The sequence below is a fragment of the Asterias rubens genome, chromosome 18 (assembly GCF_902459465.1).
Source record: "Asterias rubens chromosome 18, eAstRub1.3, whole genome shotgun sequence".
NCBI classification, from domain to species: Eukaryota; Metazoa; Echinodermata; class Asteroidea; order Forcipulatida; family Asteriidae; genus Asterias; species Asterias rubens.
In genome coordinates, this window is record NC_047079.1 from 8610583 (window position 1) to 8745979 (window position 135397).

At 38.9% G+C, this 135397-nt stretch overlaps 2 protein-coding genes and 2 long non-coding RNA genes across 6 annotated transcripts; 3 read left to right on the forward strand and 1 right to left on the reverse strand.

Moving 5' to 3' along the window:
• The first annotated feature begins 29116 nt into the window (after positions 1 to 29116).
• On the forward strand, positions 29117 to 56137 carry LOC117302208 (protein dispatched homolog 3-like). Of its 3 annotated transcripts, none has more exons than XM_033786028.1 (20): positions 29117 to 29470; positions 42256 to 43426; positions 43997 to 44137; positions 44615 to 44733; positions 45138 to 45229; positions 45696 to 45875; positions 46533 to 46693; positions 47309 to 47436; positions 47688 to 47920; positions 48473 to 48649; positions 48907 to 49202; positions 50183 to 50303; positions 51047 to 51271; positions 51608 to 51894; positions 52310 to 52442; positions 52660 to 52808; positions 53164 to 53329; positions 53774 to 53887; positions 54576 to 54742; positions 55220 to 56137. In XM_033786028.1, the coding sequence occupies exons 2-20, from the start codon at positions 42383 to 42385 to the stop codon at positions 55583 to 55585; spliced, it is 4299 nt and encodes a 1432-aa protein (XP_033641919.1). In that variant the 5' UTR covers positions 29117 to 29470; positions 42256 to 42382; the 3' UTR covers positions 55586 to 56137. The 3 variants fall into 3 exon arrangements, with proteins under 3 accessions (XP_033641919.1, XP_033641920.1, XP_033641918.1); XM_033786029.1 differs by lacking the exon at positions 29117 to 29470 and adding an exon at positions 31793 to 31926; XM_033786027.1 differs by lacking the exon at positions 29117 to 29470 and adding an exon at positions 39963 to 40338.
• Positions 56138 to 61546: 5409 nt separating this feature from the next.
• LOC117302379 lies at positions 61547 to 68392 on the forward strand. The gene is made up of 3 exons (XR_004520418.1): positions 61547 to 61623; positions 62770 to 62884; positions 66793 to 68392. It is a non-coding gene; the product is annotated as an uncharacterized LOC117302379 (long non-coding RNA).
• Positions 68393 to 75207: 6815 nt separating this feature from the next.
• On the reverse strand, positions 75208 to 81904 carry LOC117302135. The gene is made up of 3 exons (XR_004520390.1): positions 81760 to 81904; positions 80973 to 81111; positions 75208 to 75781 (listed from the first exon to the last, which is right to left on the reverse strand). It is a non-coding gene; the product is annotated as an uncharacterized LOC117302135 (long non-coding RNA).
• A 27002-nt stretch (positions 81905 to 108906) lies between these two features.
• LOC117302646 (ski oncogene-like) lies at positions 108907 to 112630 on the forward strand. Its single transcript, XM_033786630.1, is given in 3 exon segments — positions 108907 to 110204; positions 110538 to 110617; positions 112432 to 112630. Coding segments are annotated over 3 exon segments (1392 nt in total). The 5' UTR covers positions 108907 to 109091.
• Positions 112631 to 135397: the final 22767 nt, after the last annotated feature.

Here is a 135397-nt window from a genome sequence, read left to right on the forward strand (position 1 = left end):
ATTTGTTAATAACGATCATGTTAAGTTCATATAGCGGGGAGAGTCGCAAAGTCATTTTTTGTTTGGGGGTGGGGGGGGGGGGGTTGTATCTTTGTTCAGTGAGCTGTTTACATTTGCAGGTTGTAAAATATAAGCCTGTTTACAAAAGAGTGGCATATCCGGGGAAGGAGAGGGGCCCATGTTCCCGCCCATCCATCCCCTCTCTCGAAAACGAACGGAGAGGAAAAAAAACAGCGAAATGAGCTGTTAAAGGCACTGAACACAAAATAGTCGTTAGTATAAACACAAATCTTGGTAGCGAGCAATGGGGAGAGGTTAGTAGTATAAAACACAATGAAAAATGGCTCCCTCTGAAGTAATGTAGTTTTTGAGAATCATAAAAAAAAAAACTTAATACCTTACGCCTTTTTTTCGGCAACTATAGCCTTCCATGTAACAAGTTTGATAACTTCCAAAATGCATCAAACCTTTAAACTAGAAAGCTACCATTATCGGTCCACTGTTGCACTTCTCTCCTACTCTAATGCACCAGTCAGGTACTATTGCTCAAGCCACAGCATTACTAAATGGGTTAAGTTCCCACTTGGGCTATAAATAAATACAATCAAGTGACGTATCGAACTTGTTAATTGTGCTATCGAACAGGACGCGAGGACTTTGCAAACTGTTCCCTGGGAACTGTTCACGGTCGAAGTTTGAGAGAGGGTTGGGCAAAGTTCGACTTGATATAAGGAAAACTCAACTCTATGATGAGAGGGGTGGGTAGGGGAGAGCCTTGCTCGGTGTTTGAACAGGTAAGTAGGTATGATGGTTCAGTCGCACGCATTGCACGAAACATTGGGTTGAAACGAGGCGCGCAAACGAACCGTGCGGACCAAGCGTTTTTCGAACGGTGTCAAACAAACCCATAATAAAGAGGGAGCGAAACATAGTTTGGTTAACGCACGACATTTATTTTTATTTACGGGTGAAGTTCTGGGCAACCGTAGCGCTCCAAAGGCTTGTTCATACACAATATCAACCTCTACCCTCTCAGGTACCCATTTGTACTCCTGTGTGAAGAGAAGCAATTATAGTAAAGTACCTTACTTACGGGACCCGAACCCACACTTGGGAACTTAACCACCAGAACTTGAATTCGATCTAAACCACTCGGCCATTTTACTTTGTACTTTGGTTTCCAGGGGATTCGGTAAATCCAGCCTCCAACCGCAATGGGTTAAAGATGTAGCTCTTGTCGGTTACTAGGAATGAAGTCTCTCAGTTTCCGCTGTAAATAGTGGTTTCAATATGTTGGATATCGCTAGTCATTTGGACGGACGTGTATACACATTAAGGGAGAGTGGTGCAGTGTCATGGTTTGTTGCCCTTCTGATTGACAGTCGTTGTCGAGATACAAGTAAGTGGTAACTGAGTGTTTTTTAATTCACCGTTAATGACCGCAGATGATCGTCATCAGCGCTGCGCAGTGCAGTGTCTGGTCGCTGTGAAACACGTCTGAGAGTGATGACGGTCACTGACGGTGAATGATTGGTTACAACACTTCATAAAAACGGTTGCAATATTTGATTTGGTAAGGAATGGTAATTATCAAGATTTAAAAAAAAAATGGTTTCTCACTGAAAGCTGATTGACTATGCAGCTTTAAACTACGTTACTTCAGAGATCCGTTTCTCACAATGTTTTATACTATCAACAGCTATCCCTTACTCGTTACCAAAGTTTTTATGCTAACAAATATTTGGGGTAACTACCAATAGTGTCCAGTGCTTTTAACAACAAAAGCAGGAAAGATAACTTTTTGTGGATGGCAATTCTACTCTATAAAAAATGTTGCCTCCGGGTGGTTAGTTTTATCCGCTGTAGCATTCTCTTTCACTGCTTCAGCGTGTCTTCGGGGTGTCTCTACCTGGAGTCCGGACACCTCTTTACCGTGGATGGATTTATGTTGATGCCGTAAATATGACAAAACTACAGGGGAAGAAAACCGGAGAGTAAGAGTGAGAAAAGCGATTTGTGACTCGTTGGTGAGAAGAAGCAAATTATCATGCCACAACTTTTTTACGACACCTCGTATCAGTGACATAGTAGGGTAGATATTAGTTCTGAGAGTTGCCAAATGGAAAGGCTGTAAATCTAGGATTTCGTGCGTAGGAAGTAACAAAGTGTCACTTTATCGTTTTATTTGGTACAGATTTAAAATGGAGTACCACGTATCAATGTCACCCTTTTAAGAAGTACACGGCCGTGATCGAGTTTTATAACCCTAATTTTCTTAGCGAACCTAACACGCAGAGGAAAATTTGCTTCATGTGATTTCAAGTTGTTTTATGGTGTTTTGTTTATGATTGGTGTATCCTTGATGGGGGTACTTAACCACTAATTGCTTCTCTGCGGCCAGGAAAGCTAAACAATGCGGCTAAATAACTCGATGATTTGTAATGTTTCGAGAGCGATCTGTCCGGGGGAAATGAGCTCTAACTCTGGGGGCTGGGGCATCAGAGAGTGTGTTCAAATCCCGGTCACAGGTGTATCCTTCGGCAATACACTAGCTTTGATATAATATTTGGTTTGCTGTACTACCAAGTGTGGTTCTACTTGCCAGGGAGCTTGTTTTTGAGGGAACGTCTTGCTAAATTCTACTAACGCGGAGTAGGTTTATTAGATTGTTGGAGAGACTTGTTTCTCAATTCTGAAAAGAACTGTTCTGCTTTTTAACTATTACCATTAGGCGGAAGGTATTACTATTAGAAAAACAAGTTGGACTTCTCTTTTAGCTTATATGATCCTCATTTTGAGTCACTGGTTTTCATCATCAACAAAAAGGTGATATTACTCCCAAAAAACGAAGATACAAATAGTCTGGGTCCTATTTGTAAAATCAATACTTCGTATGCATTACTGTCGATCCAGAAAGGGACTTAGACAAAGATGGCTGCGCCACGATAAAGGCATTTATTGCCAGCTGATATCTGTAACATTATGCCTACGTTTTGCCTTACAACTTGACCTTTGCTTGCCATTTGTAAACGTCAGAGATTGTGACGTCATCATTGTGTCTGCAGGTCTGCTATCTACCGATGATTGTTTATGTTTTGCCGAGAGTGAAGGGCAACCATTTGTTCTCGCAAAAGGTCAGGCCGTTGTCGAAACCAATGCGTCAGCATCAGGCCTCCTGCTTAGGCTTTTGGGTGCCCCCTACAGCAGTAGCGCTATAGTTTCCAAAATATCCGACAGAGCCTCAACGCTTGAGCGGGATTTCGAAAATACCCATTGCTGACGTTGACAAAAGGAAGACATCAAGAGGTGTGGTATTGTTCAATACAAACAAAAGCAAATTGCCATAAAATTTAATAAACAAAAGTAGTCATGAAAGATTGAACTTAATAATGAAGTGGGAATTAAATTTCACTCAGCAGGGGTAAAGACAACAATATCTACGTCATACTCCTAGAAGTGGATTTATAGCCGTTGTCATTAGCTGTGATGGCGGGGTGAAGGGATTGAAACAGCCCCACCCCCCCCCCCTCAAGCCAACACAGCCACTCAAGAAATACTGAGTTGAAAAGCTCCATGGCAGAGACACTTGTATTGTTACATCTTCGTAAGGGGTAGGCCAATTGGCAGATTGTGCTCTTATGGATTGCGGCAAGCAGTAAGCCGTCGATGACTGCAACTCAAACGATCTAACCTTGACAAAATACGGATTGTTATTTATTACAATTGTTGGGGAATTATAAGGAGTGGAAAACAGAAGACAAAAGACAGAAGTTACTGCTGTAGTATTTATAAGCCGGTGGGATGGATTTAAAAATCCATAGTTGCATGTTTGGTCTGCGTTGGCGAACATACTTCCGTAAACACAGAAGGTGGGTTGTAAATAACAGTTGCAACTGGATGAATGTGGGGTCCTTTTATTTGCAACCTTGCCACAATTTATTTTATTTCAATTCAATTCAATTCAATATTTTATTAGTCATGTTAAAAAGTACGTGAAATTCCTTTTGCTGGTGTGAAACTTTGCATAAAAGTATTTCAAAAATAAACATCAAAAATGCATTTAAAAAATGCATCAAATCACATTACGGGACGCCACTCCTGTATGTTAACATAAAAAGTGTCGGAGCCTATCAGGTTTAAGTTTTCCAAACACGATCAGAAATACTTATTCCCATAGCCCCGCTAGCAACCTTGGTGACTCTAGGAAGCTTCTTTAAGTTGTCATTGGTAGGCATGTTGAACATTTCTTTGAATAAATACATGGGTACCCGTCAGACGCCGACCGAACTCCAGTGACGTCACCACAGTGCCTTACGGGTATCCTGAGATCGCCTCGTGCGCCATTTTGTTTTGCTTCCACTAAGAAATAATAAAGAGCAGATTGACTTGGGAAAAGGACAATAGCCGAGACATTCTTGTTGTCGGGTTCCCTTATTTACACGATGAAATTGACAGTTTTAATTCCGAATGTCTGTGGGGGCCAGACGACTTTTCTGTTCACCCTTTGTTCAGAATAAAACATTCAAACTTTGGTGAGACTCGGTGTTCAATAATCATTGCATCAAATGAAACTATATTACATCACAGGTTCACGATTACATTAATTTGTTGATGTATTGAGTTGATAACTCGATCAGTGTTAACAGTATGTAAAGCATATAGAGTCGCGTCTTGAACGCACTGGACACCTTTGGTAATTGTCAAAGACCAGTATTCTTACTTGGTATATCCCAAAATAACAAACCTGTACAAAATTGGGCTCAAAATGATCACTGCAGTTGCAAGAGAATAATGTAAGAAAAAACACCCTTGTTGCCCAAAAATGTGTGCTTTCAGATCCCTGAAAAAGGCTTCAGGCCCGAAGTCTTTCTCAGCATCAAATATTAATTTCATAAAGCTGCTTAGGCAGAAAATATCACTCAACAATCAGTATACCAGTCACAAATTGTACTGGTAAGCAGTATTTTATTGTGCTTAGCTACTTGTTCTGCTTAAGCGGGTCTATGAAATTGAGCTCTGAATTTAATGAAACTATTCACGTGAAATGAAGTTAACGACGACATCAATAGCCTAGAGTTGTAAACTGTTCACAAAGTCATCACAAATGCATGCGGCTGCATATAATTAACAAGGGACGCTTTAAGGGCGTTGTAGCTTGAAGGAAATACCGCTAGTATAAATGAAATCCAATCCCAAAACTAATTTTACCCGTCATTTAATCCTGAATCATTCACGTTTACGCGGGCAAACTTTTTTATTAGCCCTCTATACGCAATAACAAGCTGGCCATTTATTTAGTGAATAATTGTCGTATGGTTTACACGTTACACGGCGTGAGGTCACGCTGCGTGAGGTCACGCTGCGTGAGGTCACGCTGCGTAGTGCGTTAGATCTTCTTGATGTTCTTCTTCTTTACTTGTTTTGCAAAGGTGCTTTATTTTAAAGGGAAGGTACACTGTTGGCAATTGTCAAAGACCAGTGTTCTCACTAGGCTAGGTGCATCTCAACATAGCATAAAATAACAACCCTGTGAAAATTTGAGCTCAATTGGTCATCGGAGTTGGGAGAAAAAGATGAAAGAAAAAACACCCTTGTTGGACGAATTTGTGTGCTTTCAGGGAGTCGTTTCCCACAATGTTTTATGTTATCAACAGCTCTCCAATGTTCACTACCAAGCCAGTTTTTAAGTTAAAAATTTGTTTTTTGAGTAATTACCAAACGTGTACCTTCCCTTTAAAGGGTACTTGATACCTTTGGTAATCCAAAGACCAGTCTTCTCACTTGGTGTATCTGAAGATCCTTGTTGCACAACTTTCTGTGCTTTCTGGCCTGAGGTATTTTAATATTTGAGTGGGATATTGCCTCGTTGCTCTTTCTCAAAACTATGTTACTTTAGTAACGTTGTCTACTCTATACGGAACGCCTATACTCCCATGAAACGGATCGACTTAAAAATCAAGTCATTGATTTACTTCTATAATTGAAATCAAGTATAAAATTCGGTTACATAATATGTCAGGGTTTGTCTACCGTTGGTCTCTAACAGCAGCAGGGTCCAATGTCACAGCTGCTTAAGCAGAAAATATTACGTAACATTTTCCTGCTAAGCACAACTAAGCAGGATACCAGTTACAAATTGTCCATGTAAAATGGTATTTTAGCTGGTAACGTTGTTGTGGTAAGCCTAACATTGTTCTACTATAGTAGCACCACTAAGCACCATTGTGTACATGCAAAATTGTATTGCTGGTAGCAGTGTTCTGGTAAGCACAATTTCCCCGTGCTTAGCAACTTTGTATGCTTCAACAGCTCTATGAAATTGAACCCAGGCGGGAGCTGGGTGGGTTAGATATAAAGCCTTTTCAATGGCTAGGGATTTACCGAAGCTAGTGGAAGATTGCCCCCTCAGCATGTATCGATCGAACGGTACCACCGGGGGGGGGGGGGGCCTGGAATCTCGCGGTTTTCAAGACCACTCGTCCATGCACAGCAAATAATGAGGTAATTTAATGGAGATTAAAACATACGAGAATCTAAATCGAGCGACCTTGATTTTGGATCGAGTCAGTGAGATGGGACTTTCCTGGTAATCTTTTGATTGGAAAATACGAATAATATAACAAGAAATGTAACTATAAAAATGATGAAATAATATAATTGTAAAATGATATGTGAAACTACATAGAACTATTTGGGTCACGAGTAATGCCAAAATGTTATTTCGCAGGCAGAAATTCGGCCACGATGTAGTAGGATTTACCGGGAGGTATTGAAGCCTTTCTGGTGTTTACAAACTAACGCTAAAGCCGTGTTTATCTTTCCTGTGAATGCAAATACGGTTCGAATGTTGACGTCAAAATTTCGCAACAACTAATCACATCATTTGCCGAACCGATGGGCAACTCCTGGGAAAAGTTTGCTGCATAAACGGCCCTGTGGCGTCAACATTTGAATCGCATTCGCATCGGCAGGAAGCACGAACCGAGCTTCTTGCTCTTTCACCAGCATGGGAACTGGTTCGATTCCTGGTTTAGGCCAGAGTGTAACTGGTTTGCCCCCATCGTACATAAACATATTTATACTCGGCACCTCGAACAACATGTTGTCTAACAGGGGGATTGCTCAACAAAGGGCTGGATTGCTCATAGTACTGGATACATTAATCCAGAGGTCGTGGGTTCAAGTCCCTCTCCAGTCAATTGTTCTTGTTAACCAACCCAAAATATTCTCTCAATATGTTTCTCTGCGTATTTTTAATTTCTATTTTTATATAAAATCCTTTACATTGAAACTGTTCTTCTAAACTTTCCTCCCTTTTCCGAGATTCACCTTCTTGTTTAACAAACTCTTTTTTTTCTGGCCCCTATTTTTAGTTGCATTATCCCCGAGCTTGCCCTTTAATCCTATTCATTCATGCTTCCCGCGTGACCCAAATTGCAGTTATCACCTTTAAGGTCCAGTAATCCACCCTTTTTTCATTTTCTCTCATTGACCATCATGCTGTCTTAAACACTCCAACTGCTTCCAAGCCACCCAATTCTTCATAAATTAATAACTTTGATTGCCTATAATTTTCCCTTCTTGTCTTGATACCTTCCCTTAATCTTTTGCTCCTCTTTTTTGCTATAAATGGATGTTTTTGTTTGTGCTTGTTTATGCCTTTGACAATGGTCAAGGTTGGATCGAAATCTAAGGCCATAACTACTTATAACATAACATGCAGCCTATCTCGTTGTAACAAAGTAAGGAAATAAGATGTTACTGATGATGCATTGAGAGTTTTACTTAATAGTTTAAACTTGTTTAGAAGAGGACCATTGCTGGGTCTGAGTGGGTGTGAGTCAATCACGGATCACTGTGTGCAACGAAATAAAAGACTCCAAAACAAAGCCTGCTTTAATCAGCTTTAATTGGTTGGGCTAATCACGTATTCTGATGTAACGGGATCCCTGACTGGTGAATATCAGCAATTGTAACTCAGTTGGCATTTAACGTGTGTCTGTGTTGAACTGTATAATTCAGTTAAGAAACTGACCGCCATATGTGATGATGACCTCAGCGATATCGCAGTTAAACTGACCGAGTTTAGGATAATAATAATATGCAATGTACGTAACTTAAAGTTGATTGCGCATTGGTTTAACTAATGAAGTGCGTTAATGCATGTAATTAGTTAAAAACTATCTACCACCCACACACGTCATAGTGGAGGTTTAAAGACGCTGGGTCGATTTCACAAAGACAGTCCTAACTAAGTACTGGTCCTAGGACTATTTAGCAGTAATACTAAACTAAAGGCTAGTCCTAAGTTAGGAGGTAACTGGAGACAAGACTAGTCTTAACTCTTTGTGAAATCCACCTGGACACGTTTGGTAATTGTCAAAGACCAGTATTCTCACTTTGTGTGTTCCAACATAATATGCATAAAATAACAAATCTATGAACAAATTGTACTCAACTGGTCATCGAAGTTGCAAAAAAAATATTGACAGTAAAACACTCTTTGTTGCACAACTTTGTGAAAGGTATCAGGTGTGTGAATCTTTTCACTTTCCCAATAGCATAACATTATTTGTACAGCCACAGACTCGGTTTAAAGGCACTGGACACCTTTGGTAATTGTCAAATACCAGTATTTTCACTTGAATTCCATAACAAATCAGTGAAAATAAAACTCAAATGGTCAAGAATGTTCATTGCAAGAGAATAATGATATAAGAAAATACCATACTTTAGTCGTGTGGCAGTTTTAAATACAAACTTTCTGAGGCCTTCCAGTTTAGGAAAGCTAGATGACTCTTCTCGCAGCCAACATCAAGTTACTAGTGACGTGTCTGATTGCGGTGCTGCAGTCCCGGGATATTAAACGGGCCATTAAAAATGAGGCATACGCCTTACGAGCGCCACTGACGTTTTAATTACATGGGTAATTAGGAGCAGTGAGGGTATGACAATGTTTCATTTACTCTCCCCGGAGCTACACAAACTATCCACCGTGTTAAAGACACTGGATACTATTTTGGTCATTACTCAACATAATTGTTAGCATAAAAACTTACTTGGTATTAACGAGCAATGATGAGTTTTTGATTGTATACAACATTTTGGGAAACGTTTCCCCTCTAGAGTACCGTGGTTTTTGAGAAAGGGGTATTTTCTCACTCAAATATGAAAAGACTTTATGCATGGTGCCCTTTTTCGGCTTCTGAAAGCACACCCAATTGTGCAACAAGGGTGTTTTTTTTCTTCATATTCTTTTGCAAATCCGATGTCAAAATATGAACAGATTTGTTGTTTTATGCTTATATACACCAAGTGAGAATACTGGTCTTTGACGTCAAAGGCGTCCAGGGGTTGCATTCACAAAGAAAGACTAGTCTTATCTCGAGTTAGGACGAGTTACTCGTCATTTAGGGCTATATCCTATAATATGACAGTCATACGTTTTCCCTCTTTCGAGTCCATCATCTACTCTCCAAATGTTTGGCCGGGATTGGCCGCATCTCACATCCTTCTCGTTTGCTGTCATTGTGTCTTCGAGGCAGCACTGCTCCTCAAGGGCTTGGCATCGTATAAGGTGTGGCATCAATTGGGGTGATGCGCCACAATCGCATTTGACGTCATCACCGTGGGTGTACTCCCATATAGGACTAGTCCTAACTCTTTGTGGAATCGACCAATGTGCCTTTAAGAGACGGTGCTGCTGTGTTTAGCGTGTCGGCCGTTCACCTTCCTCCTCAACAGTGTCGTACATGTCTCGGTATCTCCCTGAAGATTTCCCTGGGTTTAGATAAAACAGAAGGTGCTATGTTCCTAACAGGGCAACACATTATTACATCCTAAAGAAATACATTGATTCCAAATCTGTGTCTGAATAGAAACGTTGATAGTTGTTTTAAGGCGCGAAGAGACGTTACGGTTATTAGATTAAAGCCAACGTACAGGAATGGTAATTATCGAGATATAAAAACAAATTAGTTTCTCTCTGAAAACTCATTGACTATGAAGCTTTAAACTACGTTACTTCAGAGGGAGCCTTTCCTCACAATGTTTTATACTATCAATAGCTCTCCGTTGCTCGTTACCAAGTACTACCTGGACAACATTTGTTTCTGTCCAAGTTCCCTTGTTTAAATCTTCTCAGACATTGCTACATTTTGTAAAACTTTACAACCATGCTGTACTTTAGCAAGGGACCCTGCTAAGTTGCTCTTGTGTGAAAGGAGCTTTGTGCGCTAAGAAAAAGGCTCAACTATAAGTGTTTGTTTGTGATATATATATATATTCTGATTGAGTGCAGCTGCACCAGTATGGTCATTTTGTTCGTCAAATCCATCGAGGATGAAAACATGATAAACACAGAGGACTTCCCTAGCCATGTGGACTGAGAATCAACCCAGATAAGTACATCATGTTCCCTTTACTAAAGACAAACAAACTTAACCATCGCGACCGAACTACAGTCAACGACCGCGCTTTAAAGACACTACTCGCGTCCAGAGACCACTCTTTATACGATTTGTGTTTTTTGTTTATTCAAAAGGTTTCAAGTTTTCGTCCTTGCTAATTTCCAAGGCACCGCGACCGTCCCCGAGCGGTGATTCTCCCGTGCGTTTCTTGCTCCCCAGCCGAAGCATCAAGACGTGCGAACCACGCGCCATTAACGCCATAAGAGCGTTGCTCGGTGACCGTACATCAGGTATCCACTGCTCCACTGTTTGCGAGGATCATGTCCGGCAAGTTCCGGGAGATTTATGATGTCGACTAGACTCGTTTACTGAGAGGGAAACAAAACACCTTTACTCCCTCCAATTGTAACGACCCGGCCGTTTTGCATTATAAATAGCGTGATGTGCCGACAACATTCAAGGACTTGGGGAAGTCTAAAGACTGAAACACTTCTGGTAGGGTCTAATAGTAATACATCAAACGGAGCCAAGGTAACTATTTTAGTGGTATTAATATCCATGAAAAAAACTGTAATGTAATGAATGGCAGAATTCTTGTTTACGTCCCCTACGCTGGTTACTGAAACTGAATTGTTGTTCATTAAGAACATCAACAGCTCTCCATTGTTCGTTACCAAGTAAGTTTTTCTTCTAACATAAAATGTTTGTATCCTGTGACTTCAACTATTAGTATTTGAAGAAACGGAATTGTGCACACGTTTAGACTCAAAATTGTTTAGACCAGCTGGTACTGGACGTTTGGATCGGACACGCGCGAAACCTGACAGTCTCAATGTAAACAAAAAAACAGAGTCCTTTACGTAAAAAGCCTGCAGACTTTAACAAAACAAATAATGATAACTCGAAAAGTTGCTTACCAGACACGAAGCATTTAGCGTGTATATCGCAATGCTTTAAGTGGATTTCTGAGTGTAGTTTAAAAATTACTATTCTGTAAATTCGTCACAGCCATAACTTGATAACAAACGAGCAGCCACTACAATGCAATGCACCCTTTTATGAGGTATTTTTAAACAACATATGTTACAGAATGCTTCTTATGTGTTTGACGAAAACAATAAGTGTAGTATTTTCCCCCTTTTATACTTCGACTCTTCAATGGTGTTTTGACGTAGGACAAACCTTTGACGCGTGTCTAATTTTCCATCAAAATTCATTGGTTACAAATAGGCGACATCGAGCTAGGCGTCATCGAAACCGGCTCGTCCTGAGCAGCGAGGTTTTCTCCACATCTCTCTCTCTTTACATCTCTCTCTCTCTCTCTCTCTCTATTTATCTTTATCTTGGTCACTGGTAATTACTGAGGCCATAATCGGTGATGAATCGAAAATGTTGCAAATAAATCTTAGGAGATAAGTATAAGGATCAGTTAGTTCAACCAACAATGACGGGACAGCAACAAAACTGATAAACTCTGCACGACACAAATACCAATGGAGAGGAAAATGCTACGTATCTCAAACAAAGCCATTTTCATGATAGATTTGAATATTGTCTGGTACAATGACGTGCTTGATCACAAAGTAACACTGATGTTTGAATTCCTCAGACTATCGAGACAGTTGCTACGTCACATGATTAGGGGCAAGCTTCTGCTTAGTTACGTAAGCGACGGTAAACACCATACAGGACTCTGAATGGTAGTGTATGCATAATGGTACTAGGATCTGCTCATCTGGAGGCTTCTTTAAAAAAACTTGCCAGAACCATTGACATATCAACTGTCTCTATAGTCTGAGAAATTCAAAATTTAGTGGCACATTGTAACTAAGCAAGTCATTGTACCAGACATTATTCAAATCTAAGACGTAAATGGCTTATTACAGACAGGATTAAATGCACAGAAATACGTAAGAAAACTGGAGTAAGAGACATCATAAGGAAAATAAAACCAGCCAAATGGAGATGGGCTGGACACACTGCCCGAAGAAATGACAACAGATCGACAACAAGAATAATGGATTGGCAAAGAAGGACAGGGAAAAGGAAAATAGGTAGACGGAGAAGAAGATGGAGAGATGACATTGGGGTATTATGCAGGAACAACGTGGACCAGAACAGCAAGAAATAGAAATGAATGGTATTTACATGAGGAGGGCTACATCCTACACTGGATAGGGAAAAGAGGTAGACAGAGAAGAAGATGGTGAGATGACATCAGGGTATTATGCAGGAACAACGTGGACCAGAACAGCAAGAAATAGAAACGAATGGTATTTACATGAGGAGGGCTACATCCTACACTGGATAGGGAAAAGGGGTAGACAGAGAAGAAGATGGAGAGATGACATCAGGGTATTATCCAGGAACAACGTGGACCAAAGCTGCAAGAAATAGAAACGAATGGCGTCATGAGGAAGGCTACATCTTACACTGGAAAAGGAAAAGGGGTAGACAGAGAAGAAGATGGAGAGATAACATCAGGGTATTATGGAGAAACAACATGGACCAGAACAGCAAGAAATATAAATGAATGGCGTCATGAGGAGGGCTACATCTTACACTGGATAGGGAAAAGGGGTAGACAGAGAAGAAGATGGAGAGATGACATCAGGGTATTATGCAGGAACAACGTGGACCAAAGCTGCAAGAAATATAAAGGAATGGCGTCATGAGGAAGGCTACATCTTAAACTGGAAAAGGAAAAGGGGTAGACAGAGAAGAAGATGGAGAGATAACATCAGGGTATATGCAGGAACAACGTGGACCAGAACTGCAAGAAATATAAATGAATGGCGTCATGAGAAAGGCTACATCTTATACTGGAAAAGGAAAAGGGGTAGACAGAGAAGAAGATGGAGAGATAACATCAGGGTATATGCAGGAACAACGTGGACCAGAACTGCAAGAAGTATAAATGAATGGCATCATGAGGAGGGATACTTCTTACACTGGATGATTACAGCCTAAATGATGGTGAAATAAATCTTGGATGAAAAGTCAATTGTTTTTTTTTTTTTTTCTCTTTTTTTTTTATAGATTTTTGAACAGTGTTTAATTTCGCTTATGATACATCGTCGGTTTCAGCCTAAAAATAATATGTAATAATGGCTTATTGTTTCTATATAGAATGATTCTGGCAAAATTAATCATTAGTGAATCCGTCGAGGAGGCGTGGCAATTAGTTTTACAAATTAAACCATTTCGATGCTCAAATAGTCTAGACAAAAACACTAAAAGGGTTGGGCGACAACTGGTGGGTAAATATTGATGCTCCCGTTAAAAAAAAAACTCCCCAATAACCGCCTAGGAAAAAAAACATCAAAGATTCCCTTCAGCCAACAGCTCTTCTGACACCAACTGCTCTATGAATATTCATGTTGTAACTTAACGGTCCCCTCCTGGGACCTTGAGAGCATCCTCCCAATGGTATTAAAGAGATCCGTGGTCACTGGGGCCAGTTTGACCGAGTAGATGGTGTCAACTGGCTGTTTAGACTTTCAGTCGCATCATCACGGATACAACAGACACACAAAAATGTCATTTGTAACGATGCGACGCGGTTAACTCAAACGCATTCGAAATGTCCCACGAGGCCCGAGCTACGAAACTGGTTCTTAAAAAGATAATTTTACAGCGTCTTCCACCAGCGGGCTCGGGTAATGTGAAATATCGGTCATTTGCTTTTGAAAGGGAGCCGACTCGGGTAATGACGGCTTGATGCCGTCTTAATGATTTGCAATTTCCAAACGACGGGATTCCTCTGGACAGTTGGGTTTTGTTTGTTGGACACCGTGGACCAAACCATCTTGGTGTTTCTTCCTGCACAATCCACGCACTAAGGCCCTTTTGCAAATCACGGATTCGGCTTTGGATTCGGCTGGAGGCTCCGTTCTCTCGTCTGAAGCCCCGATCACGTATACGCAAGGCACGCACAATATTGTCAAATCAACCGGCGGGGCCAAGATAGCCTGAGCCGAATCAAAAGCCGAAGCCGTCGTTTCGAAAAGGGCCTGGATGTGGAGAGTGAATTAGACTGGTGCCGGTGTGCAGGAGATTCGGTCCCCCATACGGCAAACTGTGTACAAACTTCTTCTGATAGCGCCCTCTGTTGAATCATCTTCCTCCAGCCCATGCTAATTTCCCATACAGAAGAATAGGGTCAAGACATAATCTCAGGCGGAAAAAAATCACTGGGACCTCGGTCTATATTGTGTTTAAAATGACGGTGGTGTTGCCGCACAAAAGCGGCGGCCATTTTTAGTTGAGAATTTGCACGGTGTGAGTATAATTAGGAGAGGTTTAATTAGAACTCTTTTAAGTTGAGTTGATTCTGAGCTGAAGACGATCAGTTATTTACCCGTAATACAATCTGCATTCCGATAGCGCCCGATGGGTCCAGCATGTTTTGTTCTCCCCGTGGCTGCTCGGAATTTTAACATTAATTATTATAATTTTTCAGAGAACCACATCTTTTCTTCAGCACTCTATTTCTTTTTTTTCTTTTTTTGTGACAGTTTCCTGTAGTTTCGATTGAAGAGTCTTTGTCTACCATGTCTCGATCCATCCGCAACGCAGAAACACACGACAAACCAATAGCGAAAACGTGGGTGTTTAGTGTTCAATTTCGGTCCCGATATTTCAGAACAATTATCGGCTTACTGCCGTGAAGGTCAAATTAAGCAAAGCAGAACTGTGGGGGAAAACAGCTGAAGTCGGTAAGTCTTGAACCATATAGCGTCAGTACGAGGCGAATCTATGGAAGATTTGTTGAATCGAATACGTTGCCCCAATTAAATTTCACTCAACTATCTGTTTTTCAGTGTTTCTGACAAAATCTCCATTATGATGTCACGAATTGCGTGCGTGGGAATTCGCTTCAAGGAAAAATCAACACCTTCAAGGTATTTTTGAAAGTTTTAAAAAATCGCTACATGTTTATAAGAAATGCCACTCAAATCTCGGAACGATTTCGGACTCGAGTTTCTATTCTCGGCATCGCTGGTACTCATGCACCTGAGGACAAAAGCCCCACTGTATCACCCAAAGCCTGCGGGACAACAGCACTTGAAGTTCCCGTAGATCCGCATGATCCGGCCACTCGAAACGATCCCTGAAGAAACCTCCGAAAAATAAACCAGGCCAAGCAAAACATCGAAGAAAAATAGCGATTTCAATCAACAAGAGGCAGTTTCCTGTTGGGGGATTCCTAAATCTGAAAATATTTCTGTTTTTCGAAAATAATGGTTTCAAGTGGATGACTGTGATCCGCTCCAACTTCCTATACATGTACTTCATGCGTACGGGGACCTCCGTAATATTGTTCCGTCCGGATGGGACGTAAAACCTTTGGTCCCGTGTGTTGTGTAACGCGCGTAAAAAAGCAAGTGTTCCTGGTTTGATTTGCAGCATATTGTGCCACAGCACCTTGTAAACCATTACATGGTGCTATGTAAAAGGAGTGGGTCTCATAATTATTTCAAACATAGTCCCGAATACCTTGCAGGAAATACTGTATGTTGAAGCACCTTGAGCGTCACTGATTGACGGATATGCGTGCTGTATCAGAAGCCACTATGAGTACGCCACACGTTGACTTTATTCTTCGAAGACCCATGCCAGCTGGGCCAGGGCTCAACGACATGGCTCTGCTCACCGTAAGCATAGAATTGGCGCTTACTTCAAGCGTATTTCAAAGGTTAGCAGGGAACGTTTACTTATGATGGAGGGTCAAAGGTGATTATGGACGTTGACTCAAAAGCAGATCTATGGCGTAACTCACGTGCCTCGAAGTGTGACGTCAGATGTACAAGTAGAAATTCTGTTTCGGTCTTCTGATTTCAGGCGACCTTTCAAAAAAGGAAAATATTAAAACAAAGCGAAGGCCGTGATTTACGCAGTGGTGTGTACGTGTTGTTTTATTGTTAGCAGAGTTGAATGAACGATCACCACACAAAACAAGAGTCCTCGCTTTTTGTTGCCAGCCCAGGTCTTGTCATTTTAAATTCACACATAATTTCATGCAAGTTCGCCCACCCACGGAACAGTCATTGCGTCATGGTCTTTCCTCAAACCTAAACCTAAACCTTGCCCTTTCAAAAAAAAACATACAACGATCGGCAAAACCTCAAAATAATCAGTAAAAATCCCTCCAAATTAAACTGAGAGCTTTTGTTTTTGAAGTCAAGATCGTAAAATGATAGAATTCAATCCGTTTTGATGCAGTCACGTTTGCCCTTGGAGTCTGAGTCTTGTCTCTAACAGCTTGTTATTTGCATGCAAAGTTTCGCCTAAAAGGTATTGTTCCACGTGAGAGATTGTAGTGGTTTATGAACGCCGCCGTTGACGGTAACACGCTCGGTGATTCTCAAATTGTACGTGAACTTGACTTAAGAAATCGGTAGACGTGAAGAACAATTAATTGATCTTCGGAGCTTTTGATCGCTCAGGCCGCCGTGTCATGCCGTCACATTACACGTGCGTGAGACGAGAAAATATTCGGACAATTAAAGACACTGGTCACTATTAGTAGTTACTCAAAATAATTGTTGGCATAAAATCTTACTTGGTAACGATCAATAGAGAGCTGTTAATAGTATAAACCATTGTGAGAAATGGCTCCCTCTGAAGTAACGTATAGTTTTTGAGAAAGAGGTAACTTCTTACTAAAATAGTAAAATACTTCCCAGCTCATTTGATGCCTTTAATATGCATCTGAGGAAAGCACACAAAGTGATGCAACAATGGTATTTTTTTCCTTTCGGTAGTCTCTTCCAAAATTCGATGACCAATATTGAGCCCAAGTTTTCACCGGTTTGTTATGCATAATGTTCAGATACCTCAAGTGAGAAGACTGGTCTTTAACAATCACCAAAGGTGTGCAGTGACTGGTCTTTAACAATCACCAAAGGTGTGCAGTGACTGGTCTTTAACAATCACCAAAGGTGTGCAGTGACTGGTCTTTAACAATCACCAAAGGTGTGCAGTGACTGGTCTTTAACAATCACCAAAGGTGTGCAGTGACTGGTCTTTAACAATCACCAAAGGTGTGCAGTGACTGGTCTTTAACAATCACCAAAGGTGTGCAGTGCCTTTAATATTCAGCACCATAAGCGAAAGTCCATCGAAGTGTATAGATTGGCTATGAATCGTATTTTTCAAAGCTAATGAATCAACATCATTATGTTCTGGTGCGCTGGTGCGTTGCTAGTGCACTTTTGTGTTTGTTTGGCAGTTATGACGTCAGATGATGGAGACTTTGATGCCTGCCATAAACGCAAAAATAGGACAGACTTGCCTGCTACACTGAGGGCACTGGCTTTGTTTGGGCTTTTGGGGGCGATCATCTAACTACGTAGGTTTGGTAATGTGTAGGTATACGTGCCAGGCAGATTTGTTCTTTTGAGAACTTGTCTTGCTTTACTTTCTGCTACCGCAGAGTAGATTCTCGGAATTCGAGAGACTTCTCGGTTCTAAAAGAACTGTCCAGCTTATACTTGTGCGGAAGGAAGAAACTCAGCCGGGACTACTACTTAATGTTTAGCGGATCGAGGAGACTTCACTACCGCGGAATGAGTTCTTAATATTCGTCTCAATGTTTCGACTAGCTTGCTCTAGACATCGTCATGAGACACACAATGCAACATGTATTAATTCTTGCAGGCATCTGGTGTGCGGGATATGAAGATTTCTGTTCAATATTGTGAAACCGGCTCAACAAAATTAGAGTGTATAAAAAAAAAAAAGTTGATTTCATCGTACCAGCTGGCGAGATATGCTTCGAACAAAAAAAATCCGAATTCCCATACGGGTAAAATAGAGCACATTTCCAGCACTTCCGCCACTTGTCTAAGGTCGAAACTTTGCAGGTGTTGCCGCCGGACACGCGCACCGGATTTTTCGGGTGATCCGTCGGGTCATAATTCCGTCAGAAGAGCTGAGCAGGCGGCAATTTCGAGCCAGGTGATCGGGGCTGTGGGCGCGAATGCCCCGGCGGCTGGCCAGCTAAACGCGGTAAAAATCACACCGTTCTGACATCGGAGTCACCCTCTAGTCACATTATAGAGAAAATTGTATGCATTCGCCCGTTACGGTCAGTTGGTTGATACCCGTCTTCAAGTTGTCCGTGTATTTAAAGTGAGGATAAAGTAACAATTATCGGTTTCTCGATGCCGTAATTTAATAAAAACGGTTGTTATGAAACTTATAGTCATATATTATGTATAAACTAAAGCTACCGTGCAATGCAAGTGTAGGTTTGTATATGAAAAGGCGCTGTGCCGCACTCGTACTGTGGGGCCCAATTTCATAAAGCTTTAGCAGAGAGTGAAAATAAACAGGGTAACAGTCATATGTTGCGCATGTCAACTTATATTTAAGCTGGTTACCTGACTCCGGTAAGCATACTTTTGTTGATCAATGTAAGCTTGGTCTTGCACATACCTGAAATGGTGCTAGTTCTACCCAAAACAAGTCAGACAATATTGTCTTTTTAACAAGTAGGGCCTAAGCGTTTAAACAGTAGGTTTTTCGGAGTCGGTCAAAGTCATAACCCATAGGCTACCTTTAACGTCTCACTTGCAGAAGAGTAGTCCAACATGCGAGTATGAAAACGGCGAACATTTCCAGCGCGCAAAGTCATTCTGATCCATTGAAAAGAGAATATTTTCATCATGGTTGCCAAAGGCAACGGAGCAATGAGAGCGTAGGATAATTTGAGATTTGAAAGGTAATTGATTTTGTTGTTGTCATCGCGTATGTATTGCTTAAATTATCATTGTGTGCCTTGTTTACTTCAAAACGTACGCCTACTCACAGTTCCACTCACAAACCGATTGAGAAATTGACAAACGTAATATACCCTAATAATATTTTCACATAGGGTTTGAAAAAAAAACTCTATTAAAAGAACTTATCCGTAAATAGTTTCCTCTTTTGTTTCCCTCAAAAGTATAAAGTCTAATACAATACCTGATTGTACCTAAAATACAAATAAAGTCAAACAAGCACATTCACAAAACAATTTCTCTCGATACAGAGTACGTAACTTAATGGCAGTGGACACTATTGGTAACTGCATAAAATACCAAACCTGAGAAAATTTGAGCTCAATCGGTCATCGAACTTGCGAGATAATAATGAAAGAAAAAACACCCTTGTCACACGAAGATGTGTGCGTTTAGATGATTGATTTCGAGACCTCAAGTTCTAAATCTGAGGTCACGAAATCAAATTCGTGGAAAATTACTTCTTTCTCGAAAAATACGTCACTTCAGAGCGAGCCGTTTCTCACAATGTTTTAGACCATCAACCTCTCCCCCATTACTCGTAATCAAGAAAGGTTTTGTGCTAATAATTATTTTGAGTCTAGATACCAATAGTGTCCACTGCCTTTAACTTGCATACTAGGCTAACTGTCAGATTTTCTATGAAAGTCCCTTGAACAGAAAGCTGGTATTCTTTAAGGAAATCTGACGTCAGAGATAATGTATTCACCATTGGTATTCAGAATTTGAAACAAACAAAACGCCTTACTGCACAATGAAAGCAAAGAACTGAGAACTTGGTAACTCACCATTATTTGATTGATACCCCATTACACGGTGCCCCATACATCAAACTTATGGGGAGAGAGTAGTTTTTTGGCGGGGCGTGCGATCAATTTCCGTTTTGTATCTTGGAATAATAATTGTTTGTCATTATATCTAGATGCAGTAACGATCATAAATCCGTCTTTATCGAGGTCCAGGCCGTGTCATCCAAAAACAGGGAGGCGTGAAGGTGTGATTTTCTGGTTAATTTACCTCGATTTGTCATCGAAGGCTCCACGCGATTTTTTTTTTTTTTATTTTTTTTTTTTACTGACGGCTAAAATTGTCCGGGCCCTATAGCTGGGCCATATTCACTGAGTTACTTAAAGCCATTGGACACTTTCGGTAAACAGTATTGTTCAAAGGCCCACACTTCGTGTATCACAAACTTATATATAAAATAACAAACCTGTGAAAATTTAGGATCAATCGGTCATCGGAGTCGGGAGAAAATAACGGGAAAACCCACCCTTGTTTCCGCACGTTTCGCCGTGTCATGACATAGATTGTGTTCAAAATAAATCCGTAATTCTCGATATCGAGAACTGATAATTGTTTTAATGGTTTCTCAAAGAGTAAAGCATTTAATGGAATAAAATTTCAAGAGAACTTTTATTGTTTTTTTCTGTTCCGAAAGTGTATAATGGCTTTAACGTGCTTACTGTACGCAATATGGCAGTCTAATTTGCTTGCTGTGAAATACGCTTATGTTTAGGCAAATTCTTTCGCCAAGTTAACACGAACTATTGCTTATACTGTTAAGCAACGCTATGAAATTTGGATCAGGTCTGAAGTTTCGTCATCTTACGTGCGTTTGTAACAATAAAGATGGAGATAAAATGGAGCCCGCGTAAGATCTATTACTCTGGTGAATGTTTAGACAACGATGCCCACTTAGTAAAGACTACACATTCTATCCCGTGATCTAGTCCATGTCCTTGAATCATAGCAAAATTATACCCTATAGGTTTTTCCACGCTCAAATTTCAGCCCAATCTATTTAATTCAGTTTCATTCATTTATATTTACGTATGTTTCCTTACCTCATTAAAACGAGAGCTTCTTTAAAGCTTCGATATTTCAATTTCGTTTTTCGTGAACATAATGATTTCATTTCTCTCGTAAAGATTCGTTTTCAAATCATTTTATGTTGTTTACAGACACTCAAGACCGTACTGTTTACACATAATGGTTCAGTTTAATTTCGGCTATAACAGGCACTGGACACTACTGGCAATTACTCAAAATAATTGTTAGCATAAAAAAAAACAGTTTGATAATATAACACATTTTCAGAAACGCCTCCCTCTGAAGTAACGTAGTTTTTGAGAAAGAGGTAATTTCTAAGAGACTTCATAGTCCCTAAAGCCTATTTCAGGCTTCCGAAAGCGTGCAACAAGGGCGTTTTTCGCCGTTCTTCTCTCCCAACTTCGACGACCAATCGAGTCCAAGTCTCCACAGGCTTGCTATTTTATGCATTATGTTGAGATACACCAAGTGGGAGACTGGTCTTTGACTTACCCAAGGTGTCCAGTGTCTTTAATGGGGTTCAGTTGATTTTGTTTTCTTGGAAATGCTTCACTAGTATTTTGTCAAATTATGAAATCAATAATAAATGTATGGTTTTAGATTACGGATGTTTAATACTGAACTGTCAACTATGCTCTGCTGATTACGGTAGTGGTTAAACTAGAATTCAATTTCATTAACTGATTTGTAGAGTGCGGACGAATTTTGCAATCGTATGAAGCATAATATTCCTTTGCGGCATGTTGAGATTTCAACGAAAACAACAACAACCATTTTTACCAATCCCATTCCGAACGACTGCCAGCAGACGACAACACGCCGTGTCAAAACAGTTTCCAGCCGAAATAGAGTTACGTCACGGCACGGTAAAACATCTGTCCATGAACTGTGCCGAAATGTGCGTTCGAGTCGGGGCACAGACGTTGGGGCGGTGAATTAGGCCATGTAATCTGGTTAACAGAAGTTAAAACAACTGTAATATTGACGATGCCCCAAAAATACGGGCTGTCTTCACCATGCGATGTCGTGCCCATATTTCATTAAGGAACAATTTGATTCAATTTAAGCGAGGGTATTCGGTCTTAGTGTAAACATATGGAGCGAAACATATGTGGACAGCTTTTGTTGTTTATGTTTCAGGCACTACGGGGAGATGATGTCGGACTTAAACGGTAGGTGGCTTTAAATCAACAGATCATAGCTGAGCCAATATCCAAAGTCACCTGTATTTACAATTTGAAACGCTAGGGACTGGATAGCCAATCAAAAGCCTTGTTCTGTATTGTATGCTTCACCTAGTATAGATCTAAGCTACGCCACGATTGGATGGAGAACTTCGATCGGTGATGTGATTTACAGCGTCAATTTGCTGCGCTTTGCACTCCTAAAAACATTGAACTATTGTGAGGTCATGTTTCTTTAAGTGCTTTTGAAATCTGTCTCTGACAGAACTAAACCATTTAAATGACATATACTGAGATTTGATCGCACAAAGTGAATAGATAATCGTTAACTATGTACTTTCCTTAATCGACTGCCCGTTAACAAACTTCATTGGCGTGACAAATGTAGGAATTGTGGCGAAATCAAATGCCATGGCAGCAGTAGAAAGAAAAACAAATATTAGAAACAAATCAACAAAATGCCTGTGTTGTCCACCGCAACATTTGTACTGCCAAGCAACTCGCTGTAATATAGACCGTTCCCAAATCGGGCTGCAAGTATTGACCATAATATTTTGTCTTCGGTTACGGCGCGAAATCATAAATTAACTTGGCACTCTCCAATACGTCATAAGTGCACTTACAATTTCTGTCTTATCGTAGAAAATCAGAGAGGAGCGTGGTAACCAAAGTGAAATTTGAAGACAGTTCTGTAATTTTGACTGTTTGGTTCTTATCATCTTTTTGCCACTTCATTCGTTACAGTGAGAAAAGTTGATCAACAAGATTTATCTACGATCATACGCACCGTTATTTAGAATAACTGCTACCGTTCATGCGGTGTGTATTTCTCGTATAGGTCAAATTTGTGCTCTCTTGGTCAATGTTGTCACAAGAGAAAAAATTAATGTCCACCGAACTCCTTGTCCTTCACGCATGCAGAAATTGCATCTGTTGTCACAAATTGGCCATGTGCTTTTGAACACTCTAATGTAAGATTGTGTAAAGGTTCGAAGGGGCTATATTATTGTAAGTTTGACCATAGTATTCAGAATTGAAACAACACAATACACGTGTACATATCACTTTCAATCTATCAAAAACCAATCAATACATCTTACTTTAACGGTACTGGACACTATTCTTAATTACTCTAAATAATTTTTAGCAAAAACACTTACTTGGACGAGCAATGGAGAGCTGTTGGTAGTATAAAACATTGTGAGGAACAGCTCCCTCTAAAGTAACGTGTTTTTGTTTTTAGACGATGGTGTTTTTCTTTTCTTACTCTCGTGCGACTTCGACGACCAACTGAGTCCAAATTTTCACAGATTTGTTATTTAATGCATGTGATACACCAGGTGAGAATACTGGTCTTTGAAATTTATCAAATGTTTCCAGTGCCTTTGAACAATATAATGTGAGATTGTGTTAAGGTTCGAAGGGACTATACTGTAAGTTTGACCCTAGTATTCAGAATTGAATGCTACACATAAACATCACTTTCAATCCATCAAGAAGGACACGAAATTAAAGTTTTTGTTGCCGGCCGTCAATTGACGGAGTATTACCTTTTCACATCACATCCCAACCCTCGTAATCTATCCCATACAAGCTTGGGGAAAGAAAATAGGAGTCATGCCCCCCCCCCCTCCCTCCCTCCCTCTTCCTTTAGGTGATGTCTAAGTCAAAACACCCTCATCTTTGAGACCGTGACGTTACCACGGCAACGTAACTTCAGCTTTTACTGTGTAATTCCGGTCACTGTGAACAAAAGAATCGACTCCGTTTCGGACGGTTTCAAAAAATGTCAAACAACTCGTCAGTTTTGATGACCGGGGGCAAACAGTAAAGCAACATATCGTCTCTCGATAAATTGATGCAAAGTTTGCAGCATGGCAAATAATCTAAATGAGTCACCCGCTCTGGTTTTTCTTCACCCGATGTTTGAATGACCCGACGACAGATTCGTGTTTGGAATTATGTGTTTTTTACGGATTCACTCTTTTTCATTCGGTTTCGTTAGGTTATGTGAGGTTTGCGCGTAGCACCATTAGCCTGGTTGTATGATGACCAGCACTGTAAAGGAATGCACGGTGTGGTTTTGGTATATACAGACAAACTTACCGAAACCTTACAATGTTATAGTATTGTGTCAGTCCATCATATCTCAAAATAGTTGAATTGAATTCGAGACCTCAGCTGAGGTCTCGAATTCAAGCATCTGAAAGCACACAACTTGTGCGAAAAGGGTGTTTTTTCTTCCATTATTCTCTCGCAACTTCGACAATTGAGTTTAAATTTTCACATGGTGGCCACTATAAAAAGTGCCCTGTGTGGTTTGGGTGTACACTGTACCTAAACCTTACAATTGTAAAGTATTGTGTCCACCATTGTCTCAAAATGGTTGATACAGGCATGTTATGCTCCGTTTTTTGAAAGGGCATGAGCACCAAGGCCTTTTCTCCTTGGCAAAGGGCAACCTTTGAGGAAATTGTACATTTCCAGGAGCATTATAAGGCAACCAAGGGGCATGAAGGCAATCGCCTTTGTTGCCCCGTGAAGTACCAGGCCCGATGTATTAATCTCTTTTTCTGAAAAGAACCGGTGGCTGACAACTCATAAAATAATTCTTCTGATGTTTTTTGCACAAGAGCTGCGTAGTGTGCTTTCAAAATCTAATTAATGCAGTTCCTTTGGGAACAATGGAGGTATTTATTGTAGGTTTTCCAGGTCAATTCAGTAAACAAAAACGTATTCAAATTCACGCATGATTTCACTAAAAATGCAATAAGAGTAGAGTTTCTTTTTAGCTACTGTAGCATTCGTTTTCGCGCACACATCGTTCTTCTTGTACAGCCATTCAAGACTACATTTTCGCAATTCTTCGGTTGAATATTTATTACCTATTTTGCAATTGATGAAATTGAATGGTTGATCAGGCTTTTGAGTGGCGTTCACGAATGAATGATCTTTGCAATCTAATGAATTTGAATTATCTTTGTTTGACCTATACTTAACTACTCTTGTGTATTATGTTGAATGCTGATTTGACAATCATGAGACATTCAATTTTAAACGTAATATTGAATTACTGTTTTTGTTTTTATTTTGTTTTTTGCTGATTGGCTGATGGGAAAACCAACATCATTAAATTGCCTTTGTTACATTGAGATCTCCCCCGTGTCAGAAGCGACAACTGACCAGATCGACCTAAACACTTGTTTTAAAGGCACTGGACACTTTTGGTAATTAATCAAAATACTAATAGTATAAAAACTTACTAAGTATAATGAGCAATATCCAATGCTATAAAAAAAGAATCACTCAAATTCAGCATCCCTGCGTCAGTTTGAAACAAACTTCCCATCATAATGGACTCCGAGTCAATGACCAAATGTGTCATACTGTATTTTATTTAAATATTAATCTGTTTAATGAATAAATAAAAGTAGAAAATAAGTATAGCAACACACATGCATCAGTCGTATACTTCAGCCAGAATGAGTGCATGACTTTAATGGTAAAGACCAGGGACACTAAACCGATGTTTACCAGCTTAATGATCATAATGTTCCCTCCCATTGGTTCCCGATCGCTCACACCATGTAGACTTAGTCTTATATTGTAAAACGATATACACAATGTCACAGTAAACACATGACGCTCTCCATGTCCCAAGCCACACATACTTCGCCAGCAACTTTTTAACAGTCTTCCCGCCAAATTTGACACTCGCCCTAGCAACCGGTTCGTTTCAAAACGGCTGACGTGCCACGCGGGTTTGGTCGTTTCTCTACAGGCGATGTATACAAATAGAGCAATTATTTTGGGTCGACGTATTGTGCATCTATATAGGATTTACTTAATGGCGCCTCTTTGTGTAAATCACAAATTAAAACCGAGTGGAGATGTGACATCTGAAACCTTTTTGATTTCGGGGTATTTTGGTTTTATTTCAATGACAGGCCATCATCGTTTTGTTTGGACCGAGCCATCCAAAAGGCTCGTCCGGGCAGCCGACCTCCAGAGATAATTGTCTTGAATTATTTATGAATGCCAAGAAAATGGACGAAAATTAAACCGGCGACGCGGTCAAAAGCTCGTGCCTTTTCAAGTTCGTTCTCAGCTTTCTATAAAAATCTACACAAAATGTAAGCAAGGCTTTCATTTCTTGTTGCCAATCGTGTGTGAAAATGTCTCGTCTCTTTTTAAGACTGTGGTGGCTCTTGAAACCTCGAATGAGGGGGGAAATGTTGCAGCGTCGGTCTCTGCCCTACCCTTGTTATTCAGTAGCAAGGACGAATGATATGAGAACAAAACTGACCAAACTCTGCACACAAAAAAACGAACGAAGCAGTGCCCTTGGCATGTAAACTTCTTGAAATCCATTTTTAAAAACACACACACACAAAACACCATTTGATGTGCTCATTTCGGCACCATGTGGGGACCAAGGGCAAGACAACAAAAGGGGAACACCAAATGACTCCAAATTGGCATTCTGAAAGCTGGAGTCCTCTATAAGAAAAGATATGTGTACAAAGTCTTTTGGGGAAACTGTTAATTAAGTGCAGGGACAAAGGGAAGAAAATGACAAAAAGCTCAACAAGAATGTGTTTTTGAAAACATGTGATCCAAAATAATGTCAAACAAGGCCCCATTTACATGTTGTAACTTTGATCTTTCCAAATAACAAATATAATTTATCTGACAGATGGTTTTAGAGAAATTGAAAACAAGAGTTCCATTGTCTAACAGGAAGATCGCTTACACTTTGAAAGCGCGGTTTGCAGACAAAATTAGTCTGGTTACTCTTACAAGTTTTTACACGTCACTGTGCGCACACTCTTGCGTACAGGGTGCAAGACGAATGCCGGTGATATTAATGATTGTTATTATACTATAGGCCTTTTTCGAAACAACGGCTTCGGCTCCAGATTCGGCTCAGGCTATAGCTTGGCCCCGCGGTTGTTTTGACAATATTGTGTGTGCTTTGCGTACGTGCTCAGGGCTTCAGACAAGAGGACGGAGCCTGAAGCCGAATCTGGAGCCGAAGCCGTGGTTTCGCAAAGGCCCATAGCACGTCTACGAAATATAGATTAAGAATGTTGTTTTATCAGTAACGAACGGGATATTTCCAGCAGTCATCTTGTTTTTACCCCGTCATCAAATTTGTGACATTTGTACGAGGAGCACGGCGAGCGATGTGCCCCCGTCCATACGAACCAAATTACCGCTCAAATTACCGGTCTACTTGGAATAATAAGCTACTCCGAAGACTAAGTTTACGTTATTGATATTTTCCTCAGCGGTTTAAGAAATTCGTAGAGCAGAGCTCTTTCTGTTTTCTTCCTTTTGTCCTCTTAGTTATTTTGTTCTTGTTTGTGTCCCCCCCCCCTCCCCTATCTCTCTTATTCTCCTTCTTATTTTGTTCTTCAATCTTCTTTCTGATTCTTTCAAGGCCATATGGGAACATCTAACAGCGTGTTTTGACAATATAATACGGGGGCATGATGGTCATTATGTAGGTATAGTAAACGAATCACGAATGGCTTCATATGGGCTTATAGAATTAAGGAATTGACGTATAAAGCGCTTGTCCTATCGAGAAGTAGCTTCAGTTTTTATTTTTTTTATTATTTTTTTTTTTTTAAGGTATATTTATGGGTGAAACTCAAAGAAGGTTTTGATATTTTTGTATAGATAGAGGAATGTTTGGGCCATGACACTAACTACTCACTCTGGATGAAGACGATGTAAAAAATAAAAAATAAATCCTCAAAACCCAAAATGGAGAAGAAAAAATAAATAAAAGTACTTCACATTTACAGTAAAAGGTACATAATGAACACGTGTGGAAGTTTCAGCTCCATTAGTCGTCAGATCGTCAGGGTTAAGAAAGGTTTCAGTAAAGTGGCGTAACAATAAATACGTTGTAGGCATACATGCTAAAATAGGGTTCGTCTCCTATGACGAACACTATTAATTTTAGTGACATTCAGCAAGTATTTGTCAAGCTTTTTAAACCAGCATTATCTTCAAACCGTGTAGGCCTAAGTTCAATTATATCTGTGGACATTGTGTTTTGTGCTGTACAAAAAAGTACCCAAACCATTTAATTATACATGGATCAACTTAAAGGTTTTCCCAGTCGATTTCATACAGTAGACTTCCAGCGGCAGATCCACTTGCTTGGTATCCTCGTTCACCCCATTGTTTTTGTTTTTCATTGCCTGTTGTTGCTGAGCGCCCGATCTAGATGGAATGGCGCTTGCCAATCTGGTTATTATTTTTAAGTAGGCCTAGTAGGATTGAAGTCGGTATTGCCATCGTTGAGGGCGGTATAACACTGAACCACTCAGTGTCAGTATGTCAGTCTCGATTCAGTCATTACCTCTTTAGTATACAAAGCGCAAAAACTTGCTAAACACAAAACTGTTGCTAAGCAGAATAAGCTTTCCCAGCCCAATTTACATTAGATTTGCATTGCTGTAGACTCAGTCTGGGCCCTAAGTGTAATGTCAGATCAGATGTTCAGGCTATCCTAGCATTCCTGTGGCTGGTGCCCAACTCATGTTTTGCTTAGCAAGGAAATTAGTTAACTGTTGTTAATTATACAGGAATTATGCCAGGGAATTCCGTCCGCCGTATCGTGGCCATGAAGAGGATATTTCAAAAGAGGGCGCTGTCAAAAAAAGTTTGTACACATTTTTATCTCCGCGGTGAGAAGCTCACCTGCCACAAGACGGCCCAGACTCCCATCGCAAGACAGCAACAGACTGGAAAGAAAAGAAGTGGATCTAGACTAGAGGAAGACAGACAAGGAGATGGAGAGATGAAATCACCAGATAATAAACACAGAAACATGGAGTAGAATGCGTGACCGAAAGAATGGAACTAAAAACTGAAGCCCATAATAGTTCCCGAGAAAAATATTGGGCTTCAACAAACGATTCTCTTGCGAAAAGTGAAAGAGCGCCATCTATTGTCAGTTTATGACCAGGGTAAAAAGACAAGGACGGAAAACAACAATGTTGACCTTAAATTGGCCGCTGACCGTGAATGAAACTGAAAGGAAAAAAGCAAAATCATCCGGATTCGACCACTATGGGTAAATAAAAGCGAGATTTGATAGGTATTTGAGTTCCAAGTACCGAGGAAGCATGGTTGTGACACGGAAAGAGATTTTGTATTGAGGTTTAGAGAGGCGAGTTTGGACGACTGCGTTTCATCTGTGTGCTGTTTTGTCTTGATGATGGCGTAAAAAATGAAAGTGGTGAGTACTTTTTCTCTTTTTTTTTCTAAATTTTCTGAAAAGGAACCTGGTTACTTTTCAGTAATTTGTTTAGACAACAATCAGCCCGTCTGACTTAAGGGATTTAATGTCATCATTCATACAGCCAGTGTTTATATTTATTCTGCTCGACCCTTCGAATGTTTGTCAGACTTTGATTGAAGTACTTTTAAGAATTGAACGGAATAATCCTACAATTCCTAAACCATCCATGATCCCAGACCATCCTAGGCCCGTAAACACTCATTTCACTCAGCCACTGTTTGTTGTGTGTGTGGCTGGCACTTTGATTTTGAACTGTGGCAATTTCGGTGTACAAAAAAAAAGATCGCGCAAAAGTCGATGGTCGAGGGGGTCGTGGGTCGAGGGGGTTTTAGAACAACCCGTATTTTACTCCTCAGAAAATCGGAGTCATAAGACATAGAAAGATGACAGTCTTTGTTCTCTTTGCAACAAAGCTCCGAATCAGATTATTTATTCCTACTAGTTAAGTTAGTCATTTAAAGCGCTACATTTTGTTTTCCTCTTTCCAGTAGAAAGCTTTATAAAATAATATTGAAAAAAACAAAGGTCAGCTTATAAATGTTAGCCTATATTACCCATACACCTATTGGGTCAGTTTGTTGGACTTTGTGTGCTCAGACTTGAGTGCTTTTGTTTGTGTTATCTTGGTCCACTAAAAAGTCAATGTTTGGCTATACAAGCAGGGTATAGAGCACTGCCATCATCATGTAAAGTCGCCATTCTTGGCGTGATATCCCATCATGGGACTTTGTCCAGTAGTAAAGTAGAAGAATGGCATTGAAATTAATCCTCGAGTCATGGTCATTTTGTAAAGGGGTAATCCTGACAATGGCTTGAATGTTTGTCTGGGGCCAGTAGCGGAACAATTGCTGATTGGAACACTCATCACTCCAAGTCGTTTACAATTGACGGGATAGGCCAAGATAGATAGATAGCACTTGTAGTTGCGATAACGTAACCCTCCTGCCGATGGCGGAGCCGGAGCTTGCCGTCGGCAGGAGGGTTACGTTATCGCAACTATTGCACTGCCAGCTTCAGTGCTCCCACATATGTTTGAGCTACAAGTTTCTTTGGAAGAAACTATACTATAAACTATAAGAAACCATTCTCTACAAGACGAGCAGGTTTAGCACTTTAAAAGCTTTTGCATTCAAGGCTTTCATGCTACGCGCTCGCAAGCTTTCACGCTTTTCATAGTATCAGGTTTTTTTTTTAAACGGCAAACATCCTATCACATTATGTGGAAGGTGGCAAATCAACAAGCTTGTTGTACAGTACTGATGGCACAATGGTGACCCTATCACAGATTTATAAATGCACAGCTCGAGCAACACAATATAACATGAAGGCGGATTTAGGGTTCAGCTCAAAATGGAGGTAAAGCTCACAGTTTTTACCGGACCAGAATTTTCACAAAAGTTTTTATTTGCACTTTTTTTTTTAAGCATCAATGGTATAATGCGATACTCAACAGAATTGAAGAACAGTTACCAGTCTGGTACTAGACTCAAAGTAGACTTTTTCTTTTTTAAAGATATTGCACAATGAGTTGTTATTCTATTATTCAATTGAGAAACAGACAAGGCCAGTTCAGTTTTCTGCCTGGGGATTAAAGATACTGGACACTATTGGTAATCGTCAAAGACAAGTCTTCTCACTTGGTGTCATCTCAACATTTATAATGCATAAAATTACAAACCTGTGAAAATTTTAGCTCAACTGGTCATCGAAGTTGCGAGATAATAATGAAAGAAAAATCACCCTTGTCACACGAAGTTGTGTGCTTTCAGATGCTTGATTTCGGAGACCTCAAATTCTAAACTTGAGGTCTCAAAACCAAGTTTGTGGAATTACTTCTTTCTTGAAAACTACTCCATTTCAGAGAGAGCCGTTTTTCACAATGTTTTTATACCATCAACCTCTCTCCATTACTCGTTACCAAGTGAGGTTTGAGGCTAATAATTATTTTGAGTAATTACCGATAGTTTCCACTGCCTTTAAAATAGCTGGCCTTGTAAAGTCCATTGTAAAGTCTGAGCCCTAGGGTTCCATTGTAAATTGCATTGAATGTTTTGCCTTTCAAAGGATCAAAATACATTGTCATGTAGGCCTATAGGCCTAAAGCTGGCAACCTTGAAATTGCAGGGTAAAAAAATTGTGCTGCAAAAGAAAAAGAAAATATCCGCACGCACCTATAACTATATGATTTGTTCTGTAGGAGTTTTTATTCCACAGTTTGTATTGAGGTAGTTAACTTTACCTAGTATCCGGGTTATGTAAAGTTGGCTAGCAAAATGATGTTAAATACTGAAAAATGATGACAAATACTGTAAACTTCTACACTTAATTGTTGTCAACGTCAAGGGTTGGTATAGAATTGATCTGACATGGTTGTCAAAGCGGAACATTACTACGTAAGTAAAACTAAGGCTTTTGTTTTCAATGAAATAAGTCGAATTTTGATGAACACTGGCAAAATGTTCACCTTTCACAGACAATACTGTACATGTGATGGGATTTTGGCTAGTAAACTTATTCTGGTACTAAGCATAATTGCTCTGTGCTTACTACTGTTTTGTGCCTTAAAGCAGCTCTATGAAATTGGATCATGCAGACAACCATACATTGGTTGCAACATTACCCTCAAATTACACGTCCTCGTTTGGTTTGGTAATTTGATTAAACTTACTTCCCTAAGATAGGAAATACCCCATCTGGAGATAAATACCTTTAAAAGAATCAAATAGACATCCTAAGAAGAAAGGAAAACACTCCTAGTCCAAAATTAAGCTAGGGGCGTAATGATCAAGCAATGGGCGAGCTTAACAAAGGAGCCCAGAACAAAGGATCATTGAGGAGTGCTGACTAACAAAGAACATCTCTACAGAGTTATTAAAACATCAGAGAGAAGTGTTTCAAGGAGTAACGAGAATCAGGGTAAGTCACATTTTTACAATTTTTGTTCAGTTTGCAGGTTTGTTTTGGTAGGCCTAAGCTTACAGTGTACCTCGTGGCCTAAGTTAGCTTGTAAACTTGTATTTGATATTCCGGGACCAATGTAAACTTGTATTTTTGATATTCCGGGACCAATGTGGTCGAAACAAGAGGCTTTACATTGGTTAGATTATGTTTGGTCAATATTAGTTCAGTTTAGTTAAGGGTATATCAAAGCGGTCAGTACTTTGTCCTGCAAGATGTAGAGCTATGTTTTGAAGTTTGAGACCTATTTCCTTTAGGATGGTTTATGAGAACAACTCTCAAGTTCTTTCATTTGCCTGATCAAAGTTGTCTTTTTTCTGACTTAGTTTAACATCGCCTGATTCAAGCTTGTCAAGAATTTAATATTTACCGAGCTCATCGTGTTTCATTGCCACCCATCCCTGGAGCCACCAGCCAGCCGCTATTTAATTCCATTCTATAGATTCTGTATTGATTCATGCTCCGTTTGATCAAGGCCTCGTCTATCGTTTCCTCCCAATGGCCTCTGGGATGTAAAGAGGTTCCCTTTACTCAAACATTCATGACGTATCGGCGTACGTAAACACAAACGGTGACCTTCAAGATTCTGTTTGTAGTTGACGTCACCCTCTCCGTCTCTCTCTCCAGTAGGCACCAATCCGATACCTTTCACAATTCAATGGATTCCTAATATTGATTTTTACTCATCAAGATCGGATGACCTCTGAGATGTTTACAAGTTTCTTAAACTGTGGTAGATTGTGGAACCCCCAAGTTCGCCCAAAACAAGGCTAATAAAAGCCACTCCTGGTAATGAAGGGGCTAAGAGAGGAACATCATGTACCCCAGGAGAGAGGAACATCATGTATCCCCAGGAAAGAGGAACATCATGTACCCCCAGGAAAGAGGAACATCATGTACCCCCAGGAGCCCTGTATGCTTTGTTTTGGTAAAGGGCACCCTAGAGGAGATTGTAAATTTCTACTGGGGAGCATTTCTAAGGCACCAAGGCAATGATCAGGGGGCATGGATGCAACCGCCTTTGTTGCCTCTATGAAGTATCAGACCTGATGATATTTTTATTTATATATTTTTGATTGGCAGGGGTTTGGTTTTACACATCTCAAGATGACATGTTTTATACTTTTGTTTTAACCTTGACAGCCCCTGTCTAACTTGTACTCATTGTGTATGTCTAAAGATTTGAAATAAAATAAAATAAATAAATAAATAAAAATGATGAACTTAACTTGAGGGAGCTGGAGGAAGGAATTTAGGTTTCTCTTAAAACAATCTAGATTGTATTTGTAGGATGGGGGAAACATTCGCCAGGCAAGGAGTTCCAAAGAGATGCAGTATGCAGAATAAAGCTTTAGTTGGTCTTTGCAAAGCAGTACGGGTAATGCTCAAACTTTCTGATGGGAGAAACCAGGTCAGAACTGGTGGTTCATTTCGCAACATTTCATAAAATCCCCCTTTTGTGTGTTTTCTCACATGCTTCACTGATCATTCTAAACTTGATCCAATATTGAAGCTATAGAAAATACACAATGCTACCACAACTACCAGCCAGTGTAAGGAACGGATGTTGTATGGTTTCAACCAGCCAATCAGATGCTTCATGTATGATGTCATCATCAGACGTAAACGCAAACAGCCACCTTCAAAGTACCCCTTTTTTCTATGTTACCCAACCCTGATTCAGAGACTGTACCTGTCACAAATCTATGAATTTGTTTATTGATTTGAATAATTGATTTGAAGAAATCGTTATCAAGGTCTCGCATTTCCTTCAGTTCTTAGGGATGCCCAGAGGTTTTCTAAACCAGATACTCAGACAAAATGTATCATTCCCGGGGTTTGAACTCGGGGTAAGTGTCAGAACTTATACTGTCAAAGAAGTATTTGTACAACCTCAATCATTTCCTTCTTGTTTGGGGCACATACGGGCCTTGTGCATTTGGCTTTTGTTTGTGTGTTTTGTGACGCAGTCCACAAAGTTAGTTAATAAATTGTGCCTATTACTTGCAATGCCCCCAGGAAGTTTTAGTATGGAGGTATTTTTACCTCCATGGTTTCAGTAGTCCAGGTTTTAAGCAAGTCTAGTCCTGAAACACAGGCAAGAGAAGCCATGGCATACAGTGCCCCTGGTCTTGGTCTCGGTTCGCCTTATTTTGTTTTAGTTGTGGTGGCACTATTAAGTGAATAGTTGAATAATGGTAGTCGCAACTCAACTAAGCAGTCAAAAGTCGTGACTTCCACACTAGTCGCACTATTCGCCCGGGCTTACTGTGGCCTTCTTCTAGACCTTGGTAATTAACATGATAAAGAAACACACCCCCCCCCCCCTGCACAAGACAGGCCCTTGTGATGTCCCTTCCCTCTTCAAGATTATGGATTCATTCAGAACAAAAGACAGGGTCATTTCTTTCTTGTCCAATGTAACACAATGGTATTGACATACATGATGCTCTAGACGCAAACAATGAGCTAATGTAAACAACATTAGTCCTGGCAGCCTGTAAGATGTCTTCACTTGTTTACATCAAGTGTCAAGTACGTGGTCAACAACAACAACAACAACCTTGTCCTTGCTGAACTACGTCCAGACAATATAAAAGCCACTCGGGTGATTGGTAGGGGCTTCAGTTGAATTAAGTTGTTCTGTGGCAGTAAAACAAGAAATTGAAAAGCTGGTTAAGTCAAGTGCACCCTAGCCCAGTCGTCACTCGGTCAGTACAGTGTGCATTTTTGATAGGTTTTAAACAAAACCCAGTCTAAAAGTAACCTTTTGTTTGAAGAATTGATTGATTGATTGAGTATTAATTAATTGATTTATTGACTAGTTGAATAGTTGTGTATTTATTTATTTATTTATTTATTTATTTAATTTTTTTTATATATAGGGGCCTAGACAGTGTATGATGGTTTTTTTTCTTTCATTTTTTTTTCTTTTATCAAAATGTCTTTTTTCCCACAATTTTGTCTGGCCATGCACTAATAGTTCAGTGCATTCCTTAAGTTTTTATGTTTAGAAGAGTTTGTTTAATTGACTTGGCAGGTTTTGAGTAGTATACCCTTGACCTAAAAGTCACATCCTTTCGTTAAACAAGAACACACAGCGTTTTCAGAGGAAATTTATTTGAACGTAGATTTGCAAATCTTTCAGTTCAAGGATTGCGTGTAGACGCCCTGACCGAAAGAGACTTTGTTTTCAAGAACAGTATACTGTGGTACAATCATCCTTGGCTGATATACAATAAAAGTCATTGTCTAATCTGTAACATTGTCAATGATCATGAATCACGTTTTAATCAAAGCTTAGGAAAGCCAACTAGATCTATCTGGTCAAAGTTTAAGATAACTGAGGCTTAAAGGCCAGCCAGGTAACCTCTGTTGAGGTACCTGACTATTTCAAGCTTCTTCATGGCCCTTTTCGAAACCAGATTTAGCTCAGGCTAGCTTGGCGCTCGGAGTTGTTTCGACAATGGAATACTTTTGAGAGGCTGGTGGCAGCAGACATAACGGTCCTTGTGTAAAGCTCCGAGCGTGCACGCACATGCTCAGTATTGCGCACGTAGGTCTGAGCACACAAAACTGTGAAAAAGGACCATCCAAAAGTCTCCCATTACGCGTGTTTTCGTACGCGTTCATGGCTTCAGACCAGAAAACAAAACCTGTAGCTGAATATTTAATATGGCCCTTTGATTCTCATCACGTATTTTTAAAAGGAAATGGCTTCTGTGAACTACCCATGATAGGAGGGTATCAAGGTGAATGACACTGGTTAAGGAAGTTGTTAATTGGTTCAGGGTTATTGCGATAAACTGGGGGGGGGGGGGTGAGGCGGATAAAAGTAAAGTGCGCCATCAACGTTGGTACATATTTATTATTATTATTATTACTTTGTAGTGTCCTGTTGGGATACACCAAGTGATAACACTGGTCTTTGTCAGTTACCAAACATGCCAAATGTGTCCACTGTCTGTAAGTGACCAATAATATGTGTAGGTAGTCCTATAACTGTATACAGTTAATGTAATCCAGTTGTGTTCCCTGACTTAATCTGGATTAGGCCTCCTACAGCTTTAGGTAATCCTAATTACTAAAGATCAATGAACTATTGACCACTTGATCACTAGGATAACAAAGGGAACCCTCAAGCATGTGTGGACGTGACCATCTGCTACAATTGCTAAAAAAAATCTACAGTCAAGAAGTCTGATTGGTCCTTAAAGTCAAGGCCCTACTGAATATTCATAACTTTCAGTCTCTGCTGTTGAATATTCAACTGGTTGTATTCTTTCAGAGGAAATGATTGGTTGTGCGTTTAGGCACTGATGAATATTCATCAGACTGGCATTTAATCTGTAATGTATACTGGGAATAACCAGTCCGGGTTTTTACTCAGGGTTTTAATTTTCTAACTGCAGCTTATTGGTCTGGTTGAGATTGGTTGCAATGAATAATCATGAACTTGAGTCTGTAAGGAACCCTGATTGGTCTACACTGTCTTCCAATTTGCATTTTTCAAAGGAGAAGCCGAGGAGGTCTATTGAACAGAAGGCATTTATTGTGATTCAAAGAGCTTTGACAGTTATTTAGGTTGGCAGTTTGAGTCCTGAAATGATGTTATTCTGGAAAGATGTTTGGCCAGTGGACGAAATGTCCTCAGCTGTGTGGAGAACATTATATATTGAAAGTGTTGTGAGACGTGACTTAGTGGCAAGTCGTGTTGAGTTTTATCAAGGTTGGTCTAAATAGGACGCTTCGGGACTCTATGTGGCAGCAGCGGGTAACAAGCGCATATTTTCATCAACAACGGATTTACCTGGTAAGTTTGTGGCCACCTACAGTCCTTCAAAGTCTCTCATGTATTTAACTGTGATCATGCTGGTTGTGAGGCCATGGACTCTCAGAAAAGCAAACTTAATCACTGCACTAGTCAAGAACCCTTGGGTAGAAGAGCAAACTTAATCACTGCACTAGCCAAGAACCCTTGGGTAGAAGAGCAAACTTAATCACTGCACTAGCCAAGAACCCTTGGGTAGAAGAGCAAACTTAATCACTGCACTAGCCAAGAACCCTTGGGTAGAAGAGCAAACTTAATCACTGCACTAGCCAAGTATATACCCAATGGAAAGAAGACAGGGAAGGAAGTTTCAGTTTGAGATGTGGGAGGAAACCCTAAGAAAATTGTTTCAGGAAAAACCAACGCAGACTGAAAACCCAATTATGTAGGCCTATCTGATTCGAACTGGGGTCCTAGAGGTGGAAGGCGAAGAATGATACAACTCTGCTAACTCGACCACTCAAATACCATTTGGAATACCATTTCACTTTCAACATTTGTAATCTTTGTTGTTACTCTAGCTGCTGTTTTTATTTATTTAATTTTGTTTATTCTATTCACATCAGAATAAGTTTAGTCTTAGATAGATGGCGCTTTAGAAGTTTTAGTGATTACTATTTTATTATTATTATTATTATTAACACTTTTAACTGAATCCCAGCAATTGTATTGTACGTAACATACTCGATAAACTCATCATACTCGTCACACTCATCACCTTAATAGAGTAACGTCATAATATTTAAAGCATTTATTTAGCTTGACATTTTAGCGTAGGATGTAACTCACTAGTTATTTTCAGACACAGGAAATAGACTATGCACGTCTTGCGTATATTTGAACATAGGTACCCATTATAGTGCGCGAGTTTATGTCCTCCTCTGCAATGTAAGTGGGAGCAAAGAGGTGCCAATGTTGAAATACGTGCAAAGCTCGCACAGTCTGTAAGCCTCCTGCAGGAACAGCTTCAAGTCTTACTTTAGGCCTAATGGATTTAGTGTATTTTACAACGTTAGCTCAGGTATGTATACTTTGTGTTTGAAACGGCAACCCAAGGGCACCAAGGCATTTTCGCCTTGGTGGCACCCTATGAAGGAATGGTGTTAATTTCTACTGGAGCATTTCAAGGGCACCAAGGCAATGACTAGAGGCATGGAGACAGTTGTCTTTGTTGCCTCTAAAGTACCCAGCCTGTTCGCTGTACATTTACCTCCAGTCATTGTAGGCCTATGCATGGTAATTAATTGTTGTGGAAAATAGTGGCATTAATTAAGTGCAAAGCATACAAAGTGGTTGGTGGTGTATGGGCCAGTGTTGGCTGCATAAATTTACACAAGCCAAATATTAAATTAAATGTGCATGTTGTGTGTCACGGCCGAGCAGTTAAGGGTTCTGCCATCTATTTCACCAAACACTTCCTAACTTGGGATTAATCATGGAACTTTAGAACGAGTTAAAGCCAGTGGACCCTTTCGGTTCAGAAAAAAAAATAAAAGTTCACAGATTTACAAATAACTTACAGGGTTTACAGAAGGCAATGGTGAAAGACTTCTCGTGAAATATTGTTCCATGAAATGCTTTACTTTTTGAGAAAACAGCAAAACAATATAAATTCTTGTTAACGAGAATTACGGATTTATTTTAACACATGTCATGACACGGCGAAACGCGCGGAAACAAGGGTGGGTTTTTCCGTTGTTTTCTCCCGACTCCGTTGACCGATTGAGCCTACATTTTCACAGGTTTGTTATTTGATATAGAAGTTGTGGTACACAAAGTGTGGGCCTTGGACAACACAGTTTACCGAAAGGGTCCAATGGCTTTAAGTTCCATATCAAACTGTCAAAGGCGTAGGACGCGTTGAACCCATCCTAAGTTTGATGTTGATGGCTTTTGTAAAAAAAAGATCTATTGATTTCAGAGAGCTTTATCAATATTTATCAATAGGGTATTGATTATTGGTAATCTGTGTATTGACAATGGGTTTATGATTAGAAGGAGGCTGGCTGGCGCCAAATTCAAAGGGTATAATGATCGGGGGTGGGGGTTAATGACAGGGTTTGCCCTGTGACTAGCCAGCTGGACCAGTTAGCTTTTCATGGCACTAATCTGTCAGATGTTTCCACGGTCTATATTTCACTAGGAATGCTCTCCAACACTGAACTAGCCGGCTAGAGCATTTAGAGTTAGGAGAAGAGGGGGGAGGGTACTTTATGTGCAAGATGAAGGGGGGAGTCTTTCAGAGTAATGACAATGTTTTCCTTATATTGCGTGTGATATACTGAACAGAACCCCAAAACCAATTACTTAAATCATGTTTGTATTGAATGGCAATTTGAATTTGTCTTCCTCGGAATTTGTTTTCCCCGTCAGGTCTTTTCATCGATTATTAAACCATCATGCCAACCTCTTCAGAACCGAACGAATTTCTACAAGAGGTTGCCGTGGAAACCCCGGAATCATGTTCCTCACCAAGCCCACGGGACACCCTCAGCTCAGAGCTTCAAGCTGAGGAAGCCACGCCTATTAGAGTAGAGGACACACCCATCGAGGAGGAGGAGCCTTTGGTGATCACACCCTCGGAGTGTAGAGAAAAAGATTGTTCTTTCACAGTGGATTTAGATTGTGAACATGAGGAATTGTATGTTGCGGATGACAAACCAAGAAATGCTCGATTGGACACTGCCATATTGGGTGTTGAGCCCACTGGCACCCACCTACTTATTGATTCATCATACAGTGAGCCCAGTCTCACCCAGTCCAAATCAGCACCCTCATGTAGCCCACCCAGTAGAACCCAAACAAACTGCTCTGATGCAATAGACACGCCCACTTTAACCCATTCAGCTGTGAGGCCTTACTTAATAGGCTCCTTCCCTAGTCATCACGCGGAACTTCCTCCCAATCCTAGGGATTTAACTTCAAGGGTAACGACCGTCACAGAATGGGTTTTGGGGCGCCAGTTTCTTCTGCTACCAGTCGTTTCAATGTTCTTAACAGTACTCAGACCAATAAGGTACAAAGTTTGACCCCTGACCCCCTAAGAAGTTGTGCAGTTTTGTTTGTTAAACGCTTCATGTGTTTTTCATACCTTTGGTTTTTGGAGTGCATTGTTTTAATGTAAATGTATAATTATATACAAAAAAAACTTAACTTGTGAAGGTTTAATTTCAATGGAAGAAAACATCAAAGCTGACTCTCTAGTGGTGGTTTTGCACTGTCTGATTTTATCAACTTTTGATATGATGAAAGGCAGCACGCTCAAAACTTGTCCAACTGTTACTTTGCGGTTTTAATTGTGGTCTTTCTGTTTAGAAAGAATTTTGAAAAAAAAAAAAAAACAAGAACAGTAATTTCTTTCTTTATTGAAAAAAAAATGCTGAATCTCAAATCCAAACAAACTTAAAACCATGGAGTAATCAAATTGTCCAGACTATTTCTCCCCAAACTGTCGTCATCTCTTATTTTATTAAGACTTTTTGTAAAGTACTCAGGAAAAAAAAAATTAAAAACATTGAACACTTACTTATATTCCTTCTTAAACAAAAAAAAATGCTGAATCTCAAATCCAACCAAACTCCAGACCATGAAGTTATCAAATTGTCGGTTCTAATTCCTCCCCAAACTATCGTCATCTCATATTTTATTATCAAAGTACTGCCAGTAATATCAAATTTATCGGCGTAGTTTGCTGAGGTAGTTAAATTCATACGTGCCAAGCGAAGGACAATAAGTCCCTATTCGACAGCACTGAATGTAGATTAAATGTCACTCTACATACGTTATTGAATAAGCACCAAATGAAATTGTATGAAATATTAGACTGCGCCTTAGTCTAAAGCCAGCGCTGCGGGCTAACAATGTGCTTATGTTTTGGGTAGTATTATCACTCCCTGATTGTAAGTAGGTTTTCAAGATTTCCATACGTCATAAGGCGAACGCAAAACACGAACACTAGTGTTTTAGTGTTTGATTTTTTTTTTCTTTTTTTTTCACAAAAGTTTACAGTCATCGAACATAAACAGTAATATTTGTGTGTGTTTTTTTTTCTTTCTCTTCTGTTTCCTTACTCAGCAAAGTTGTTGGTTCAAAGTTTTTACCATACAGTACGTGTATTGAGAGACCCTATTTTGTTTCCACTGCCTGCCCTGCTCGGCAAATTTCATTTATTATGAACGAAAAATAAAATTGTTTCTGTGACTGTTAATCTCTCTTGATTATCCGGGGTTTGTCAAGGCTGTTTCTGTGTTCATGTATGGTTACTATGACTACAGTATATCTACGCACAGTAAAGGACAATTAAATTGCGAGTTTGATTAGTAAAATTTCTGGTACAATGACTTGCTTAGTCACAATGTATCGCCTACATGGAGACAGTTGCTATGTCAATTGGTTTGGGACAAGCTTTTGCATAGCAACCGCCAGATGAGCAAACCCTAGCATTGTGTCATACACATCCATTCAGAATGGTGTACATGTATGGGTGTTCACTGTCTCTTATGACACAGGGTATTACTCATGCGGGATACGAACCCACGACCTTTGCCAACCTAGAGCAGCGAAACCTTTACCAACTAGACCACCGAGGTTGCCCAGTAGCTAGAGCTAATAATTATAATCACAGTGGCTTCTTATAGCGCTCATATCCGTCACTCAGTGATGCTCAAGCTGCTTCAACATTCAGTATTTTCGAACCCCTTCTCTTTTTGATAAGTGAACTAGTTCTTTTACGTAACACAACACTCAGGACCAACCGCTTTACGTCACATCCGAAGGCAGTTTGGATTCACCAAGTGAGACTACTGGTCTCAAATACCACGTGTCCAGTCTCTGTTTAGTGAACAAAGTCTGAAGTGGGCAAATTGATAACCAGTTTTTACAGATTTGTCTTAGATTTTGAATAACATTTTGTTTCTCTCTGTTCCTTTACCAGATATTTGATTCCTGATTCTATCCGCGCAAAGCTGCTGAGTGGGGAGACTTGCCACGCCCCGTTCCACGCCCAGACTGGCACCCTACCCTACCAACCACCTACCGATACCACCCTAGCCCTAACCACCATGTCGGGTCAGTTGTGCTTCACCTCCCGTTACGGCCCCTTCAGCGAACGCTTGGATGACGAGGTCACATTCCAAACATCGGCCGAGAATCAAGGCAGTGATCTTCAGGGTGTGGACAACTTAGCTTTCGAATCGGATCAACTGATTGGAGACCAGAATTTCAGTACCAGTGACACAACAAGGAATAGCGCCACCTTTGCTTTCCAGTCGCACGTCAATAAAGATCGCAGCGGCAGTTCCGAGGAGAGTTTTAGCAGTCAGGAATCTATTCCGGAGATAGTTCCTCTTGGCCAACCCTGGAGAGCTCTTGGTTGGTTCTTCAGTAGAACCATCGTCAGCATCATCATCTTATTCCTGATGACCGGGGCGTCGCTGGCCCTCGCTGGGGTCAGCGTCTTCGTTGTCGGCCCTACTCCATACTTTGACAAATCCCTCAACGCTTTCCAGATCCCGAACCACGTTTCAACTCGTCGTCAGATGGCTTTCGACCAGGCCAAGAAAGATGACTTCAAAAACTTGCCCAAAAGAAGCGCCGATAACCAAATCGGCGATGGTGACTATCTGAAATATTGGGATTCGAATGACGGTAATGACATATTCAACTCACTGCTACGCAAAACCAATTCTGAAATATCAGGAATCCCCCAAGCAAACAGTAATTCATATTATGCCAAACAAAAAACAGATTTATTTATTAACGATAATGAAGACCAGCCAAACAATGCCGCAAGACCCAAGAGAGGGTTGGATGAAGGCGAGACTTCTCACACTCGTCAGAGGAGATCTGCGCATCGATATCGCTCTATGAGATGGCGCATACAACTCGTCTACATTGCCGAGGGAGATGATAAAAACATCTTCACTAAGGAACGTCTGGAGACGATACACAACATTGAGATGTCTATCATGAACCATCCAAACTTTACTTTCTTCTGTTCCCGTAACCCACGATCCTTCGGTGACGCAGCCCTGGCACCATACAATCACTGTATCCCACCAAATTCATTGATGACATATTTCTACCCATCTGAGGTCGATTCAAAGGTAAGTCAATCAATCAAGCGTAACATTTGTATGCAGGCATGCAACTCGTCCGCAGAACTGCGGTTGTTCCGCATTTAACAAAAGGAATGCTCTGTGGAAGTTAACACACAAAAGCATTACACAGACCAGACACAGAAACACGATCAATTGGAAAATTATTGTTTGTTTTTTTTCTACTAAAGAGGTGCATGCCTGTATATGGCGCTATATTTCAACAATCATTGCTCATGATGCCGTAAAGTAAGCATCTGAAATATTTGATTTGTAGGTGATTGACTGATGTTGTTAGGAAGATTGTTCCATATTCCGGGGGTAACAACAGAAAAGGCCCACTCACCCCAACTGTGTTTGCTTCTAGGAATGAATAATGCAGACTTGTCCGAACTGGAGTGCAAATTATGAGATGTTTTATAGAAAGTCAGTAGGTTGGTGTGGTATGCTTGACCGACTCTTTCTTGGTCTAATATTGTTTCTCCAAACATAGATTGTTTGGCTGTGGACAAGATTATTTAGTACGAGCGACGATTTGTTCACCAGAAAGAGGTTTTAACCTTACAATTTCCTTCACAGATCATCTACGATGGCGTAGGGACGGAGCTGGCTGATATTAACGGAACTCTAGCTCACGCCATGACAGAGACTACCTTCTACTGGTACGTGGACACCAGCATGAACACTAAAAACAGACGCAGCAAGTTTCTACGCAGTGAGGTAAGCAAAGGGGGGCCCTTAGCTGAGTGATGTTTCACACCAGACTCAATGTCTGGTGGAGATCATTCTGATAAAGACACTTCCATGCTTTAATAGTAAGAAGCCTTTAAAGGGTTTGAATACTTTTTGTATGAAACAAACATAAAAAAGTCCACAGATTTACACTAAACTTACACCGTTTGAACATAATGATGGTAGAAAGCTTCCCTTAAAATGTTACTTGCTAAAGGTGCTGTATTTGGTTACAAATAATAAATTTAAAAAAAATGAAAATAGTTTTTGTCTCAGTGAGTCGGGAAAAATGGATTTATTGCTCACAATAAAATTGGTCTAGCAACAACCCTGTTCACAATATATTATGATCAATGCTTGTTTTGTTCTTTTGCCCAGGTGTGGTTTGGCGGACCAATTGGGGAAATTCCATTTATATGCTTTACAATATATTATGCTCAAAGCTTGTTTTGTTTTTTTGCCCAGGTGTGGTTTGGAGGACCAATTGGTGAAATTCCAAACACTCTTTCAAGAGATGAGGTCTCCCAGTTGTACAAGGATTTTGTAATCACATACATCGACCTTCTGAACAATGCATCAACTGAGTAAGTGTTTACCCCTTTTTAAGATTCTCAGCTGGGCCAAATGTCTTAGATCTGGGCCTAGTTTCATGCCTCTGCTTAACGCTGAACTTTAACCTACAGTCATCATTCTCTGCTTACTTTCAAATAGAAATTTGCATCGGGATGAAGAATATTATTTGGGGTTTTACCCATTATACACTGATGTGTGTTACCACTGTATACTCCCAGGCTCTGTGAAAAAAATCAAAGGCATGTTACTCGGGTGTGATTCGAACCCACGACCTTTGCCAATCTATAGCAGTGTCTGAAATACCAACTAGATCATTCGAGATTGCCCAATGGCTAGAGGCAGGAATTATTTCCCAGGTACTCAGTCAGTTTCCCTTGTTGTTTATCTCCTTTTTCTTCTCTTGTTTTGTACACAGTAAAGTACGTGTTCTCTACGGTGGAACTCAACTCTTTGACTACGAAGTGTCACAAACCATCTCCCATGACCTCAGCCTTGCAATACCTACAGGTACCATTAAGCAGGACTCAAATTTGGGGAAATCCAATTAAATTCAATTCAATTCAATATTGGTTTATTTTCATATAAAAATACAAGACCAAATAAAAAGTCATAGACTAATGGCATTTGGTTAACAATAAAATAACATCAAAACAAGTTCCTAAAGCACATTTGTTTACAATAACATATCAATGCACTTTACATAAGAACCCTGGACAGTGGGCCAATACAATTTTTTTTATCTTTCTCGACTCCCTGGGAGTAAACAGCCCTGTACTACCGTGGCGCTCCAAAGGCTTTTAAGCACAATACAAGAATTGTGTTGGCCCAATGACCAGGGCACTATTACAAAGCGCATCAGTATGCATTAGTGTAAATTACACTATAACAAAACAGCTATTATTTAGTAATACTACTATTATTAAAAACAAGAAGTCGCCGCAGTTATTCACATTCCCATATTTTTGTTTTCTAGGCGTGGCCATTTTCCTCTTGCTCTTCATCCTGACGTCCTTCTCCGTCTGGCTAACCATCTGGGGTTTTGCCAGCATCCTCCTCAGCTTCGCTTGGGCGTACTTCATTTATCACGTTGCCTTCGGGAAAGCCGCCCTGGGCCTGCTGAATCTGGTCTCAGCGTTTGTCATCATCGGCATCGGTAAGCCAAAGATAATTAATGATTGGTTTATTTCGGAAACAAAGGCTTCAAAGCCTTAAAGTCACTTGACACTATTGGTAACTACTCAAAATAATTGTTAGCATAAAACTCATTTGGTAACAAGCAATGGAGAGCTATTGATAGTATAAACCACTTTGAGAAATGACTCCCTCTGAAGAAACATATTTTTGAGAAAGAGGTAATTTCACACTCCAATATTAAAATACTTCAGACCTGAAGCATTTTATTAGGCATCTGAAAACACACTTATGCAACAAGGGTGTTTTTCCTTCATTGTTTTCTTGCAACTCCGATGACCGATTGAGCCCAAATCTTCACAGGTTTGTTCATTTCTGCATGTTGAGATACAGCAAGTGAGAAGACTGGTCTTTCATAATTACCAAAGCTGTCCGTGCCTTTAAGGAGACTGATTTGTGCTTTATTTCACATCATTAAGAAGAGTTGTTAGTTTCTTTTTTCATATATATTTTTTTTATCACCACTGTATGTTTGTCTTTGCCATGGTTGGCAGATACTGGGTGTAAAGATCTGTTTATTGTTAGTATGAATTTGTGTATTTGTGTTCCCATTTTAGTTGGTAAATTCTTAGTTCTTACTCTACTCCATCTTCTTTCTCCCTTTCATACCTGCCTCCAGGTGTAGACGACGTGTTTGTCTTTGTCAACACTTTCCTCCAGGCAGACCACTACAAGGACCCCATCCAGCGGATGGCACACACCATTAAAACGGCAGGCATAGCAACCTTCTTTACTTCATTCACGACTGCCGGAGCCTTCGCTGCAAACATCGCCTCTCAGGTGAGTCTCTTTGGGTAGCTTAAAGGGACACGTTGCCTTGGATGGGGGCGAGTGAGTCTGTGAAATGCATTTGGAATTGCTTGTTATGAAATGCAACTGTTAGAAAGATGTTTTAAAAGTAGAATATAATGATCTTAAACATTGCAAGGTTTTCCTTATCTGTCATGAACTAACATGACGCGCAAATTTGTGGAGTCAATTTTTTACTCCACTAAATGAACGACCATGTTAATTCGCAAAGGTGGCTTTACGTCCCATCTGAAACGAAGCAATGGTCAAGCGTCTTGCTTAAGGACACAAGTGTCACGACTGGGACTCAAGAACCCACACTCTGCTGATCCGAAACACGAGGGCCCAGTGTCATGACTCTGCTAAACAGAGCCATGACATTGGGCTCACAGCTCCAGTCTGGTGCTCTGCTAAACAGAGCCATGACACTGGGCTCACAGCTAGAGTCTGGTGCTCTGCTAAACAGAGCCATGACATTGGGCTCACAGCTAGAGTCTGGTGCTCTGCTAAACAGATCCATGACATTGGGCTCACAGCTCGAGTCTGGTTCTCTTAACTGCTCAGCACGCCAGACGTTATTAATGGTCCTCTCTCTCTTCATGACAGATACCAGCCATCAATGACTTTGGCCTGTTCATGTGTCTAATCGTCAGCTTCTGTTGGCTTCTAGTCGTCCTTATCATGCCATGTGCTCTTACTCTCTGGCATCGTTGCTTCCATTGTGAAGCCTTTATGTAAGTACAAAGACTTGTTGATGTTTTGGGGTTTTTGTTTTTGTTTTTATTATTATAAATGATTTTGGGTTGAACAAAGAAAAATTTACTAGAGCGGGATTTGAACCAACGACCTCCGGTTTAACGTGCCGGCGCTCTACCAACTGAGCTATCTAGCCCTATGTTGGCGGTCTCCCTATTTTATTATTGATACATCCAACAACATAATGTTTACAAAAGTTTCTGTACAGTTGTCGGTATTTGTATTTCAGATTTGGTCGGTGTGTACGAGGTAAAAACGACCCTGCAGCCGCAATGGCAAACCTGTCCCGCGTTCTAGCACGCCATGAGAGGCAAGCCACCCAGCAGCTAGCTTCGGAAGAGGGTGGGGATGAACAGAGCAGCCAGGAGGGAGGTAGGGAGGAGGGAAGCGGTCTGAGGGCGACTCGAGGAGATGACAACGATATACCCCTGCTGGACCTAGAGGAATTAAACAACACTCAGAGTAAGAGAGTAGAGGCAACACTGTTAATGATAATAATAATATTAATAATAGATTTTTATGTAGCGCTTCTGACATTATTACCCATATTCACTGGGCAATATTCATTCCTTAAACCATCTTAGCTCCTGGGGAGTACTCAGCCGGTTCTGAGAGTTACCGCACTCCAAGCTTTAATCGTGTACATAAACCGTGTCTGCCCTCACAGGTACCACTTTTACCCCTGGGTGGAAAAAAGTTGGTGATTAATTAAGTGTCTTGCCCAAGGACACAAGTATCATGACCAGGATTCAAACCCACATCCCGATGACTGAACCACCAGAACTTGAGTCTGATGCTCTTATCCGCTACACCACAACACCCCACTGTTTTGAAGAGCAGAACTCAATCCACACAAATGATTCAACTACCATATCATACCGCATCTCTTTGGAGCTTTGCCAATTATCATTAGGCTGCTTCAGGACGGTTTGTTCTGCGCACACACACTTCCAACTTGGTTTGTAAGCTGTAACGTTCCTTTAAATAAACTAAATTTTCCATTTGTTTTGACAGACCTTTTGATTGAAGACGATGAACCTCTTATTCTAACCAATGACGATGAGGTTCTCTCGTCTTTTCCTTCCGCGTCTACTCCTACTAAGCAGACTCGTGGTATTACCAAGACACTCCAAAGTATCCTCTATAACTGTGTTGCTACCCCTGTCATTAAAGGACGATGGATTGTGGTCCGTAAGTATTAGAACCTTTTCAATTCAATACAATTCAATTCAATAACTACAGTACTACAGAGGGAGCCATTTCTCACAGTGTTTTCCACAGCTCTTCGTTGCTCGTTACCAAGTCAGTTTTTATGCTAACAATTATTTGGAGTTATTACCAATAGTGACCAGTGCCTTTAAACAGTGTTACATCATCTGCATGTATCTTGCTTTTTTCATGTAATTTCGCCTTTTCATCTTGAGTGTAATTTGGTATGATCTTTGTAGTTGGTTATCTGGTCATCTTTGGCGTCTCCCTGGGCCTGGTTGTCCAAATCAACCCTGCCAATCGACCTCCCGCCCTCTACAACCCGGACACAAACCTCCAACAGCTCTTGGACTTGGCATACAACTTCAGCGGTTCGGATATCGCCTGTCGGTCCTGCTCAGGATTCTCGTCTAACGGGGCGCCCAGTCCCCATGGCAACGGCCCGGTGACATTGCCAGTGGTGATTCCAGTCCCGACAAGACGCCCTCCGTCATCGGCACCCCAACACGGTGGTGTCATCACTACGACAACAAAGGTGATGATAACAGCGGATTCCCAAACGTGTTTTTGTCAGTCCACTGATGTTCACCTTCTCTGATTGACAAGTCCACTATAAGTCCACTAAAATAAAACTCCACTAGTGTTCACCTTCTCTGATTGACAAGTCCACTATAAGTCCACTAAAATAAAACTCCACTAGTGTTCACCTTCTCTAATTGACAAGTCCACTATAAGTCCACTAAAATAAAACTCCACTAGTGTTCACCTTCTCTGATTGACAAGTCCACTATAAGTCCACTAAAATAAAACTCCACTAGTGTTTACCTTCTCTGATTGACAAGTCCACTATAAGTCCACTAAAATAAAACTCCACTAGTGTTCACCTTCTCTGATTGACAAGTCCACTATAAGTCCACTAAAATAAAACTCCACTAGTGTTCACCTTCTCTGATTGACAAGTCCACTATAAGTCCACTAAAATAAAACTCCACTAATGTTCACCTTCTCTGATTGACAAGTCCACTATAAGTCCACCAAAATAAAACTCCACTAGTGTTTACCATCTCTGATTGACAAGTCCACTATAAGTCCACTAAAATAAAACTCCACTAGTGTTCACCCTCTCTGATTGACAAGTCCACTATAAGTCCACTAAAATAAAACTCCACTAGTGTTTACCATCTCTGATTGACAAGTCCTTTAAATCCACTGGTTAACACTTTTAAGTAAGGTTAAAACCTAATTTTCACCTTTTCTGATCCACAAGTCCTCTGAATAAAACTCAACTAATTTTCACTTTCTCTGATCAAAAAGTCCACTAAGTCAGAATAAAAGTAATTTTTACCTTTTTGGATTCACTAGTTCTCTGCATAAAACTCAACACACTTTTACATTTCCACTTACTGATATTCACCTTCTGACTAAAAACAATTTTCCATGATATGTGCAAACCCAATATTTTTAGTGCCATTAACCTATACTAATTCAAGCGTAATCCACTGGTTTTCACCTTAGGTGACCCCACGTCCCCCAGCTGACACCCTCTCTCCTGACATCTCAAATCCACCTGGTGTTTCTTTTGGATTGACCACAGAGCTTGGACAAGTCATTACTGCTGCACTTACAGTAGGCATCCGTAAGTTGAAGATCAATCGTCACCAAAGTCAATACACCTTTATCATGCTGTCACCATCTTGGTCATGATCCCTGTTTCCAATAACAGTAATGAATGCTAAAATTCGTTGCGCAAACATGGCACCAGACTATTATTTCGTCCTGCCTCAGTTTGGTTACAATGAGTTGGAATGGGGTACAATCAAGACGGCCACACCGTGATAGAGGTCTATACTATTGAGTCACTGTGGGTTAAGTGGTTAAACTGCAAGACTTGCAATCACAATTTTGTGGGTTAGAGTCTCACCAAGCTAACACAGCTGATTTCACTATGGCTAGAATAAATATTGTCTAGTTACTGAATCTCAATTTCTTGATTTTTGCAATTCATAATCATGGGTGACCTTACTCTATGGTTAAACCAATGTTTGTATGAGGGAGATTGGCTGTTGCCAGCTTGGTGTTTATATCCCCTTTTATGTGGGAGTTTACCAGGTTCCCTTGATCATCTCAACAAACAAACTAAATAACCAATTGTATACTGTCTTGCCTTATATTCTACTACCGCGGAGTAGGCTTCTCAAAGTTCTGAAAAAACTTTTCTGCTTGTTAACTAATACCTGGACAAAAAGTAGAAAATAGGCCTGGACTACAACTCACTACCGCGGAGTAAGTTCTTAATTTGGTCTCAACATTTTGACTACCTGGTAATCCAAATAAATCTTGATACATACCTCAAATCTTCTGTTGATATTCTTGTTAAAGGGCTAACATGTGCCGAAGTTGGCCCAACCTGTGAGTTCGGTAGTACTTGTGATGAGGGTGACGCTACATCGGAACCAGTCTGTCGATGTATCTTCCACTGTACCACTGACTCTTATCCTGTGTGTGGCAGCAACGGACAGACCTACATTAACCTCTGTGATCTACGGGCGAGTGGATGTATCAACAAACAGATTATTCATCAAGCTCACTCGGGAGCCTGCGACAGTACGTTTCTTCCAATTTCCTGTTCGTTTGTTTTTTGTTTTTTGTTTTTTGAGGGGAGGGGGGTTGCTTATCAGAGCATGTGATATAAGGGACTTGTAACACACTTTTACTGATAGTTTCCCAGTTTCCGTTGGAAAAGTCAAACACTTTCGATCTCAGAAATTTACTCAACTATGTGACAATATGAAGCAATATTGTTACTTTATTGATTGAAAATATTCACAAGATAACTTGGCTAACAAAAACCAATGCTGTATTAACCCTAGGATAAATTCTTTACCTAAAACTTTCCTGATAATCTTTTCAAGTTATGTTTTAAAATGGCTTTGATTTTAGATTCGCCTTCACCGGACAGTGGCCATCCAGACACACACGGGCAAACCACCAGACCCAGCAGCCAAGGTGGGGCTAGCTACCCCCAGGGTGGGGATACCTCCCAAGGGGGTGGGGAGGAACATGCAAACTCACCACACTCCGGTTTCAACCCTTGTGCGGGGGGTTCTTGTGGGAAACCTGCGGTCCGGCCGGCACTGGACAACCTCGCGTTGGTCTACGTGGTGTTTGGGATCGACCACATTGATATGAGTGAGGTATCAACAGAGCATGTTGTAGCTGAGGAGGAGGTGAGTGTGGAACTGTGGGGAATCGAACCTGAAACCCACGGTTTTCTTGTGGTGATTTGTAGCGTGTCCTGGCCATCGGATATAGATTGTCAAACTCAAATACTGATGGCCTAGTGTTGGTTCATATTTTGGTGGTGAACACCATTGGAACTGCTGGGAATCGAACCTGAATCCCACAGTTTTCTTGTGGTGTTTTGTAGCATATCGTGGCCATGGGGTCTAGATAGTCAAACTGAAATACTGATGGCTGATTGTTGGTTTATCTTGGTGGTGGTGAACACCTGTAGAACCTTGAGCCTTGAACTGTGGGGAATCGAACCTCAAACCCAAGGTTTTCTTGTGGTGTTATGTAGCGTGTCTTAATCGGGAGCTCCATCTATCTATTTAAAATGTACATTGTATCATTATATTTCAGGGGCAAGTCGTTTACGATAACGACTTCAACATCCTGAGTGAAGACACCCTAAGAGCGTTGTGTAAGATCTGCAAGAATGTAGCCGCTAGAACGGAGCTGGTTGAAGAGGGTGGAGCGCAGTGCTTCCCTGATGGTAAACAACAATAACAACAACAACCAACAAACAAATTTGTGTGGTTTACTTTTTTAGAAATCTTGTTATGCTCTTTGAATGTTTCCCACTCCTGTTTTGGTGCTATTTTAATTTGTACAGCGCCTTGGGCTTAGGTCATGGATGTAAGGCGCTTTATAATTACAACTATTTTATATTATACTATTATTAATTTTTTTTTTTCCGATCTCCTCACCAGCTTTCTCCAGTTACGTCAACGCAATCAAGATCAAGTATGAAGAGTGTAGAGATCTGCCGGTACCCAACCTTCTGGCTGGTACCCGCTCCAAGAGCCTTGTATACAAGAGTGGCAGCAGGGTTGTCTGGTTTGCAATGGCTTTCCAATCGGTACGTTGAAAAGTTAAAACGATCGTATAAACTAAGGTAGTCGTCCCAGCCAATTTGCTTATACCTTCCGCCCATGTAGTAGTTAAATAGCAGGACAGTTCTATTCAGAACTGAGAAGTCTCCCAAAAAATCTGATAAATCTACTCCGCGGTAGTAGAATAAAGAAAGACAGTTCTCCAAAGAACAAACACTACCTGGCACAGAGTAAATACACACTTGGTAATAAGTGCAAAAAGATAATTTATCATTAAATATTTAAAAAAAAAATTAAACAAATGATCTACCAGAAGACTGTTCATATAATGTTAACATCTTAAAATTGTTAATATTATTTTTTCCTCTTGTACTCTTTTAGAAAACCTTTATGGGTCAGTCGTCCTTTGAGTCCTACAAGGATTATAATAAATGGGAGGAAGTGATGAAGGATGAGGTTGATGGTTTGACGGAGGAGGAGAAGGTCGGCCTCAAGACGATGTTCCAGACCAGCTCCTACTGGAAGCAGATCTTCATGGAGATTGTTGGTACGTTGGATATTTTATAATAATAAACAAAATGCAAGGTATTTTGATACCCACTCTTATTTGTAATTCGTGTTTACAAAAAAATGAAACTATAAAAAAACTAGTTAATGGCCTAACGTTTTGACCCTAGCAGACTCTTTCTCGAAGGCTTGCATTTATACCCTGTGTCTTTTTGTTTGGTAAGTTGTTTGCAACAGCACCCTAAACGTCAAGATCCTCAGCATCTGACATACATGAACAGATTATAAAATATAAATATAGATGTAATATAGATAACAAGTAGAGCTAAATGCAATGCAACAGTTAGAGATAAAAGGTTAAAGACTTGCAAAAGGAAAAAAGTAGTTAATGGCCTGACGTTTCGACCCTAGCAGAGTCTTTCTCGAAGGCTAAAATAAGACTTTAATAATTAATACCATGGACTTGTCCATGTCCCTCACATAGGTGTGACCAGTGCAATATACGGTGTGGCCTTCTCACTGCTGGTATGCGTGGTAGCCGTTGTTATCTTCACAGCTCATATTGGCATTCTACTCATTGCTTTCTTAACCATTGGAGGTAAGTTCCAGCTTAGCTTAAGTGTTTTCAATTTTATGTACAGGTAATTTGTTGATGAAAAGAGCCCTACCTGCTCATTTTGTAATTTAGCTTTCTCTTCTGACAACATTTTGTATTATTCATTTTGAACTACTGTGATTTTTGTATCATTGGTGGAAGTGTCGTGGCCGAGCGGTTAAGAGCACCCAATTCAAACTCTGGTGTTTCTGATCAGCAGAGTGTGGGTTCGAATCCCCAGCCATGACACTTGTGTCCTTAAGCAAGACACATAACCATTGCTTCGTCCTTCGGATGGGACGTAAAGCCGTTGGTCCCATGTGTTGTGTAAACGCATGTAAAAGAACCCAGTGCACTTATCGAAAAGAGAAGGGGTTCGCCCCTGTGTTCCTGGCTGGACTGGCAGCATATTGCGCCACAGCACCTTGTAAACCATTACATGGTGCTTAAGGATTAGGTCTTATATCTCAAAATTCGCCCCACTCCTTGCAGTAATAATACCTGGCGCTTTGTATCCTTTGGCAAAAGGCGAGTTATAAATACGGTTAATATTATTATTATTATTATTATCATTATTGATTATTGTATGTTATGCATAAATTGGGATACACCAAGTGAGAATACTGGTCTTTGACAATTTCCAAAGGTGTGCAGTGTCTTTAATTGATGATGATGTTCGATTCTTCCGCAGGTGTAATCTTAGTTGTCATCAGCATGTTTTATCTTCTTGGATGGGAGATGGGTGCTGTAGAAGCCGTCTCTCTCTCTATCCTAGTCGGGTCCTCGGTAGATTACTGTATTCATCTCATCGAAGGATACTTAGTGGCAGGAGACAGGGTACCAGACAGCTCCAAAAAGGTAGAGTAGTAATAAGTCAACCATTTAGAGACCATTCAATCCAGACATTGTTAATGTTTTTTTTTTTTTTTTTTTTTTTTTTTAATTGTTCTTGTAAAAGTGTCTGGAAAAATAATATTAAACTTAAATGTGATTTGAGGCATTGTATGGCAAGGTATCACTATGTGTATCTACTTGCCAGGTAGATTGTCCTTTTGAGAACCTGTCTTACTTTATATTCTACTACTGCACTATACAAATCTTAAATTATATTATAATAATTATTGGTACCGATCACAGGAGTAATATGCCTGTGATTTTTTCACAGCACTCGGGAAAGTACTGAGTATATAGTACAAACAGACATTGGTGAAACCAAAATGAATAATATTCTGTAGTCCAAATGCATATTTAACATCTATTCGATCACAAGCCTTTGATTATTATCACCATTTCACTCTTATTAATTCTGATTTCTGTTTTGACTTGAAACCCCAGACAGCAGCGGAGATGCGGAATTGGCGAATCCGTCACTCGGTCAGCACCATCGGCGTGTCAATCCTGAGCAGTGCCATCACAACCATCATCGCCTCAATTCCTCTCTGTTTCACTACCATCCAGATCTTCGCCAAGTTCGGCAAGATCGTCGCCATGAACACGTTCGTCTCAATCTTCTACACACTGACGGCGTGCACTGCGTTCCTGAGCATCGCGGGACCAGCTAGGTATCAATGGAACCTCAAGTGGTTTGTGTTCAGCGCGTTGGTGCTCTGCGCGCTCATCGGAGCTGTCGTCGCTGCATTGTTTGTGCTCCACACGTCGGGGGTGTCTATTCCAGGACCCTCTGGGAGTCCTCTCTTCTAAAAAAGGAAAATGGAGTTCCTCTTCTTAACTTCTTAACTATTTCATCTGCGCCCAGTTTCATCAAGCCTGTAAGTTTACATGCTCTACTTATTTAGCGAACTTTAGCTTGGCTACTTTTTCCTAATCACTGCTCACTGTAAGCAAAAGACATGCTATCTAGGCATAAACATTCTTTCACAGCAAAAGAAAAGTTGAAGTTTTTCATTTATTTGTATGCCCCGCTGGCGAAGCAAGCAAAAGGGGCATTACACGTTGCTTTGTGTGTGTGTTTGTGTGTGCAATTATTGTCCGAGCGATAACTCAAGAAGGACTTGGCATAACAACTCCAAACTTAGTGTGTGAATTGCTCTTGGGAGCCCTCAGAAGCCGATTGTTTTTGGACTCCTTCAACAAATATCAAGTTCATAATGGCTACAACAAAAGAAATATTGTCTAATTATTGTCTCAGCCATAATCCAAGAATGAGATTAATCTCTCCAGCTGTCGATTTCACCAAACTCTTCCTAACTTAGGATTAATCTTAGGACTTAGAACGAGTAAAGTTCCGTATTCAAATACGTAGGACGTATTGAACCCATCCTAAGTTAGGACAGGTTACTGATCCTAACTCGAGTTCATCCTAGCGTTTCGTGAAATCGGCTGCAGGTCCATTGTGTTTTTCAACACAATATTCTAAACATAAATAATGTTAACATTTATGGCGCTAGAGCTAGGTGCTGTAGACCAGTGCTGCGGTATAGATAAACAAAACATTGTCTTGTATATAGTCAGGTATGTACAGTAAGGAAGATAGATTTTATATAATATTTAGTGGTTGCCATCAGTCTTTGCTTATGAATAGAAGAGTTTACTGCCCTCAAATTAGTGACCGTATTTCTAACGCGCCTTTTTCCAAAGGATTCAAAGCACAAAGTATTTGCTGCAAGGTGACTGGGTGAAGTTGTAATTATGAGACCTAATCTTTAGCACCATGTAATGGAAGGTGCTGTGGCGCAATATGCTGCCAATCAAACCAGGAACACCGGGGCAAACTGCTTCTCTTTTCGATAAGTGCACTGGGCTAGTTTACGTGAGTTACAAAAAAAATTAAAGAAGATAAAAAAAACGCAAAAATCTTTAAAAGGATTCGTTTAATGAGAGAGTTCCAGTGGCACTTAGTGGGAGCAAACTCTGTTGAAATCTTAAGATCTCGCTAAGCAGCCTAAATAGAGGGGCAGAGCTGCCTGTACACAAAAAAGTAGCTAAGCACAAAACTAATTTGCTTACCAATAAAAGGTTACCAACCAAGTAGGCCTGGCAACTAAATGAAAACTTACTACTTACGAGTTGTGCTCCATTGAGCTGTGACTTCAACACTAGTCAGACAAAAATGATTATGCCTTGCATAGCAGCAATGAGCTGGTTACCAGTCAAAAATTAGACACGCTTGCTGGTAGGGAACCTTATTCTGGGTAAGCACAATTTTGTTGTGCTTAGCAACTTTTTTTGGGTAAGCAGGTTTATGAAACTAGATCACTATCTAACATGCTTAGGGTATATTTTACTGAATTGTTAAGCTTATATAAATTATTTAAGAGGGAGACTTTGTATTCTTATAGTTTATTTGAAATACTTAGACTAACGTGTGGTTTATTGTTTAGTAATTTATATACTCAGAGATTGTTTTATGGAAACAAACTCACTTTGTTGCTTTTATTTAGTGGATATGGACTGTATGTATATTTATATTATCGTTTTCTTTTTAATATTTATAATGGTGACGCTTTGGGTATGGGTTTTTTTTTGCGTTATAATTTTATTGTTTTTTACTTTATGAATATACTTTTATGTGACATGATGCCAATTTGTTTATGGAAATAAATACTATTTAATATATTTTTTATTCTTAAGAATGAAATCAAGGATAAAATTACAAATCAAAATTATTTTTTAATCTTTTAAAAATGAGATTATAAAGCTTTGATGACAGAACTTGCCCTCCGCCTCATCATGAAATAAACTGCATACGTTTAATGTATAATTTGTTTTAATGACATGTGGTTGCCTTCAGTGGTGATATACCCCACAAATCACAAACTTTCCTGCCTTAAAGAATTGTTTGTTGCAGAACAAAAATTATGTGTAACGGAATGATCCGTTTTTGACCATAACAGCGATCAAAGTTCTTGTAAGTTTCTTATGCTTTGATGGATCAGTTGACGTTTAATGTTTTTTAGTCTAGGGATGCTAATAAAGTTGTTGCTTTTCTTACATGGCCTTACTTTAAAGCCAACTATGCAATAACTTGAGTCATTAGGCAAGACCAAGTCTCCCCATAGAATTTTCACACACGCTACTAGTCAGCCAAACTTTTCCTCTTAATCTGTTATACCGCCCTCTTGTGGTGGAATGCAACTTCAGTTTGCAACAAACCACTCTTTTATAGAGTTATGCTGAATTGTGAGTTTGAATTAATTTGATGGTCTGGAATCATTGTTATTTTATCAAACGATGTATGTAAACGCCAAGTTTCTATTGTACTTTTAAAGCTGGGGTAAAAATTATTGTTTTTTATTTTAATATTGACAAGGCTGCCATTCGCTGTCTCCCGGCTAAAACTTGAAAAACTAAAAATAGATTCTTAAAACCTTCAATGTATCGACAAATTTGTAAACTGCGAGTACTGCAAACTTGTGGTAGTTTGATACGACTTTATGTAGTTTGTGTATTAATGTTAATGTGGGCACCCCTTCAAGACAGAAAAAGTTCAAGATACAATCTTAATCGTTACAAGGAAAATACATGTGTTTTTGTAAGCCGCAAGGGCAATTGACACAGAGTCTAGCAGTTCAAAATATGTTTATGTGAAATCAGTCACTTGCCGGTAACGAGGAATTCCAATTAAGTAATTTTTCAAAAACAATTAGGCGAGGGTAATTACATTATGTAAGTGAATGCATCCAGTAATGATGTAGCGTTATGAATTAATAGTTGGTCAAAATAAAGACGCAGAACGACTAGTGCACTTTGATTGATCTTGTTCGCTGATAATTAAGCCTTCCTCTGATTACAATGTAAGGGATCCTATGTGGAATGAAGATTCACACGACATTTCCTCTCTTCTGGCCAACGTGTTGTTTAGGCCAAGTAAAAAAATATACCAGTTGATCGTCCGGGTTTTTCCAAAAATAGTACGATGAGCGCCTTTTTTTTTTTTTAAAGGTGGCCGCCAAGTTCAATCTGGCCACCATTACTTCCGTTTAAAGTCGCCACTTACTTTGTGTGGTTACAAGTTTTTAATAGATTGGTAAGTTAAATGAGAAATACACAGAAAATGTGTCTTTTTTAACAAAAAAGTAAAACTATAAAATGCGGTAAAAAGGATGAGGGATAGGGACGATCAACTCTTTTTTTTTTTTTTTTTTTTTTGCCTTCGCCTTCGTTTTCATCGTGGAGTCAAAACTCTCCATCTCTCTAGCGTGCAAGGTCGTCCTGCACGTAGACAGATTCAGACCGGAAATGTTATTGGAGGAATTTGTTCGTCTTCACCTCCGAATTATTAAAAGGAGTGTTACCTATGCTAAGCGTGTGACCATTTCCCTCTACTGTAGTTACATTTACAGCTGGCAAATCCAAGAGGAAACACACATAAATAAATATGGGAGCTCTCGTGCAAGTGGTGAATTAGTGATTTCCCTTCGGCATGTTGGGGGGGGGGGCTGTACTTTCATCTATAGCCCACCCCCAGTATCGCGAGAGGTGATTCTTAGATCTGTCTATTTCCGCACTGTCAGTCTGTCAAATATGCAACAACTTGCTTAAAATATTTCCCGCTGAGAGAGAAAAAAGTACTTTGACTTGTTGTAACCATAAAGGGCAAGGACTCTTCTTAGTTCTTATGAAGAAAATAGTGTGTTGATTCCAAAGATGGCAAAGAACAGTCTGCCGTTTCACCTAACTATGGCCAGTTAAATTCCGTATCCGAAAGCGTAGGACGCACTCTTCCTAAACCCGAGATAGGATTAATCCTAGCGTTTCGTGAAATCGGCTGCAGGTCTCTCAAATGGCATCAGTGTAAATTGGGGTCTTGTGAGTGAAGTAGTCAGCTTCTTCAAGTTTAAGTTCAAGTTCAATACTTCCACTCAATCATTTAAAACACTGAACAAAATATATTATTGCAGGAGAGAAAACTTAATAGAGAAAGAACCACTTTCTCTATAGTGATACCTGTAGGCTGGTGACGTCAAAGATAATTAGATGACCAAAATACCCCCCCCCCCCCCTCCTTCGTATCTCAGACACCCTTCAACCAAGTTGCTACAGACTTTGAGACTTTCACCCGGATTTACGTCCTGGCAATATCAATTTGAAATCCCTTTTAGCAATACATTTATTTACCCCCGTCCCATCCCCACCTGTTCAGGTATTGCAACGAGTAAAGACCGAAGAAGAACTCGAAGAGCTTTGAAGATTCCCCCACCTGTTCCCTGCCCGTGCTGTTGCGACGAGCACACACGATGTCGCTTGAGACGGGTACCCCTAACCAAGTCAAAAGCAACTTGGTCTTAATTTGATGGGAGACCATGATTACTGCTTATGGTACTGAAGTTAATGCGATGACTGACCGAGCGTGGAAGCTATTCATTATAATGTAGTGAACTAGTCATGCATTTTGCAGACCCGGAGTTAAACGGAGGTCACGGGAACCTTGGTGGTCTTGTTGTGGTGGGACAACATTAGCAGAAAAGAGGGATGCACTTTCAGCATCTTTGATAATAGCAGATTTTGAATGTACAGAACAGATGAATGCTCAGGGAGTTTTAAATGGGTCAAGAAATTGTTTGGCAATAAATTCATGAAATTGAACAACACTTTTAAAACTCACACCATTATAGTTTCAGGGGGTAGGGTGCGGTCCAAACTGTTGATTCTTCAATTCGGGGGGAAATGGCACCCTCGGCTTCGCCTCAGGTGGCATACCCCCCCCCCGCCCCTTGGGTGTACAAAACGCGATGGAAACCGTCCCACATGCAAATTTGTAAAGTTTATTGCCAAATAATGTTGTTTATACCCAACTCACTAACTCTGAGCATCTGTCCAAGTGTCGGTTGTCGCCAAAAAAATTAATAATAATAAAGACCAGAAAACCTTCCCTTTTAAATTAATCATGTTTTCCAATAATTATATGGATACACGTATAGGTTATGAGATATGCTATCAAAAAATACAGAATTCTGGATAAAAACTTGTAATTACATGACTTTTTTTTTGTAGCGAAAACATTGGATTTTGAAGAAGAGGTGACGACGTGGGCTAGCAGACGACGTTTTGCATGTTATGGAATGCGCAAGTACACATCTGGGCCAAATTTCATAGAGCTGCTAAGCACACAAATAATTTGCTAAGCATGAAATTTCTTCCTTGATAAAAACAGGATAACCAACCTAATTTCCATTTGTTGCATATTGCTTGTTACTGGTATTCAGCTTTTGTTTTTATTCTAAAAACCACGTGGAAATTTGTTTGGTAATCTTGTTTTTATCAAGGAAAAGATTTCATGCTAAGCAAAGTGGGCTAAGCAAAGAGTTGAGCTAAGCAGTGGGCCCTGTTGATATAGAAAGGGCGACATCTGTCTACTTAAATCAGTGTTCACATTATTCCTGTCGCTGAAGACTAGTATGTATAGTAAAGGGAAACCCCCGACGATAATAATTCCCTTTTTTTTAAATAAAGAACAATTCAAAATGTGGAGCAAGGAAGATCTAATAATAAAGCCTTAGAATTACGCGGGGGGGGGGGGGGGGGTTGACATCTCACTTGTTTTACAAAATAAATAAAATATTTCCAACCCCTTTATATGTAAGCTAAGTTTTTATTTGCCACCTATAACAGTACGTTTAGAGAATGTGGGGGGGGGGGGGGGCGTCTTGCATTGTGCGTGACCTGACTTGACACTTTTGCGCATGCGCAAAATAGAAGGAGATGTAAACAGAAAGGATGCACACTGTCAAAAATGTCGTCTGCTAATAAAACTGGAAATGCTTTCTCTGCAAACGCCGGTAAGTACCGATATTCCTGTTCAGTTTGTTCATGATTATGTCAGGAAAAAGTAATGTGTTAATTGGATTGTATTGATAACTTAAAAGGGCAATTTTAGGCAACCAAAGTTGTCGGTTGTTGTGTAACGTGAAATGTCTAAAAAGTGCCCAGTGTTCGTACGTCCCGTACCGTTGACTGTGTACACTCGGCCCATTGCCATGCTTGCAATACACGCTCATCAATTACTACCTTTCCAGTCCTGACAGGGCATGCAGTGGGGCTACAACAGCATCACGAATGTTGACAGTATCACAATTTGTGTAGCTTATAAATCCTTAATAAAGGATAAATGTTGTATGTGTTTGCAGAACGCCAGGTACATGACAATATTTTCTTGTGATAAATTTGGGAACGTCTCCCGATCTCACCCTGCCCATCACTGTTGCTGTGGCCCATGTATTATTTGGGAACGTCTCCCGATCTCACCCTGCCCATCACTGTTGCTGTGGCCCATGTATTATTTGGGAACGTCTCCCGATCTCACCCTGCCCATCACTGTTGCTGTGGCCCATGTATTATTTAATTCATAGCTAGAAACATGACCCTGTTTTGTAGTGTTTGATCATAGAGCTTATTTGGTTTGACCATGGGGGAATAAGAACCCTCCATGGTTTGACTCCGCTAGTCTAAGCCATGAGAGTTTTTACTCCCTCTAGAAAACTTAATAAACACTTGCGATCTCTGGCTGCACTCTGTGTTTCAAACAAAGTCACCCTTGCAATACACTGCTGCATCCGATCATCCCAACTCAGCTGTCTGACTGAGGCTAAAATTGCAAACTTAAAGCTTTACGTAAACTTCAGGAAATCACAAAGAATTTTAGTCAACACAAAAGCTAAGACCTCTGTTGCTCTGGTCTTTGCCTCTTGGTACTCCTTTTTTAAAGATTCTCCTTTGGAAGTGCCGTTTGTGAAGTAAAATGAAAATGACTTTGCCCCTTTAAGCAGTATTTAAATTTCACCTTTCCGTTTTGGGTTACTGCCCTTCCTACCCCTCCCCCACCCCTAAACAAAAAAAGAATTACCACTTGGGAAAGAAAAAACAGACGAGACTCTGAATTGAAGGGTATTTTATTTTATTTGCTTCCTTTTTTTTGTTTACTCCAGATGGATCGCATTGCCCTGGATTGTTCATCTCACGAATATTATGAATTTATTAAATTCAATGACTAGACATCTCACTATTCATCAGTTTTGGACATCACCGCTTGAAATTATAATGGTGAGTTCCCAAACTTATAAATACTCTCATCACCAGGGTCCAACATCATAGAGCTACTAAGCACAACAATTTGCTTAGCATGAAATGTTTGCCTTGGAAAAGCAGGATTTCCCGACCAAATTTCTATGTGATTTTCAAGATAAAGCATACAAAAGCTGAATATCAGTAACTAGGAAATGCAACAAAGTGAGTGGAAATTTGGTTGGTAATCCTGTTTTTATCAAAGAAAAAATGTCATGCTCAGCAAATTTCCGTGCTTAGCAGCTCTAGAAAATTGGGCCCTGTGTGTGTTTAAGAAATCAGTCAATGTGAATCTTATGTCTATAATGCCACTCATTAGAGACTACAAAGAAAGGTTATCATTTACATGAAGACTTCATAATATAAACATTTTTAATTTAAAAACAATATTGAAGCAGCAGTGAAAAAAATCAAGTGGTTTAGTATTTTAGGTGATATAAAGTATCAAACTGATATGCACCACACTTTTCTGCAATTTTCCCCCATGATGTTACCCCTTCTACTTCAAATCTTAGGCCTACATACTAAAAAAAACAGTTTCTCGTTTTGGCTTTTTACAAGAAAGATGGAGGCCACATTTTAAATCTATGATAGCATTTTTGTTATCCAACTGGACAGGTCAAATCCCTATTTCTATAATTCCACTCATTAAAAAATATTACCATTACATGGAGATGAACATATAAATCAAAATAAACAAAAATTTCTTTGTTTTTCAATGAAACTTTATAATTATAAAACTTAAAAAACAAAGCAGCAGTGAAAAAAATAAAGAGGTTTGGTATTTTAGGCGATCTAAAGTATCAAACCGAAATATGCACTCCACTTTTCTATCTTTCAGGATCCGCCCCCAACATGTTACCCCTTCTACTTCAAAATGTGTCTAAGGCCTACATACTAAAAAAAACGGTTTCTCATTTTGGCTTTTAACAAGAAAGAATGAGGCCACTTTAAATCTATGATAGCATTTTGTTAGCATCTCTTGTTTATCCTTCAGGACCCACCCCCAAAATGTTACCACCTTCTTCCCTTCCAATCTGTATCAACCCAAACATGCACCCCACTTTTCTGCCTTTCATAATCCGCCCCCAACATTTGACCCCTTCGACTTCAAAATGTGTATCTTAAAGGCCTACCAAAAAAATTTGTTTTATTGTTTTGGCTTTTTACAAGAAAGAAGAAGGCCACTTTTTAAATCCATGATAGCATGTTTGTACCCATCTGATCAACTCCCTATAATGCCACTCGATCAAAAAAGTGCTCAAAATAAATTTGTTCCCGTTTTATTTTGAAGCAATATTAAAGCAGCAGTGAACAAAAAAGTGGTTTAGATTTTGAGGCGATGTTAAATATCGATTAAAAATATGCACCCCACATTTCTGCCTTTTAGGATCCGCCCCCAATGTGTAACCCCCTTCTACTTCAAAGTCTTAGGCCCAAATCCTTGAAAAAACAGTTTATCATCTCAGCTTTAGAAAAAAAAAGGAGGAGGCCATTTTTTAAATCCAAGATTTGACCCAACTGGCTAGGTCAACTCACTTTCCCTAATCACATGTATATTGCCACTCATTAAAAACTGCTCAAACAAGAGTTGGCTTGTAGGTATTTGAAAATGTCTATCTGATGTCTATATTGTAAAAAAAAAAAACATTGACGCAAAGCAGCAGTGAAAATAAAAGTGGTTTAGTTTTTTAAGTGATCTAGAGTATCGATCTGAATTATGCACCCCCTCAACATTTTACCCCTTTTACTTCAAATCTGTATCGATCCTATGCACCCCCTTTTCTGCCATTCAGGACCCTCCCCCAACATTTTTACCCCTTCTACTTCCTAATCTGTATCAATCCAATATGCACCCCCTTGTCTGTTATTCAGGGCCCGCCCCCTTAATTTTACCCCTTCTACTTCAAATCTGTATCAATCCATGCATCTCACTTGTTTGCCATTCAGGACCCGCCCCAACATCGATCCAATATGCACCCCACTTGTCTGTCATTCAGGTCCCGCCCCCAACATTTTACCCTTCTACTTCAAATCTGTATCAATCCAATATGCACCCCCTTGTCTGCCATTCAGGACCCACCCCCAACATTTTACCCCTTCTACTTCAAATCTGTATCAATCCTATGCACCCACCTTGTCAGCCATTCAGGACCGACCCTCTGCATTTCCCCCCTTTACTTCAAATCTGTATCAATCCTATGCACCCCCTTTTCTGCCATTCAGGACCCACCCCCAACATTTTACCCCTTTTACTTCAAATCTGTATTAATCCTATGCACCCCCTTTTCTGCCATTCAGGACCCACCCCGCACATTTTACCCCTTTTACTTCAAATCTGTATCAATCCTATGCACCCCCTTTTCTGCCATTCAGGACCCACCCCCAACATTTTTACCCCTTCTACTTCCTAATCTGTATCAATCCAATATGCACCCCCTTGTCTGCCATTCAGGGCCTGCCCCCCTTAATTTTACCCCTTCTACTTCAAATCTGTATCAATCCATTCATCCCACTTGTCTGCCATTCAGGACCCGCCCCAACATCAATCCAACATATGCACCCCACTTGTCTGCCATTCAGGACCCGCCCCAACATCAATCCAATATATGCACCCCACTTGTCTGCCATTCAGGACCTGCCCCCAACATTTTACCCATGTCAAATCTGTATTATAACAAATAATAACAAATTCTTATATAGCGCATTTTACAATAACCGTATCAATGCGCTTTACATTAGTCCCCTGGTCATTGGGCCAATAAACATCCCTTTAATCTTTCTCAGCTCCAATTAGGGAGTATACAGCCCCGAGCTGCCGTGAATTGGCTGCCGTGGCGCTATGAAAGCTTTTCACTCACAATATCAACCTCTACCCTCGCAGGTACCCATTTATACCCCTGGGTGTATCAATCCCGTGCACCCCCTTGGCTGCTAATCAAGACCCAACCCCACCCAACTTATCAGGGGGTGGGGGGGGGGTCCCGGGTGTCAGCAGCCGAGTAGTGGTTGCTGCGCCGGCAGTGAATTGGCTGGGGCTTGATAATTTGCCAAGGAAAATCAGTGATACTGTATATTAAATGGTATAATTTAATTAGTTGTCAGTGTGACAATGCTAAAATGGCTATGAAGCTTCTTGTAGGCTAAGATTTTATTGTTTATTGTTAGATTTATAAACACTTCTTCAGAAAACTGTACGCCGGGCATTAACCCCCTCTCCCAGTGTGAGCTTTGTACGCTTGTGAAAATGTTGATAACTGTGAATGGCCCCTTAGTTTAGTGTCGAAGGTACAACATGTAAACACATGCTTTATTTGTCAACCATAAAATCATCAACATCTTTTCTATTAAACTTTTCAAGACTTTTCAACTTTAAGGGTACAATGATGTGCCTATGCTCTCATTGCCCTGGGTAGGGGGGGGGGGGGGGGCGGCTCGACTTCAAAGCTGTTTCCACTTGTCTTCTGTTATTAACCCGTCCTTAATATTATTAGCCTTACATTGTACCTCTAGTACTTTTCAATCTGTGTCAATGCCAAAGGTGCAAAATGCTTACTCACTTTGTCTAGACCCATCGTCAATATTATTACCCCTTGTACTTCAAATCTGTATTGCCTAAGGTACAAAACACTTGGTTTGTTTTTCTAAACTTGTCGCCATTATGATTCTGTAACATTCTGTATCCTTGCACACCACTCATCTGTCGTTCTTGACCTGTCCCCAATATGAACACCCCTTGAGATGTACAACACTTTTCTGCCAATCTGGATCCACCACCAATCATCAGCCCCTTCTACAAACTGTATTACATCTGTGTACAATGTTTTCCTCTTGACATAGGCCTCTAACTAATGCATTCATTTTGCCTTGTGAATTTTTGTTTATAGAACACCCAAGATGACGACAAGCCGTGGTACGAAAGATGTGCCAGCCTGACTGAAGAGAGCCTGTGAGATGCTGCCTCGTCATGATTTCAAATATGTCATCTTCTCAGCGTCTCAAGCTAATTCAGTTCAACTTAGTGATTCATTCAATACTAAGATGTTAAGGTACGTCTCACGTAGTGAGTTTTAAATTGTTGTAAAAAGATCTGTTTACAAATGGACTCTTAAAAAAACACTCAGACATCAGTCTTTACTGTTTACAACTTGACAAAGTTTATATTTAATTCAAAAGCTATGAATTTAAACCAAAGTAAAGTGTACTGCGTAAACAGATCTTTACCATGTTGAGCCCTATGTGGCTGTTTATGTCATGAAGTGAAACATTGCTGGATATAGTTGTGTACATTTTATAACTCCTTTAAATCATCAGGCCTGATACTTTGCGGAGTTAAATTACGCTGCAATTGCCTCCATGCACTCGGTCTTTGTCATTATTGCCTTGGTGCCCAAAATGGTCCGGTACTTATTCAAATTTCCTTCTTACTCTTGCGTTTTACTGAGAAACAGCCTTCCCCTTACAAGAATGAAGCATCAGGCCTGAAGAATGGTAAATGAAATGCAGAAATCAAAGAGCACTGAATACAAAGCAATGAAGTAAAAAGTCATGCAATCTCGTTGTACGTATGCATGGTTAATGTAAAGTGAACATAATTTTTACACAGGTCAGTTAGAGTTAAAACATGTTTAAAATGCTTAGTTTGGTTTTTATTTATGTGGTAAATGATGAATTTGTATTACACGTGATGATATTTAACTGTAAAACATTGTACAAATTGAGCAGGGCCTTTAGTTTTAAACAGAATGCAAATATATGGAAACTTAGAGTGAACATCTGCATGTCCATAAAGTTTTATGCTTAGTACTTAAAGTTCTGTATTGTGTCTTTCCACCATTTTTATCTTGAAAAGTAGATTCTGCAAATACATGATAACCCCAAAATACAGAGTTATCTAATTTTTTAGATTTCTTTGATGTGTTTAACTTGGAAATTTGTCAATGCAGATGGTCGTTCTAAGCTTCCATACAATTTTTAGCAACAGTTTGGAAGTCTGGCTTCCTGTCTCTTAGTACTTTTACAACACTATTCTTAATGTAGGTACCAGACTAATTTCTTCACACACTTGTTAAATATAGCTTATGTTATCAAGGTTATTGTGTATAAAAAGGCCCTTTTTAAACAAGCCTTTTAAATAAGACAGCTCCGGAATTCACAGTAAAGCGAAGCATACTATCTGTTACACTATAAAATAAGAAGTTTGAAGGTTAGAAGTCACGAACGTGTGTTCTGTGCATTTAAATTGATGTAAATAAGAGTTACAGCATGTACAATTTACGCTAAGTGCCGTATATAAGCAATTATTTATTGAAAAAACCACTTTCCTGTGAATATTTTTTGTCACCAGAATACGTATTACATGTAGAATGTTAATAGGATACTCTGTAGTGTATCCCGTACTGTTTTAAGGGTGTTTTGAAGGGTTTTCACTCTCCAGTTTTGTAATTTTCAGTGATTTTCGAGTTTTTTGGGCAAAAAAAAAAAAAATCAAATAAAAATTAACGAGCATGCGTTTCAGGCGATTTTAAGAAAATGAATTACCAAAAAAAAAAATTAGTGGTGATTTTTGCTAGTTTTTACAATTTTGGATTTTCTTTAATGAAAAATAAAAAAAAATTAACGAGCGTACGTTTCAGGCGATTTTAAGAAAATCATTCACTGTTAATTTTTTTTTTTTTTTTTTTTTTTAATTAAAATTAAATAAAATTTAATTAAAAAAAAATCTCGCCTCCACTTTCCTTCCTACCCGGTCCACCGCTCCCCCCTCTCTCTCTCTCCGGGTCCACGCCTCCCCCTGGTGTATCTCCGCCATGTTGCCTCCTCGTCGTGGTCCGGGGTCCGTGGGCGTTCCTCTGGTGTCTCCATGTGGGTGGTGTCCTGGCCGGGGCTCGAACCCGCATCGATGTCTCCAGTGTAGTCCTCCGAAGCCGTCTCCCTATCCGCTAGGCTATGGCGTCTTCCGGGTTGGAGAAAAAAAAATTCGATGTGGTAAATATTAGAACGAAATTTGATGTACACATGTATTATACGCGTATATAAAGGGTAGCGATTCAGTCGTAGAAAGTGCGCCCTCTTGTGGTGATATTAATTAACATGTAATTAATAGTGCCAAATCAATTAATATTGCCACAAGAGGGCGCGCTCTCTCTCAAGAAAATTCTTGAATCAAGACTACCAATCAATAGCCTACTCGGCCACACGGAAACATAAACTTGTTTGTCTGTTTTGTTTTTAATAAAAAAAATTAATACGTTTTTATTTTTTTTATTTTAATAAAATTTGAATAAGCTACGATTGCCTTATGTGCACATGTTTGTTTCGTTTTATGAAGTCAAATAAAGCTTTTTAAACAAATAAATACAGGTTTGGCAACAAAATAATGACAGTCAAACAAAAACAGGTTTAGATTAATAGTGTACCATTTTTATTTATTACAGTAATAATAATAAACAGTTTTAATATTGCACAAAATTACAATAAAGTCTCCATGCTATAACAGCAATTAACGTTTATCGTTCATTTTTAATTAAATCTAGAATTCTATTATCAGCTTTTTACCAGTAAATTATTTACATCAGATAATACTAACCATTTCAAAGTCCTAAAACTCGTTTGATTATAACTCAAGTTTGATATGGATAACTAAATAAGAAAAGTTTGATTACTTATTATTTAACACATGATATAATAACACTTGTCTTCTCAAAAACCTGAGTACAATACTTTGTTTATATTATCCATCAAGCTGAAAACACACACTCCTGGATTATGGATATTAATTTGTGAATTCTTTAAATTATCCATCAAGCTGAAAACAGACACTACTGGATTATGGATATTAATTTGTGAATTCTTTAAATTATCCATCAAGCTGAAAACAGACACTCCTGGATTATGGATATTAATTTGTGAATTCTTTAATTATTATCCATCAAGCTGAAAACAATCACTCCTGGATTATGGATATTAATTTGTGAATTCTTTTGGAGTAATGTAGTTATTTCTCACTCAAATAATAAAAGTCATCAGACCTGAAGCCTTGTATTATGAATTGGAAGCACACTTAGTGCATGCAGCAATAGGTTTGTTTCTGTCATTATTTTTATTGCAACTTTGATGACCAATTGAGTACAAACAAATTGTACAGATTTGTTACTTTATGCATAGTTTAATACACCAAGTGCAAATACTGGTCTTTGACAAAACTGTGTCCAGTGCCTTAAATTGAACCATAATATTAAGTCTGAAATTGTTGTTGTTGTTTTTTAACTAAGATTCTCTTTACTACACAGTTTGCACACACAGATCTGTGTTAAACATTGTCAATGTGGGAATCAGCGACGTTGCTGTCCATTTCGGAACCAGATGTTGCTGTCCATTTAAGAATCCTTAAGAAGCTGTCCATGTACGAATCCAAATGTCACTGTCCATAAGAATCAGACGTTCCTGTCTGCGTGGAATCCAAACGTTGCTGTCCATTTAGGAATCAGATGTTGCTGTCCATGTGGAATCAGATGGTGCTGTCTGTAGAATTCCAAACGTAGCTGCCCCATGTAGGAATCAAAAGCAGATGTCAACGTTGGAATCAAACATCACCGCCCATATAAGAATTGGATGTCTGACCTGCACACAAAATGAAAACCACAAAAAAAACGTCCATAAAGATAATGTCACGAACGAAACTTTCCTGGGCGAATTGCATTTAGCCATTTTGAGATATGGTGGACACAAAACTACAACACTATAAAGGTTTGGGTAAATTGGTCTGTAATACACCCTAACCAAACAGCACACTCCTATCACATCCGCCATACCTCAAAAAGGCTTTAAATGACTGCTTACTGCAAATTCTGTGCTTCACTATTCTTCGCTTGCAGGGCAAGCCCCGAATTTCAGTGCTTGCTGTGTAAGCGAAGAATGTCTAGTAATGTGGAGTACACAATCACACAAGGCAAGAGTCCCTTCTTTCCTGCTTCCGTAATGGCCAATTTTTCACTTAGGGTGAGCAGAGCCATGAAGTTGGGCCTTGTTGTGTGAATGAACAATTTTTCAACTATATTCGCCATTAATACCTGCTAAAACTAGTGTTCCAACAAACTTTTAAAAAAAAATTGTTTCTTAAAAATTTATGACAAGTTTCTCATAATCAAGCACATAAAAGTAAATCAAGCTGTTCAATAAACGATACCCCACAACAAACAATACATTGCTCAATAATAAATATTTTACAGTTTCAACTGCAGCAAACGAATTTGACATACAAAAATATTTATTTACCCAATAAATATTTGAGTTGTGTATGCAGAAAACAATTATGTTTGTCATACTCATAAACTGCCAAAAATGTGTACAAAACCAAGAGAAAAAAGAAAAAAACAATTCTTCAAGAGTAGAGTAAGTTGTTCAAATTGAACAAAACAGGGAAACAAAATCAAATTAAAAAGAAATTCTTGTTTCTCAGTTGCATTCACTGTAAAAAAAATTATGCAAAGAGTTTTGTTTTAAATCTAACTTTTATCTTTTTTTTTTTTGGGGGGGGGGTGTTAAAAAAGGGGGGTTCAATTAGATTTGGAAATTTGGTTAAGGTTAGAAATTGGAGTTTTGAAATTACATGTATCACAACAATCAAGCAAACATTTTTATTGAATTTGTATAAAGTTTGATGTTAAAATGTTTGGGGAAAAAAACATTCTCAGCTTTACATAGTTGAGAAGCAAAAACAATCATGTTTCTCGAAACACCTTTTAATTTTGTTTTAACAAAGCTGAACACTTCAACAACATAAAAAAGAAGTGTATTTGTCCCTTACAGAATAATTTCATGGTTCTAAAAATCTATTATTTTAAACTTCAGTGGAAAAAGTTACGTTTCTCAAAACACCTATAAAAAATAAGCAATGTTTCTTAAAATATCATGTTTCTCGAAACACCTTTCAACAATTTTTACAAAAGTTGAAGACAGCACTTCAACAACATAAAATAAGGACTGGTAAAAAAGGAAATGTTTCTCATCCTTTCAGAATAATTTCTGTAAATTGTTTTTACACTTCACTGGAAAAATTTGTTTTTCTCAAAACACCTTTTTCACGCCATTTTAGTAGAGCGCCCTCTATAGAGGTCAAACACTCGTTGCTCATCATGACATTGGACCGTGGCCTGTGTACTAAAACAGCTGTTTGTGTTTCTAATATTAAATAATCATGGGGCATAAAATTAAAAAGCACCGTATGTACAATAAGGCAAGAATCCAGGGAACAAATTCTTGCTTGGATCAATTTAAGAAGTTCCGCAGACAAGTAGAGAGGAAAATCAGGAAGGCTTTTAAGTATGACGTCACATTGGTGATAGTCTCAGGTCAAACAACACGTAACCATTCTGGAACTTTATCAAGGCTAACAAACGGGAATCGAACGGGGTCTCCCCTCTTCAAGTCAACAACAAAATGTTATTAAGAGCTCAAGAAAATGCAGAGCCACTTAACAAACAATTTATGTCAATCTCCGCAAATGAAAATATTCATAACATCCCACATCTTGGCAGAAGTGTAGGCCTACCAGTCAATCCTGAGTTAGTCATATCCACATAAGGAGTAGAGAATTTTATCAAAGACCTGAAGAGCCACAAAGCTACTGGCCCTGACCATGGAGATAGAAGTGCTCCATCCCATGGCCATGCCCTGAAGAACTGCCAGCCCAGCTCGTGTACTGATGCTGTAGGAATGTGCCAGCAGCTTCACCTTCTTTATTGAGTTTATTATAAGGGATATAGTTAATTACATCGGTTACCTTACCTTTACTTTAGTTCCAATAACAATGGTTGTATCATGGAGAGGATCATCCATAGACATCTACATCTATTCAGCTACTTGTCAAAGCCTGTCAATGATGAAGCTGCCAGTGCCACCAAACCATCGTCGTCCTGCCTGTCGTCCATCCACAACATTCACTGCTGGCAGCAGTAGGCTACAGTAATGACACATGCAATGTCACATGTGTACGACGAAGGATAACACTCAGAATGTAGTCTTTCAGTTTTCACTACCTACCAGTCACCAAGGAGTGTATGCATGATTCTTAGATTTGGAGTAATCCTCAAGACTTATGAAAAGCCGCATTTTATAAGAAGAGTCCTTGAATTACTCAGCTGTCATCGCTCGTCGAACGTAAACATTGCATCCATTGACAGCATGATGCATTGCGTCATAGTTACCTAAAATTGAACTACAGAGGGCGCACTCCATTAAACAAACCGGAAAGACGGATTATTAACTTAACGCGTAAAATAATGGATATGATTCTTTTTACAATAATTATTGGTTGTTTCTTTAAAACACCAAACTGCGTTGACCCACATTGTCCTCCAATTAGGAGACAGCTCGTCTTGTCAAACGACTTTAATATCAAAAACATTATGTCTGTACGTTTAGAACTTGGCACTAGGGGGGAGTGACAAAGTTCGTATCCCTGAAGGGTGATGCGACGTTAGCCAACTTTTGTTCAAATGAACGGGGGTTATTTTCTGTATTTTAAGAGAAAGTCATGTTTACCCACATTTCGCTAAAATTTACAAAGTTACAGTTCGTAAATATGCATGTGTCCAATACTAGTTATACTTGATGAATAAGTTGTGTATGCCTACGTTATGTACGAAGATGATGTTGCAGACGGACCCTTTCATAACTCAGACCAATCAGCCCCAGGACTGTTTGACCAAGTTAGGTTAGCGTCACGGGAACTCAATGCTTTGGCTTCGACAGTGATGGGCTCTGTTAGAGCAGGATTTGAACCAAAGACCTATGTAAGGGGGTGACTTGGTAAGGGGGTAGCTTTGTAAGGGGGTTATTTGTAGGGGGTGACTTTGTAAGGGGGTGACTTTGTAAGGGGGATAACTTTGTAAGGGGGTTATTTGTAGGGGGTGACTTTGTAAGGGGGTGACTTTGTAAGGGGGTGACTTTGTTAAGGGGGTGACTTTGTAAGGGGGTGACTTTGTAAGGGGGTGACTTTGTAAGGGGGTAACTTTGTAAGGGGGTTATTTGTAGGGGGTGACTTTGTAAGGGGGTGACTTTGTACGGGGGTGACTTTGTAGGGGTGACTTTGTAAGGGAGTGACTTTGTAAGGGGGTGACTTTGTAAGGGGGTAACTTTGTAAGGGGGTGACTTTGTAAGAGGGTGAGTTTGTAAGGGGGTGACTTTGTAAGGGGGTGACTTTGTACGGGGGTGACTTTGTAAGGGGGTAACTTTATAAGGGGGTGACTTTGTAGAGGGGTGACTTTGTAGGGGGTGACTTTGCAGGGTTTTTTTTTTGTAGGGGGTGACTTTGTAAGGGGCGACTTTGTATAAGGGGGACTTTGAAAGGGGTAACTTTGTCAGAGGGCGAGATTTGTAAGGAGTGACTTTGTAAGGCTCTCTATTGCTCGTCACCAAGTAAGGTTTTATGCTAATAACTATTTTGAGTAAGATACAATAGTGTCCACTGCCTTTAACATAAGTCAGCGTTCCCAAAGCGTGCTTGAGCCCCCCCCCCCCCCCCCCCAACAACCCCAAAATGCGATCAAAGAATGTTAAATGGCACTGGACACCGTGAATAAATCATTGGTAATTACTTAATAACATTTGGCAGCATTTCGTGCCAGTCCATTAATGGCATTACTCACATCATTTCACATGGCCTTGGTGGTTCTGCAGATTCACAGTAAATAATATAAAAACCAATCTGCAAGGACATGCGTGTTTATCAAGCTTTGATCTAAAATTGCCCAAAATGCACAAGGTGTTTTTATCAAACTTTGCCTGAAAATACAACAAGAGTTATTATATGCCTTGGGTATTAATTTTTTATAATATCCAACTATTTTGCTCAAATTTTGCCTGAAATGTTGCCTCGTGTCTTTATCAAGATTGTGAGTGCTTTCATGTGCACAAGAATAAAGGCTGATGCTAACGGGCAAGTCAACCATTGGTTGATTTGTCAGAACTCTGAACTGTTATCTCACTATTTGAATAATCTACTTGGCCGCCATGTTTTCCCATCATACAATACAATAAATTGGGTGTTCATTAATTTGATGCGAGTTCTTTACGCAAAACTTGCTAAAAGCGACTTGTATACGCACCCAATTGCATTGTGGGCAAAAATGACGGCCTGAGGGGTCCCACCGGGATAAGATGCGCCCTCAATGTTAACATTGGGGGTGTGTGTGTGTGTGGGGGGGGGGGGGGGGTAGGGTTGAGGCAAACAAAACACAAGTTACAAGACGAGTCAATTTCAATTTTTTATTTAATTGTTTTATTTTAAACATTTTGGTCAAAAAACAGCAGAGTTGTGCAGGCACCTGTGCCTGTCGGTGAACTTCCCTCGGCCACCGGGAACTTGTGATGACCTAAAGGCCCAATGTACAATGGTTGAGTTCTCTGTTCAGTGAAATTCAATTAGATGTCAGCTTACTATCTACTTCAATGTTGTAATGTCTTACAAAATATAGACGAGCTATAACCGCAATTTTGTGCTTTGTTTTAGACGCAAGCGTTGAGCAGAAGGTAGTTGTTTCTTGCTTAAAGGGTCAATAATATACAAAATTGTGTGCTGTGTTTTTAAAATGATCAATGGTTAAGCAAACCAAAACCATAACAAGATGCAATAGATATTGCATGCTTGCTAATTGCTGATGTCTGTATGCAATTTGGGATTGAGTCCTTTGGATAGTGAATTGGTTCACTTTTGGGCAATCCCTAGGCTTATGTTTGCTTTTTTGTTGTTGCTTTCTTTCTCTAAGTGTTTTCCTATTGTTTCTCAATCATAAATTTCTTGTTATTAAATAAATAAATAAATAAGTGATCAACAACTCCTTTTGAGATCAAACACTCTGTCTGGATTCTGATCTGTAGAAGACACAAAAAGAACAAGACAAGATTTAACACCCTCATTGATATCATGGGCAATACAAAAAGTTACCAACGTTTGTCAGATTCATAAAAGCATTTCCCTGTTTTATCACAGCCTGTAATCGATTCTATGGACACGTATGTACATCTTTGAGTGGAGCTTGAAAGCAAGCCAATAATATTTTATGAATTGGTCTCTAAATTTTTTGGAGACAACATAATTATGGGGGTAAATTTTCATCAAAGTTCATTTTCAGATCACCTGATCCACAAGGAAAAATCCAAGGTCAAAGTTTGAGGTCAAAAGGTTCTTTTAAGACACTGAACACTATTGGTAATTGTCAAAGATCAGTCTTCTCACTTGGTGTATCTCAACATATACATAAAATAACAAACGAAGTTGTGTGCTTTCAGATGCTTGATTTCGAGACATCCAATTCTAATTCTGAGGTTTCAAAATCAAATTCATGGAAAATTACTTCTTTCTCGAAAACTACGTCACTTCAGAGGCAGTTTCTCACAATGTGTTATACCACCAACCTCTCACATTTACTCGTTACCAAGTAAGATTTTATGCAAATAAATATTTTGAGTATAATTACCAATAGTGTCCACTGCCTTTAAAGGATTCGGGTACTTTTTAAAAATGTCCACAGATTTACATAAAACTTACAGGGTTTGAAGATCATGACAGTGGAAAGCTTCCCTTCAAATATTACTAACTAAGGTTGGGTAGTTTTTGTGAAATGAGTAAAACAAGTCACAAAATAATTTTGGTATCACAAGACCATTTATTTTAGCATGTAAAATCCCCTTAAAGCCATTATACACTTTCGGTACAGAAAAATAAGTAAAAGTTCACAGATTTACAAATAATTTACAAAAAAAAAAAAAAGTAATCGGTTATTTACAAATCTGTAAAGAAAAAGATAAAACCTGCAAAAAAAATAATCAGTTATTTACAAATCTGTAAAGAAAAAGATAAAACCTGAACAAAAAATAATCAGTTATTTACAAATCTGTAAAGAGAAACATCAAACCTGCAAAGAAAATAATCAGTTATTTACAAATCTGTAAAGAAAATGATAAAACCTGCAAAAAAAAATAATCAGTTATTTACAAATCTGTAAAAAAAAAAAGATAAAACCTGCAAAAAAAAAATCAGTTATTAACAAATCTGTAAAGAAAAAGATAAAACCTGCAAACAAAAATAATGTTATTTACAAATCTGTAAAGAAAAAGATAAAACCTGCAAAAAAAATAATCAGTTATTTACAAATCTGTTAAGAGAAACAAAAACCTGCAAAAAAAAAATCAGTTATTTACAAATCTGTAAAGAAAAAGATAAAACCTGCAAAAAAAATCATCAGTTATTTACAAATCTGTAAAGAAAAAGAAAAAACCTGAAAACAAAAATAATCAGTTATTTACAAATCTGTAAAGAGAAACAAAAACCTGCAAAAAAAAAATGAGTTATTTACAAATCAGTAAGAAAAAGATAAAACCTGAAAACAAAAATAATGAGTTATTTACAAATCTGTAAAGAGAAACATAAAACCTGCAAAATAAAAATAATAAGTTATTTACAAATCTGTAAAGAGAAACAAAAACCTGCAAAAAAATAATCAGTTATTTACAAATCTGTAAAGAAAAAGATAAAACCTGCAAAAAAAACTCAGTTATTTACAAATCTGTAAGAAAAAGATAAAACCTGAAAAAAATAATAGGTTATTTACAAATCTGTAAAGAGAAACAAAAACCTGCAAAAAAATAATCAGTTATTTACAAATCTGTAAAGAAAAAGATAAAACCTGCAAACAAAAATAATGTTATTTACAAATCTGTAAAGAAAAAAAAGATAAAACCTGCCAAAAAAATCATAAGTTATTTACAAATCTGTAAAGAGAAACAAAAACCTGCAAAAAAAATAATCAGTTATTTACAAATCTGTAAGAAAAAGATAAAACCTGAAGAAAAAAAAATAAGTTATTTACAAATCAGTAAAAAAAACATAAAACCTGCAAAAAAAATAATAAGTTATTTACAAATCTGTAAGAAAAAGAAAAAACCTGCAAAAAAATAATCATTATTTACAAATCTGTAAAGAAAAAGATAAAACCTGCAAAAAAAATAATCAGTTATTTACAAATCTGTAAAAAAAAAGATAAAACCTGCAAAAAAAAAATCAGTTATTTACAAATCTGTAAAGAAAAACAAAAACCTGCAAAAATATTAATCAGTTATTTACAAATCTGTAAGAAAAAGATAAAACCTGAAAACAAAAATAATCAGTTATTTACAATCTGTACAGAAAAAGATAAAACCTGCAAAAAAAGTAATCGGTTATTTACAAATCTGTAAAGAAAAAGATAAAACCTGAAAACAAAAATAATCAGTTATTTACAATCTGTACAGAAAAAGATAAAACATACAAAAAAAGTAATCGGTTATTTACAAATCTGTAAACAAAAAGATAAAACCTGCAAAAAAATAATCATTATTTACAAATCTGTAAAGAAAAAGATAAAACCTGCAAAAAAAATAATAAGTTATTTACAAATCTGTAAAGAAAAAGATAAAACCTGCAAAAAAAAAAATCAGTTATTTACAAATCTGTAAAGAGAAACAAAAACCTGCAAAAAAAATTGATCAGTTATTTACAAATCTGTAAGAAAAAGATAAAACCTGCAAAAAAATAATCATTATTTACAAATCTGTAAAGAAAAAGACAAAACCTGCAAAAAAAATAATCAGTTATTTACAAATCTGTAAAGAAAAAGATAAAACCTGCAAAAAAAATAATCAGTTATTTATAAATCTGTAAAGAGAAACAAAAACCTGCAAAAAAAAACTCGGTTATTTACAAATCTGTAAGAAAAAGATAAAACCTGAAAAAAAATAATAGGTTATTTACAAATCTGTAAAGAGAAACAAAAACCTGCAAAAAATAATCAGTTATTTACAAATCTGTAAAGAAAAAAAAGATAAAACCTGCAAAAAAAGTAATCGGTTATTTACAAATCTGTAAAGAAAAAGATAAAACCTGCAAACAAAATAATCAGTTATTTACAAATCTGTAAAAAAAAGATAAAACCTGCAAAAAATATAATCAGTTATTTACAAATCTGTAAAGAGAAACAAAAACCTGCAAAAAAAATAATCAGTTATTTACAAATCTGTAAGAAAAAGATAAAACCTGAAAACAAAAATAATCAGTTATTTACAAATCTGTAAAGAAAAAGACAAAACCTGCAAAAAAAATAATCAGTTATTTACAAATCTGTAAAGAGAAACAAAAACCTGCAAAAAAAACTCGGTTATTTACAAATCTGTAAGAAAAAGATAAAACCTGAAAAAAAATAATAGGTTATTTACAAATCTGTAAAGAAAAAACAGATAAAACCTGCAAAAAAAGTAATCGGTTATTTACAAATCTGTAAAGAAAAAGATAAAACCTGCAAACAAAATAATCAGTTATTTACAAATCTGTAAAGAAAAAGATAAAACCTGCAAAAAAAAACAATCAGTTATTTACAAATCTGTAAAGAGAAACAAAAACCTGCAAAAAAATTAATCAGTTATTTACAAATCTGTAAGAAAAAGATAAAACCTGAAAACAAAAATAATCAGTTATTTACAATCTGTACAGAAAAAGATAAAACCTGCAAAAAAAGTAATCGGTTATTTACAAATCTGTAAAGAAAAAGATAAAACCTGCAAAGAAATAATCATTATTTACAAATCTGTAAAGAAAAAGACAAAACCTGCAAAAAAAATAATCAGTTATTTACAAATCTGTAAAGAAAAAGATAAAACCTGCAAAAAAAATAATCAGTTATTTATAAATCTGTAAAGAGAAACAAAAACCTGCAAAAAAAAACTCGGTTATTTACAAATCTGTAAGAAAAAGATAAAACCTGAAAAAAAATAATAGGTTATTTACAAATCTGTAAAGAGAAACAAAAACCTGCAAAAAAATAATCAGTTATTTACAAATCTGTAAAGAAAAAGATAAAACCTGCAACAAAAATAATGAGTTATTTACAAATCTGTAAAGAAAAAAAAGATAAAACCTGCAAAAAAAGTAATCGGTTATTTACAAATCTGTAAAGAAAAAGATAAAACCTGCAAACAAAATAATCAGTTATTTACAAATCTGTAAAAAAAAGATAAAACCTGCAAAAAATATAATCAGTTATTTACAAATCTGTAAAGAGAAACAAAAACCTGCAAAAAAAATAATCAGTTATTTACAAATCTGTAAGAAAAAGATAAAACCTGAAAACAAAAATAATCAGTTATTTACAAATCTGTAAAGAAAAAGATAAAACCTGCAAAAAAATAATCAGTTATTTACAAATCTGTAAAGAAAAAGACAAAACCTGCAAAAAAAATAATCAGTTATTTACAAATCTGTAAAGAGAAACAAAAACCTGCAAAAAAAACTCGGTTATTTACAAATCTGTAAGAAAAAGATAAAACCTGAAAAAAAATAATAGGTTATTTACAAATCTGTAAAGAAAAAAAAGATAAAACCTGCAAAAAAAGTAATCGGTTATTTACAAATCTGTAAAGAAAAAGATAAAACCTGCAAACAAAATAATCAGTTATTTACAAATCTGTAAAAAAAAAAGATAAAACCTGCAAAAAAAAACAATCAGTTATTTACAAATCTGTAAAAAAAAACATAAAACCTGCCAAAAAAATAATCAGTTATTTAGAAAAATAAAACCTGAAAACAGAAAAATAAAACACTGACAAAAATTAATGAGTTATTTACAAACCTGTAAAAGAAGAAAAAAATAATTGGTTATAAAACTGTTTTTGCCAAATTACCATGCACAATACTTTCAAGTGTGCTGAACAGAACTGCTCTAGAATTGCAAAGGTCGAGGGTTTGAATCCCACCGGGTGATTTGTTCCCATGGAAACTGGAACTGTACTGAGTATACAGTGCTAACATACACTGGAGTAAGTGTAACATTCTGACAAATTATATTCTTTACCCGCCATGCAAATTCAACATTTTATTTTTAATGATCACACCACGCAGCCAACCTGAGCAAGCCTCCATCATAAATGAGGGGTCGTTTAATTAGTACATGTTTTCAGAATTAAAAATGCATGTTTTTTATGTGAACATTAAAAGCATCATTCATCAATGTTAATTTTTATTTTGTTTTCTCACCTTTAAAATGTGAAGTTGCTCGAGTTGTCAGAGCAGATTGCTTGAAACTCCCTGAGGCTTCATCATTGATATATTGAGACATCTCTGCTCAGAGTGACAGCCATCCATGAAGATCGGACAGCTCTGCAGTCTTCATTATCTGTACAAGTTGACAAAATACACGGAATGCTCATTTTTGTTGTTTTACTAATTTTATATACACCAATGTTGTTTGCACTGTATTTAGTACTTACCCGAGTTCTGTGAAAACAACATCACAGGCACTATTACTCGGGTGGGATTCGAACCCACGACCTTTGCAATTCTAGAGCAGTGTCGTCATACCATGCAATCATTGACTATTCATTGATTAGGTCTACTCATTTTCTATTTAGTTTATGTAGTTGCTGGGCACCTCTGGAAAACAGTGTTTCACTGAGAGGTTTCCCCAGGGTGAAGAATAAATAAATAAATAAATAAATTTAGGATAGTATTCATATTTTGTAGTATTTTTATGTATGTCAGATGCTGAGCATTTTGACGTTTATAGTGCGTGAGGTGCTGGCAACCTCCTCAAGTATGTTTTCCTGTTATTCCTTTAATTTAGTTAATTTCGTAAGAGTATCTGATGTTTGCACCCGGCCCTTCCGACGCGCCCGTCATGCTGTCGCCCCTGGCCTTCCGGCCCCTACCCACTGGCTACCGGCCGGCCGTGGTTCAATGCATTTTAGGAAAATTAATGCCCACTCGACGTCGAAAAACACAATTCTTTTTGCATTTTCAAGTTCAAAGAGCAAAAGTTACTTACCAAAATGTTCCACAATTCTTGTGGAACTTGCCAACTTGTCCAAGTGCATCAAAAACATTTAATTTGGGGACATTTTCCCGTCGCCTGAAAGACTTGAAAACGTTCTCACGTGTGCTGCACAACAAGCGCCATTTTCTTTTGTAGTCTGGTCCCCTGACCAAAGAATCCTTGACGTCTCTTTTTAAAAATTCGACAGAGCCTAGGGTCTGGGAACCAGACTATTTCACCGAGTGCGCATGTCATTCGCATTAGACTTGGTTCCAAGTCTGTCATCGTGGCTTTTAATCTACCCGCCGATTACTGCTTGAAACAGCGCCCTCCTGCAGATTAACCTATTCTGCGTGGCTGATGCAGAGAAACAACTGCAGTCTTGGTCCACCTCCGCATATCAAACGCACTGCATCATAGTACCCACATTTTTATAAATCAAATATTTGTAACAAATTGTGTTACAAAGTAGAGTAGTATTGAATTATCTGACTTGACAGTGTTTAACATCATAATGTAAAGCCCCCACCCCTCCCCCCTCATTTTTAGACCAAGACACGACCCTTTCCCTCTCTAACTGTTGGTCGCATCACTCATAGACTCGTTCAAGCCAGGAGTTATTCTTTAGAGTTCAGACTCATAGCCATGCGTCTTTGCACCGACTGTCTATGTTGTAATCTGGTCTAAATCATAACCACCAATAATATGCATACAATATTTTGTAATCACTTCCTATTCGTAAAAAAATGTTCAAGATTAGACTCATTCAAGTCCCTGGGTCCATTGTGTACACATCTTACCCGGTTGAGTGAGAAAACACCCCCGACTAACGGCAATACCGCCTCAGTCTTTATTAGGCACATGGACACGACAGACAGAGTCAAGTCCCTAATCACAACTCTCACTCACCCTCGTCATTACAGCCCTAGACTTGATGACAAGTCGTTAGTGCTGCCTGTAGAAACACACATTCTCTTGTTCATGCAACAGTCACAGTGCAATTATCGTTCATGCAACGGTCGTAGGTAGCGCGTGGACTGACTCACACACATACTGAGATCGAGGATGTGTGTACCGTCCCCGTAACTACACCGCGCTTAACAATTACCGACTTGATTTCAAGACTATTACAGCCCAAGAAGTCAAACCCTTATCGTGTCCACATCTCCCCAAACCATACCCCCTTCTTCAATTATAGAGGGACATGAGTGGTGCCAGGCGGTCCCATCCTTCTCTGTCTCAGCCCCTCATCCCCAGAGATAACAACACCGTGGGGTGAAGTGATTGAGCATCATCTTGAAAGGGAGGAGACGTGTTAATCCAGGATGTTGTCATTTATCCCTAGAGGTCTGACCTTAGTGACGTGTCAAGGTCACGGAGATTCCTTATCACCCCTCTCTATTCTCTGTGTGTGCGTGTGTGTGTGTGTGTGTGTGAGACTCGTTTGGTCCCGTTGGATAGACAAGTCTTCTTCTGATTTGTTGTATGTTGTTTTATAACTTGATTCTTTCCTTTTTATGGTAAGGGGCAACTCCATGTGGAGAATGATATTAGTGCAAACTATAAGAAACATGATCAAAGGTTTTAGATAGAGCAAACAAATTCTTACTCACATTAAGTGGTTTGATGTATCACGATGACCATGAGTGTAAGATTTGAAACTGTGCATGGTGGAGATACAACATTAATGCTTGCGGTAAACACCACATGTGATATCTGAGTATGATTTAATGGTTTGCAGTAAACAACATGTGCATGGGGGATTTGAAACTGTGTGTGGTGGTCACAATTGGCAATGATTGTGGAACAACGTGAAACCTTTTAAAGACACTGGCCACTATTGGTGATTGTCAAAGACCATGTTTTCTCATATGGTGTATCTCAACTTACTACGCATAAAATAACAAACCTGTGAAAATTTGAGCTCAATTGGTCGTCGAAGTTGCGAGATAATAATGAAAGAAAAAGCACGCTTTTCACGCGAAGTTGTGTGCTTCAGATGCTTGATTTCGAGACCTCAAATTCTAAATCTGAGGTCTCGAAATCAAATTCGTGGAAAATTACTTCTTTCTCGCAAACTACGTTGATTCAGAGGGAGCTGTTTCTCACAATGTTTTATACTATCAACCTCTCCCCATTACTCGTAATCCAGAAAGGTTTTAAGCTAATAATTATTTTGAGCATTAATTACCAATAGTGTCCACTGCCTTTAAGGCTAAAATCTCTTAGAATCCCTTCCTATGAATTGCGGCGTTTCTGAGGAGTACATTATAGTGTATGAACTCGACGTTTCAATTAGTGTGTTCTGATCGTCTTCACGAGAAAAATTCAAAGCGTATAATGGGAATTTATAACAAGTAGACGATTGACTAGTAGTGAGGATTTCTTTGAAAGACTGTGTCTAATTTTCTTGTTCACTTAATAAAGATCTTTTAACTCTGTTTATTTATGGGCGGAGAGAAGCAATTATGTTAAATATCATTGAGGCGTTGATGTATTTGCGAGCTAAGTTGCTCCAAAGTGGAATTGATTCCCACCCAACTGTAAAACGATGTCAAATGCTGCAAAACAGGAAACACGTTGTGTACCTAACTCGGAACAAATTTCATTTAAAACTGCGACCAATCATGACTCTCAGACAAACGTAAACTTTCTGCTTTTACCTTGGGACATAATATCAGTCTGTAATTCTCAAGAGATAACGCCCAAATTGTAAAAAGTTTCAGCAGTCAGCTCAGTGCGATGGTATCCACTAAAAAACATTGATCATCATCTAGTGGAAGATACGATTGTTAAAGGCACTGGGCACCGAAGTAATATTGATAAAGACCAGTTTACTCACTTTATGTATTCCTACTATGCATAAAATAACAAATCTGTGAAAGTTTGGTCTCAATAATGGTCATCAAAGTTGCAATAGAATATTGCACGTTTGTGTGCTTTCACGTGCCTAAAAAAGGCTTCGGCATGAAGTCTTTTAATATTCGAGTAAGAAATTACCTCTTTCTCAAAAACTACGAAACTCGAGAGGGAGCCGTTTCTCCGTCATAGCGATAGAGCACTCCCATCCTTTCTCTACACCGAACACTTTACATCTCCAATAAATCGGGCACCCTCTCCCTCGCACACCCCCCTCTCCAAGTTCAGTGCGCCTCATTTTAGGCATCTGAACACACAACTGTGTGACAAGAGTGTTTTCATACTATTGCGTTTTTAAAATTGTTTATTCGTCCGAATAAAGCCATACGGCCATGATACATACATTTTATGCAGTAATTTACAGAACTTCGACCAATAAGTCGAGTGCAAAGTTCCCACATTTGTTATGTAGTGCCCTGTGCTGGGATACACCATGTGTTCATCCTTTCGGACTTTGGATAATGAATCGTAGATGTATTTAATATGTGGTTAATTTTTGAACGTTTCTCTTACGTTTATCAGTAACTATTTGCATAATGTCAGAGTTCAGTTACCTCAACCAATCCCCTGCTGGCATCTAAGGAATAGAGCACTCCCATTCTCTATTCTCTACACCCCACACTTACATCTCCAGTAAATTGGGCACCCCTAGCCAACCCCTCTCCAAGTTGGGTGCGCCTCATCCTCACAAATGACCCAATTCGCCACACCTTCTCTAACAGAATGCACTCATGTTATAAGAACACGATCCATGTGCAAAACCCCTAACCACTCACCTTGCCATTGCACTGACATTAATTAAGAAGAACCTTGATGACAACGTGTTATTCAGCTCAAAAGACCGGCCAAACTAATTGAAAGGAAATCCACAGTTGTCACTGCAAGTTTTGTTTTTTATCAACCACGTAAACTAAAGTAGACAGTTACTGATTGCGTCTAATTCGTATCCCCCCATCCAACAAAGAAGGTGCCTATCGGGATACTTTAAGGACCCTTTTCGAAACCACGGCTTCAGATTCAGATTCGGCTCAGGCTAGCTTGGCCCGCGGTTGTTTGAACAATATTGCGCGTGCTTTGCGTACGCGCGCAGGGCTTCAGACGAGAGGACGGAGCCCGAAGCCGAATCCAAAACCTTACTTGGTATCAAGTAATGGGGAGAGGTTGATAGTATAAAACATTGTGAGAAACGACTCCCTCTGAAGTGGAGTAGTTTTCGAGAAAGAAGTAATTTTCCACGAATTTGATTTCGAGACCTCAAGTTCTTGAGGTCTCGAAATCAAGCATCTGAAAGCACAAAACTTCGTGTGACAAGGGTGTTTTTTCTTTCATAGTTATCTCGCAACTCCGACGACCGATCGAGCTCAAATTTTCACACAGGTTTGTTATTTTATGCATTATGTTGAGATGAACCAAGTGAGAAAACTGGTCTTTGACAATAATTTTCAATAGTGTACACTGTCTTAAAAAGATCTCAGACTTGAAACCCTTTTTGGGCCTCTGAACACACAGCTGTGCGACAAGAGTTTTTTTCTTACTCTTGCAAAACTTAAACCAATAATTGAGTGCAAAGTTCACAGATTTTAAATGCCCTGTGTTGGAATACACCTAGAGAAAATCCTGAGATTTACCTAAGGTGTTCGTCTTTTTAGAGTTGGGTATATATTAGGGTTTGGTTTAAACCACTATCAAGCCGTGTCATCTCCCACCGTAGATGTATTTAATATGTGGCACATTTTTGAACGTTTCTCTTACGTTTATTGGTAATCTATTTGCATAATGTCAGAGTTCAGTGACCTCAACCAATCCCCAGCTGGTATCTAAGGAATTTCGTTTAAGGTGTGGCAGACCCATATCCCCATACGCATCATCACGTTAGGTACCTGGGTGCAGGAATGTTTAAGTAATTTCTGTTTCTCCGTTTGGTTCAGTTCTCCGTATTCAACTCAAGCTATTTTCCATTGCCGATTTCGTAAGTAGAATATTAATTTCCTCAATAGAAAGGTTGTAATATGATTTACTTTCTGTTCTATACATGCATTGGTTACTGTAAAGTCATTTCCTTTGTTACTTTGACGAGTTATGGCTTTTGGGGTTGTTTTCTGGTCAAAAAGCTGATGTGTATTTCTGTAGAATCCCAAAATAGATCCGATAATATTTGTTGGGCACGCAAAGGTTTTATGGTGCCACTAGCAAAGTTGTTTTATTCTAAGTCCTATTTTTGACCCACTGATTTTGTTTCTTAAATTGCTTTGATGTCCTGTGTGAAATTCCCCAAAGTATTTGATTTGTTCAATCAGTATGCCGCCAAACCACCGCAAATGTGTGTACATCACACATGGCTTCGTTGCGTTTCACCGAGTTGAGTGATTGTCCCCCGGTAACAATTTGTAAATGTTAATTTTGTAAGGACGATAATTATTAAAACTGAACACCGTTTATTATTGAATTGGTGCAAACAAAATTTGTTCAAGCCTTTAATTGTCTTCTTTGAATCTTTCTGGAAACCATTGATTGCTTATTTTCTTTAATCTTTCCGGAAACCTTTGATTGTATTTTCTTTTAAACCTTCCCGACCTCTGATTACTTGTTTTATTTCAATACCCCACTTGTATTTTTTATTTGATTATTGAGTAAATTATGTTTTCACATTATTATTTTATCTATTCATTATCTGATATTTTAGTTCACCTGCTCCTTGCCGAGTTATTAAATAAACTTCCAGGGTTCCCATACGACTTGTCTACCGACTGTTCACTGTTGCATCAGCACGGTGACAAGCCGTATTGTAACATTGAGCTTTATCCACGGAGATATTGTATCATCATATTACCGCCACCCTAACCAACGGTTCTTTTCAGAACCACACCCCAACTCATTTAGAGATGGTAATTACATGGTGTTACCGCAAACCTTTTCATATCATATTTTCACGATGCAAAGTTTCAAATCCTACTTATTAGACCTATAATAGCATAAAGTTCTTTAATTCAAGCTGTTTTTCAGTGGGTGCGTTCGTTTAGCTTCCCTGGGTCAACCTCGGTGTGTGGTGTTTTTTTCCCAGGACGAACGTGGGTAATTATATGCACACGTTCGTCCTGGAAAAAGAAATCGCCACACACCGGGGTCGACCCAGGGAAGCTAAACGAACGCACCCAGTATTGATACGCGTCTATACGTGTCATCAGTTCACTGAGCATCTTTTTCAATGGGTGCATGAAACCTTTTATTAACCAATGTTCTTGTTTCATGCCACCACGTATATATCAGTCATTTCTCTATGCACGTATATAGCTGTTGTTGTAAAACATCTTCGCAAAGCACTTTCACCTCGCACATAGCTCATAGAACAACCATAGAATGTGACTGTTTAATTTCATTCCAATAATTATGATCAAGTGCAAATTGTCAACAACGCATCGAATGAAACGGGATGGGAAGTGTCGTTAATTGAGAGTGCGTGCGACTAAGCCAGTTTATACTTTAAGTCAATTACCAAAAGGGGTACAATTTTGACAAAACAGCATGTGTGGTTTGGTGACTGAGTTTCTCATGATGTGCTCGCAGGGTGTTTTGAGTAATGAGGGACGGAAACACACTGTGAGTTGTACTTGTGGAACTGATAAACCAAGAGAGCCTCGTTTACCTCGAATAACGGTGAAGATAACACTAAAAAGGTTCTCGAGGCCAACTCAACCTCATGCTGGCTGACCCCATTGGAAGACTTTACATCGACTTAAAAGTTGAGTAAGTAATCCTTCCGTTCCTGACCCCCCCCCCCAAAAAAAAAAAAAAAAAAAAAAAAAAATAACCCCCCCCCCCCAAAAAAAAACTTCCAGCACCACCAACTATGTTGAAGTCAAGTAGGCCTACATCTGATTTGTGTTATATTTTTTTTGTTCTATATACCTAGAAACTTATTTTTTTGTCGACTTGTAAGGAAGCTTGTGCGTCTTGGATTATTGTAAGATACATGGGTTGGTTGGAACGAAGACACTCCTTTTCAAAGCATATTGTGGTAGAACATTTCCCATAAAAACAATCATTGTTCACTTTTCAAATTGATTGAAAGCACGTTAGCACGATCGTGTAAATATATGATCGTGCTTTGATCGCAAAGTACAATTTTGTACAATATACCTTTTCAAACGTCGTTACCAATACACTTTCAGAGCCAACACTCCCCAACCGTTGAATTTCATTATTATAGGCAGTGGACACTATTGGTAATTAAACTCAAAATAATTATTTTCATAAAATCTTACTTGGTAACGAGTAATGTGGAGCTGTTGATAGAATAAAACATTATGAGAAACGGCTCCCTCTGAAGTAACGTAGTTTTCGAGAAAGAAGTAATTTTCCACACATTTTATTTCGAGACCTCAGATTTAGATTTTGAGGTCTCGAAATCAAGCATCTGAAAGCACATAACTTCGTGCGACACAGGGTTGTTTTGTCTTTCATTATTATAATTTTATGTCAACTTCAATGACCGATTGAGCTCAAATGTTCACAGGTTTGTTATTTTTAATGCCTATTTTGGGATACACCAAGTGAGAAGACTGGTCTTTGACAATCACCAATAGTGTCCACTATCTGAATAACAGTCACTTCCCATCATGTCAGATTTTATTTCAAAGTGACCCCCCCCCCCCCCTTCTTTCTACTTTAAACTCTCCCGGATGTCAACATCTTTTTATAATACTCCATTAGTAACTCCATTATCATTGCCACCCTATAACCACACCCGCTCACTTAAAACAAATCCACTTCCTATGATCAAGAGAGGGCGGGCTTTTTAGTCACGTTCATTTCCTCCGTGCCAGGTGCGATCAACTAGTAATCGTGACACGTCTTCGGTGTAAAACGTGAAAATAAAATCCAGATAGTTCGTCACGATTCTGGATTGGGATCTCATTTTTAATTGGACGGAAAACCTTTCTTAACATCAAGTCGTGATGGCACGATGTGCTGGATGATTCCAAAAACGCTAAGCACATGTTGGACACACGTGTACGCACAATACTTTTTGCATTAGTTCCCTTCGAGGGCTAGGGCGCGACATCAAGTGACTCGGAGAGACTGGGCAAGTTTAAGAATCTGGATCAAAACTTGTTGATTCAGATGTTTATTTGACACTGATATCTCTTCTCTAACAAATCGATATCGGTGACTACGTTAACAAAACGATTGGCACCAATCAATGCTAGTTTGATGTCGCCACAGTACAGACAGTTACTCAAATCACTATTATAATCATAGGATTTGAGGCAAATAATTATTGTTAACATCAAAACTTACGAACGAGCAATGGAGAGCTGCTGATATTGTTATACAACATTGTGAGAAACGGCTCCCTCTGAAGTAACTTTTTTTTTTTTAGAAAAAAGGGAATTTCTCACTCGACTAATAAAATACTTCTTGAAGCCTTTTAATTAGGCATCTGAAACCACGCAAAGTATTAATGCAACAAGGGTATTTTTCTTCATTATCTCTTGAAAATTCGAAGACAAAATTTCTTGAGCCAAACTGCAATCTACTGACATTTTGTATCACGTTATAATCCTACGTAAGAATAGGGTCTTTACTCTTACCAAGGTGTATAGGCGGGAAATGGTATCAATTAATGGACCATTAAAAGGGAAACACATTAGTCTCCACTCGAGCAGTTACGTGTAATTTTCAGGGCAATTACACAATGGTAATGACCGATGACGACCATTATGAATCGGTATGTTTATCCTTGATTTATAGACTACATTCTCTCTGGGGGGGGGGGGGGGCTTATCATTGAAATCTTATAGGATGTTTTCCTCTTACTCATCGACGAAGAGCTCCCTCGACCCCTTCAATATCCTTCGCTCATATCCACACACCCCCTCCTCTTTCTTATTCATTCATTTCTTCATTGCTCCTGTTTTTCATTTCTTGTTTCCACTTTAGTTCTTCCACTTTAGTTCTTCAAACGAATACACTGACCGAGTCGACTTTGAAAGAAGGCATGTTTTTATGATGTTAAAGGCAGTGGACACTATTGGTAGTTACTCAAAATAATTATCATCAAAAAAACCTTTCTTGATTACACGTAATGGGGAGAAGTTAAAAGTATAAAACATTGTGAGAAACAGCTCCCTCTGAAGTGACGTAGTTTACGAGAAAGAAGTAATTTTACACGAATTTGATTTCGAGACCTCAAGTTTAGAATTTGAGGTCTCGAAATCAAGCATCAGAAAGCACACAACTTCGCATGACAAGGGTGTTGTTTCTTTCATTACTATCCGCAACTTCGACGACCGATTGAGCTCAAATTTTCACAGGTTTGTTATTTTATGCATATGTTGAAATACAGCAACTGTGAAGACAAGTCTTGGACAATTACCAATATTGCCCAGTGTCTTTAAAGATGATGTCATAATGTTTCTCTCTAAGATTACTAGTGTTGGTGCCGTGTGGTGGCCGAGCGGTTAAATGCACACTGGTAATTTATTGTCAAAGAGCAGGTTGTTCCCACTTGGTATATCCCAACAATAGTGTATAGTGCCTTGGCCCCCTTTAGATCCAGAAAGGTGGATCAGACCCGTATCTGCTCCTATAACGGTGTAAACGCAAACAAGCAGGATCAGATCCAGTTCAAGAGCCTGCATTGTTTATGGCAACATGTTGAGAGGATGAGCTCGAACCCTGGTGGGTTCAAGATTTAGATTTGATTGTCGATTGTTACTGTTTTTCATTTCTTGTTTCCACTTTACGTCTCCAAACAAGATAGGAGTTGGTATAGTCTTCGAATACCGTCCTCGACTTTGAAATAAGGCATGTTTGTATGGAATGCCATAATCTAGGCTGGTTTGCTGGTCGAGGCACTTGTGTCCATCAGCAAGATACCTGTACATGTATATCTTTTATACCATAATTACTTTGTCCTTGTGCCCGTCTGTCCCGTACAATCACGGGAGGACGGAATAGCCAGCCTAAAGACAAAGCTTCCTGTAAAAGAACATAACAGAACCACAGATAGACTTGACTTCATTCGGGCATGTATTGTGTACACAGCTCAATGTAAGAAAATAATCAATCTTTCATTTCGTTGAGTTTACGCTGTCTGAGGGGACAAATCTCAAATCTTGTTCAACTGGGGTACTTTTCGCAACTTTTGAGTTCATGTGGAATTGCGTCCCCTGTTAACGCAGTGTGTAGTATCCTTCCTGCCAGAAAATGTCATGGAATGTACATGGATACTATTTTGTGTGAAATAGAGAGTACATGCATGGTCTACACATGTTTCCTTTTGCAATCCCCAACTTGAGCTTTAACACTGTGACGCCCTTCCACGCCATTATTTCTCACCCGTCAAATCTCTTTCTTTCAATTCAAATCAGTGTCGTTCCCCAAGGGAAATTCCCATCCCTTCTTCCAGTCGATAACCAGAGTCGATAACCAGATTATTTCTATTACCGTTTCCCCTACAAATCAGATAAAACAATCGTCAATCCTCACAATCCCTCTCCCCTCTTCACATTATTTGGACAATCTTCCCCAATCTCGAGTCAATTTGCCAACAGTGCAACCAGCGATTCTTCGGTGTCGCTCATATTATACCTTAATTCACATCGGCAGACAACCTCGTCCAAACCGGTAATTCCATTCGGTAATCTTCCACACAGATGCCAATCTGGGTATGAGCAACTGTTCATACACATGGGTTCAATGTTGTATTGTTGACACTGGTTTAACTTTCACCTTAACGCGAATGAGGGGGGGGGGGGTGGGGGCAGGTCGGCCACCATCATCACCGGTGGCCTGTAGTTAAGGGCGCTGTGGACACCTTTGGTAACTGTCAAATACCAGTATTCTCACACCGTGTGCATACAATTGTAGAAAAGCTTCCAAGCACCCATTGTAAAAAAAAAAATGCTCAGTGTAGAATGACATGTATTTAGACGCGTATGGTGCTAAAAAACAGGTTGCTGTTGAACCGCTTGATGTTATACCCTGTCTCCTTAAAGACACTGTACACCTTAGTAATTGTCAAAGACCAGTCTTTTCACTTGGCGTATCTCAACATTTACATCAAATAACAATCCTGATGGGAAAATGTTTGGCTCAATTGGTCATCGAAGTTACGAGAGAATAATGAAAGAAAAAACACCCTTGCTGCACAAATTTCGGTACTTTCAGGCATGAAGTATTTTAATACTTAACTGGGAAAGACCTCTTGCTCTTTCGCAAAAACTATGTTACTTCAGAGGGAGGCGTTTCTCACAATGTTTTATACTACCATCAGCTCTCCATTGCTTGTACTAAGTAAGCTTTTATGCTAAAAATTATTCTGATTCATTACCGCTAGTGTCCAGTGCCTTTAAACCATGGAGATAGAAAACATTAACCAGTCACATTGAGTATTATTGATTGTATCATGTTGCATCACAAAAGTAACGCCATAAGAATCCGAAATCCCATTACAGAACCTATATTCTTAGGCTATCCAATCTGCACAAAAAAAGAAAACACTAATCGTACAGTGTCCGGTCGCTGCAGCCAGGGCACTGACCTGCCCCCATTTACCAAAAGTACACCGCAGGGGCTGATGGCTCGTGATGTCACCAGCCGATGAAGGCTGAAAACACGCGAGAACTCGGTCAATGCCGATGGTCACGAGGATAGCGAGACGGGGCCGCAACCAGATTACCAGACACTCAAATCCCCGCCTCGAGATTTTCGTGTGCATGGTAATTATTTAATGGACTGATGACAGTGGGGGTAGTCACTTACTTTAATTAAAGCGGTTGTGTATAGGCCTGTGGTCGCCATTGTCTGACCCTCAATATTATATTCGATTTCAAAGAAAACTGTTATATACATTTTGTAAGCTACTGTTGTTGTCTGCTATATCATTTATTGATTCATGGTTATGGACAGTGTTTTGATATTGGTGGGGTTTTGTTTGTTAAAATAATATTGTTCATAATTATGCCGATTCGCGTATTCACATCATCTTCAACTTAGTTTTCTATTAAAAAAATGCCTCAACAAAAAACTCGTAAATAACTCATTAAAAAACTAGTATATTTGAGAGTTTGTTGCTATAATTATGTTGAAAACAACTATTTCTAACGTTTCCAGCAGCAACTTTATTTCTGTACATCAAAATTGCCATTGTCGTATAGTGCTTTTCCAATGAGGAAATAACGTTCTTCCAAATCGATTAAAAAAACTTCAGTGAATCCTTAAAAAAAAACTTTTTTTTGAACGTCAATTTTATACTAGATAAATAAAATTTCTTTCTGGCGTTGCTTTGTGTGATGCAATTAAATGGTTAATATCAAAAAATATACACCACTCTATGATTTAAGCAACCTCATGCATAAAACAGTCGTTGTGTTTCAACAACATCTCGCCGCCCTACCTCCTAGCGGCGAGCCAGCAGACCATAGCCTCCAATAATACAATCAATATATAATGATATTCATAATAGGTTTACAGAGTGGCACACCACTACAGACGGGAGGTCGGTGGCCAATGGACGTCAGATTCCTTGGTCAGCTCTTCCGAGAACCACCCTCTGCGCAATATATCCGATGTTTCGGTCTAGACGAACCGATGGGGTCTAGACGCGATCCCGTCCTGCCGTGCCCGCGGCTCGAATTACCCGGTGCCGTTGTGCTTCGTAAATCATATTTCACTTCACTCGCTGGCCGGAACTACACATTGATAAAAACGTTTTCCTTTTCTTTTCTTTTGCTTGAGTCCCCCCCCCCATCATTTTTTCTTCTTCATCTTTTTTTTCATTGGACTGTGATCATAGAGATAATTCCAAGACCGGTCGATTCCTTTCGACAAATCAATGGAACTGTCTTTCCCTTTGTGATTACATCTTTAAAAAATTATTTTTCTTTCTTCTCCTTTTTCTTGTGCGCGGTTATTTTCTTTCTAGAATAGATCTTAAGGGAAATGGTTATTTTAAGAGCCCAATGCGGTTGGCGGGAAGATGTTTGTCGTCTTCTTCTTGGCTGCCGTGCGCCGCTTTGCATACTCCCCCGCTGTAATGAAAACGAAGAAAACAACTCCATATTTGTGAAATTTTGATTTGGTGTGAAAAGCATTTTCTCTCAAGAAGAAATATGAATAATGAATATCTCATAAATGTTTGCATAAGCACGATATGAAAATTCGTTTGAGGTGGTAAGGGTGCGCCTTTTAGTCATTACTAAAAAAAAAAAAACATGTGTGAGTTTGAACACCCCAATTTTTTCAGTAGTTCTTTAGTATACAGTGCTGACGCACATCGGTGCATGGGTAAAACCCAAAAATTAAAATTCTTTATCCCCGATGCAAATTGTTTCACATTTGTATTTGTTTCGGTAATTTCACAGACTATACATCATAAAATTCACAAGCGTCGACGCTTGTGAATTTTATGATGTATAGTCTGTGAAATTACCGAAACAAATACAAATGTGAAACAATTTGCATCGGGGATAAAGAATTTTAATTTTTGGGTCTACTTACCATTGTGAACGAAATCGCAGACTTCTAAAAATGTGTGTTAACTATTTCGAAATGATCGTGTAATTATGACAACGGGAAACGAACTTCAGTCACGCACGTCATGACGTAGAGAGATTGTATACAAAGTTATAGTCATGTGACCTTGTACGGTCGAGTTGACCTGACCTTCGAGAGGAAACTACCCCACAATACCAGTTCATGTAATAAATCCACTGGAGTGCGGACCATTCTTTCCTGATTGAACTCTCTCAATATAACAGAGTGGGAATTTCACTCTCGTTCGAGTGGTGTAAGTTTTGCTCGTTTGAGAGTGAAAGTCAATCTGCGTCACTTTGTTTCAAATTCAAAAAGAACTTCACTCTAAATCGAGTTGAAAGGACCCTTTTTCACCCTAAAAACAAGCTGTCCGCCATTATGGCTCTTTGTGCAAAAAAAAGTATCGCAGACAAAAGTTATATTTTTTTTTAACTCTTGGCTATAATTGGCTTGAACTTATCGCAAGATTTCGAGGGAAAGAAAACAACTTGTCGAACTAGAAAGAAAAAAAAACGAAAACTGAACGCAGCACGCAAAAACAGTACATTCTAAACCGAAAACTGAACGCAGCACGCAAAAACAGTACAATCTTAAAATTGTTAAAGGGGGCACGTTTAAAAAAAAAATTATAGTAAATTTACGGCCGCCCGTGTTTGTTCGCAAAGTAAATGAAAAAACACAGACCAACTCGGCCGTTAAAGGCAACGTGTCTTTTCAAGACTCGGGTCTTTCTCGAGTTATAGGACGGGTCACTCGTCTTAAACTTAGGACTAGCTGAAGCTTGCCATAAGTTTATAATAACTTCTAAATGACTAGTCATAAATAGGACTATCTTTGTGATGTAGGAGAGTTTTTTAGCAGCCTTTGACGTCAAGTTAGACTGCCCTCTATTGACTTGACGAGCAGTTCCTGTTACGTAACAATAAGCTTCGTGACGCATACTCGTTTCAAAGTAGGTTGAGGCATAAACCTCCATGGTAAATGAACGTGTAGATTCTTGATTTAGTAACAGGTTCAAGGAATTGAATTTCTTCATTGATAATAATGGAAAATTCAAAACCAAGAACCAGAGGTTGTTCCGGTGGAGTTTGATTTAGCAACCATCGACTCAAGAATATCGCTGCGGATGCTCTGTACATTCATGTAGGTAGAACTACCTTCATGGTACATTACTGGAAAAATCTACAGCCTTGTGGAGCGTAGATTCGTAACAACAAATAATCCGCACTTTCATTTATAGAGTGACGTCACAGAAATAGTCTTTAAACAATGTGAAGGGGCGGGAGGAATGGCATCAATCTTGTCTTTCATAATTTCCGTTTTTCGTGATTTGAAAGTTTCGCCATGGAAATATTACTCCCTCACAAAGTAAGAATGAGGCTCGATCAATCTTTGTCAACCATGTCTGGTGAAGCTCATCGCATGGTTTCCTATACCTCGTCTTTGCCCCTTATGAAATATTATAGAACTAATTGATCCATACGCAGGAATGATGGTTTGAGAACGATGAGTTCATTTTAATTAAAGTTGGTTTTCACTGCGGCTTGTACTATTTGAAGGGCAATATTGCAATTACGGAGGGTGGGAGGGCATCAAATTATGGATGAAGGATCGGTATGGCGACTGAACGTATCATGAAGAAAAATCATGGATACATAATGGATTTGTAGACTTAAAGGCAGTGGACACTATTGGTAATTACTCAACATAATTATTCGCATGAAACCTTACTTGGTAACGAGCAATGGAGAGAGGTTGATAGTATAAACATTGTGAGAAACGGCTACCTCTGAAGTGACGTAGTTTTCGAGAAAGAAGTAATTTTCCACGAATTTGATTTCAAGACCTCAGATTTAGAACTTGAGGTCTCAAAATCAAGCATCTGATGGCACACAACTTTGTGTGACAAGGGTGTTTTTTCTTTCATTATTATCTCGCAACCTCGATGACCGATTGAGCTCAAATTTTCACAGGTTTGTTATTTTATGCATATGTTGAGATACACCAAGTGAGAAGACTGGTCTTAGACAATTACCAATAGTGTCACTGTCTCGTGGGTTGCTGTTTATTTATGTTTATGACACGATCTCATGTTGTGAGCGAGGTTTGCGGCTTGCACCATTTTGCAGAGCAATTGCAATTTAGGATGGGCATCAGTTTAAAAGGTTTGGCGACTGATTGTAGTTTATTTTGAAGAAAAATCATGAATACAATGTAGGCACCCTATTTGTAGACGTAGTGATGATGGTTGGAGCATGGGTCATGGGACGTTGTTAGGAATGCCCTCATGTTGGAGGTGGGGTTTGCACTATTTTATGCAGGGCAACTGCAATAGGGCGGGCAACAGTTTATGTATGTAGAAAAGGTTTGCCGACTGAATATATCTTTTGAAGACAAAAAACATGGATCGCTTGTACGGATGATGATAGCTCATGGTTGTTGTAATGAAAGTGCTAACTACATGATCTCACGGTTGAGAGAGGGGTTTGCAACGAGTGCAGCTTGTACTATTTTGTAGGGCAATTGCAATTACGGAGGAGGGGTGGGCATCAGTTTGTGTATGTAGGATATGGGGGACGCCATGGCGACTGAATTGTGTCTTTTTTTAGTAAAAATATGGATAGACCTGCTACGTGAATGGACGGATAGTTATGAAGACCCGATTTTGATTAAATTCCGGCCCGAGCAGCGACTCAAGCAATGATAGAAGCCACACGGTCTAGCTCAGCACGTCTCCACACACGCACTAGCTGTATAACTGTCCCAATTGCAGACTTCGCAAGTAATAAAGACCACATTTTCACCGGTTGTCTAAACTGACTCATATCCGACGAGGGGTTTATTCTGTCATAAAATTATCTCTATTTTATATACCCAGGCTTGATAACACACGGTAGTATCGGTGAGGGTTTGAGGTTTGACCAGCGCACTGTCGTCACCTTGTCCCCGGTGATTCGCGATGAGTAGACGGCAGTGGTCCCCGTCGGCTACCTCGCTTCGATGCAGGCAGGAAAGCATACGTCTATGAGGTCAGCGCTGTTGATTTGTTTCGTAATTGACTTCTTGCTGACAATTCCCGATGAAAGAGACATCCCAATAAATGTTCAAGATCAACCATGGACCAACTTTGGCAATAATATTTAGGGTTCACATTATTATTCCCTTCACAGGCAGGATAGGTTAACCAATTTTGGTTCCAAATATTAGTGACCATAACAAAACTTTGGTAAACGAGCACTGGGAAGCTGTTGTTATTACAAACCCAGTTATAGAAACGTCACCATTTGAAGTAATGTATACAGTTTTAGAGGCTGAGGGGTAATTTCTTCAAACAAAATCGAATAAACGATGAGAAAGGCCGCATATGGCCTGAAGTATTTCCCAGGCATCTGAAAGCACACAGTTTTAAGCAACAAGGGTGTTTTTCTTACAATTATTTTCATGAAACTTCGATAACCATTTGAGTCTAAACCATGGAGGTAGAACCTAGTAAATTGTCGATAACCATTTGAGTCTAAACCATGGAGGTAGAACCTAGTAAATTTGTATTGCCATTCGTTTTAGGAGTTTTAACGTCCACTCACTCCCCTTTAAGAAACCAATATTATTGTCAACACTGGTTATTACGTAACAGTACGCTACTTCGGGGAAAATTATTAGTACCCTGTTGTTTATAAAAGAGAGCAATTTTATGTAACCTTCAAAACCCAAGAAACAGCCACTGAAAGCAGCTCTTGCGTTGAACTAGGAAGTGCCTGGTTTTGGCAAGGAGCCAAATTTGTTATTATAACTGCTAATTTGAACTGTCCATACTGCCATGTTCAGCGCCCTAGAGGGGGTGTCCATACTGCCATGTTCAGCGCCCTAGAGGGGGTGTTAACATGATAGGGCGCTATTTAAGTTTTGGTAGGCCTATTTTTGTTATTATTATATCATTATCAAAAATAGACATCATTAAAAAGTCTCGAAATAGTGGGAGTTGTCTATGGTTTCCTTCTTTTTTCCAAACACCTCTTTCGAAACTGATTACCAATTAAAACCGTAGTTAGATCATAGCCAAAGGTGATTAGACCCAAACCAATGTCAAGAACATCCCTCACAAACCAATAAGGAAATTACACAACGGTGCTACCCTCTGGGAATAGAATGCTGTGATGACGCATTTTCCACGAAAATGAACTACATCAATATTACGTAACGACTTATACTGGCCACTATGAGTGAATATTGAGCTTGAAGCTAAGCTAATCGAATCAGCGTGGACATGGAGGGGTCTTCTACATCCATGCATGGATTGATCAAATAAATTAGGGGATGTTGAGTTGCGTACAACGTATGCATGAGGTTTAATTAATGTGCGCTTAAAAAGCCATAAATTAACATCTGTGATTTACTGCAGCAACCCACGAAGGCAATGGGCCTTTGTTGCCCCCTGGTCTTGGCCTTGGTGCCTTTTCATAAGTTTCTTTAAAGGTTTTAAAATGGAAGTGCCCTCATCAAAAGAGGCTATGACCTAGCCCTCTCAAAGATGAAAATACAAGACCGAACTTACATTTCCGTTTATAATTTGGTACCAAATTATAATCTTATAGGCCTATTTCCCTAAAAATGTATTTATTAGTTTGTTTGTTGATTTATCTGTTTGGTTATTTTTTTTTTAATTAATTATCTCGTTGAACATAATTTTGTTTTTCTCTAGTTTGCCAAAGCTTACTGAAAAAAAAAAACCTTGTTGCACAATTAATTCAAATTAATTGTATGCTTTCAGATGCCCGATAAAAGGCTTCAGGCCTGAAGTGTTTTATTATGATTGAGAAATTACCTCTTTCTCTAAAACTACATTCCAGCAGAGGGAGCCGTTTTTCTCACAATGTTTTCTACTATCAACCGCTCGTTACCAAGTAAGCTTTTATGCTAAACATTATTTTGAGTAATGTCCAGTTCTTTAATAGTTCAGAAAATTTGATTCCTCACGATGATTTATTTCAGTTGACAGATCAATGACAAGATTTTATTAAACGGATCCGTGGCATTGATCGATGAAACCTTTAATGTATACAACATGCAACAAAAAGGCGGGTCGTACTCTGATTTAAATGACTATGACCAGTTCAGAAACATGATATCCGGCCCAACGAATGGTATAGCAGTAGGATTGGTACAGCTGACAAAATAAACCCCTTTCACACGACAGTAATTTAGCAAGGGTCCCTTGTGAAAGGACAACAATTTGCATTCAGATTAAAATTAAACTAGATGTTTGTTTTTTATTCTTACCGATCCCGTGTATACTAAAATACCTTTAACACTCACTGAGACGTTTGGTTGCCCCCTTTCGCTTGAATTTAAGTAATATTATATTATACCCAGGAAATTGCGAAAGGTAGTGCCGAGTGACTCTTGGGCACTTGGGAATACTTGATATTAAAAGTTCTATGCAGACGATCAGAGATTGTGAATAAGCAATGGAGGAACAAAATCCACTCCATGTGAAGTAAGTCAGATTATAGCATTCACTGTACAAACCTACGTGAATGTCCATTATCCAATACCAATGCAACATTCACTGTATACAAGCCTATACGTGAATGTCAATTATTATAATATCCAATATTGATGTACTCTAAAAGGTACATTCAATGTACAAACTATACGTGAATGTCCATTATCCATTATCGATGTATAATGTTGACATTCACTGTACAAACTTATGTCGAACTTGTTTATCCAAAATCGATACAAGGTAGACATTCACTGTAGTACAAACCTACATGAATGTCAGTTATCCAATATCGATGTACATGGTATCTGTGCAAACCTATGTGAATGTACAATGTCTAATATCTGCAAAGCAAAATTGATATTCGCTTTCAAACTTACGGGAATGTCCTATACCCAATTGATGTACGTAATAAAAATTAGACATTCACTACAGAAACCTATACGTGACTTGTCAAAAGTCCAATATCGGAATGCAAAAACCTATACATGTACGTGAATGCCCAATAGTCCCAAACTACCTTCACTTCCAACTTATATAGCAAATTAATTGTCTAGAACCACTGTCAAATACATCATTGAGCTTCAAAATATTGAAACTTCAAACGTTGCATTCCGCAAGCATCCATCCGTGAAAACTAGGTAATCCTGTCTATAGCAAACCAACATTTCAATTTTGTTCGGTATGATGAAATTTTCTTGTGACCTTCCACTCCAGATGACGAATTCGTCTCAAGGACATTTCGCCCCAATGGGTTACTAAACTTTCGCGAGGCTCGTTTCTGAGAATTTGCTTTACACTGTCATGGACCTTTTGTGGACAATCTTTTAGATTTGTTGAGGTGTAACAGTGGAGCAGTTTATTGCCTCATGTTGTAACTATGGTGTAATGTTTTAATGGCGGTTGTCTGCACTGGTTGTCTGCATCAACGATCGCATACCTGTGGTTTATGTTTTTTTAATTTTAAGTTCACTACTGTCAAAAGGTGAACTTCATGCTTTGCCGACCATGCGTAACCCATTGGATTGCTTGGCCAGCTAGCATTCAAAATGGGGTTATATTGTGACCATGCGTAACCCATTGGATTGCTTGGCCAGCTTGCATTCAAAATGGGGTTATATTGTGACCTTCGTACCACCGATACCACATCGGGTTAATTCTTAGATTTTACCTTTTGCGGGTTTGTCGACTGGGGATTCACGCCATCAGGAATGTCGTTTAGACCTGTGAAAACAAGGAAGGAAATGTATTCACGCTGTTGAAGGAAAAACATCTCTTTTGCCTTGATGAAGGTCATTTTTCCTTTACGTACCGGTATCATAATACGTGATACATCTTCTATTTGTGTCATTTTGTAATTGTAGAAAACAATTATTGACTCATTGTTCATCGGAGTTGCAAGATAATGATTTTACAACATTTTTGTACAAACGCTTTCAGATGCCTAAAGAGTTCAGTCTTGAGGCCTTTTAACAATTTCATAATCAAAAGCTCTCCATATAACTCGTCGTTGTACCAAGTAAGTTTTTATGCCAACAATTATTCCGAGAATTTACCAATGCCGGCCAGTGCCTTTATTAAACCAAACAGTAATAGCCAACACACCGTCAACCACGTTAAAATACTCCGCAGCCTTTACGACTCCATCATAGCAACGGGAAAAAAAAGTTGCCATTGAATTCGTGATGTAAGCTCATTAATCCGCTGATGACGTCACCGTTGGCGATAGCAGACAAAACGTGCGCTGTCACAGACGACCGATTCGATTTATCGCGCTGGCGGGAAAAGTGTCTTTATGTCATTAATAAAAAGTTCAAGGAGAGACTGAAATTAAAAGCCTCCACGTTTGTAGAACGCATTGTGTATGATTATGAATATTTTATATAGGCTATAGCAGAAGAAAAAATATCATCAAATTGCCGAATAATTAAACAACGTCTGGAAAAGATGAGATTGTCACTTTGAGGGTAATATCAATGTTGAAAAAAAAAAAACGGGGTATCGATTTTGTTCTTTTAAATATTTATTACACACATGTTTGATGCATAAAGCCCTATGATCATGCAGGTTTTATTAACGAGTAAATTCATGTAATCAATACCGGTATAGGCTTCACTGTTAAACATTTCGTAAATTTACGAACTCCGTAGATACACAATTTAGCAGTTACTTTACGGACGTTAATGCAAATATAAGTTATGCTAATTAGCGTAATTATAATCAACCACATTGCCCAAAACTCCTACACATTATAAAGTACATGTAAGTTCATAATTGTTGTTATTTCAGACTTTATATCTTACGGAAATCGAATGAAACAACCTCTCGAGTCATTTTGCTGCCCGCCGAAATTCACGTTCCGTAACCCTACAGGTTGATATATATTTCGATTCTTTTCTCTTTGTAAATGTACACAGCCTTCGTAATGTTTATAAGCGTAATATGCTTGTCCATTACAATACAAGCTTGTTGTGATAAGTTGAATGTGCGCGTATTGCAGAATGAAAACATGTGTTTGAGACGCGCAACTGTGGCTTGTGATTGGTTGATAGTAACACATTGAGACGCGCGAACGTGGCTTGTGATTGGTTGATAGAAACACTCGGCCAAAAATAGCATTGGACGAGTGAATTTGTTTGTTTCGCACCTTGGTATGATTAGGATGGAGAAAGTGCGCGTATAGTTTTACGGAATGTCAACAGGTGTTTAGGCGCGCAACTATGGCTTGTGATTGGTTGATAGTAAAACAAACAGGTGTTTGAGACGCGCAACTTTGGCTCGTGATGATATAATGTGTGATGAAGAGGTCTCGACCTCAGGCTCTTTCAACATGATAACGGTTTTAAGAAAAGTTGGCTAAAATATCATTAACCCCCCCCCCCCCAAGGTTTTGATTGTATTCATGTTGTGACAGCAATACGCTTCCGAGAGCAACTCTCGTTGTCGACACTCTCGTTGCCGAGAGCTTGGTTGCGTTTTTACTGAAAATAAGAGGATTGATTCTGGGAAATAATATTATTGTGCTGAAATGTTTCATAGTCATTGTTTTAAGTTCAATGTTGTCTGTCACCCAGATGCAGGCCCTACCGGGCATAAGGATGTCCGTTGTACAGTCATGTTTACATCGATTCTTGGTAACATGATCACCCATTACACTGAAGAAAAATTAGCAATTATTCGAATTTTCCCGTGGTAAATAAAGGATATAATGGCCCCTTTTCACTTTGTCGCCACCCTCCTCAGTATGCACTTTCTGCATTGAACTCGCCCCGTAATAGGGAAACCCATTGTGAACATCTTAATAACATTACAATGCAAAAGTGCATCTCCGTGAAGATGACCAGAGAAAGTCTCAACAAATACCTCCTACATTTAGGGAGTACAATGTATTACGTCTTGGATTGTTCAATTTCATCTATTAATAATTTTGTTTTGTATGTTGCATGATTAAATAATCTTCATTTCCACCGATGCAATAATACTGCATGGACAATGTAAGAAAAGACCGCCAAGGGCTGGACTTCCTGTTTGCGCACTTTGTACACAGCAATGGAATAAAACATAAAATCGTATGTTTTATTGAGATTGCACTGTCTGCTTTTATCAAACCTTTGATATTAAAGGCAGTGGACACTATTGGTTAGTTACTCAAAATAATTATTAGCATAAATCCTTTCTTGGTGTCGAGTAATGGGGAGAGGTTGATAGTATAAAAAATTGTGAGAAACGGCTCCATCTGATGTGCCATAGTTTTCGAGAAGGAAGTAATTTTCCACGAATTTGATTTCAAGACCTCAGATTTAGAAATTGAGGTCTCGAAATCGACCATCTTAACGCACACAGCTTCGTGTGACGGTGTTTTTTTCTTTCATTATTATTTCGCAAGTTCGATGACCGTTTGAGCTCAAATTTTCACAGGTTTGTTGTTTTATGCATGTGTTGAGATACACCAACTGTGAAGGCTAGTCTTTGACAATTACCAAAGGTGTCCACTGCCTTTAAGTAAAGAAGGGATATAACATCTAAAAAAATTCATGTAAGCTGCTATTTGTTTACAATTAATGTGGAAGTTATGACACAGCATGTATAATTTCCCACGTGAATGTATGGTGTAGTATCTTGCCGAAAAGAAAGGCTCAGGGGCCGATTTCACTAACGTCTACGATCATCGCTAACACACAAACCTCAAATCCATCGCAATTGCGATGTCGCTAATTCTGCGTTTCACTAAAGTCATCGCAATTGCGATGACGTTAAAAGGGAAATAAAGTTTTTGTACGAGGCTAAAAGTAGTGACCTTTGACATCCCGCAACAAAATCGTCGGTCGTCGCTCGAAATGAAATGGCATTGTGCAGTTTATATGTAAATCGTTGTCATGTTGGTGCACACGAACTATTGTGGACGATGTTTAGGCACTCATTTACAAAGGGTTAACGCATTTATAGGCCTATGGCCTCTATTATAATTTTAGATTTTAATAAACAGTTTTCGTAAATCTGTTGTAACGGTGGGATTGATGAAAATTCTGACATATCTGTCTAATAAAACCATGGAGGAAGAAATAATACCAAGCTTCACACTGTCAATTTGCCAATACATTACACATTATTTTTTTCTAAAAATATAGGTTAAAATAATCGAACCCATATAGTATCTCCTTTTTACCGATATTAAGGGGCTCTTTGCTGCAGTTGCGTCGCTGATAGTTGTCATCGGCAATCTGAGTCTACCAGGTAAAAGACCGCAAGACTAAAATAATGTAGTGCACTCATTTTACTCTAAATCACGGGCAATTTATACGTCAAAACGTACACCGCTATAACTCTAAGCACATAATGGCGCAATGTATCATAAGTTTGCGATGAACTTTTACTTTGCGACCACTAACATGTCATCGCAAGATTGTCATCGCTAAATAACACTTTGCGACGAGTATATTCATCGTTAAGTTTTAGTGAAATCGTCGGCTAAAAATCCATCGCTAAGTTGCGATGGATTTTAGATTTAGCGATCGATTTCGGCGTTTGCGATGACCAAAACGCGTTAGTGAAATCGACCCCAGGTATTTTCCTTATATTTATTTTATTTTAATTTAATTTAATTTATTTATTTATTTATTATTAACCCTGGGGAGACATCTGTTTTTCAGAGGTGCACAGCAACTACAAACAAACATCAACATTTTAAGAGTGGATTAATATCAAATTAAAATTGTAAAATAATTGTTAAAATTGTAATGTATTCATACTGAAATATTGTATACATCATTCTCATTAACTTCAATTGTTTCCAATTGATTTAATCAATTGATGTCCAAGGATTAACAAAACAAAACTTTATTTTTCTCTTACAACGCAAAAAAGGCATGTAGCGTATATAGTTTGCCAATTTTTGCAAAAATAATTTAATTTTTAGTTTAACATAATTAACTACCAATTATCATTTGCAATTAATATTTGTGCAGTATCATTACTGAAAACTTAAAATCTCTAAAAAAAAGCTATTCATAATACCAAAGACAGTGTCGCTATTCCTATTGGCGGAGAGTACGTCACAAGACCGGCTGGAGCAGCATAAACCAATCAGCGATAAAAATGGCCCCTGGACATGGACAAATTTCTGCTTATGCTTTTCTCACATTTTGACAGTGTGACGTCAAAACATTCGTCTTTGCACTTTACTTTCTACAAAATAAGCCTAATTTTACCTCGAAAGAAAGTGGGTTTTGAAGATTATGAAAATTTAGGGTACAATAATATTTATTTGTTTAAATAATTTTCAAATTGTAATTTTAAACTATGTATAAAAGGAGTTAAAAATAATCTTACTGACAAAGGTTGAAAAGTTGTGCAAATTTACTAAGTAAAATGTCGTCTGCTATTTTGCCATATTTTACACTAAACAATTTTTTACACGATGAACAATTTTCAATAAAAATTTTCGCTAGGGAGTCAAGATTTACTTTGTTAAAATTAATCTACAAAGAATACCATTAAAATTGATGCCACACGACAGAAGACGGGGTCAAAAATTTTAAATACAAAAAATCACAGAAGAAGTCTCTTGCCTGGGCTCAAAATGGATTATTTATAGTGATCAACTTCAAGTACAAGTAATACTGGCCAAATAAAGCACAGACAAATCTGAGTGAGTAAGGGCCGTTTTATTCTTTGATGGTTATTCAAATCAAACTATTCTGTGTACGTAATTTACTTACAGATTGGTGCAAGAAAGTGTGGTTTAAAATCCATGCTTTGAGAATTTGGAAGTCCATCTGGCGTCGCTCCTGGCATGCGACGATTTTATGAAGGCACTAAAAGACAGGTTTTCGAGCTTTCCATCGAGTTGTGCGAACGGTCGGGTTGCCAGACGGACGAGTTGTCCGACGGACGAGTTGTCTTGCACTGACAGCCAAAAACAACGCCGTGTGGCCGTCAAGATCACAGCAACCAGTCACAATCCGTCTCCACAAGCTGCCCGTTCCAAGGCATTGTTGTTGTCAACATGATGCCAGCTTAATCTTTGCCATCAGAATACAACATTGTCATATTTCCAGCGAAATATTTGTGACATTTTGGGAAATTCTGTCACAATTTCGTTCAGCATCACGGCCGTATTTCCTCTCTTACCTACTCGCCTCGTGTGTATACATATCAAACGGACATGAAACGGACGCACGTGTGTGTGCAAAGTATAAACACCGCTGATGAAGAAGCTGTTTAATTTCCAGAGAGTGAAAAACACTGAACTGCCACTACAACAATTTGAAAGGTCGTAACTAGTTTATTTATGTGGCAAATAAACATGTAGTTTTCTTGTTGTGTTAAAATAAAATGACGGAATCATTTGCTCAGGTCTTAAAAAATAATATTTGAACATTGTAATTTATTGATCATGCTTCTAAAAACACCCTGTGGATTTTCACGGTAAAAGGTTATCCTTTAGTTTGGTTTCGTAAGTTATCTTATACAGTAACACTGTTTAGAGGCCGGAACAAGACAATTTCATTTGCAGCAGACTGCAGGGCCCCTGAACATGGGCAGCAACAAACCAGACTAGACAGCAAAACTAGAAATCATGTTTGTTCAAAACATCTGTGTTGTATGTATTTTGTTTGTTTTTACACTGAGCGAAATATTGAAATCACCTTTGCTAGTTATTAGTTTTAATTGCTATGCGTAAGAACATGGTACTCTAACCTCTAACTTACTCGCAGCAGTTAAAACCTTTTACTGCGGGCTTAGGTGGGCGTTTGTTTACGCCGCATGGCGGTGATGAACACCCCCTTTTACTGCGGGCTTAGGTGGGCGTTTGTTTACGCCGCATGGCGGTGATGAACACCCCCTTTTTTGAAGTGCTCTCTCCGTCTTTATGTTAATTAGCTGAACCTTCGCATGTGTTTGTGTGTGGCAGCACCGACTTCGTGATTTCATGGGGGTGGGGGTCCTTTACACGGCAAAGAAAATACAGTTTGCGAATACTTTGGTTTTTTTAAAGGTTATTTTCAACCTAAATATTTGTGAACAGTTCAACATTCATAGTTTAAATAAAAAAAACAAATTCAGTCACAATTACAGTTCTGAACTAATGACTGTTCAGTATAAATACATTACAACGGGTCTAAAAAATAATATATCCTTTTTGGTTATTAAAAATATGTTTCTTTATAATTAGGTTCTGTTTACAATAACTTCTTCATTCGTTTTTTTCTGAGAATATAAAAACAATAAGAAACACAACAGCAACTATGGTTTCGTATAATATATTTATTTTTTATTGCTGTTTTTATATTATTATTTTTTTGCAATTGATACAATGGCCATTCATCATTTTTAGTTATATTCCTAACTTGACTGACCACAAAATTGCTTTACTCATTTTACAACGTAAATTGTTTCCTATGACATGTTGTTTACGATTTCAGGTAATTTTGATGTAATTGAGTAAGGAGTAACATCATTTCCGTTTTGTATGGCCATCTCTGTATGATGAGGTATGTAAACAGCCGTTATATGCATGCAGTCGACAGTACAGACAGGGATTTTTTTATATATCTAATTTGCATAATTGTCAACAGCGCCATGCCGGCTGTCTGGCTGCGGGCTTATTCGCATAGTACTGCTATTTCTATAGCCACGGCCAATGTGTAAAGGCATTGTACGTTGGGCGCTTCTCTCCAGCCTTTTGTCGCGTGCTGCTCAATGTGATTGGGCTACACGTGTGTTATGACTGACGGATTGGGGAGACGACGTACTCTAACAGCACAGACACGCCGCACGACCGAACCAGACTTAGCAATGTTATTGGACAGTACGCACGCGGATATCTGAATGGGAACTGCAGTGAATATTTATCATTTTCAGTTGGACACTTTCTACGGACAAAATGGAGCAAATACAGCCCCAACCTTTTAACCATAATCTGGACAAAGTATTGAAGAGTTATCAAACAGTAGCGATGTCTAGTTTAGGTGGACCTAGCAGTTTCAACGCCCGGTGGGCAGCAAGCTCCGAAGCCATGGCGATTGCACGCAAGCTCGTTGGACTGGAATCAGCGGCCCCAATGACGGCCGTGCCAGGAGCAGCAACAACCACAGACGGCCACATGACCGGGCTCAATGTGGCGCTTATCAAACCATCGGAAAATATCATGGCAGCCTCGCCGCAGGGACAGCCAGCCAAGAAATCAGCCGCCAAATACCTTGATTTCGACCCTTTGCTGCACCCACCGCCATTCCCCATCCAGCAAATGCCCGTCTTCACACCCATCGACCAGTCGTCCGGTGAGAAATGTGAAACTGTTCTTGAGAATGAGACTATCTCTTGCTTTATTGTGGGCGGGGAAAAGCGGCTTTGCCTCCCCCAGATTCTAAACAGCGTCCTTCGCGACTTCAGCTTGCAGCAGATAAACGCTATCTGCGAGGACTTACATATTTACTGCTCGCGATGCAGTCCTGACCAATTGGAGATTCTGAAATTTACGGGAATCCTGCCGGCAAGTGCCCCATCCTGTGGCTTGATCACGAAAACCGACGCAGAGAGACTTTGTAACATGCTGTTATACGGCCTTTTGGACACTAAGCAGTATATGCTTCCGTCACCACGATCGCACGGCAAACACGGAAATATGCTCCGTGAAAACTGCATCCCGGTCTATCACGAGTGTTTTGGGAAATGCAGAGGTGTCGTCATCTCGGAACTTTACATCAGTCCCCACTCCCCCTGCATCGAGTGTTCAGAATGCAAATGTATCTTCTCCCCGCAGAAGTTTGTGATGCACTCCCACAAGGGGAAAGAGAATCGCACTTGTCATTGGGGGTTCGATTCCGCTAATTGGAGAAGTTACGTCCTCGTGTCCAGACAGCAAGAGACCGATGAAAAGTACCAAGCGGCACTGGCAGACATGAAGGCCAAGTTTGACTTTATGAGTCGCTTCAAGAGAAAGCATGTAAGTAGCGAGCACCAGTCAGTAACTCACTGTTTTTTATTCCAGAGATCAGCATAAGGACAACAATAAGAAGAACAACGTAAACGTACCTCTACCTCGTCCCCCCTAATCTCTAGCACTATGAGGTTCGTTCCGCTACCGTCACCACGATATAGCGGAACCAACCTCAAAGTTCTACTGAGAGACCTCTTGCCTTTTGAGTTTCTGTCTGCGAATGTTTTGTTTTTATTTATCCTGTGATTGTTGTTGGAGCCCCTGAACATGCATTTTATAATGAGCATTTCACACTTTTGGGAAAAGTTGCTGAGTCCGACTGGCACTTTTCATTCAGTTTTATGACCCTAAACAGTAACTCTCATTGAGAGTCGTAACATGTGGAGATAGGACCAGTTATAAAAGGGCCTGACCTTTCAACTCCACTAAGCAGAGTATTTCTTGAAGGCTAAACAAAAAGAGTTGAAAAGGTGCTTACAGGTCAAATTTTGCATCTTTTTTTTGTTTGTTTTGTACTGCTGTATAACTCCAGATTTACTGAGAAAAAAACAAAATTTTCCAACTGCCAACTTAATTCACAGGCCTGGAATTCCATCTTTGACTTTGAGTGGGCAAGGCCAATTTTATTTTCAGATATAATGCTGTCATAGAACTGCAGTGACAAGCATTGCTGTGCTTACATATTCCTGGTCAATGAGTATTGTGAAATTTGATCCTTTTTTGTCGAGTGAAATGATGGACTTGCTCCAGCGGAGATATAAATGCCATAGGACTCTATCGTTAAGTCTCCAATTAGGAAAGTGGGGGCGGAGATCTCCTAACAAAAAATACAACAAAAAATGTATGACTTTTTGCTTTAGGGAATCCAAAATAAGTGATCGGAATTAAGATATGAATTAAGATAAATGCGCAATTAACTTTGATAAAAAGCAGTATTTAATACTTGCACTACATGTCTGTGGCAAAAACTTTGTATGTTTTGTTTAATATTGGAGATAAAATGCTAATAATAGGTTTAAGTTCAAAGGCTTGAGACTGTACTGTTTAGGTTTTCCCATATCTGGAACCAAGGGGCTTGTTTGTTTTGAAATTAAAAATTTTTTCTGTGCAAATAATTGAACTTTTTTTTACAAAATGACAACAGCTGATTTTTAGTCAGACTGCTGAATGCTGACTCTGTTTTTGTTTCAACATCTTCATAGTAAGTCAGTCTTACATGATTTTTGTTGTACCAATCGGTGTCAAATTGTCAGAATAACCACTTCCCCCAAGGTAAAAAATTCCACACAAACTCATTCTAGGTTCTCAAGTGAAAAAAAGTTATCTTAAATGTCCGGGTAGGATTTTATAAAAAATAAAATCCATGCAGCCACCAACAACAAGAAGGTGGGTAGGATGCTAAACAGAGTAAAAACAATGATATTACACAATTAACTGACATTATTTGTTTATGCCATACAACAGCTTTCCTGATCAGTATTACATTGACAAAAACTAATCGATGACCCTACCTTTAAAGTCTGGATACTGGTCTTCTACTCAATGTTGGCCACATGGTTAATGGGTATCATATGAAAGTATTAACGGCATCTCTAGCCCTTTAAAACTTTAAAGAGCAAGAAGAAAATGATCAACTTCCGTCTAAATGTCAGAGTGTTCGTACATCCTAACATCAACAATTCCTGGCACGCAAACATGGGAACCTTTTTTTCCCACCGTTCTGAAAACAATGCCCAATGTTTGCTTTCTTTATCGGCCCGAGTTTTGACTGATAACTTTAACCTAGTGGCTGAGTGGTAGTTAAGGTCGCATACAAAATGCCTTAATTATGAAGTATCAGTTGCAATTTTTAGTCCGACAACAGAAACATGCCCAGTTTCATCGTAATCTGCCAAATGCATTTAATTTGTAACTAATAGTACATGTCAGCACATGTTCTAACCTTTATAATGATGGTGTACTACATGTTTGTACTACAAGTACAAAGTACAGGAAACCCAATTTACATAAAACACAATTAAGTTTAAAGACTGCGAAGGTGGATTTCTCGTTAAATCCGTTCTCCGTGTCTTTTTAGTTTCAATGTAATGCGAAATGACAGATAGTTGGCTGTGGAATGGCATGGAGCAATAAGTAAGCAGTATTTTTGTAGATGGAAAAAAGGGTCCAGTTCTGTATCTAATTCAGTCCAATTCAGTCAGAAATTTTTCGGCTCTCCTTTAGAAACCAGAAAGAATGGCCTGGATTTACGATTCCAAATCATCTTTTTGAATCGTTCTCTCAGGAGAACTGTCAGTCAGTTCTGTCAAACGGTGCCAATGAGTAGACATTTGGTGCAAGATTGCAAAATCAATATGAAAATGTTTTCAAAAAAGGCAACGTTAATCAGTGGGGGGTCCTCTCTGGCAGGAAGGTTACTCATGAAAGATCTGTCCAGGAAGTGTTGGTTTATCGCGGCTGGCGGGGAGAGGAGGGGTTTCTAAGGTCTACTTCTTGATAACACAACGTTATTTAAGGTCTGCCCATTTCTCTTTTTACAAAAAAAAAACAATTCAGAAGCAGAAAGAAGAAAAAAAATTGCTAAAAGCACTAAGCACCCCCTATTAATCCGTGCGCCATTTAAATTGTCCTCTTCCTGCGTTTCTTTGAAGATTGTTTATCTTAATCATCTTTAACTGGGTGTTCCCTCGAGGACATGGGGGGCATTTTTCTGGAGTTGGCTCGCGATGCGAGACGATCTTCTCATGTCTCTTGACTCTCTCTCCAGTCCTGCGATCTGGTTAGTGAATCCTGATGCTCCTTGTGGCATTACAGTGCTAAAACGGCCAGGAAGTCCATTATTGGAAAAGCAAACGGTAGAACGGAATTTGTGACAAATAAAAGAAACAACTCCACAAATCATTATCTTCCTTTCTTCTGGCGCTGATAACCCCCTATTGCTTAGAATACAAATATCTGAAGAGAAATCAGATTCATGAGTTGTCCTGATTTTAGGACTTTTCTCAAGAGTCAAAACCTCCTTGAGCCTTAAGAAGTATTTTTAAAAGCAATCGCCAAATGGAGAAAGATTAGACAAAATAAAGTCCAAACTTTGCTTATTTCTTGTGATGTGGATTATAACAAATTAACATCTGAGTGGTTCTGGGTCAAGAAAGACGCTGAATCTTGTAGCCATTTTCCCATGAGTTTTTTAATTATTAAATAACCTCCCTGCATCTGAAAAAGCACATTTTCGTAACCTTTTGGACTGATTGATTGTCTGAATGATTATTTGTCTCGCTTCTTGCTACATCTCGTCAAGGAATACTAAAATCCAACTTCTATTCAATATTTATTAGAGAACCATTCAAATATACGAGAATGAGTTTCAGTTTTCAGTTTATAAATTTGTTTTTCAAAATTCCAAAACTAATGATGCAGAATGTAAAAGATTACAACATGATGTGAAATGGCTGAGCATAACTGAATGGTTTATTTATATCAAAAGAAAAAAATGAGCATAATTGGAGATTGTATGTTAATTATTCACATCTTCATTGGGGAGGCACGTCCGAACATGCCTTTGTGTTTACCCTGCATGCATTTCCTATCAAATAACACGGTACCCTTTGGAGGACTGCAGTAAAATTGCGTGCGTGTTGAAAACCCTTTGGGCATCATGCCAATTAAGTCTTTTTACATTACATGACAATGTTTGTGCTAAATATAACAAAGCAAAGCGTGTTAAAAAATTTGAGTTAATGCCGTTTTTCCCTCTAACAAAAATAAGCTCTTAAAGGGTTTGGGTACTTTTTGTTTACAAAACACAAACTTTCACAGATTTACATAACAAACAGTTTTATGATAATGATGGCAGAAAGCTTCCCTTAAAAAATTAGGTGCTGTTGCCTGTAGTTTTTGAGAAATGAGTCAAGTCAAAAATAGTTTTCTTCTCAGTGAGACGAAAATCATTTTATTTACCATGCACAATGGATTTACCGGTGCATAATCTGGGTGACTCTCCTGAAAACATTGATCTGTGATTTTCACTTTTTTTCTTCAAAACTTGACTATTGAAGCTGAAATTTCTACAGGTAACTTATTCACAGTGAGGTCTTTGCCACTGTGCCCTTTTCCCTATAATATCAGGGATTTGTATCATTGTGTTGGTACTATTTCCCAGAAATTTGAAGAGAGACGTCTAGACCATTCTACAGCCTCTCTCTCTTCCATTTCCTTTATCCTTGACTGAAACACCTGCCTGTTGACCTGAATGACCCCAGGACGTTGTGTACATGTACTCAACACTTCCTATTGGATAGTGAATTTTAAGACTAAAAGGCAAAATTGACTGAGTTTATCCCGAAACTATGTAGGTGTGTGATCCCGGATGGTTGTTGTTTTTTTCAATCAGGTGATTTTTGGGAGTGTTCCCTGGCCAATGAAGTTAGGGAGTGGGTAAAAAATGTAAAGTGCTGGTTGCAGAAAACAGTTTACTCTTTCAGTGCCGTAGTCGATCGTGTACGATGCATTCAAAATTATGACTTCTGAAGTATTTTTTGGTTTTAGTTGTTAAAAAGTTGAAATAATCGTACGTAGGCCTCTATGTGATATCACAAGAGGGCATAATTACTCAGTTAGCTTTGAAATGGAACGTAACACAAATTGTACGGGATACATTTTGTTTGATGGGAAAAAAACTTGTTTTGTTACAAATCTTCTTTTCTAAAAAATTTTAAAAGCTGGGCAAAGACTCACCAACAAGTTCAAAGCAGCAAAGAGTTTAGCAGCATGCAAACTCACAAGAATAATGCAGCTAAAGAATACATTTTACACTTTGTGCGTTCGCAATTCCATTTCTTTCATTTACTTTGTGAGGTTCTTACACAGTTGAGGGCAAGGACGAATTTCACAAATGGCCAAATTGAAAACACAAAATTGACTGACCAGTGTTTAAAGCATTCATGGTAAACTTAACTGCATCTGTTTTAGACATTAAGACTGGCATTTTAAGCCTCTGGTGTAATAAGAAAAATAATTATCAGTGATTATCACACATAGGGCATTGCCCTGGTTTAATCGCCCCGATGTCAAATCCCTCTTGGAACGCAATGTAGCAACGGTTGCTATCAAAAGACAAGTTGCTTTTCAAATTGGTTGCTTCTGCAAAGTTAACAGCTTCCCCCAGGATGTTTTTTTTTACAACTCCAGTTAAAAGGAACGTACTCCTTTGATTTTCTTTAACCGTTTGATTGTTTTAATCCTATAAATGTGTAAAACAAAACTCAACTGTGAAAGTTTCATTTCAAAAGATGATAGCGTTTTTGAGAATTGCAAATTCGGAGCAGTTAAGTACACTCAGTGTAAAGAGTAATTGGTAATTGGAATACACAATCTTTCAAATTTTTTGAAAAAAATTCTAAATTTTTCTCCATAACCGCATTACTTCAAAGTGAAATGCTTCTCAAAATGCTATTCGCTATCGAAGAAAACTACTCTCCTGGTTCATTCCAAATTCCAATCTATTCTTTTTTATTTACAGGATGTTAATAAACCCTTTTTCTCAGAAACTCTGCACTACTCTGCCTGCAGCCGTTGTCGAACCTGCAGTTTTGTCACATCACATTTTGTCGGACCCAATTATAAACAAATGAACCTACAAAAGGTATATTCTGCCATACATGCAAACAAGGTTTCAGTTGATGTAATGGGTGTTGAAGTGGAACAAGAAAACTTGATGCAATTAAAATTCAGCACATACCTTCACAAGTCACTCCATGGGTTTTCCTGGAATAAATCTTTCAAAGGATTCTCATGACCCCCCCCCCCCAGTCCCCTCCCCACACTTCTGCTGGTTACCACCCACCACTTTTTTTTTCCCCTAAAAAATTCAATGAGGAATTTTTCTTAAGGTTTTTTAACACGTTTAACCATGTATGGACCGCTCACCGAAAACTTTCATTTTGAGTTCCATTCAATCAGTTTGGGGAGGTGGGGTGGGGTACAAAACTCCAGACTTTCAAAAAAGGACCTAAAACATTACAGATCATGGACTAAAATACATGCATTTTTTGTTTTACTTGGCTACATGAAAAAACCTTATTGAAATTCTTACTTACAAATTAAAACTGAGAAAATAGGAAGTTTTTAGCGGAATGCTAAAAGCTTACAGACCAGAAGGACCTGTGGTAATGCCCGAAGTATTTCATCTACTGACCACGTGGCATGGTCCTAGAGCACAGTATCCATAAAACCATTAACATGTAGCCCCACATGTAGGTCTATGGTCTAAGGTAACCCACACTGGATCAGTGTGGCCATTAACCTGGCCACAAACTGAAAATCCACAATCCACAATGACCACAAGTAAAGTGACCCATGTGAAAAGATTTGACCCTGTGTCCGACCCTGACCCTGTGGTCTACCATAGAGTAATGGGTCTAGCAATTGTGCATTGGACCAAGGGTTAAAGGCAATGGACACCTTTGATAAGACCAGTATTCTCACTTGGTATCCTAGAAAAGCCATAAAATAACAAATCTGTGAAAATCTGCACTCAATTGATCATCGAAGTTGCAAGAAACTAATGAAAGAAAAAATAACACTCTTGTTGCAAAAACGTGTGTGCTTTCAGATGCCGAACCAAAGGCTCCCTGCCCAAGTCTTTTATTTTTAAGTCTAAGACCCTTCTATATCGATGTCCAAGCGAGGATTCAGAAGGATTGAAGATCTTACTGTTGATAAGGGCAGAGGGCAATTAAGGGGCACCAATGCAGCATACCCATGTTTAGGCAGTGTTAGTAGGCCTGCAGATTTCAATTGCAGGCCTGGAATTTTTTTTCTTTCTGAAATGGCATGGCCATTTTCATTTTGGAAAGGGCACTTCCATTGGAAACTCTGAAATTCAATGGGAAACTTTCGAGGCACCAAGACTAGGGGCAACGGAGACCATGGTCTTGATGGCCTGCTTGTATTTGCAGGCCTGATAGTGTCAAGGCCTAGATGGTAGGACTTGCAACTCTAGTCTGATGTTGTTTGGGGGAACCTTGCCACTGTGGCAGTGGGAGGGACTTAGAAGAACACGTTGCCTTGGATCAGACGAGTTGGTCTATAAAAAGGGTTTGTAACCTTTTTTTATAAAATGCATTTGGTTGGAAAGATGTTTTAAAAGTTAAATACAATGATCCACACAAATTTGCCTCGAAATTGCGTGGTTTTCCTTTTACTTTGCAAACTAACACGGTCGGCCATTTAAATAGGAGTCAAAACATCCATAAATGGCTGACTGTGTTAGGCTACGAGGTAGAAGGAAAACCGTGCAATTTCGAGGCATGTTTGTGTGGATCATTGTATTCTACTTTTAAAGCATCTTTCTACCCATTATTTAATATATGCATTTTATAATAAGCGGTTACAAATGCTTTTCAAAGACTAACTCGACCAATCCAAGGCATTGTGTTCCTTTAAGGTAACATTGCCACATAACATCTGGAGATCTGCCAAGAATGTCATGATCTACCAGGCTGCCTGGATCCAAGGATCTCTTAATAAATAACATTGTGGAGCCAGCCCAGGGACTGGTTCTATGCTCCCTGCCATGGAGGTCATGTAAACAACATTCTCAACTGGATTATGGGTGCAAATGTGAGCCATGTTTCGATTTGGTACCCACCAAAAAAAACAGGGCATTGTTTGGGAAGTATTTTTGCTGCAGTTGTGTTTTGGTTAGTGCAGTTTGTTTGTGTTGGAATAACTTTTTTGTTTGGACTGGACAGTTCAAGAAACTTCAGGCTTGAAATCTTGAGTGTGCATTGGGGGTGATTACTTTGTAAAATTAAGTTGTAGTTTTAGAAATTGTAGGTCTGACAGATTTGAGCAGTTTTAGTTTTTTATAATCATGCCACCAGAGTTAATCAGTGTCCAATGTTGTGGTAATTGTTTGTTATCACCGGCAGGGTTTATCTGTGTAGGTATGTATCCACCATTTACATAATGGTAATATCAGCTATCAGAAGATCATGTTTTTTTGTACATGTTTTTACAGCTAGGCAAAGACATGTTTTTGCTCTTTGTTCAATCGCAGTCTGTGCCACACACAGGGATATTGGATTCAGCGTGTAGTCAACACACAGCAATCATCCCTGCAAATATTACCTTTGACCTTGGTCCAGCTCTGCCTCAGACTTTGTCTTATTTGCATGGTGCCGTAAAGTCTATACTGAAGTGGGGCGGCTTGTAGTGGTGTCTAAAGGCCAGTAGGCAAGTACTGTGTATGGGTCTGGGATCCAGTGGCAGGCACTGGCAGGCGAGGCACTGGCAGGCGAGGGGCTCAGACTGATGGTGGGTAGATGGGGAGAAATATACATCCCATGGCATGCTGCTTCGCATGGGCATTCTTGCCTTAATAAAATATGCATGGTGGAGAATGATGATGATGGTGTAGATGGGCCGACTAGACTTACATGCTTGGCTGGTGATAGAGTGCAAAGTCTGGAGGTCATTGTGGTTGAAATGTCTGTTGGGGCTGGCACAAAGAACTTTAAATAATAACCACAACTCTGCAGATTCTATATTTTTCAGGGCTAGGTCTGGGTCATGTTTACACACAGAAATATCAGCACCCACTTCATCAAACATGGCAGGTTTTGGGACAATTTTGGTTGGGAATATTTCCCCACATTGGCAACACTGCATCAATGCCAATCAATTCCCATACCGTTAGTACCCTTTTTAGTAAACACAATTTGTTTCGAAAATCCGGTCAACAGATGCTGGTATTTTTCGTATAATTTTTATTGTAATGTCAGGTAGAACCAAAGTTGACTGGCTTTGTGCCAGAAATAACATCAAATTCTATTTACAAACAACTTCAAGCAAGATTTCATTTCAGACATGAAGGGGACTAACACTTTGTACTTTGTACCAAGTAAATAAATAGGCCTATCAGCCAAGTTTGACTACATGTATACTCCTTTGGAGGGATGTACTAATTGGAAGTTAGATTAAACAGTAATTTATTATAACATTGACTATTTACTGACATTGTTGTAAGTGTAGACCTATGTGACGTCCCTTTCTTGGTACCACCCAGAGACAATCAGTGGTGATTTTAAAAAAGTATTAAAAAATATATTTTTGATTTAGTAAAGCAATGACTCAAACTTTGATATTCTAAGTAAGATCCGACATTGGTTTCTTCATCCTTTCATATTGATTTACAAACGGTACGGAACCCCCAATCTACCCCGAGGGAGGATTTGGGATGGGGGGGGGGGTTGTTGGGTCTACTTGAAGATACCTAACATCCCTCTTCCTCTAAACCATGTGACTCAAGTATGGCTGGGTGGGGGGTTGGGGGGGGGGGGGTTGGCAGATAAACCTGACGCCAGTTAAATAATGAAGGCAAAGGTGGCTTCCGAGCTTGAGTCACGTATCTTCCCTTAGCTCTGTTAATTTCAAAGGTCTTGTAGGTCAGATCATACTAGAAGTGTTTAGTGTCAGTACTGAACGTTAATGGACAGCACATTTTTATGGGGGGATGTAGGGGGCCTTTTCCCAACTAGAATTTCATGGAACCGAGCCAATACCGTTTACATGTGTAGAAATCAAACCCAGTTTCGTGTGATTTTTGTTAAATACTTTTTGTATTGGCAGCCTTACCATATCCCTGCTTTACAGCAAAATACACCACAAGGTAACAGTTGTTGGATGATATTTGGGCAATTGGTAGCCATTTTTACTCCCATTAGCTTGTTGTCGTACTTGCGCTACTGTATATGGTTGTACTGTACTGCGTTATAGTTTTTTTTGCTAGATGGCCTTGACATCAATGTCAATGTACAATCCCAGTCCCCAGCAAACTGCAATGATGGTGCATTTAAATGCCCAGTGTAAAACCAGAAAATAATCCTCGATTTCATTTGACTGCATAGCAGGGTTGTCACTTCAACTGTGATGCATTTTGATGGATTATTAGCATGGATGGTGCGTAATAGAACTTGAGGCTGGTTGTGGTTAACGTAAGGCTTGGTATTTGGTTGGCATTTAATTCCCAGTCATTCTAAACCCAGCAGAATCCAACGGCAGGATTTTGTTTCATTCTGTTTGGAACATGAACACTAAACCCTAACCCCAACTCTTCATGCTGGTTTGGGGCAACTCATATCACCATATATTAGGGTCCATAGGTTTTAAGTGTTTGGTTACCCTTTTGACATGTGTGGGAGAGTTGCCAGCCAATTGCAAATAATTTTGTTCACATGCGTTTTCTTTTTTAAACATGTATGGTTTTTTTTACTAAATCTCGGATGCCTATAGCATTTTAAGCACATCCTAGCTTTGCTTCCAAATGTCTTAGAATCGCTTCAGAGACTGCATTTGAAAGTACTGCATTAAATTTAAAAAACACAAGGCTGGCACCTTGTAGAAATCACTTAGAGACTTGCTGTTAATTTTTACTTTTTTTGCTGTTATTATAATAGATTGGTATTATTGGATTCCTTGTGCAAGATTCACTTTGTTCTTTGTATGTTTTTTTAGTCCAGCTGTATGTAATGTAGTGCGTAACATAATGAAATGCTTGCGACAAAACTACAAGATAAACAATGTGAAAAGGCAGCCATAACATAGCGGTGTTGAGATTGGAATTGAAACTGAAAGTGTAAGTCAGTCTTCGGCGAAGCTTTCTAATAAAAAAAACTTAATCGGTGGGTAGAATAAAATGTAAAGGACTACATGTCATACAGAGTTTTCCCACGATTGGTTTGTATACTTTCTATTGTAAATCATCAAATGACATTATTTCAGTTTAGTTTTGATTATTTATTAAACAAAATAAACAAATTATGACGGTCATGTGTGGTGCTGAAGAGAGACTCTATAAAAATCCAATCCAATCGCTACACGAGCAAAAAAAACACACCAGATCAAGTTGCAGGACTAATCTTTGTTTTCTTTTTCTGCATTCCCTTTAAGTTCCCTTTTTATTTGGGGGGGGGGGGGGATATTGGTCCGTCTTCAGGAGATTTTTGAAGTTTAAATCGTAGTTTGAAATCAATCTCAAAGTTTGTTATATTATCCGTTACTTTGAAGGTTTATACCTTTCCCCACTGTTTGTGGGGGAAGCTCTGCATTGCAATAGATATTGCTCAAAGTAAAACCGCCAGACTTAAATCACGAAAAACCAACTAGGCCAGGCTGTAAATCAGAGGGGACAATAGCAGGGTATCCACTCTGAATTACTGACATGCCAGACACCTTGGCCTAGATTAACTTGAGCCTCCCTTTTCGGTATTATTTGTCATGGTTTGGTTGATGGTCACCCAATACCCCTGACCACAGTGGCTGGGAATTACAGGCAGGCGGTGAGAGAGAGAGTCTGGCCACAGCAGATAAAAAAATCCAGCCAGCTAGCCAGGCTGAAACTCAAGAAGAAGGGCCGAGTGTGGAGCATTGATAATATTCCAGTAAAGACTTTGAATTGGAAATTGATCCAAGGCGAGGGAATGAGACTATGGATGACCTGTCCAGTGAATGAATCATGCGGGATTTTATATTAAATGCATCTTGTCACGGCTTATACAAGATGGAGGTTTTATCGTTTCACTTTTAATAATTCTTATAAAAGAGAAGTAAAATGCGGCAACCAACAAGGTCTTTTTTCCTTCTCATTATTCTCTTGCAACTCTGATGAGGAATTGAGTAAAAAATTTCACAAATAAATTGCTATTATGCATTAGGGATTCACCAATTTATGAACTGGTCTTTGACGATTCTGGTCTTTGACAATTATGGAAGGTGTCCTGTGCCTATTAAATCCGACACCATATGTGTAAAATGTTAAAAATAAATTCCCTGCATTTTCCAAGGGTCAAAACTTGTATACTGTCTGTGTTAGCATCAATTTGAGATCCATTGAGTTTTGTAGTGTGAAGGTTCCAAAGAATTGTTTTGTTTTTTAATGGCCTAGAAATTGTTTATATTTGCAAAATAATATTTAATGGACTGGAAACGTTCGTTGAATATTTGATTGCTTTTGTGGCTTTGAATTGGTGACGAATATTTTTATTTTTATTTTTTTTCTGATTGAGTTAAGGATTTGATTGCTTTACATCATCAAGACGCTTTTTGCCTCATTATGTTTTTTCCTCCCTTCTTCAGCTCGCCTCTATTTATTTGTCCAATCTGTCTGTTTATTTAGCATCTCCCAAGCAAATGATGCACACTTCAATCTCGTTGGCATAGCGGACGAGTTATGCCACCCTCTCCCTTTTTATTTCATTCAACACGCTGCTTCGGCGTGAACAGCCGGCTAGCCATGCTCATGATGCCCCTTAGCGTGTGACATCAGCAGCGTACATATTCTATTCTGGAAAGGTTGCCCTGTCTCTGACCGTTGCCTAGGCAACTGAAGGACTGACCGACCGCACTGCAGACGGAGATGCGTGGTGGTCATTGAATGTTGCCACAGGAAGCAGTATTTTATGTGAAGTGATATTTGGGTGTGGCCAGTTTAATTTTTTTTTAAAGCCTACATATATTGGATTCAGGTGCGGATATTTTATCATAGGAGGTATAAATTGATTAAGATTTGGGTGATTAAATAAAACCAAACTCTTCAATTGAATAAGAAGGCTGTTGGCGGCTACAGCTACGGTTGGATTGACATGTCATCATGCGTTGAAGTATAGGATGTCCTTAGCAACAGCCTTTAGCAACAGCTGTAGCCAGAGCCGTTAATCTAGATGTAAATTTAAATTTGATAGAGTTTTGAGTAGTAGGCACTAGAGGCCCTAATATCCCCGCAGTTTATTACCTTAAAACAAATCATAGCCAATATTATTTCCGTATGAATTATTTCTTTATGAATTACGTAGTGTTTCTTAATTATTTAATTATTTGTTTAATATATTTTTTTTAAATTCTAAATACAAGTTACCCTTCTTTATTCATATATTGAGCCATGTTGCCTTTTTTTCCCACCTGGCAAGTAATTTTTACTCTCTCCTACATTCAGCTTGTACCCTGTTTTCGTTTGATGTCAGTTTGTTTTTATATATAGCCCAGGTAACGATATCGTCCAGCAGTTTTTGCACAGCGAAATAATTAGACTGGACATGCTTTATGCACACTGATTGATGATGTTGAATAACAAATAATCATATTTTTATTTGTAAGCGATACAATTTGTGTAGCATTTTACTGTGCTATTAAAAGGTTGCTTTTTGTTTTTTCGCAGCGAACTTGCAATTAACGACAAACTAATAAATTATAAGCATCAGACAAGTCTGGCTCTCATACAGTGTGCGAACTTTCACCAATTTCCTTGTTTCTTTTTGTGGCACTTTCGTTGAATGACATGAATTACTTTCAACGTGGCATTGCGTGACAGGATACTCATTGTTAATCCTGAGGGCATTTTGAGACAGGCCTCGAATTGAAAGAAACACAAACGTGGCAGAAATGTTTCTGTTATAAATGGCTATGTTCTGCTTTCAGTAGCTAATAATGGGATTACTAATTCCCAAACAGAATGCGACTTAATTTCATGGATAAATAAAAGCTGTTAAATAAATTTCATTCCCACAAGCCAATAAGTGAATTGTATGAATGTTGATGATTCGACAACATCTGTCAAAGTTCCCTTGAGAAAAATTGTTATTTTGAGTGGTGTTATACCCAATTAATATTGATAAATCCATTGACAAAAAGTACAGGGACATTAGCAAGCAACTGTGAAGACCTGTTTTGTCCGACATCATTTTGGTGGTGATCAAAGTACAGTACAGTACTCTATACACTATTACCAAGTCTGCTGCACTGTTGATGTGGGCGCTGTCTTTTAATTGGCAGCTTTTTAAAACCCCTTGGGGAGGAGCCCTCACCCCCCCCCCCCTTCCATCAGACTAAATAAATTACAGTGCAGTCCGTTCCGGGGTCGGGTAATCCCTACTGATGCGTAAGACCAAAGAGTCTCGCCCGTCCCCCGACATCGACGCGGACACTTGCATATAAAAAAAAGGGGGGAGAGATTGAAATATTATAAGAAAAATGCGAGCATTGATGGAATAACCAGTCGGCTGGACGTGACCCTAACGGCTGAAAGATATGCTTCTATGGCCCGGGGGGGCACTTTCTATGCCTTATTTGCGTATAGCTAGTCTGCTGTGCAGTGTGGTATGGTTTACACCTTTTTTTTCTAATGTTATTTATTTCCCCGTGGCCAACACGCTTCTCTTTATGCGACCGTAGCTGTCGGGGGGGGGGGGGGGTAGGTGTCGGCATTCAACCTCTATGCAGCCAGCGGTCTGTAGACAGGGATGGCGGGGGATGCTGTTTGTGAATAAGGCAGGATTGCTCAAGCCAGGTCAATCATATGATAGGTGTGGTGTGGAAATATTACTTGCCGGCAACGTGCAGATGTGTTTGCATTGAGCCTATATGGAGACTGTTGTACAGTCTCGTGACTGCATGCGAAGTGTTAGAATCTGAAGGACGAATATCGTTTTAGGGCTGCCTACATTTGTTTAAATCCATCCAAGTAAACATTTTTATCAACCTAATCTTGTAGATTAACATTTTTATTATTTAAAGTAATAATATAGTAAAGATGTTATCCAGAAACAAAGAAAGAAAACAAACATAATTTAATTGGTCCTTGAAAACCTGCGACATTTAAGATATGTTTTGAGAAGTGAATTTGGGGTACAAAGATGAGATCTTCTAAGATTAAGTGGTATAGAATTCCAGATACATGGCACAACTGAAAAAAAGACCTGTCACCCTGTTTACACATGTTACAAAGCCTCTATCTAGTTATTTTTATATTTTATTATTTTTACATATTTTTTCACTGACATGAATTTTGTACTTTGAAGCTTACAAAATAATATTTTACTTCAAATGGAAAAGGTTACAATCGTGCAGATGATTGACACTAAAGCTTAATTTGCTATTAACATTTTATGTAGTCCATCCACTAAAGAATAACCTCACCCATCAAATAAACACACGCACCCTACACAAGCACAGAACAAGTTAGTGAAAGTGTCTGAGGGATTCTATTAATAAGCAGTAGGTTATTGTTTAATAGACTGTACAATTATTCATAAATTTATTCGGAAATCTGTTTACTTATACCAGCAAAATTAACTAGGTCGCTTTTTCCCTTGTGCTCTGGCCCTGGGGAGCTTGTAAACATTAATAGGCCTAACCCATACCTACATCAGCATACATTGAGTTGAGTTTGTAAACAACATGGTTTGTAAACTGTGACCCTGTATGCTTTTTAAAGGGGCAAGGGCATCAAGGTATTTTCTCCTTGGTTAATGGTTCCCTTATGAGGAAAATTGTAAATTTCTACTGGAGTTTTTACAAGGGCACTAAGGCATGATGCAATTGCCTTCTTTTTCTCTGTGAAGTATCAGTCGATTTACCCAAGGACTGTACTGAGACAAACCGAGGCAATTGTCCTCATGCCCCTGGTTATTGCCCTGGTGCCCTTGAGTTTTTCCAAGAGTAGACGTTTTCCTTCCTCCAAGAGGCGCCCCTAGGTACTGAAGACAGTCAGACTGGCTGATATCTCAAGTACATTGCAGTAATTTGTTAAGTGATTTTGTTATGAAACGTTTTTGATTGATAAGCACTTCATCCCCCCCCCCCCCACCCCACCCCATCCAAGGCAACTTCAAGAATGATGAATTCCAAACTCATAAAACTTGGCGCAGGCAACTTCAAGAATGATTAATTCCAAACTCATAAAACTTGGCAAAAATTTGACCAGTGGGTTTGTGCAGGCCTACAAATGAACAACTTGAACGCCCAGCATCAATCATGGTCGTTGTGTACTGTATGTAAATTGTATAAACCAACTGTGCACACATTGCCATAAAACTGAACTGCCTATCTGATAATAGGGGCGGATAGCTGTCCAGCACTGACCATCCCAAGTCAATTAACCCGGCTAGCCAGCCAGTCACAGCACCAGAACAAACAGTTCCATGGCTGTACAAAGTGCTGCAAAGCAGAGTCAGTTGTTTGCTTCATACACACATAAAAGCTATTCTTCATGTTGTCAACCTTTCTCTATGCTCCAACTGATCATGGATAGTGATAGCTCAATGCTACAACCATGAGGCAGGGAATGACCAGGCGTCTGTCTGTACATTGTATGTATGGAAGGCACACCCTAGACCTATCTACAAATCATATAAACGAAATTACCCACCCCTATAGAATCTGTACATCGTAGCATGATTGTAGCATAGAGACGATTGTACAGTACATGTACATGAAAGGCCAACCCTTGACCTCTATACATGTACATGTACACTGTATGAAAGGCAAAGCCTAGAACTTTATACATGTACACTGTATGAAAGGCCAACCCTAGAACTTTATACATGTACACTGTATGAAAGGCAAACCCTAGACCTATGCAACATATAAAATACTCATCCCTAGACCTACCTGAAATACCCACCCATAAATATCTACATTATATTCTGTAGACTGAAGGGCCCACCCTAGACCTATCTGTACATTGTAGACTATGGAAATAATGAATGAAAGGCCCACCCCAGACCTGCCCACCCCAGACCTCTGATCTCTTCATTGTTGAATGATAAGCCGACCCCAAACCTGTATCTCTTCATTGTTGAATGAAAAGCCCCCTAGATCTCTTGTGGTTCGTTTTTGTTTACTCGAATTCAGCTAGTGCTGGACACTGTACAATTAAGGCTTTGTATTTTTCTTGAATGAGGAATTGTGCATTGCAGTTTTACCATCAATTGGTCAGTGGTGTTTCAAAGGTAGAGATTGCCTTGCTGGTCTGGTAATAAAACAGTTGGAAATATTAACGACCTTCTGTCTTCTCAATAGACAACAGCATGGATGTCACGGAGGTAATGTCCTCTATTGTCCCTTGTGTTCGCCTTGGTGCCCCTTCAAAAGTTTCTAATAGTATTTAAGAATGTCCAATAGGAACGTGATGATTGTGCGTATGTCCATGTAATGTAACTGTACCTGAAATACAAAAACCTTCACATTGAGCCATCATTGCTGCAACTGACTTCGTCCGAAGCAATGAAGGGAGCAATTTTATTTATCAACAGACTACGAAGTTCAAGGAGGTTTCAGGTGAATGAGTCCCAATAATTAATGGTTTGAAAATATTATTGGTGTGCTGCAGGTCACGGTTCTGAGCTGGCCTTTAAAGGTAAGGACGATGTACGAGACAGTTATTGCGATGAGTGCGACATTTGCCTGTGCTACATCAGGAGTTGACCTTAACTTTTGTTGTGACTGACCAGTAGAACCAGTCGCCAAATTCGAGAAATGTTGAAGAGGATGTTTTTCATGACTGAACTAGCCAGCTGGATTTTGTTGGAGAGAACTTTGAATGGTTCTTGGCCTGATACTTCACCGAGTCAACAAATGTGATATTGCCTCTATGCCACCTAGTCATTGCCTTGGTGCCCTTGAAATACGATTTCCTCTAAGGGTGCCCTCATAAATGCCTTGGTGCTCTTGCCCTTTCAAAGAACCCATGTATTATTGTTGTATCCATGTGTCTTTCTTATCATAGTCTGTTGGGACTTGGCTTATAGAGTGATTACATCACAAGCCCAGTTGAAGGTTTTTGTAATCTTATATTACATGATAATTGTTAATCCGCCTTTATCAAAGCCAGTTGAATTAATTCTATCTCATCACCAGGTTTTCATTTTTAAAGACCACAGGGAGCAATTCATTCATCCAGGGCCAATGTCCTCGAGAACCGAAGGATACTGGAAATTATAAACAAGTATTACCCACAGCTAGCCCATGGCTAGCCAGACCCAAACTGCCCATCTAAACCAAGCTTCCTTGCTGTTTGTCATGCTAATGATTTCCAGGATTTGCGCTGCCTTAGTGGGGGCCCAGCTTGAAGCAGGGGCCCAGCTCGAAGCTTGTGTATACATCAGCTCTTGTATTGATGAGGGGGAGTCAGGGTGGGGGAAATGAGTTTTAATAATAATATACAGTAGTAGTGGACAATGGCAGTCTCTTGACAATGTGTGGTAGGGGCTAGCTGTTGTGATAACCCATGGAGGCGTACCATGGAGTAAGTCAGACATGTGACTGTTGGTCCATACTGATGAGAATGCTGGGCAGTGAGCTGGACAGAGCCACATGGGTTCATGGAGGTGGCTGAACTATTGACCCTAATTTGCATGCCAGGGGGAGATTTGGCCACAATGTGGGTAGGGGAGATGAGATGTTGTATAGTGTGGAGCAATATAGTCAGTCAAGCAGAGTGTGGAGGATCATTATGTATGCATGGTAGCATCTGTTAACTGGTACAGCAGCCAGCCAGCCTGCACTGGACAGGCTTGAGAGACTGGCTAGTTTAAGGGCATTGATGAAAATCAATTGAGGTGGTCTTGGTTTGGGGGGGGGAGCATTCCACTGAGGCTGCTTGGACAGTCTGTCCAGCATTATTGAGTCTGCTGATTGGGACATACCATTTGGGGGAATAGGGGTGCACAAAGGGTGGAAGTGGGCAATTAGGGCCAACTGAGTTGAGTTATGTACATTCCTTCATCCATGGTATAGAGATGTGCTGTTAGTGTTATTGAAAAATCAAGAGGTATTTACGTATTGTATGATGTAGGACAAAATACAGAATGAAAATTTGTAACAATTTGCTTTACAACAAGGATTTCAGTAAATAACTCTAGTATCAATTTAAGAGTGTAATTGACAATCTACAATTGGATGTTTCAACTGCAGAAATAATGTTGACTCTCAAATTCAGGACCACAGTCCTCCAGGCTTCAATATCTTGGTAAAAAAGTGTGAAATTTGATTTGGGGGAATTTCGAGTCTGATTGTAGCGTTTGACATCATTGTTTTCACTTGCTTTACTAACAATACAAGAGAGGGAAATACAGATCACCACAAATTGTTCATATTCTGGTCTCCTACATGGGGCACTCATGCTTTAAAGACAGGGTATAATTTTAGGCATTACAGCCTTCATGTTCTCCACATTTATGATGACCATAAAAACCATACTCAGTACAGTCTACAGAGCTCTAGAGGGCTGTTGCTATTATCAAACATTGTTAGAAATGACACCCTATGAAGTATGCTTTTATAAGAGCAAAAGGGAATTTTTCACCCAGAACTTTGAATTTTGAGAAATGCATGAAGCCTTTTTCAGTCATCTGAAAACACACAGTTCTTTGCGACAAGGGTGTTATTTCTTTCATTATATTTTCTTGCAGCTTTGTTGGCCAATTGAGCCCAAACTTTCACAGGTTAGTTATTCCACTATTTCTACCTCCATTTTTACTCCACATAGATGTACATGCATGATTATGACATTTACCAAAAGTAGGATACCCTGCCTTTAATATCCGAATGATTGTTATTGCTGAAAAATATTTGTCCACGCTCGTGAGTGGTAGGATCCTGCGGTGGCTGTGATCCTCGATAACAGGAAACCCAACATTCTCATCGGCGTGGGAAAAAACAACCAGCGCATCCCTCTTAAATTCATCATCAGTGTAATGATGTTGCAAACAATATTATCTACAGATGGCGTGTACCCCGCTGTTTTTTATAGCTATGTGAATCAAACTGCCTCTTCCTCATTCCTGCATACCTTCCAGGTAATTTTTGTTGTGCGACTGCAAAGTTCAATTACCTAGCATTAGAGTAAAATTACAGGCAAGCTTCTCCCAAGAATTTTTTCAAAGGCATTCTTAAGTTCTGAACCCAAAGAAGCGAAACAAGGTCTTCGGAATGTTTTCTATTTGGTGTTTATTTATTTATTTTATTTTGAAAAAAAAATATCTACTGTGCGTTCTGTGGAGCATTCTTTATGGTTTCTCTCGATTATTTTTGTGAATTCGTTTGCAGATGTAAGTAGGCCTATATAAACAGAGCACTGTTTATTCCTATTTAGGCAAAAATCCTTGGCGACTAGTGAAATCATTACCCCCTGCCCTACAAGTTTTTATTCAGTAATTGGGGATACTGAATGGCTTACTCCTCTTCTCACAGATGGAATTCAAAATAAGACTTGAGGATTGGAGAAGGAAAAAAGGTCCGGGGGGGGTAGAAACAAATACAAGGTAGAATGTTCAAGTCAATGATGACTTTGATTGGCTGCTCTGTTTGTGTCTTGGTTAAGACATCCATTGATCGTAAATCAAGACTGACTATGCTTTCCTGCTGCTAGTCATTGAAAAAGCCGAAAAGAAAAAGAAAAAAAACCTGAAATCGGTCCAAAAGAAAAAAACTATGAGCCAGGAAGACATGGCCGCATTACAGTTCATGTCCCGGTTCTCTCTCCCTCCCTTCAGAATAAATGATGAACATTTGAAATAAATTGTCCTACTTCTTGAGGTTGCTTGCTCCATTTATTGAACATGAGTCATCACTCACAGGTGCCCGGTAACAAGTTCGTCCCGTTCTCTCTTGCGCTCTCGCTTTATCCAATGTACTGCTATGCTCCGCAAAATTTTTTTTAACCCTCGATTGAATTTTTGTACCTGTTCCTTATTGAACATGCAATGTTTCCTTTGAAATTGAGAGAAGTAGCTACGCAAAGATTTTTGAATAAGTAGCCGGAAAAAAACTCCTCTGTGTTAAAAAAACAGGGTTTTGTTTTTTTCAGTTTGTCAAAGTCAAGGGGAAAAGATGAAGGAGGACATATTTTATCCTTAACACTCTTTTAAAGTATTTAGGTTTCTTCCGGTTTTTGTTTGTTTTTTAACTATGTTTTCTTCTCAGTTGAAACAAATCCAATACATAAAAAATCTGGACTGATTTTTTTTTCTTCAGCTCTAAGCATTTTGTGGAAATCACTTCAATATCTGATGGGGCTCTGAGGTTGAAACTAACCCACAAATCACCAGTGCCATCTAGACCCTAGAAGCCCATTAATCTTAGGGACATTCCATGACAAAAATAGAAAAAACATATGTCTAATATAATCTCAGGGGTGGGGGTTCAGTTTGGTATGCAGGTTTATGTCCAAGAGTTGGCTTACAAAATGTTTTTCACCAAATTGACCCCAATCTTTTTTGAATTTCATGTAAGGGGCCTATAGAAACACTTAGTAATTACTTCTAAAATTAATTATGTAGCAATAACATTTTACAATTTTTGGTTTGTTATAGAGCAGGTTGTGATAGTATGTGAAGCATTTTGACAATCATTTCGCATCGAAGTGATGAGGATGGACAAAAATACAAGTTTTTATCACACAAAATTTAAATTTAAGAAACATTACTGTCAGTGTTGGATTTTCGGCGAGATCATTCAAAGGCATTTGCAAAATATTGTTTTGCCTCTGATAAGTAAAAGTTAATAAAAACCAAAAATAGAATTATTGTAGTCTCGACATTATGTCGCGTCTGTCAGCCAAGTACAAACAATTTGGCATGTCACATGTATTTGTGCCATCTGTCAAAATACGTTCAGGGAAAAACAACCATAAAATAAATACAATAAAATTCTAACGGCGACTTCTAATAAGTAGGAGCCTACATTTATTTATATACCACAGAAAAATAATAATTAGTATTCCTTTGTAGTTTTAATTAAATGCCTTTTCTCGAGCGTTAACACGGCAAATATTAGGGTGGTATTGCTCAGTGTTTACAAGACAAGCTGGAAAAACTTAATTACAATGTAGTGATGACATTTTGTTTTTTGTATTTTTCCATTTTTTCATGAAGAGGGTCTCCACTCGTTCAATGATTAACTCTGTGGGTTGGATAAGTGTTAAACCTGTCCAGAGCAGGATGGTCAGATTGGATTGCCGGCACGCTCCACCGTTGACATGCACCACGGTCGTGTCTGTGAAAGCATTGGCCGCAGACACCTCGCGCAAACATGCCGAGACTAGCCAGGCGTGTTTATCTTGCCGTCAAACGGACGTGCATCCCCCTGCCGTGTTGATCTGGCGTCGGACGGGTCAGTTATATTTGGTATTACACTCGCAGACAAGAAAGGCAATTCACTGTGAGGGGAGTCATAGAGGCTGATTAAAAAAGGAACTCAGACCAGTCATTCCTGAATTTCAGAAAGGTCTGGAACGCCGCAATCGGATTTAATAAGCCATGTTGAAATTTAGTGGAGGGTGAAGTGCATGAGATTTTGAGTATCTAGTCCGTAACAGATGGCATTATTTATTAACACTGAGTGCTCTTATTAGAATGCTACTGTTCACAGTAACGAGAAGGTTTTTATTATGAGATGTCTCTGGGTTTTAAGTGTTTTGATTAAATACAAATCCCACACTTCATTACCACTCATTCAATTCCAACTGCAAATTCTGCAATGGGTTGGTGAGCACCCGTACACACTGTTATGTGAAAATGTTCAATTTCAACCAAACTTAATTTCCAACAAATAATTTTATGCGATATTTAGCGGCGAGTGAAATTCCCCCACTGGCAGAAATCCGCACTTTTCGAAAATAAATGAACTGTTAAATTTGCCTCAAAGTGTTGAAATTTTCCTTTCTGAATGCTTTTTAAATAAGAGTCCTTTCGACTCAAGGGCAGATTCTTTTTTCGTCTCGGAGATCCTCTTAATTGTAACCTGATTTGTAGGAAAGATGTGACGTCTGGGACTGGAACAAAAAGCGAAAGAGGAAATGCACAGGCCCTTTCCTTCGCAGTCTGACAAATAATTACCAAAGTGTGGGAAAGAATTCCTCTTTCAGACATTGACTTGGTGCAGCAATTCTCCAGGATCCATTAAGTTTAATATTTGTGTGTGCGACCAAGGCACTCTCTTGGTGAATTAGAGTTCAAAGCAATGACGGCCTTCACATATTTTTTAGCTCTTTGCATTGTTGAGTGGATTCTATTTTCAAGGATTGCCATGGTTATCTGTGTCAATGTCACACAGTCATTTCTGATTGCTGCTGTAACTTGAGCTGAAGTGTCAATGATATCTTTGTCAGGTTGTCACTGTCTCAGCCATTTGTCACTGCTACTGTCACTTGAAGAGCAGAAATGTCATTGCTTTATCTGTAGGGTTGTCACTGTCACAGTCATTTTTCATTGTACTGTCACTTGAGCATAATTGTCAATGTTTTCTGTGTCAGGTTGTCACTGTCTTGACCATTTTCCTTGTACTAAATGTCAACGCTATCTCTGTAGGGTTTTCACTGTCACTGTGATCTGTGATTGCAGACTGTCACTGTTGTCCATGTAACATTGTCACTGTCATTATACACTCATGGACATTTGTCATTGCTGCTGTCATTTAAACCAGTACAGTACGCTATGGTGATCATTCCTTCTCACACATTGGACCTGTTCTCAGGAATAAACTACAAAATTCCATCCAGGACATTGTTTCTCTAGAGACTTTCAAAATAGAACCAAAGACGCTGCTCTTTACACAAGCTTACTGTTTTTCGATTGTTTATTATTTGTTGTTTTATACATCTATTTTTATCTATGGCTGTTGCACCATGAATAATGTATTGTGCTTTATAAATCAAAATTATTATTACTATTATAAGTTGACGTTGGCCTAACCTCTTGCCCTGTTTTCTTGTTGTTGAGTTTCTGCCAAATGGTTTGCGGTACTGGTGGAAGTAGATATAGCATTTAAAGACAAAAGATCTCTATCAATTGTTGTCGGAGGGAAGAGTCTGTGTAGCATTGTTCTCCCTTGTGGCCAACTGCCAGTTGCATCATGGAGGAAGGTTTCATGTCACATTTTTGTGGTCAAGTTGAAATCCTGTCTAGTTGTCCAGCAACAATGGGGTTGATTCGCTGCCTTCCAAAGTTCCTTTTAAATTTGGACACCCTGTTTTAACTTTTATCTGCCATTACATGTAAATGTTTTGTAGGTGAACAACTTGGACACCCAGTTTTTAAATGTTCAGCAAATCTAAGCACCCTTTTTATCTGTAAGTTACAAGTAAATGTTTTGTAAGTGAGCAATTTGGAAACCCAGTTATTCAATTTCCAGCAAATCTGGACACCCTTTGACCAAATCCTGGCTAAAGCGTTGCTGGACTCCCGAGTCCACTTATAAGATAATTTGACTCTGTACATCACTACCTCTTATAGGGGGGAGCTGGGTGGAGGGGTTGGATCTTTTACAACCCCCACCTGTCATTAAGTAATCAGGATGTATCTGTAGCTGGTTTCTCAAGAACGGAAAGCCGCAGATTTTGCCTCCTAGTTGACGCGGGTTAAGTGGATCGCCTAGACCTAGTGTCTCTTGATGCGTCCTGTATGGAAGGAGTCTGTAATGGAGGGCCATAAAGGTGTCTCCAGGACCCCAAGACAGGCTGCGGAAGAGTTTGATTTCTTGTGCCATGGATTCCATCATGATGTCATCATCAAAGAAAAGCAAGATCTTTACACTTTTTATGTGTGGTGTTTTCTTGTAGATTGCTGCTGGGTTCTGGTATTTTCCCAGCCACGGAGACCTTTTGAAGTATTTCACTTTTGTTTATTAGTATTCTTACACATGTGTAAGTTGTGCCTTAAGTCTCAGGGGAAAGACTACAGAGGAAACTCTACGGATGCGAAGTTGTTTTACCCAAAAGCAAGATTCATTTTCTGAGGGAAAATAAGTAAGAAAGACTTAAGTGTTATTCTCTGTTTCCTTTATTTGCCACCCCCATATCCCCTGAAGACTCAATGTAGAAACAAACGGTTTTGACTTCGGTAAGAAAGCACCAACCTTGCCAATTCTGAGAAAGAAAACAACAAATAAGAATAGAAAACTAACAAACTAAGTCGCACAATAAACAGTGAAAATGGATTGCAAAGTGGCGATTCCATTTGGCAAACTTTTAATGTGGGTTTAAAAATACGGTTATTGCACTTTCAACTCGTGAGTGCTTTGTTTTGGGACATGTTCATGTTTGTTGTTTGTTTTATTTCCATTCATACAATCATACATACAGATAAATAATGAATGATGGTCAAAACAGAATGAATCATACATTAATGAACAATGCAGACAAGGCCTTCTGTAACGGAGCACCCCACAAACAATTCCTAGATTGATATTTTGATGGCTTTGGGGATTGCGTGGCACAGAGGAAACTCAGGATGCAGAGTTTCTATCCAGTAAGTCGACAAATCCTTCCAAATACTTATACTTCTTGTGAAGAACCAAGATGATATTTGTTAATAGTATAAAAATTAGAATAATAATTTGGGAGGCTAATCATCCGTACTATCAGCTGCTGAAAAGCGGAATTGTGAAAGCAAATGCTACGATGTGGTCAAACCCCT

Excerpts from the sequence above, each read along its gene's own strand:
- LOC117302208 (XM_033786027.1), top strand. The coding sequence starts at position 40,310 with ATGTTCTTAACAGTACTCAGACCAATAAG. Across the intron at positions 47,437-47,687 it reads TTCCATTGTGAAGCCTTTAT|ATTTGGTCGGTGTGTACGAG; the intron begins GTAAGTACAAAG and ends TTTGTATTTCAG. Across the intron at positions 50,304-51,046 it reads TGCACTTACAGTAGGCATCC|GGCTAACATGTGCCGAAGTT; the intron begins GTAAGTTGAAGA and ends TTCTTGTTAAAG.